General features: G+C 35.1%; 1 protein-coding gene across 2 annotated transcripts; it reads right to left on the reverse strand.

Moving 5' to 3' along the window:
• Window positions 1-2,275: 2,275 nt before the first annotated feature.
• Window positions 2,276-109,667, reverse strand: LOC138710339 (voltage-dependent calcium channel subunit alpha-2/delta-3-like). Of its 2 annotated transcripts, XM_069841153.1 has the most exons (29): window positions 107,035-109,667; window positions 106,599-106,947; window positions 86,830-86,926; window positions 83,775-83,882; window positions 68,201-68,420; window positions 63,053-63,184; window positions 54,489-54,751; window positions 53,756-53,866; window positions 53,079-53,274; window positions 52,427-52,560; window positions 51,078-51,236; window positions 49,783-49,866; window positions 46,325-46,405; window positions 45,152-45,226; window positions 43,724-43,828; window positions 41,800-41,871; window positions 41,048-41,225; window positions 38,250-38,322; window positions 34,846-34,982; window positions 28,921-28,962; window positions 26,047-26,122; window positions 21,931-22,035; window positions 19,799-19,917; window positions 18,268-18,404; window positions 16,841-17,080; window positions 13,654-13,750; window positions 13,079-13,229; window positions 8,363-8,567; window positions 2,276-6,431 (listed from the first exon to the last, which is right to left on the reverse strand). In XM_069841153.1, exons 2-29 carry the CDS (start codon window positions 106,682-106,684, stop codon window positions 6,321-6,323), a joined length of 3,594 nt encoding a protein of 1,197 aa, XP_069697254.1. In that variant the 5' UTR covers window positions 106,685-106,947; window positions 107,035-109,667; the 3' UTR covers window positions 2,276-6,320. The 2 variants fall into 2 exon arrangements, with proteins under 2 accessions (XP_069697254.1, XP_069697255.1); XM_069841154.1 differs by lacking the exons at window positions 106,599-106,947; window positions 107,035-109,667 and adding an exon at window positions 106,400-106,547.
• Window positions 109,668-118,973: the final 9,306 nt, after the last annotated feature.

A 118,973-nucleotide genomic window follows, 5' to 3' on the forward strand; every position in this document is an offset into this window, starting at 1 on the left:
TACTGGAAAAAAAAGAATACAGTAACAAAACTCTAAAAAAATGAAGAATGGTAACTAATAAAAGATTATAGAGGTAAAAGAAATTATTAATCTATTACTACTATTATTATTACTACTATTATCAACAGACATTTACAACTAGATTCATTACTTTTTGCAGACGATTTAGCTCTGGTGGCATCCTCAGAAGATGAATTACAACGTTCAATTTTTAATTTTAACAAAATTGGAATTAAATATGATATGAAAATCAATAAAGAAAAAACTAAAATTATGGCCTTCTGCGGAAAATACCCTGTGCCTAGCAAAATATGTTTAGATTCAAAAATATTAAAAGAGTCAATTATTTTACATATCTCGGATACACGTTATCTTTTTTCGATGAAGTAGACATTTCACAGAAAATTTCTAAATACACCAAAACAATGGGAATAATTTTAACAACATTATGAAACCTTCCCTAGTACACAGGCATACTAGAATTCGCCTATACAAGACCTTGGTGAGACCTGTACTTTGTTACGGCAGTGAGGCATGGACATTGAGGAAGAAAGACGAAAGCAGAATAACGGCTAATGAAATGAAATTTATGAGATATACAGCGGGATATATGAAATGGGATCACAAACGCAATGAAGATGTAATGGAAGAATTACAACTAGAACCTGTAATTAATCACGTAAAACATTATCAGAACTGTATAAATCATCTGCATCATCGCATGTGTAGAGATAGAATCCCAAAAGTCATGCTCCACTATCGTTCAAACAGGAAGAGATCTCTTGGTCGTCCAAAGAAGCGCTGGATTGAAAATTCAACAGGCCATTTGATCTAATACTTGAAGGGAAGAAGAAGATTAACATTATTACTGGTATTCAAAATAATGATAATATTAAGACGGTATATACATATCCAAAAATGCCACACGAAACACAGGCAAAACAGTGGTACCTACACCCTGAATTCAGTCAAGTAGTTATGCCACACAATCTACGAGATCTGTAGTATTGAGACTGGGAGTAGGTTTTGTTTTGAACACTTAAGTTTCCTCATCATTTTTATTCTACTGTTACTCTATTACTGTCATATGTGTAAACACACTGTAGCTTAAAAAGGATGTTAAATAGGCTACTGTATAGAACTACAGTTACAATTATTTGTAAAATGAAATTACATTATATTATGTTGAATGATTTTTTTAGTCATTTCCCATGACGATTTCCACAACTCGTCATTATCTTTTAAATAATGTATTGTCTTGATTATCAGCCGTTAAGGAACATGGTGTCAACACAGATTAGAATAGGACATTTTAATAAAGAATACTGGTACTTTGCAAGTTACTTGTATTTCATGCAGCTATCATAACTTCCTCAATCCAATAATATTAGTAATATTTTCATAAGAATACTGAATGATTGTACATTTACAGCAAAATCCCTTTTAACCGACTCTTTAATAATGGAATAACATTTTGTGAGTGTGGATGACGAGCGCAATTGCATTTTAATACCTTATCACGTATATTTTAATACTTATTTATGCAACAAGTGGATAATCTCTATGATTATAGCATGAGTGTCATAATAAGATTATCCACGAGTTGAATACAACACTTTATGGCATCTTAGCATTATAAATATTGTAGGAAATAAATTATGAAAGAAATTCGGGATCCATAGCTGACAGAGTCTTCATGTGTTCGTATTGATTAGTTGCGCCTGGGATTGACACTGAATAAAAAGAAATGGATGACCTTACAGGTTATGTTACAAATGTTCCCTTATTTTGTTAATATAGTTTCTCTGAACCACAGAACTGTTTTATGTGATATTACAAAAGTGAAACGAAATTGTTAAAGATTGGAAATAAATGATACGTTACCTTCTGTCCTGCATTATATTTCTTGTTTTATTGCGCAAGATAGCAAGCGTTCCGGTATTAGATCATAGTGAATATGTCATTGCTTTTATTGGCATGCGTGCTATAATAAGCCAATTACGAACGATATTGGTTGTAGTAACAACCTGTTTATAATGCTAGGATGGCACAAAAATTTATTTTATAGGAACATTAGGGAACACTACACTGCAATTTTTAAAATTCTTGAAAAATGATTCATGACAAGCTGCATTAATATGTGTGTGTGTGTGTGTGTGTGTGTATAATGCCTACCCACTTCACTTGTGTGATTCGTGTTCTACATACTAAGTTGCACTAATATGAAACTAATATATATATATATATATATATATATATATATATATATATATATATATATATATATAGACACACACACACATACATTTTAATTTATAAATAATTACCTCATTATTTTGACACATGAATGGATACGTGTTTTTAATTATGTATCCCTGATGCCAGTGTTTGAAAATTATCTTTTGAATGAGGTAAATTTTACAAATCTGCTTATTGACAATTTTAATTAAAAATCATTGCGCTGTACTAATAATTTTCAAATCCCTAGTGAAAACATAATATCCCACAACTTTTTTTTTAAGTATAGTCATTTCTTAATATAATGGAAATATCTTCTGCGAGGGCAATTATATTTCTAATTTGTACAGTGGCACGTCTCTTGGAGCATGCAAGTGATTGGTACTGTATCAAATGTTTTTGCTGATATTCGTTAAAATTTGCTTAATATGCACAGATTTTAATCAGTATTCAATTTTTTGCCGAATAACGAGCTTTAAATGCTTCTTTTTCTTCAACATGAAGGTTTTCTTGATCCTTCTAAATACATTTTTATAGCTACTCCTTCAGGAACCTTCGGTAATTTTACGAAGCATTTTTATGATCTCTATATATGTCGAGGAAATAGCATTAAAAGATGAAACTATAATTGGAAAGTTTGCAATTTTAAAATATTTTAGAATCATGAAGTGGTCGGCATAGTGTCTTGATCATCTCAAATGTTCATGTATTTTTCATGTTGAAGGGTTACAGTGTAATAGATATGTTCATGGAAAAATGGCATCAGTATGTCTCAATAAAAAAAATCAGTCAAATAGATGACTATTCACTTCAACAGACACGCAGTTGGATGGACAGACAATGGACTATTTTAAATACCTTCTATGTGAAGATAGCTAACTTACAAACGAAACATTTGAATCCAAAGCACTCTTACGTCATTTGCAGTAAAAAATTGTCTACTGAAACTGTTGTATGATTCACAAATAATGGCAACAGGTGCGAGATGAGTTGGTTGAAAGGGAATTTGTAGTATTTTTACAGTAATTTTTAACAGGAAGGCACAAAAATGCAAGTGAATATCAGAAATAAATTACATTTTATAGCAATTGATTTCCTGTTAAGCTTCTTTATCTACATTTGTGTATAAATACAGCCTTTGTAGTAAATGCAACAATTAAAATTTGTTGCAGCAAAATACGTTCTAAAAAAATGTTTACATTGTAGGCAGCTCTTCAAGACATGAGGCAAAGAGAGAGGCATAGCTTCAAATACTACTCATTATAAAGTCCCCTGCACTTTGAATGTACCCTCTGAATTTGTAGGACAGTCATATACTTCACAAAATCTTCAAATCGTGCAATGTGTCCATACTGAGTAATCTTTACAGATATTATATCACTCTATTTTCATTTCAGCAGTACATTATGAAACTAAATTGACTGAATTAAATATTTATTTTAAATTACTTAAGGGTTAAATATTATTAAAAAAATATTCTTTCAAATATTCAAGTACGAGTATCGAAATACATACTGGTATCTGATTCTGATTAATTGCTGGAAAAGTATTAATTCGGCCTTCTCAGACCGTAAGGTAATGACGATAAGAAAATGAACTGATTTAAATTTTAGTTTAAAAAACTTATACTTCATAGTTAATGTTAACTTGATCTAATTCAGAAATTAAATGGCAAGAGCTGTTCTATTTAATCCTAATACTCTAACCATCACGTTGGAAGGCAATCCATTTTAGAATGTTCCTGCACTGATGATCACGTGGTAGAGTTTGAGCAAATCAGCTTTAGTCACTCGTAAGTTACATTGCTGAGTACATCACTGGTATCACTGGTAAAATTGTGGATATATATATTTTTTTATAGATTAATTTTATTCCTTTAAAAGTCTTATACACTAGATCAGTGGAGACCAACTCAGCTGCTCTTATGAGGAAATTCTCTTCAAAATATGTGACTGGTTCTCAGCCAATAAATTCGTATTAAATTGTAACAAAGCTAATATAATTCTATTTAAATCCTGTCCGAATTCAACGTCGCAAATTTCTAGCGCAATAATTAACAATATATCCCTATTAGAAACAACAACAACCAAATTTCTTGGCTTAAAAATCGATGATGTGTTAAATTGGAAAAATCATATTAAAGAAATTACCCCCAAACTAAATTCAGCATGTTTTGCTATTAGATCTATACAAAAGATAGTAAATATCAATACCTTAAAAACAATATAATTTGCATACTTCCACTCAGTAATGAGTTTTGGAATAATATTCTAGGGAAATTCCACAGATAGTAACAGTATATTTCTATTACAAAAAAAGTAATTAGAATAAGAGTAGGTGCCAAATCTAGGGAATCGTGTAGCACTATTTTTAGAAAACTACAAATAATACCCATGGCTTGTCAGTATATCTTTTCATTAATAATCTTCCTCGTATGTAATCATGAAAACTTTGTAACTAATTCAACAGTTCACAGCATAAATACACGTCAAAAAAATGGCTTTCATATTCCATCGGCAAGTCTATCGTGCTATCAAAAAGGAGTGCGTTATATGGCAGTAAACATTTTTAATAGCCTCCCTATCGATATAAAAAATGAAACTCAAAACATAAGACTATTTAGGGCCAAATTAAAGAAGTACCTAATTTCTCATGCCTTCTATTCTGTAGGTGAATTCATGACATTCAATAACGCTTCATGAAATTGATGCTAAAACTTTGTGTTGCACTAGTAGACTATGTTGTAAATCTCGTCTGTATATATTTCATCTAGACTGTGACTATAAATTTAGGATCGTATTCATAGACATTCTTAGCGCGGGCTTTCGGTGGATGATCAGCGAACTAACGTTTTTCGTATTCATAAACCAGTGTCAGACATATATGATATGAATGCTGTTTAGTACGCTCGTAGCCCAGGCTAGCGAAATGTCTACGAATATTAAGTTTTTTTGACTTGTTCTATAATCTAGCTATAAGTAATGTATGAATACCATGGAATGTTAAAAAATACAATACAGTACAATACTGTGTGCACTCATGAGCAAAGAAGATCAACGTTGGCATTGCAAGCATTGGGACAGTCTGCTCTTGCACAAAGTTGGTCACCACTGCACTATATTATTAAATTTTTCCAAAGCATAAAGTTTTTCATAAACAAACCAGAAAGTTGGTTTGCTATTTAATGCTGACTGCAGCAGGAAAGAGACAATGGACCAATCATGTCCAGTGTTGAGGAGATTACATAAACATATTGTAGAAGCTTATAAACAACACTATCTCCTTTTTCTAAGAACCTTAAGAAGTGCTACATAATAGTTATAGTAATAACTTTTATGTGGATATTTGTATATCCATTTCATATTATAACATTGAGTACCATGACGAATGCTACGCTTAAAATATGATAACATTTTATTGAGTACCGTAATCACACAGAATCTTTTAATTAGGTATATAGGGTGCTTCACTTTTCCTTCATTTGCCTTCACCTACATAACTATATGAAGGGTCTGTTTATATGCAATTACCTACACCCAACCACATTTTCCAAACTTTGGCTATAGTCAATGCTAAACCTCACATAATAGATCTTGAACTCCGAATTCTGAAATTATAACTGATTAAAATATAGTATCATATTTTTGTGATAATTCATTAAATTGTCTGTTTATGCTGTCAGAAGCAGGAAATGGATATGGATCATCTGGAAAGCTGCACAGCCCTTCAAATAGCTCAAGACATCACGTCGAAATATTGAGAAGCACGAAGGAGAATGACTTCATTGTTAATGCAAGGGCATTAGATACATAAATACATACATTTCAGTGATAAAATTATTTTCTAAAAGTTTCAAATGGGAATAATATTGTATTATATTTTATAATTATTTTCTTAGTTTAATACTTAAAATTAAGGAAATTGCATGTAGACAGTTAAATATACATTGTACTAAAATGTATATAAATAAAATAGCTCAAAATATTCAATTCCGCAAAATCTGATATAAAACTAATGTGATTTAGTGAAGATGTACTCTGGATGGACACATTATTGTCTTATCGCAATGTTTCATGGCTTTGTCAGTGTTTCACTGAAGTGATGGCTGTCACACACCAGCAAACCAGCAGCACAGCGATGCTGGCTTGAAATTGAGAATTACAGCCACACTCCGCAACAGACGGTTCTTGCAACTGTGAATGTTAAAATAATATATCAGGAAATGTCATTCAAAATTAAATCTGTTTATTGTGTTATATTCTTCTCGGAGTGACAGAACTTATTCAATGTATGTAATAATACAGAAAAGACAAAACAGCAGAAGTAACCGAACTGAGTGTACGGTATCTTATGTTTATATCATTATGCTGCCTTATTTGTATGGATCACTGACCGCATGGAGTAGGCCTACATACTGAACAATGATGGATGCTATGTGAAGTCTTGTTCTTCTAGACTTTGGGCAATGAAGAACAAGACTTCGAAACTAGTTGCCAGGTAAATCCTAAATAGTAACACAATATAGAAGTTCGAAATTTAATCAGTAAATTAGACAAACAGACAGACAGAACTTTATTGTCGAAGGCATAATATATGAATAGACATGGTCAAATATATACAATTAAAATTTAATTTAAAATAAGTCAAATATAAAAAATATTATTCATTTCGAGGGCCCATGCGTGCATCCTCAAGATTGTAGGGACACAATTTTATTAATTTCGTTTTTATACAATTCCTAAATTTGAGAGAATTTTTGTATATTTGATGTCATCAGGCAAACTATTGTAGATTTTGATACCAAAGACCATATAGGTTCTACTAGTGTTTGTAAGATGGTGTGCTGGAATAGTTAAACTATTTTTGTTACGAGTATCGTAGGTATAGAAGTCACAATTTTGGTGAAAATCAGACAGATTTTTATAAATTAGTTGTAAAACATTAAAAATATATAAAACCATAAACAGTAAGAATATTATATTGTAAAAAATTTTCCCTACAAGAGGTCCTACTGTCAACGCCCGCTATGCATCTGACAATACGCTTTTGAGCAATAAATATATCATTCAGCATGGTTCCACATCCACAAAAACAAATACTATATGAAAGCCTTGACTCGACGTGTGCGAAATAATAAGACATTAATACATCGTGATTTATTATCATCCTCAAAATTCTGATCTCATAACAAATGCTATTGAGTTTAGAAATTAAACTTGTGCAATGGGGTCTCCAAGACAAACAATCATCAAATGTAACGCCCAAGAATTTAGTAGTTTCCCATTTACATAAGTATTGATCTTGAATAGAAATATTAATGTCCTTCAAATTTTTCTTTTGAGAATTGTGAAAGTGAATATATCCGGTCTTATTAACATTTAAGTGAAGCAGACTACTATCAAACCATGTTTTGAGATCTTTTAACAGGTCACAACAGGTTGTCTCTAAATCCAGTTCATTTCCATCTTTTACAATAACAGAAGTATCATCAGCATACATACATATAAAATGATTTCTTACATACATGGGTACATCAATATAATACAGGACTCAGATTAGAGCCCTGAGGAACACCCACATCAATATGTACATTCTTGGATTTATATTTATGTGTAAAATTATTTATTTTATGATCCTTGTGTAGTATTTCCACATATTGATATCTGTTTTGAAGATAAGAGGCAAACCATTTTAAAACTATCCCACGAATACCATATTTTTCAAGCTTAGTCAGAAGAAGCTGTGCTAAGATCGCAAAAAATTCCAACAGGAGGCTTACCATTATCAAGAGCATACAGAATTTCATTGAATACGCTATAGATTGCAGTATTGGTGGACTTTGAGGGTCTGAAACATGCTGATTATTGACTAAAATATTAAAACGATCCAAGTACTTGAGTAGTCTGTCTAGCATGCAATATTCAAAAACCTTAGAAATGGTATTACCAATTGTAATGGGTCTATAATTTTCCATTTTCAATTTGTCAGATTTTTTAAAGACTGGAATAACTTTATTAAGTTTTAATTCAGCATTAATTTGAATCCTTGTTTAAGTGCTCCCGACATTGTTAATAATTAACGAGCTCTCCAGGCATATTTTTTTAATTGATTTCAGGTAACGTACCTTTTCAACCTTGACATCCTTTCCAACACAGGGCTTCGGCCGCTTCCGAGTTAAATCAGGATTCAGAGCCTTTGAACAGAATATGTCTACATCTGTGACTTCTTTGTATGAGACTCGCACCTCTGTCCATATGTTGTCTGAACACAGGACATCCACCACCACAAGAATCAGATTGCTGTGCGATATTCTCTGCATGACTACATGTCTGTAAATTATATAATGCGGGAGGAAACTAATCAATTTTAGAAACTGAAAGGGAAGACCAACAATATTGAACTGGACTGATGTAACATAATACCTGATGTCTGCAACCTCAGAAAATTACTATTACCTATATGATATTTCTTATTTAACTTTACTTCCATTTTAGTTTTAATTTTAACTGTGTTAGATTACACTTGCGATTGTTGCTCTTTAACAAGAGTTTTAGGGGTTACTACACTTCAAAATACGCTTTAAGTTTTATAAGTTACAAACTATTTAATTGACTTAAAAGTACTGATCTACTACCTATTTAATACAATTACTTTCTTTATGGAAGTAAAATAACTGCTGTTTTATTTCTAATTACCTTCGGCATCTAGTCTGTGTGTTACGATTTGATATTCAATACTTAATTAAAATTGTAGGAATTTGTCATTTACCTATATCAGACAAAATTTAAATATTAGACAATATTGTAAATAAATAAACAGCAAAATTAAACATAAAGTGGACTTAGTATTGTTGCCACACTAGAATAATTTCTGTAGATTTTAATTTTTCGGATTATTTGGCATTAATTAATTACCAGTATCTACGTTAGCAGTTTCAATTACACTCACGTCTGTTATTGAGACCAATTTCACAGTGGCCTAAATGTAATGAAATCGTCGTCTTGGACCAAAACGCAATCCTAAAGGAACAATGACCATATTTTTCTTGAAGTTCTTAAAGGAAATCATTAGTCGGCACTACAGGCGGAGATACAGTGGGGGGGGGGGGGGGGGAAATTTGCTTTCAGGAAAAAAGAAGAAGATGGCAGAGCTAGCCGTCGAAAACTTGGAAGCAAATCTCCAACTTACCTGGCTGAGAACCTGAGAATAGTAATTCTACATCAAACGCCAGGAAAGCCTCAAGTCATACATTATTAATAATATTGCTGTATTTTACATAAAAATTTTAAAATAAATACATTTTTATAAAGACTACACACAGCTTATATTTATTTTTGAATTGAAAGTACGTTCTTCAGAAAAAGGACCCATAACATGCATTACTTGAATACATTATTCTTTAGATATATAACATTGGATTAAAATGCTTTTAGCATTTCTGTTATATTTTGTAAAAAACACAAATTCACTTATCCATCAGTTTCATATTTATTTGTTAGTGCATTTAGTGCACTGCTTTAAAAATTTCAACTCTATTATATACTCAGAACAGCATTTTGGAGTATGGGCCCTTATTGCAGCTACGTCCTCAAGTATGGATGAGAGTCGGCTAGAACAACGTGCATACATAAAAATAGCAGTGCTTCGCGGTCAAAACACGAGAGAATGTCACGCACAACTCGTAGAAGCTGTTGGAGGTCCTGCTCTGCCATACAGAACTGTTGCAAGATGGGTAGCAGCTTTCCAAAGTGGACGAGTAAAAAGTACCAACAAACCTCGTACAGGACGTCCTAGAACTGTTCATACCGATGTTGCTCATGCCGCAATAGAACATTGCTTAGAGAATGACAGACGATGGTCTCTACAGGAGTTGGCAACAGAAACAGGTATTGACCAGGCAACTGTACATACAATTTTACGGCACAATCTGCATATACGCAAAATTGCTGCTAAATGGGTGCCACATGCACCAGCAGAACAACAAAAGAGGACACGTTACGAAACGTGTCGTGTGAACCTGGAACGATACGAACGTGGAGGAGACATCATGCTGAACAGGATCATTGCCATTGACGAAACCTGGGCCAGGGCTTATGAAACAGAGCTTAAATGCCAGTCTGCTGAATGGCTCATCAAGGATCGCAGCGAAAACACAAAGTCCGTCAAAATCTATCTTCGGTGAAGTTAATGCTCATTTTAGCATATGACATTCGAGGAATTATTTTGTGTCATTTTATCCCTCATCGCCAGACTGTTAATGCAGCTTATTACGATGCTTATCTGCAGGATAACCTACGTTGTGCTATTAGGAATAAACGTCCTGAGTTGTTGGACAATGCAATCATCCTTCATGATAATGCAACAGCCCATACAGCAGCCATTGTTCAGACCCGTTTACGGCACTGGAGATGGGAAGTACTAGAGCATCCTCCCTACTCCCCCGATCTGTCACCATGCGATTTCGATTTGATACCGAAATTGAAAGCTCCATTGCGTGGGACATGCTTTCATACACGAGAAGATATACCCAACGCAGTGCGATGTGAGATTGTCAGATTGGACAATGGAGCAGCTGAGGTATTGGTGTCTTCCTCATCATTGGCAGCGAACAGTTGATTGCCTTGGAGATTACTTCGAAGGATCATAATGTGTTCAAAATATGTTAATGTGAGTCCACAGTTCTTTAATGTGTTAATGTGCATGCAAACTATTGTTCTCAATATTATGACATAAAATAACATTTTCTTAATTTTTACTCTTCTCCCTTGTCTACAATACTTCCTGAGAAACAGCGGCGGTTCCTCTATATGAGCACAGGAGCACGTGAACACCTTAAAAACCAACAATATCATACATATTACTGTATTAATATTATTACATCTATTACTTTCCAATGTGCAATGACATGCCTAAATTTTTCGTCTCAAGAGAATGTCCCGTTCGCATGTCTTTAAATCTCCATTGGACAGGTTAACAGCAGCTCGCACTATTTTTCTCTAGCAGGGTGAAATAGCCTGAGGCGAGAATATTTTCTGGTTTGTTGCAATGGTTACAATAGCTCTGCTCGCACAGGTCTAACATGCTAGTGACAGAGAAACAGAGATGCTCCATCTCCCTTGGGTCTGGCATCATGTTCCTTTCTCCCTCTTTCCTCGTTTTCTCTCTTTACTCTTTCTTTTCAGAATACCGTTACGTGCGGGAGCTGATTCTGTTGTCTCTTGTTCAGCAAAGTAAGGAAAATACAAGCTGCAATGATGCGTATTGAAAGCTGAAACAGTAACACTTGAAGTTTGGAGACAGACGTGTGTAAAATTGTGTGTTAAATTAAAAGAGGATTAAAACATTCCTCCGCACCATGACAGAAAACCGATTAAGTATGTTGGCTATGTTGGCAGTGGAAAAAAACTTGTTAACGACATTAGAGACTTCAATAATAAAGTTATTGATAAGTTTACATCTCTCAAAACTAGGCACATGGAGTTTCTCTACAAATAAATCTAGATCTTCAACAACAGCAGTGAAGGTGAGTCCTATGAATTAATTTTACTCTACTCTTGTTTAATGGTTTTAATTTTGGTTTATATGCGTAGATTTGGTACGTGCATATTAGAACTCGTTTATCTCTGACATGTGACTCAGCTATACGAGAATATATCAGTGTGTTCATTACTCATTTTTTTTGTGAACACCCATCCAAGAAAGGCACGAGCCGCCACTGCTGAGAAACTCATGTAACAGACATGATTGGTAAAGTACATTATGTATTTTCATATTGTGGCGCCATGTTGGAAGACCTGGTCGCGTTGGAGAGTTCGCGCGCGTCTGGGAAGAAAGGAGGTGTGCAGAGAGAGGAGACGCGAGCTTCAGTGGACGTGGGCGCTGCGGTGCAGCGAGGGGAAAGAAGACTGTGGTCCCAGCACAGAGCGGAGGGGGACGGACATAAGAGAAACGCCTGGAAACGGATTGTTCCCGAAGATCGAAGGTTCGAGAAGTGTGACTTAATAAATAAAAAGGGGGTGAGAGAGCCACGTGTCAGTTTAGTTGAGTCAGTCAGTTTGTGAATTAGCAGCGAGCGAGCAAAGAAGCCAGCCTTCGAGACCGGGGTTCGACATGCAGTGAACTTGAGTAACTGTGGCAGCATCCAGGCGGAAGCAACGCAGCCGGAAGTCTTGGGTTCGACGTGCAATGAACTTGAGTGAGTAACTGTGGCAGTGTCCAGGCGGAAGCAACTCGTCCGGAAGTCATGGGTTCGAAGTGCCGTGAACTTAAGTGAGTGAGCTAGAAGAACTAGCCAGGGCAAACGAACTGTGAACAGAGAACTGACAGTTTTGTTTCGTAAATAGTGCTTTGTGAACATTAGTTGAAATTAGGAGTACATTGTTGTTCTTCTCAATAATAAACGTGAATAGCCACTGTCGTTCTGTGGAGTGCAATAACGACTACTGTGTTGCAGTGTTGAGTGGAATACCCATTGTTGACGGGGGTGTTATTAAAGTTAGAAGTAAAACTCACATTGTTGTTAAATAAAAGTTACATTATGTAGGCCTATATAAGGAAATGTTTGTATAACAACACATTTGCCTAAAAAAATAGTTGCCATAACTTAGTAAGTGATCTTTGTATATCGTCAATGGTAAGACTTCAGGGAAAAATTAGTTAATAACTTCTTCACGTTATAACATTGTCTATAATTGGTACTTATGAAAGAAAGTGATACATTACCTTTCGATCTGTATTCATCCCTTCATCCTTCACTATTTCTGCGAATTTCACTTTAAAAGAATAGGGGGTCTCACACTATAACACATTCTTATTTAAGTTATTAAAACGAAATACTCACGGTGAACATTCACTCGTACTGATGGACTTTATATTTGCATATGATGAATTCTGTAGCTGATATAAATCCAGCTGTTTAATACATGGTTCTAGATGCGTGCGGTTGATTTTCACTTCATCCCTTGGCAGCTGTGTTGGTTTCACTCTTGCGGCTGCAGACAAAGATCTTACAATGTGTTGCAAATTAAAGCACAATACGAAAAATGAGTGAAATAAATGGGACTTGGTATTAATATTTTTTTCGAAAGCATGTAATTCAAATTATAATTAAAATCACATTAGTGTGAAGTATGAATTACCAATATTATCAGTAACTTTATGAATATCTACCTAGATAGAAACCTGAAACTGATATTACATTACATTACATTTTAAAATACCGCAAGGCGTTTTTTTAAGATTTAATGTACCTGTAGCCTATTTCAGTAATAAGAAACGCCGAAAAGAGTACATAAAGTTATTCTGAATACAAGTGAACTTCTAAAAATTCTTGTGATGTAATGAAAGTCAAATTTATTAGAATGGGACACGATGGTTACTAATATATTTTTTTTTAATTTACTTATTTTTACTTACCATCTGTCCAGCTATCATACCAGAGACTAGTTTGAGCAAACAACCATAATGTTGTCTTTATAAGCCACTCGAAAATTTGTGTAAGATGATGTACAGGCTGCAACGCAAGAAAATGTACCATTAATGGTTACCATTGCTAATTTGCTTCATTATTTAATTTTTTAAAATACGTAAAGTTTTATCATACAGGGTTCCTACACAAAATCATATAATTTTTTCCAGGGTATTTCCAGGACTTTTCAAGGATTTTCTATAATTTTTCCAGGATTATCATTACCTACAGTACATATTTTCTTTTATTAAATATATATAAAACATATAAAATTTTTTAGGATGCAGGCTCCCAACTCCCCTACACCTGCTCCTTTCCATACCAAAATAAATGTAACATATACACTAACAAATAGTTGTTAATATTAATTATACTTTAATTAGCTTCTACTACTAATTCCACAATTTGGTACATATGACCGATATCTACAGCTGACTACTAGGATCCAGAAAACAAACCAGAGGTTAACTTAAAAAACTTTACAGTATGATTTGCGGAGAGAATACAGAACAATGATAAATTAAAAAATGAAGTACAATTTGATTTCAGAGAAACATGAGATGAAAGTACAATGAAGAACAATGAAATGAAGTAAATAATATTACGTAGTGTTATACAAGTGATTGTGTAAAATGGATAATGAATCTCTCAATATCATTAGACAAATTTCGTTAATGTCCTCATTTGAAAATTTAAGAGAAAGGAGAATGGTTTTGGTTAACTTAAATGAAGTTCCCCTAGCGCCAAAAAGAAGTCCTTTCACTTCCCATGTATTAATATTAATTTTGTATCTCTCACTGAAGTGAGGAATACATGGGTTGTAAATAGACTTCTTTTCATCGTTAACGTTATTGGCTTGTTGATCATCCTTCTCAAAACGGACAGTAGGGTCAAGAATGAGGCTTCTTTGATTCCGGCAATCGAGGCTATAATGTCTGCTCTTCTGGTTGACCCATTCTCAGCCAAGCAGTGCACTTCTTCGTAAACCTCCCACTTTGCCTTCTGAAGAGTGGTTGCGATGGAGCTTCTCACTTTATGGTGGCGATTATTCCTCAGTAGTTCTCCTTTAAGGCAATAACCCAAAACATGCCCAAGAGTTTCTACTTCGCTGCATCCTGGATGACGACAGTTTTGATCTTGGAAGGAACGACCTGGCACAGATCGTACTGCTGCGATGTTTGTGGATATCTTTATGGCATTGGTCCACTCTGAGGATGATATCCCTCTTCTATTACTAATCCAAGAGTTATTTTTTGGATCTTCACTATAAGTCACCACTCCTTTACCTTTTTTGTGGAAGACGACACCAATTATTAAACGACCTCCGCCGTAACTCAGATTTTAAACTTCGTCCTGTCATCAAATGTGCTTCTGCGTTGTTGGGAATGTTTAATTGTGAAAGAGCTTCTTGTTTTTCAGTTTCAAGATTCCTGCAGAAATGGAGATGTTCGTCATTTATTTTTAGAAGACTTCTGGTAATATTGTAGTGTTGGAGGTGTACTTCCCATTCAGCATTAAATAGACCAAGACCACGATGATTCTTCGGAGCATATAGCATGTCATTCGGAAAATCGTGTGGTAAACTCACAATTTCCTTAGCACCTGTTCGGACAATATCATGTAAGAAAGATTTTGGAATCTTATTCAATAGTGTAGTTTGGAGCGAATAAAAGATCTTAGTCTTATATACTGATTCATAATATTCAGTTTTTGATCAGGTTTCAGTAAATTAGTGGTGGTTAACTTGTCAATATCTTTACCAAAAGTTCGAATAATACTTGGTTGATCAAATACAATTTCTGCAGAAAATGTAATTCCTAAATATTTGACGATTTCACCCGGTCCAATAGAATTAATTATATTTCCACAATTCAAAGTGATAGTGTCTTGGCTGAGATTACCATTTTTAATGTTAATGAGATTACATTTTTGGGGGTTAATATTCAAACCAATTTTTGATAAATTTTAAATCGTGAAATCCATTAATATAGAAATTGACTCAAGATCCTTACTAATGAGGGCTAAATCATTGGCAAAGGCAAGAATTGAGACAGGGCTAACAGTAGGAGATAATTGGTAACCGTATTCTTGGGCTATTTCAGGTACAGTTAATTCTTTAAGAATATTATCAATAGCCAAGTTATAGAGAACCAGGGATACAGGAGAACCCTACTCCTTTATTAAGGTGTATGTCACCACTTTTATTTAAGTCTGTTTCTATTTTGATAAAGTTATCTTCCATCAAATTAATAATTAAGTCTCTGAGGTTGTTTGGTATATTCGTATGATAGAGAGATCGTTTTAAATGCTCATGTACTGTATTATCGTAGGCTTTACTTATATCAAGGAAAGCTACGCAACAGTTCTTCTTCTCCAATTTTGCATCCTGAAGACATCCGTTGATAACTGATGAATTTATATGAGTGCCAGGTATAGATATAAACCCCCGTTGCTGATTTGACAAGTTAACGAAATTGCGGAGAAATTTATCAAGAACCTTCTCTATTATTCTTCTCACTACTAAAAATATTGATATCGGCCTCCACTTCATCAACTGGTTTTCTTCAACTTTAAATAGTAAAATTGTCCTAGCTGTCTTAAGAACATGAGTACATCTTTTTAGATTTCTTCTATGCCGGCATCAATGTCTTAGTCTACCGTTGGAACAAGTGTTTGGACAAGCATGTTGACTACGTTGAAAAGTAATGCGTACCAGTGCCCTACTACTGTGTATCAGTATATCTGCCTGTGAAATAATGTTTGTCCATGAGAGCTCTTGTTACCTCACTTTTTGAAGCACCCTCATAACTATAAAATGGGAAAGCAGTTAGCATATCACTTATTTTGTGTAATTTATATTTGATATATAAGCAAAAGTAAACCCAAATAAAATGTTCATATGTACTATGATGATTATAGTACCGTATCTACTACCTACTATAATTTTTTTTTTAATATTGCCATTACCGAGATGTTAATTTCAAGTTAGACAGCATTCCAACATTGTTGTAAAGCAATTCACTTCTTCCAGTTTGATGTACGTTTTCTGAAAGAAGTATCTAACGATTTTTATTGTCTTAATAAAATACCTCTTCTCTGCATTCAAGAGTCCAAGACAATAAGTCAGTCACTTACTGCTGTAAGGAATGGTGCACGATTTTCAGCCTCATCTTCGCGCAAGCAAATAGCCTGATAATCAATAATGCTAATCTTCTTGAATACTTTCTCTTTGATCAGAAGGTTCATCACACTGCCTTCTACCTCTCCAAAGAATTTCCCTGTATCACTGGACGTTTCAGATGCTACAATATAGCCGTTATTGTCCAGAATGTAGCACTCTATTTCATCAGAACTGCAACTGATACAACCAGAACACTGAAACAGAACATAAATTAGTTAAAGAAAAACTTCTTATGATGCTTACTTCAGGAGTGTATTTAGATAGATTCAAAATATTTTCACACACATTAAATTTTCTACATTCTTTCAGCACAGGCGAAAATGGAAAGAACTGATCTGAAGAAATGTGTAATGAAAGATAGAAACAGATCAGATCTGGCGACAATATGACTCTCAATCTATAATTTTTACAACCTTCTTGTTCATTCTGACAACATAATGTAGATAACAATGTCGTTGTCTGATGTAACGAATATACATAATGTAAAAGTCTAATATAATTTTGACATCAGTCATTGTGGTTGTTGCTAATGTTCAGGGGTACCGGATTTTCGCAAATGTTTTCAGGAATGTCTGTTAGTTGAGTCAGAGAGTTAAAATGTTTATATGTATGAACGAGACTCATTCTGTAGACGTTTTACTATCGTGATTTGTAGCGAATTTTTTTTTTTTTGTGTGATAAATGCAACTTTTATTATGAATATGGTACAGTAATGCTGAATCGTACATTCATCAGTCACAAAATAATAAGTACGAAAATGGGTTCGTCTTTCATGTTTTATCACGGGAAAAGCATGGCTGCTCAGCTGTATAAAATGAATGTATATCAATGAAGACAGTTATTAATGTAATAGTGAAGCTGATGACAAACTTCTAGTAGTTCCACCTCATTAAAATAGCAGATACTTAACATAATTTATTGTAAAAGTAAGCATTTTTTTTAAATTACTACTTTTGTAATTTATACTTCCCACTTAAACGTTAATGCGCATGTGAAATCAATGAGAGAGATGAAGAGAGAAAGAAAAAAAAAACAAAGTGAGAATATTGTGCGAGTTTCTTTTCATTTTCTGTTACAGAAACCACTTTTCCACCTGAAAAGGATTGTAGAGATCTCTTATTTCTTACTTTGTGAAACATTTACAACGGAAAAATCGTAGTCTGTTCTATTGGAAAGATTGCACAGTGCAGTAGTTTCCCATTAATTTTCGCATCTGTCATAAAAACAATCCTGAATTTTGCACCATATCGTCTTTATCAAAATTTCTCTTGATATGATAGAGGTTTGAACCTGAGTTCTCAGTATGAAAAGATGATGCTGTCGTTGGTCGTAACCTCCTTACTACCTTAAGCTCACCTCTTTCAGTCACTGAGAAATTTACCTTTGGTGATGTGGTATCGTGGAACTCATTAAGTAACTTCTGGTGTTGAAAGAGGAACCCTGCAACTGCTAATGGAACTTTCCTGTCTTCAGATAATATGGCGTAGCTCGCAGTCACTAAGGCATTGCTGCTGTCATCTACACAATAAACATCTACAATTAATTCTCATGCGGTACGTAACTGGTACTTGTAAGTTATATTAAAAACAATGTCTCCCGTAAAATTTCTCATTTTAAAAGTTATAATGGCTATATTGAATTTGTATCTTGACTGTAAGGAAAACGAAGAATGAGGTTCGCTAGTAGTCAATGCTTGGAGTACCTCTTAACTAAAAATAAAAAAAATGAGTACCAGTATTGCTGAGTTTCTTAAAATAATAGTTATTCCATATGAGTTCGAGAAGTAGAAAGAAAATAAAACATCAACACTCTTGTGATTTTTGTATTTTTTATCCACTAATTTAACGACATTGTATCAACTGCATATTATCTAGCATGGATAAAATTGGTCAGAGTGAGGTGGTATTTTTGCGAGATGGATCTTAGGATTTTTCATGTGATTAGCAGACATTCTCAGAGTTCGGAAAATTAAAAAAAAAAAAAGTATAACCAGCCTACAGAGATCCGAACCCACGCCTGAGTGCAGTCTAGGAGTACTGGTGACTTTTGTTGTTAACAATAATCACACAAAGTTATTCATGAATGAAGTAAAAGTAGGACCAGGTGAAATGTAAGTTACCTATGGTAATAATTTTGTGGGCTTATTTCTGCGAACTATTGTTACTAATTACGTAATAAAAGCGATGAAACTAATTAAAGTGAACCTCAGTAGCTTTCAATTAATTATTTGGTATTACCGGTATATCAATCCGAGGCGGAAAACATGTGAAGCAGCTCTTTTTTTTTTATTGGGTTATTTTACGACGCTGTATCAACATCTAGGTTATTTAGCGTCTGAATGATATGAAGGTGATAATGCTGGTGAAATGAGTCCGGGGTCCAGCACCTAAAGTTACTCAGCATTTGCTCGTATTGGGTTGAGGGAAAACCCCGGAAAAAACCTCAACCAGGTAACTTGCCCCGACCGGGAATCGAACCCGGGCCACCTGGTTTCACAGCCAGACGCGCTGACCGTTACTCCACAGGTGTGGACGAAGCAGCTCTTGAAACATTAAAATTTCAGGGCAGTTTCGGAAAATAAATTAATCTACCAATAACATTATTCGGTGCTTTGATAGTAACAAAGTACAGTACCGGTAATAGAAACTCGAAACACTACCAGAATTGTAATTGCTTAAACAAACAGTTATTTTACACTAAGTAGTTCTGTAACATTGTGATTTTCAGGAAAATAAACTAGCAGATTTATTGGACTAAAGAGATGTCTTACTGACATGAGTTTTAGCATTCTCCGAATTACATGTAATGAATGTGAGAGAATATATTGTTATTTACTTACTATTTTAGGATCATATTGCCAACATTTTATGCATTTAGAGCTAAATAACAACGTGATATATAATATGCTATACCTTGTTCATAAAAGAAGGGTACAGAATAAATGACTGTATTTTTATCTCGTACTTGTGACTCCACAGCACGCTGGTACCACACTTCTTCTATTGTTCGGGTATGAGTTTCTTTGAAGTCACTGGAAAAAATTGAATCAAAAGTTTCAAATTTAAAATATGCTTAATATTGGTATTGTACAATTTTATTTTAATAAGAAGGGTGAATCTTTCTTCTGTCCCAGCCACTAATAAATAAATAAAAAATAACTTGAAAATGCCTTGTATTTATAGTACTGATCAGTAGAAATTGATGTGATCACTGGGAGAGCTGTAAGCCCACTCAACCTCTCCTAAATACGTACCTTACTTATATACGAAAATCGTCGTGCGTGAACGAAGAATATCGCCATATTTCTTTATTGTAACAGTGGTTTTCAGTGTTGCCAACATAGTAATAATACTACACACCTAATCAAACCTAATCTAACCTTTCTCATAATACTAAACATCTAATCGAACCTAACCTAACCTGTCATATAATACACACCTAACCTAACCTAACCTGTCACATAATACTACACAACTGTAGTATACCTTATTTTATTTCATGGAGTGCAGTTTCATAGAAAAGACTTTGCCGACAGACCTTCTACTGCCTCCTACTAATTGGTTGTCACAAATAAATATCTTCCTTACTGTGACGGAAACCTTGTCTTCTCCTGTTAGTAACCAATCACAACCTTCGTTCAGAAGAATTGACAGGTTCCCGTCAAATCCACATGGAGGCAGAGTTGTCGCATCTTTTCCGAATTCCAAGAATCCCGTCAGTTTCACTGCATAATTTCGAGAGTCACCAGGATTGTGGCAACTGTGCAATGTTGGGACGAGGAGACAGGATGAAATTGTCAGAGTTGTTTGTGTAGGAAGTCATAAATCTGTAAGTGGGTGTTCAAAGGAGCCACCGAACTGCACTCCTTGAAATAAAATAAGGTATAACATACCTCACATTTAATGTCATTTCGTTTTCATATATTGCCGCTCTACCAATCTTGTCAGTTTCATCTAGTGGATCGTACTAATACTACTAATTCGAAGAACCAATGGCAACTTTCATAATAATTACATTTTATATGTTTCGTGATATACTAAATATGTTAATGTAGTAATAATTCTATATATGGTAGGCTACAATAAGATTTGAAATGTGGTTGTGATAAAAGTGCCGGTATTGAAATTTGGTTTATAGCGCCACATTGGCAGTGATAAAAGTGTGCAATATTCGTTCAGTGGCTGGTGGAGGCTCTAGATTGACCATAAGAAGAGAAGTTTTTTTATTGTTTCCTAACACAGTCTCTTAAGCACAATAAGCCTCAGGCTGCAGTGTAAGCCTTTGGTTCCTCTTTTCTTAGAAGAGAGAAAAAAAACATAGTCCCTTGAACAGTAAATTTATGAAAAATAAATTGATTTGATTCATTAAAGAACTTTTTGATGACAAATTTTCAATAATTAGTACTTACAAATTCTAGACACATGAATACAAAAACTCTCTAAAACAAATAGTAAATGTTATACAAATTTATGTTAATGACATTTTTTACAGACTAGACAATGCCTGTAATATATATATCTTATTTAGGCCTATTTATTTTATTTATTTATTTCTTACTTGTTTGTTTGTTTATTTGTTCGTTCAGTTGTTTGTTTAATCTGACAGAAATATGGCCATAGGGCCTTCTCTTCCAGCCTACCAGGTAACACGTACAAATGCAACAAATCCAGTAACAGAATAATACTAATTACATTTTAGAGTCCAATAGAGGATCAACATGGTCAAAGACCACTACAGAGCACTTATTAAGCTAATACAAAAAAAGAGAGCGAGAAAGAAGAAATAATAGTAATAATAATAGTAATAATAATAATAATAATAATAATAATAATAATAATAATAATAATAATAATCATTATCCCTCTGGCCTTCTAAAACTTTACCTTCTTTTATATAATCAGCCAAATCATTAATAAATAATAAAAATATAAGAGGTCCATTACAATGCCTGAACGCTAAATTTTCATAAATTGGACAGAATGTGCAGGGTTATTTTCATCTGTTTCCTGTTTAATCTAGTTTAGATACCAGTAGTAAAAATTACCTCGTTTCTAGAAAATCCTGGAAAGTCTGCCATCGTGTTAGTCCACTTTGTGTCGCAAGAAATGCCAATGCGACTCCAAATTCCTTGATAAGTTTTTCTTGTTTCCTGTAAAGTATACATATGTAAGTATTTTTGTGTATTTAAAATGTAAATGTAAAAGATAAGCACACCGGTACTAAAGAATATTCACATTTTTATTCTTTATTACTTTATGACAGATTTATAAATCAGTATCAGTAGGGCCATAAAATGGATACATTTTCTTAACATGAAATACTTTATTCAGTATTATATTGCTTCCGCTAATCTTTTGAGTAGCAGTATATTGCTTTTGTAGGAAGTAAATGGGAGGCACTAAGGATCTACTAAATAAAACATTACAAAAGTTACATAAAATCGAATCAATTTCATGGAGGAGGACTACTAACAACAAAGACAGCTTTTTGCACAAATCCTGAAAATAAAATTTAACGCTAAAAACTGAGTATAAAACTCAAGTAATACTGTAGTATTATCAGAAAAAAAAAATTAATTAATGTTCACAACTATTCATGGTTTGAAATACAACCACCTGAAATAAAACCGACAATTCCCAAATGAATACAAATAGCACAAATATTTTATTAAATTCCTTTGAATTTCAAGATATTGACATCAAATTATATGTACAGGAAATGATTCCAAAACTAAACGATCAACCAGAAGTGATGAAGGCAATAAGTTTAGCAACGAACAAAAAAATATATTATACAACAGAAAAACGGTACAGGATATATTATAGGCAGAGATGGCTAAGTTATTTTTTAAAAGTAACTAAGTTACAGTTACATACTTACTAGAGAAATTAACATAGTTAAATTATAGTTACTGTACACAAAAAGAACTAAGTTACAGTTACAACTATCAATGCACAGTTACTTTTACAATTACGGTACTTTTGAAAAAAAATATATATATATATATATATATATATATATATATATATAATTGATTAAATGGTGATCTTACTCGTGTTAATTATGTAAGCATGTGCGGCTTACAGCTGTTTCGGTGCTACTTGACACCATCCTCAGAGCCTTCTGTGTCTCGGCGCCATCTCAACTTCACTGCCTGTTGTGTGGGTGCGTTCGTGTGATGAAGAGTTGTGTCAAATAGTGTGTGTGTTCTGAAATTCATGTGTGTGTTGAGAATTTGATTGGGGTGTGTTTTAGTGTGTCTGTATATTTCGTATTGTTCTAGTGTGTTGAATTTTTGGTTTTTGGGTTGAATGTGTAGGACTTCCATGTCTGTATTTATGTTATTGTATATGTGGTTAGCATTAGTTATGTGTTCGGCATATGTAGATGTATTGCGTCCTCTAGTTATTGCTTTAATGTGTTCTTTGTATCGAGTTTGGAATCATCTGCCTGTCTGTCCAATGTAGAAACTGTCGCAACTATTGCATGTGAGTTTGTATACGCCTATGTGGTTGTATTTATTTGTTTGTGTTGTTTGTGTGTTGAGATGTCTTTGTAGTGTGTTTTCTGTTCTGTATGCTATGTTGTATTTCTGTTTTCTGAATGAGGATGCGATCTTGTGTGTGTTTTTGTTTTCGTATGTTAGTGTGATGTATTTCTTGTGTTCTTGTGTTTGTGTTTTGTGGTTGAGATGGTGCCGAGACACAGAAGGCTCTGAGGATGGTGTCAAGTAGCACCGAAGCAGCTGTAAGCCGCACATGGTTACATAATTAACACGAGTAAGATCGTCATTTAATCAATTATTTATATTCAAGTGTTAAAAGTAGTGTACGAAAGATTCAACATGGAAAAATACATAAATGAGGGGTTGGATGGAAGAAGGGCGTAATTCGAATTACGGCATTTATCCGTAAAATGGCTACATGCATTCTTTGGTGGAGTTTCTACCAACTACCACAATGTTATGCCTCTACTCCCAATAGATTGCAATAGAGAAGTATTAATGAATTGCGTCCATCTTCCATCTCACTACTGTGGTTCGAGGACAGGCGAAGGTAACTGCAAGGGTGTTCGCGTTGTCTGACGAATGTTCTGATCTATCCAATCTTTCGTCTAATGGAAAAGCCAATATTACCTTTCTGATGTTAAAAGTATCAGTGAAAATGAATTACATACGGAAAGGTAGAAAACTGAAATGGTTTAACAAATTACGAAAGAATAATCTAGCAAGAAGAAACGAAGTTGTGTTGGAAAGAGTGAATGAAGAAAGAATGATGCTGAAACTGATCAGGAAGAGAAAAAGGAATTGGCTGGGTCACTGGTTGAGAAGAAACTGCCTTCTGAAGGATGCACTGGAAGGAGTGGTGAACGGGAGAAGAGTGTGGAGGTAGAAGAAGATATTAAATGATAGACGACATTAAGATCTAGAAAGCGACGACCAAATTATGGCAAAGCTTACACAAGTAGGTCAGGAAAAATGGTGAAAGAAATACAGTATTATCTACTATTTATATTTGTCAATGAAGAATGAATGTAAGGTACTAATAATATAGGCATATGCAGTGTTATAAAACGTTAGATCCAGACTAGTAGTCATTTAGGAACGACCATATTTCTGACTTCTGACAGGTTAGCAACAAAACATTTAAGCCAGTTGCTGCCAGAAGAAATATGATATGTCTATAGAGGAACAAGCCATTTTCCATTGAGGATTTTGGAAAACTAGAATAAAAAACCAACAGGACACATTTCTTATTGGATATTTGGAGAGGAGGACCATTAAGCAACGTCAAACAATTGTAAAACCACAGTACCGAGAATGTTCTTGGATATACAGTATCATGACTGGGAAGAATTGTTATGCAAGTCCTTTATTCTGTCATTCTTTAAAATATCTAAGAAACGATTGATAACTGTACAAAATATAGTGAAACTAGGTGATACTGTAATGACAGATATAAGAAGCAAACACTCCAATAGGCCTCACAAGATTCTAGATGTTGTTTGTGTTAGGTTATTAGATCACTTAAAGTGGTATAGTGTTTGTAAGCCTATATCCTAGGCACTTTCAGTTAAAATGATAACGTGAAATAGGTGGGATTATTATTTTTAATATTGTGATAACAATTTAGTAAAAGAAAAATCTCTTTCTCTCTCCCTCTCCCCCCCCCTCTCTCTCTCTCTCTTTGTAGAACATACATTGTTCTTTTCTAATGCCAGGCGTTTGACAATAAAGTCATTTGACCTCTTGCACTCCAATATTTTTCAAAGATATTATCATGGTCAGCATTATTTTAGTATAGATCTATATCTAGCCTTTCCTATAGGAATATTAAAAATATAGAAAAGTTAACAGTACTGCAGTATTTTCAACCTTCTTCTATGGAATAAGGACGTAAGATGTAATTAAAAAAACTGAATGCTTCGTTCTCGTACAATATATAAATATTAACCATGGAACTCATTATAATCACAAGAGAACGTATTACCCTACAATATATATGAATAGTGTCATATTCCAGCAAGAGATGCAGGATACAGATAGTTTTTGTTGATTATCTCAAAACTATGTTTTCTGAGTTACGCCCTTCTTCCAGCTAACCCCTCAATTGTGTTATGATACTTTCCTCAAACCATAGAATGCGTCTCATCTGAAAGGAAATAACAGATGCCTATGATGGTATGTGGAAAATGAAAAGGCCCACAATGTTACTTGTAAAACATTACTCCCCATCTCTGATTATAGGTCTACTGATGGTTCACGTACTAAATAAGGAGGTGGGCTTTGGGATATTTAGCACAGAATTTTCAAAGTACATAGCCTTAGGTAAATATGTAAGTAGTTATGATGGAGAATTAATAGCAATAAATAATGTCCAGCTTAATTTTTATACACACCACAAGTCAAAAAGAAAGTAGTAATTTCAAGGCAGCTCTGAAACTGCACGCACAGCTTGCCTGAGGACTGAAGAAGAAAACACGCATGTGCAAAATAACGATTGCAGCGATGCGACAGCTATAATTGAAAACGGAACTTACTTTAAGAACACGCCTCCTATTATTTAATCTAATGAAGTAAAAACTAAACTCAAATAAATCATTAATATTAACTCTTTCCAGCAAAGTTGTTCATTTCCATTATGAATGCCATTATGCTTACCCAGTGAAGTTCCTTTTAGCCCAAGGCCTTGTTTCTAATGCATCATGTACCAATGAACTTAATAACATTGTATCACCTGTAACAAATTATGTATATAGTGCAGTTTCTCAAATATATGATGGTATGAAATGTTTCGAATTCCTAAGGCGTATTGATTCCATTTTAAGGGTGATAAATAATTGAAATGCATAGGAGATTTCACAATCATCACATAACACTTTAGGTCATTTTTTTTACGACGCTGTATCAACATCTAGGTTATTTAGCGTCTGAATGATATGAAGGTGATAATGCCGGTGAAATGAGTCCGGGGTCCAGCACCGAAAGTTACCCAGCATTTGCTCGTATTGGGTTGAGGGAAAACCCCGGAAAAAACCTCAACTAGACAACTTGCCCCGACCGGGATTCGAACCCGGGCCACCTGGTTTCGCAGCCAGACGTGCTGACCGTTACTCCACAGGTGTGGACCCATAACACTTTAGGTCCGGAGGTATTTAAATATCTAGCATAACCCTATGCCCTTGCTTTTAAAGGCTTCCACTTTGAAAAACGTTCGTGGAGTGACAGCATTTGAAGTACCGGTAGGGACAGCTAATCCACCAAAATTTGGATCTGCATGTTGGATGAGGTCTTACTACTGCTGGGTTCTTAAATGCCATGTGTAGTAGTAATACCACCAGGTTTGAAATGTTAATCCCCCGAGTAGAACAATACAATAATATACATAGGCCTAATGAGTAGTCTGTTTCATCCACCAAAATTTCGATAGTTTCAAAACTAACTCAGAATTTCACTACATCACAAGAACGAGCAATAATTTACATTTCAATTATCACAGACTTTCCAAAAGTCTCAACAGTTTATCTCATACAGGAATAGGACTATACAACAAACGCTCCACTGACACTAACCCCCTTAACAATACAAGATTTAAAAAGTCAGTGAAACATATTTTACTTTCTCACATGCCATTTACCATCAATGAGTATCTTAGTTTAACATTACAAAATTAACACTACAATAGTTTTCTCTCTGTGTTTCATGTACCTGGGTGAGGTTACCCAAGAAGAAGAAATAAAAACAGCTAATGATCTGGAGAAGACTGGAGAAAATTGACTACATTATATTTGCCAGCAATTCTACGAGCCGACACTAGATTTCATTATATCTGGATATCAGAATGCCTCATTTTATACACTGTTTGTAGATAGCTATTTTATAAGTTGAAATAGCATGCTATGTTACAACATATATTATTACTTATTCTGATGACTCCATGAATTCATTGTAATTCCTAAGGCTAATAAATATCTTACCTTCTATTTTTTTTATCTTATCTCATCTTATGCCATAAATAAAAAAGTAGTTGTATGTAATGTAACATAAAACATACGAGGAGCAGTCAAATGAAAATGAGAAATAATTTTTTTCTCCGCAGAGGAATTTTATTTCTCAAAATAATCTCTACCAGTGTTTAGGCATTTATCCCACCTGCCCATTAGATTTTTGATACCTTGTTCATAAAAGTCTTTTGGCTGCTGGTGGCACCACTGCTGTACTACTTCAATCACATCACAGTCTGTCGCAAACCAACGACCTCCCAGATCACTTTTGAGCTTGCGAAAATCTGGAAGTCGCAAGGTGACAAGTCCGGGCTGTAAGGGGGATGTTCGAGCACCTCCCAGCGCAGGTCCATGATATGCTGAGCTGTATGTGGTAGCGCATTGTCGTGTAACATAATGTCACCCTCACGCAAACATCCAGGTTGCTTGTTTTTGATGGCACGACACAATTCAGTATGGAGGATTTCAGAGTATCGAGCAGAGGTGACAGATTCTTCTCTCACCATAAAATGGCAGAGTAAAGGACCCTCTGACTCAAAGAACAGCATGAGCATCACCTTGTCTGCAGTGGTGAAATTTCTGCTTGCTCTGCGGTTCGTAGTGCATGCACCATGTTTCATCCACTGTCACAATACGTTCCAAGAAAGCTTCCCCTTCCTGTTCACAATGCAGCAGATGTTGCAAACTCAATCCCATTTGGTGTTGTTTCTGCTCACCTGTGAGACATTTTGGCACACATTACAACACTTCAATTGGTCTGGATTATTGAGTATGCAGATCCATGACTGATATTCAGGTTCTGAGCCACTTCGTCCACTGTACACCTCTGATCTGCCTGGATGAGATTGTCTGCTGCAACAACATTTTCTTCCGTGGGTCGTCCTCCAGTGATGTTCACCCTTGTTGGTATCACTTTGTCCACTCATACACTCGGGTGCACGACATGCAGTTGTCCACGTACACCTTCTTCATATGGCGATGAATTTCAATTGGTGAAATGCCTTCAGCAGTTAGAAACTGCACCACACTATGCTGTGAGAACTTGAATGCTCCTGTTACTGTGAATGTCATCTTCATCTTGCTGCTGCGCATCACTTCCTGCAGGTCAGCCAACCTCGGACAATACAGTTCTCAATCAGTAGTATCAATTCCAAAACTTTCCCCCAAGGCGGCGCGTAACCTAATTGTTTGCAGCCAATTTCTCGTTTCCATATGACTGACTCTCGTGTAACAGAATACATAACATAGGATAACATAACATGAATATGATTATGGACATATAAAATACAGATAACATAACATAATAACACAAAACATAACACATAACATAACGTAATGCAACTCAACGCAACTCTAAACCACACTACACTACACAGCACAACATAAAACATAATATAACACAAAATATAAAATGTAACATAATATAACATACCAGTAAGATAGAACACAATCATCTCTATTGTCTGACATTTTTGGTTAATACAGTAATTACGTTCCTTTAAAATAAAACTAATTTATGTTACATACTTACAATAGCATGAATCAGCCTTCATCTTTGGATAAGGACGGCGTCCTACAAAAAAAAGTAATAATATTGAATTATCTCCTGACTTAGTTGCCTCATGAGTGATGCCTTATTGGTGTCACTTATGAGGTTCAAACCCGTCTTCGGGTAGTTAACTAAACAACAATTCAAATTACAAGTCAGAAAAATTTTCACATGACATTTGTGAATGATCCTGTTTGTATATATAAACTCAGTAAATAAATATTTTTTTTAACCTGTAATACTTAAGTTAATATTAATTTTTCAATAATAATAATAATAATAATAATAATAATAATAATAATAATAATAATAATAATAATAATAATAATTTTACTTTAGATATTGCCAATATTAATGTGCCAACCAACAGAAGTGAGCAAATAATAGGTTAGGTTAAGTGTTACTATAGTATTTCAATGCTAAATACGGTACCTAACCTAGTTAATACAACATCCTTAAATGTTATTTTCTAAATAACGACTGGCACTTTATTGTTTAGGCAAGCATTTTACACGAGTCGTTACTACAACAAAAAGGAAATCTTGGAGATTATGATTTAATACTGTATCTACTATGTTCACTCTTTGAAAATGGTATGCAGTAAATGTCCATCTTCCTCTATAATGCATTCTTGGATATGTCTGGAAAAATTTTAAAACATGTGTTGTAACACAAACTGTGGTATTGCTTGAATCTCTTCCCATATCTTAACTTTGGGGTCACTGAAGAAGATGGATCATTCTTGATATACGCGATTCTTTAGGTACCTTCACAAAAATAAACCAGCTGACAAATCAGGTGATCTGGGAGGCCAATTGAAATCACCCATCTAGAGACCTGGAAACATTAATTATGTAAGTCTGTGCGACTTACAGCTGTTTCGGTGCTTCATCACACCATCCTCAGAGCCTACTAGCTTGTATGGGTTTCGTATATGTCCTCTGACACTTCGATTAGGCATCCATAGTGTGGAAGCATGCCGCACTGCAGATTTTCGAGGACTAATGAATATCTATCTACAGTGCTATAGTTGAAAAACATTTTTTGCTGGAACTCAGCTCCCACAATTGCTTTGTCAGTCGTTTCCTATATTATTTATACTGGAACTGTGGAATATTATTTTTACTGGAACTGTGTTCTGGTCCAACTACAGCACTGCCTATCCAGAATACGAACAATAGGCTGCTGGTCAGGCTGCTTCAAGTCCTGTATTCTCCCAGTCTCATGCCATCTCGTGTTCGGAAAATTGATTCACTTCACGTAAACACTACTCCATGTTGCACTGACCACATAGCCATCACATTTAATGGCTGTGGTGGAAACAAAACTCCTATCCATGCCATACACATCTGTGACTTTGCATACTTTGTATCATCTTTAGTTCCGTTATACTAAACACAAAAACGTCAGTCTTCTCAGTCGGACTCTGTATTCAATTTTAGAAAGAAAATGCTCCTCAATTTGTAGGTATGTACAATAAAGAGTTAACATTCTTATCTTCAACATTAATAATGAGATTTATCTATATAAAAATTAAATTCCTTTTCAAACAACGGACTATAGAGCATTTTGTCGAATTTGACATAGCTAAGGTTCCCAGAAACATCAGAACAAAGTAGGGACAGTCAGTACTGATTAAAAAAATTGAACTTGTGTATATTTTGCATCGTGTTTATCCATGCTGTCTTTCAACATATTAAAACAATATAATTAAATTAAAATTGAATACTATTATTGAAAATGAAGTACTGCATTTAGAGAATAAATTGAATAAAATGAATTCAAAATGTAATACTCCTTACAAAAAAGTATCACTCGAGAATACATTTATATCCAGAGTCGCAATTTCTTGCAACAAATTATATTCTTTATTCTGAAGCATTAAGTTATGAAATGTAACACAATCCTCACTAAAAATAATTTCACAACAAGCACTGATTTTAATAATCTTAACAATGGTTTCAATCAAGCAGGTTAAAACCAAAAGAGGAAAAAACTTAGAAACTGATAATAGACCTCCCCAACACACTAGATAATGAAATGTCACATGTTAAACTGTTAGGTTATGTTTTATTTAACGACGCTTGCAACTGCAGAGGTTATATCAGCATCGCCGGATGTGCCGGAATTTTGTCCCGCAGGAGTTCTTTTACATGTCAGTAAATGTACTGACATGAGCCTGTCACATTTAAGCACACTTAAATGCCATCGACCTGGCCCGAAGATCGAACCCATATCCTTGGGCATAGAAGGCCAGCGCTATACCAACTTGCCAACCAGGTCGACTAAACTGTTAGGTTTTTTACCTGGATCCAAAATTAGGATGGCAAAAAAACATAGAAAGTATATGTACTACATTGTCAAGAGTATTTTTTTTTTATGAAGTTAAGGCCATTGCTCTCAACAGAAACTCTCAGACTGGTATATTTTGCACTCACATTAACTATAGAATTCATAATTATGGGGAAGTGCAACAGGAGTCAATAGCATCTTATTGCTACAAAAAAGAGCCCCGAGAGTAATATTCAACAAAAACAGCAAAGAATCATGTAGGCCACTATTTATAGGATTGAAGGTAATATCAGTTTAAAATTTATTCATTTATAGAACCTTGATCGTCCTTAGATCTAATACAGATCTTCATCTATCTAGATCAGAAATACATTCCTTTAACACTAGAAATGAAGACAAATTATATTACACAAGGTGTAGATTGAGTGGTATTCTGTTTATTTGCTTATATTTCTTTGTCTATATTTATCTATTTGAGTATGTGTGAGTGTGTGTGCGTGTGTGTATCATCTAACCCAGTATTTTTCAACCTTTCTGAACATGTGGCACACTAAAGGTGTAATTTAAAATTCAGCACCACACTCATATAATCTAATCCAGTGCTTCCCAACCAGGGGGAAATTTTGAGGGTTTTAGAGAGGATGTGTTTACCGAATGTTGACTTGAGTTGCATTTGCTGAATGTTGACTCTTGTGGACCCACCTTTTACCACTCTTTTTATTTTTATTTTTCCAATTTACTGCTAATGGCTTCATTGCCAAATGCAAGGCACTAGACAACAACAATTTACTATAACAACCTTCACTATTTTCATTTTCTTGTGACACACCAGTTGAAAATGGCTGATCTAACCTGACGATGTCATATTCATGCTTTGTATACTGGTTTTTGATAAAACAATTATTATTATTATTATTATTATTATTATTATTATTATTATTATTATTATTATTATTATTATCTTTATATGTAGGCCTACTGTAGCTTGTTTTTCTTATCAGTCTACAGTGAGTTCATGTGGGAGAATAATCTTTCAACACTTGAACTTCTACCAGGGATACAAGAGAGCTATATTATGGCCTTCTTGCAAGGATACATGTAATGAACTATATCAGTTTTTTTTTTTTTAATTTGGAGCTTTTCATTAACTTTTTTGAACAGATCCATCCAAAATTCATGTTTTGGTTTAAGAATTTCCTTCAATTCACTATCTTCTTTGAAATTCAGAACATTTTTCACAATAATTTAGGATTTTATCAAATAAGTGAGATTCAACAATGTTTCATCTGGTAGCAGTTTGCTTTAGAGTATAAATCAATTTAAAAACATTAAGTGCCACATCCAATGTTGCCAATGTAGCGAATACCAATGTCACCAACAGTGATGGAGACTGATATTTATAATAAAATAGCAGTTGATATTCCCAGTTTTATGTTTTCAGTCACTAATATTTAAATATGGGCATAGGCGGAGAGAGAACGTTTTCCTTGGGAGGGAGGGGGGGGGGAGGGACAAAGCAAAACCATAGAGTCCCCATATAACAGGTTATGGGGAGCATCATTTACCTCCTCCCCCCATTATAGCTTGATCGTAGTATAGTACAGTATATCGAAATAGGTATGATCATTTAATAAAGATATTTTCAGGGGGCATTTTCTCACAATGTTATTTCCATATCCGCGATGTTTCGGACCAAATTATATAATTTGAACTGTAGATATACTACAAATTATAATAGGGCATAATTTAAAATAATTCCTCTCTTTTTTCTCTCTCATACAGAAACACGTAACTACATAACAGTGCTAACAGAAACTTTTTTATGTTAAGCTTTCTTGAAGATATCATATGAAATTTAAACTCTAATTATTTTATTTAATCTCCTCTTTAAGTTTACACATTATACCGGGATCACTTTTCTTTTTTCTGCATTGTTGTGCAGAATGTCATTCATATTACAGCATTACAGTGCTTCCAATCCTCAAATGAGGTATAGAAATTCTTATACATTCAGAAATTTAAAATAAATATTATAGTCCAGACACATGATCTGAAGACATTAATTCGTCAAAAAAAAAAAAAAAAAGAGTTGAGGCAAGTTTGGGCAGGCAGTGCCCCCCCCCCCCCATAACTCCGCCTATGAATATGGGACAAAAACGTGTTCCCAATACTTCTTTTGGAATAAAGGAACTTACTTACTTACTGGCTTTTAAGGAACCCGGAGGTTCATTGCTGCCCTCACATAAGCCCGCCATTGGTCCCTATCCTGAGCAAGATTAATCCAGTCTCTATCATCATATCCCACCTCCCTCAACTCCATTTTAATATTATCTTCCCATCTACGTCTCGGCCTCCCCAAAGGTCTTTTTCCCCTCTGGCCTCCCAACTAACACTCTATATGCATTTCTGGATTCGCCCACATGTTACATGCCCTGCCCATCTCAAACGTCTGGATTTAATGTTCCTAATTATGTCAGGTGTTCTGTGTTGTGTAACTTTCTCCATTCTCCTGTAACTTCATCCCTCTTAGCCCCAAATATTTTCCTAAGAACCTTATTCTCAAACACCCTTAATCTCTGTTTCTTTCTCAAAGTGAGTGTCCAAGTTTCACAGCCATACAGAACAACCAGTAATATAACTAACTGATTTATAAATCCTAACTTTCAGATTTTTTGACAGCAGACTAGATGACAAAAGCTTCTCAACCGAATAATAACAGGCATTTCCCAAATTTATTCTTCGTTTAATTTCCTCCCGAGTGTCATTTATATTTGTTACTGTTGCTCCAAGATATTTGAATTTTTCCACCTCTTTGAAGGATAAATCTCCAATTTTTATAGTTCCATTTCGTACAATATTCTGGTCACGAGACATAATCATATACTTAGTCTTTTCGGGATTTACTTCTAACCCTATTGCTTTACTTGCTTCAAGTAGAATTTCTGCATTTTCCCTAATCGTTTGTGGATTTTCTCCTAACATATTCACGTCATCTGCCTAGACAAGCAGCTGATGTAACCCATTCAATTCCAAACCCTCTGTGTTATCCTGAACTTTCCTAATGGCATATTCTAGAGCGAAGTTAAAAAGTAAAGGTGATAGTGCATCTCCCTGCTTTAGCCCGCAGTGAATTGGGAAAGCATCAAATAGAAACTGGCCTATATGGACTCTGCTGTACGTTTCACTGAGAATAGAAATTCTTATACATTCAGAAATTTAAAACAAATATTATAGTTCAGACACATGATCTGAAGACATTAATTCGTCAATTTAAGCACAGAAACTTAAACATAAACAAAAGCAAAGAAGATATTTTGAATTCAATAGTTTCTAACGGTAATAATAATAAAGAAAAAAGAGTTGAGACAAGTTTGGGGGAGGCAGTGTCCCTCCATGACTCCGCCTATGAATATGGGACAAAAACGTGTTTCCAATAGTTCTTTTGGGATAAAGGGACACATTAACGAAAATGCAATTCAATTTTTTTTTAGTTTTTCGGAAATGACTGCAAATGGCATTGAGAAGGTCAATACCTGAACTGTGCTATCTCCTTATACAATGCACAGATAGAATTTAACTTTAACGAATTCCTGAACTTTCTATAGCAGTACATACTCATCTGTTCAGCACTTAAAATGAAATATTCAGTAGAACACTGGGTCCATCTGTCAACTGCATCCAGGAAGTGTCTCAGTTCATCTTCAGGGCTGTCAAACTCGCGAAAGGTATCATTATGATATTTACAGTATTCCCTGAAATGACAGCAAAGAAAAGTCTTGTATAATTAGCAGATATTTTAAAAATAAATAGACCTACAGGTACACAATGATTAGTTACTCAAAACAATACAACCTCTATTAACACCAAATGCAACATATTGCACATACAGTACATATACTCATGGGTAGCCTACAGTACGAAACCTGAGGATATTGCACACAACAGTTAGAAGTGCTAGATCACTGAAAAAGTTTTTACTTATTTTCTGGAGCTCAGTTTGTCTTACGAACCTCATGCAGAGTAGCCTTGTACTTGTTAAATAATTGATACATTTTATTTGGATTATCGATATGTTACTTAGAATGAGAAAATGGTTTGAATTAGCTGTACTGGTACTGTAAGCAATAGTTTAAAGCGTCTGCACTAAATTCTAAGACCAGCATTTTATTGTTACTGTTGTAGTGTGTAAAAGTAACGAAAATTAGTTGTACATTTTATTATCTGAATAAACTAAGTTTATTAACGGCAATAATGTTATGGAGACCATTTCTTATTTCGTGATAACCATAATAGTACAGTAGCTTAGTTACAGAAACCTGTGATGTGATTTTATAGTTTGTTATACTGCAGAATAGTAATTTTCATACTTAGTTATTACAATCATTATTAAAAACATCGTTTATCAAGACTGTCCCACAATAAGAGATGACATAAAACAGCAAATCTGAGAGACCTGCCAGTCACTTGACCACGCCGAAGTGTTAGGAGTCACTGACAATGTTAGAAGAAGAGTACGGGTGTGTGCTGCTCAGAACAGCAGACAGTTTGAACATTTATAAAAATTAATGGAATTGAATAATTTCAAGGGAAAAATTGTTCCGGGGCCGGGTATCGATCCCAGGACCTCTGGTTGAATGTACCAGCGCTCTACCAACTGAGCTACCCGGGAAATCCACCCGACACCATCTCAACTTTTCCCTTTATATCCACACAACTCGCGTGGGCTGACGAAACGCCAGAGACCCACAACGAGTGCACACAATCTCTGTGTGACTTAGAATTGTGGTTTTCTGTTAACGTACACAGTAACGTATATATTATGCAAATCTAGTCTTTCAGGTGAAGCTCCCTGTAAAGCAGATTTGAACGTTCAACCAGAGGTCCCGGGATCGATACCCGGCCCCGGAACAATTTTTCCCTTGAAATTATTCAAATCTGCTTTACAGGGAGCTTCACCTGAAAGACTAGATTTGCATACTATATACGTTACTGTGTATGTTAACAGAAAACCACAATTTCAAGTCACACAGAGATTGTGTGCACTCGTTGTGGGTCTCTGGCATTTCGTCAGCCCACACGAGTTGTGTGGATATAAAGGGAAAAGTTGAGACGGTGTCGGGTGGAGTTCCCGGGTAGCTCAGTGGTAGAGCGCTGGTACGTTCAACCAGAGGTCCCGGGATCGATACCCGGCCCCGGAACAATTTTTCCCTTGAAATTATTCAAATCTGCTTTACAGGGAGCTTCACCTGAAAGACTAGATTTGCATAATATATGCGTTACTGTGTACGTTAACAGAAAACCACAATTCTAAGTCACACAGAGATTGTGTGCACTTGTTGTGGGTCTCTGGCGTTTCGTCAGCCCACGCGAGTTGTGTGGATATAAAGGGAAAAGTTGAGACGGTGTCGGGTGGATTTCCCGGGTAGCTCAGTTGGTAGAGCGCTGGTACGTTCAACCAGAGGTCCCGGGATCGATACCCGGCCCCGGAACAATTTTTCCCTTGAAATTATTCAAATCTGCTTTACAGGGAGCTTCACCTGAAAGACTAGATTTGCATAATTAATGGAATTGTCCAGTCTTTCAGTAAAATGTCAACATTAAATGTCTTGTTTACATTTTCGTCTTTTAACATTTCTCAATATTGATGGCATTATCTTTTTGTACGCTTTCTCATTGAAAGAGTAGGAATTAATAAAAAAGTTTCCTATGAAAGTTGTTTGTTTTGAAGAGCTCTATCAAATGGTACTCTATTTGACCCATACTCCCATTTGAAATTTTAAAGTTATAAGCCACTGACCCTACTTCCTGTTAGAGCTGATTGATGAAATCAAGCTCAAGTGAAAGCTCACATGTGGTTTAGTAATAAATATTTTTTTTCTCGAAAATTTTAATGCACTAGATTCCGAAATAAATTACTTACGTGTCGTCCGAATCACCCATTGCCTTTTCGTACGTTTTCTCATTGAAAGAATAGGAATTAATAAAAACGTTTCCTATGAAAGTTGTTTGTTTAGAAGAGCTCTATCAAATGGTACCCTATTTGACCCATACTCCCATTTGACATTTTAAAGTGATACGCCACTGACCCTACTTCCTGTTAGAGCTGATTGATGAAATTAAGCTCAAGTGAAAGTTCACATGTGGTTTAGTGATAAATATTTTTTTCTCGAAAATTTTAATGCATTAGTTTTCGAAATAAATGACTGTTACGGATGGTCTGAATCACTCTGTATATTCAACTGATAATGACAGGATTTATTAGCACAGGCATTATGAATAAAATAAGAAGAAAGCATTAAAAATATTCAAAATTGTACAAGATATCGGTGAAACCAATTTTCCCTGCACAAATTGCACTTCCCAATTTGAAAATATACTAATTACCCTTAAGAATGAAAGTTTTTTCTATTCTAAAATTCGTTCATTAATCTAGAAGTATTGTCTAATCACTGTACCAAATTCCAGCGCAAAATTAATTCAGGATAGTAGAAATTAAGTTTGAATTTTACTAAATTTCTGCTATCAAAAGGTGTACATACCTTATCAAAAATGTGACAATAAAATAACGTTTATAGAACAGAAAGAATTAAAAAATCAGGGAACAGAGACAAAAAAGATCTATTAAAAAAAAAGAGAGAGAGAAAAGAGAAGAAGATAGTGTACGGAAGAGGAAAAAGGAATACCGAAATTATAAAAATGGAAGGATAGAAGAGAATCAATAACGGAAGAAGGAATGGAAAGTAAAAAAGAAGGAATGAAAGGAAAGAGAGAGAAAATAAGTAATAAGATAGGAATAGGTAAAGAAGAAACGCAGAAGAGAGACAAAAAAGTACGAAAACATTTTCTATGCGAGAATATCACTCACAATTTGTCAAATACAACAGTCAATACGAAGCTGAACAACAAGGAATGAACTGGATTGAGATCAAAGATTCAGCAACAAACAGAATTCACTGCCAAGATTTCATGAAGGTCCTATGCTTTCCATAGGAGTGACAGGACTAGTACTACATTCTTACCAGTCTGGATGGATTGTCCAAGTTCTGTCTTGTAAAAATTCCTTTAGTTGCTTAATCAAGTCTTTGTAATTTCCTGAAAAAGAATAGGCCTACAGTTAATACATATATTATAATTTTGTAAAATTAAAATTTTTATATGATGAAATGTTAAAACTTGTTAAACTAGCAACTTTTAAATACATACTGGTACTGTGTTAATCACTGAAACTTAAGAAGGTACCAATACTAAGCCTATACCTTTGTGACTAGTTTCGGGGTGATGTTCACCATTCTCAAACAGACTTACAACAGGAATTGTTTACATAAGGCACTATGAAACATGAAACTAATCTTATGAAAATCTATAAACAACTCTCTTTATAAATCTGATAGCAGTTTACATTGCCAGATGTTTTCAAATCTGGTATTATCATATTTTGTTAGGTGGCTCAAGTCTATGACCCAAATTATCAGTATACCAGTACAATGTTGTAATTCAAGAGTACCTATGATAAATGGGGTCTAGTAGTAAATATGGATAAAACAAGATGGCTATATGTAGTTGGAGAAAATGAATACCGATACCTGGTTATAGAAAAATAATGCAACAACAAAAACCTGTGAGGAATATAGATACTGGTATCTAGAAACCAAAATACTGAATAACAGCACTGTCTAGTATATACAGTCACGAAGCTCAGTATTTAATAAATATGCATCTATAGATAGTTGCTAACCACCAGGATCGCTACTATCGCCTCATCACAGACACTTTCCCTAGCAGACGATAAAGTGTATTGTACTTTCGATATTGTGTTCTTTTGAAAAAATTAACACCTCCCTTCCACTATTGAAATATGAAATACATAAGGTTTATATATTATTTTCATAAAGTATATGTTATATTTTATAAACTCATCTTCCTGGATCTTTTGGATCTGACCTCTTTTTCTTACAATTTATAGTACCGGTACCATACTACAAATGTCTTCTTGTCCCATATTATTATTCAAATTATTGTATTTTAGCCATTTACAGTTATTACAACAAATAACGAACATTTCACAGTTCACAACTTTTCATAGCAATGCGAAATACGGCAGTCAATGCTTTCAGTGTATGGAGCTCAATTAAATATTATATGATAAATTTATTGCATATCATTGTTAAGTTTTATTTAGTGTAATGTGTCCATAAGTTCCGTTTAATTCTTGTTGCATAATATGTTGCACAAATAATTACAAAAGTGTGTTATTTTAATGTGAAGAGAATTTTACATGTTAACAAAATCTGTTCGCATCAACATTTTAAGTTTAGAATGGAAGCTATTTTGAGGTTTAATAAAAAAGAATTTATATTGTGATTTTAATTTAACACATCACCTTCCTTAATAAGTAGACAGAAAATTTACCATACCACTCCTATGAAATTAGTGTATGTACGATTGTGTTACTTCATTTCTTAGGTACGGTACCAGTAGTAGATAAATACAATAATTCAGTACTGGTACTCAATTGTAGTATTAAAATACAGACAAATTGAATGTGCGGGGTATCATACATGTCATTATTCTTAATTATAATGTATAATTGCGAATATAGGAATATAAGTTAAATATAGTAAACATAACCTACTGTATAATTTCCATATGGCATAATATACATATGTAATAGCAGGGCATTGGAGATCACTAAAATCAGACAGACAGGGGCAAATGGTGCAGTAAACATAACCTATAATTTCAACATACCTAAGTATCTGCGTGGTGCAACTGAAAATTATTGAATCGTGCATACATGAATGGACAAGAATTTCTCAATATTTAATCGAAATAAAGGCAGGTATTACACGTACAAACAACGTAATTTTCACCCCAAAAATATATTACACCTTAACTCGCAAGTGAATTATGTCTCAAGTGTCTCATAATCATAGTTTTAAATTTTATTAATGCAATTACACTACATTTTAGAGAAATACATGTTACTCTTTATGCACTGCAACTAATTTATATGGTTGAAATGCCACCCTTCATGAACGGGTTAAGTGAGTCACATGGTCTGCCTTATGGCCTATATTAGATCACGATGGCAGTGGCACAGTCTATTGTTCCTAGTACTCACAGCACTCCAAGCGGTTAGCAACTATCGCAAGAAATGCAAAAAATCATACCAAGCTTCGTGACTGTATATACTAGACTGTGATAACAGTATATTTGAAAATATAGAATTATCAGATAGCATGGTAAAAGGAAAGAAAGTCTTAAGATCTCTTAATTCGATACTCTGGTCGAAGAATGGAACTAAATATGACTGACGGAAATTTAATAAATAATGTTTCACTGTTCGGAATTAAAATATTGAAAATATTGTGTACAAGTTTTCTCTACAGTAGCATCAAAGATAAGGCAGATAAAATGATCATTCTCTATCTAATGCCGATTATCACTTAGAATCTATGGGACCTCAAATTGTCTTTCAGGCAAATGTAATATGAACAACAGATAGAAAAACAATTTTTCCCCAACTGCTGTGCCGTGTAAAACATAAATAAATACTGTCCATCTGAGTTCTTACATCGCAGGACATTTGAAACAGAGGAAATCACATGACAGTTACTTAATGGGACCCTTTTCTTCACATTATTTTAAACAGTTGCATAATATTATGTAAATTCCAATTTCATACAACAAATATTTTCAGGAAAGAGCCTAACAGTTCAGCCTCTAGCCTTTACAGAGGGGCCAGCAGAAGTGAGTGGGGAAACTGGGAAGCAACATAACCACTCCAATGGACAGTAGTACATATGTTATATAATACCTTTTGGGCCCCTTGTATCATCTCTACGTGCTGATTTCCTGGACAGGATCTTGAGTTTGTCATCTATAGGATTTGCAATGTACATGCCGTATCGGAAAGGCAAAGCAATTGCTACAGTGAAGGGTGTGTCCTTGATGCCAACATGGGAATAATGTCTCCAAACTGTGGACACTCTTCTCTGTATTTAACACAACACAATGGTATATCATCAATTCATCCATCATCATCATCATCATCATCATCATCATCATCATCATCATCATCATCATCATCATCATCAGTCACTTGTTTCCAGATTACATTATGCCACTGAACCTCCTCCCATAAAAAATGACGTATGGTACAAGTACAGGTGCTTCCTGAAATTACCTTCAACAAACTATGCCTAAATGTAACAAAAGATTAATTCATAAGTGTCCTAAATAGCAGACAAAAATGCATGTTGTTACTGTACTTTTTAAAAGAAACACACCATACTAGCACTTTACTGGGACTTGGTTATCAAGGAAGCCATCGAAATCCAGCTAGATGGCAATAATTTCAACAGAGACGGGGGTCTACAGCTGAGTACAGTATGGAAACCTGCCATCGGAAATCATAAATTGTGGAGATATGCAGGCCTAGAAGTGATTTCACACTCATTCATACCAGTAGTCTATTCTTGTGGTTCTTTAAAATGATACTCACAAACACTGCATAAGTCAGACTACAGCTAGATACTTAAAATTGGTTGCTATATTTTGAAAACTTACCATATTATCATAATCGTACTTCATGTTTAATAGTTTTGTTCCATATTCTTGATCAATCATTGCTCTTCTTAGCTGAAATGCACAATCATAAATGGCTTTAAAGAACAATTCGAAATGAAGTTGGATTTCCGGAAGTATTATACCAAACAACATTTACAGGGACTCTTTTAGATTACAACTTTATTATGCTATAAGAATATTGAGTAATTTTACAGAATGCTTCGACCAGGCCGCCTCATATGGTAAATTATTTAATTAGGAAAGTATGTGCCTGACCACTGCTGTGGAGTAACGGTTGCCATGTCTGACCGTGAAATGAACGGGTCTGGGTTCAAATCCTGGTTGGGCCATGTTACCTGATTGAGGTTTTTTCCATCAACCAATTGAAGCAGAATTGCTGAGTAACTTTCGACGTTGGATATCGGATTCATTTCGGTATAATTAAATCACATATCATCACCATCCATACCATAGCCCGGGTTAAGTTCATGATGCGGCATGCTGTACTTGTACTTGTACAAGAGCATGGTCGTTCGGCTACCCAATCATTCACAGAATAGGAGTGGTAAGCACAATAAGTCAGGCTGCAATGTAAGCAGGTCCCTTCTCCTTACAAGAGAAAAAAAAGTATACTCTCTGAACTTCTATTTTTGAAAGCAGTAATATAAGTACTCAAGCTTGTAAAATACTATTATACAGTAGCTAATGCACATATAAATGCTTGTATATTATGGGAATAAGAAAGATTGAGGCCTGATGGATGTGTCCTGCATAATTACCAAATGCGGTAAGAATAGTGATATAACAGGAAAAAAATAAATAAAATTGGTAGCGAAAATTCTGCGTATTTTCTTGCGTCAACTATCTCCTACTTTTTCTAACATATTATGCTGAAGTGAATATGCGAAGGAAAATTACTGATTTCGAAAACAAAATTAATATTAGCACTTATAAAAGCATGCTCTCGAAATAATCTTATTGCAGACATTAACTATCAAACCAATTGTTTGAAATACTGGCAGGGCATAAGTACACTTTTAAGAAGTTTCAAGAAGTTGCCATTGAACATTTTACTTCTTGTTTAGAAATCTTTGCTATTCATGTTCTGATATTAAGTCTTACCGGTAACTTTTTGATGTGTAAAAATTTGCGAGGCATTTTTAGATAAACTTTTTAGCTTTTCACCAATCTTATCACGTCTTTTCCTATTTGTTTGTTTGATTTTTTTTTTAATATAGATTGTTTTCTATAAACTTTATTACTAATCTTTTAATAGCCTCTCTATGAGGACCACAATATTGGTATCTCTTACATACTCTAAATAGGAAAGATTGAAGAATGCTGAGTTTGCAGTGAAAGACCTACCTTGGGCAGAATGCTACGTGTATATGTATGTAGATACTCTATTTTAAGATACCGAACAATATAAAAGAAAACCTCTCTTTTAGTGGAATTGCATGACATTACATTAATGTAATTCTGACGTGTTTCATTAATCAGAGCATAAACGCAACACTGCACAGCACAATTTCTGAAACTAAACTGATGCTTTTAGTTCCAAGATATAGAATGTAAAGATGCAGTCACTTGAACAAACCTTCGCTAGAACTTCAAATAACTGCACTTCATTATAGGTTTCAAATAATAAAGTTGTCCTTTAGTTCAATATATTGAAACCGTTAAGAATATTCTACAATAAAACTTCGTTACAAAGGTATAACCTTCCTTGATAATAATCTAGCGTCAGTTTTATTTTTCACAATTTCTTGATGTACAGATTTATAATGAATAAATCACCGTACATGAAGACTATAAATCTGGAAATATTTCCGATAAATTATTCATTATTTTAATGATTTTACTTTCATAGGAGAATAATACTATCTGTGTAGTCTATCTACAACACAAGACATTGTTTACTCACCTCTATAAGTTTAGGATTTGAAATTCTTACTCCTCTGTCCTCATCCACATGTTCAATTTCTGTCATGTCCATACTGTTGTAATTCGGCCTCAAGATACCCAGAAACTGAAACATGTTACAAAATAAAAACATCTTACCTCTAAAATTTCATTTGTTACCAGTACTTACTTAATTACTTACTTATGGCTTTTAAGGAACCCAGAGGTTCATTGCCGCCCTCACATAAGCCCGCCATCGGTCCCTATCCTGAGCAAGATTAACCCACTCTATCATTATATCCCACCTCCCTCAAAACCATTTTAATATTATCCTCCCATCTACGTCTCGGCCTCCCTAAAGGTCTTTTTCCCTCCGGCCTCCCAACTAACACCCTATATGCATTTCTGGATTCGCCCATACGTGCTACATGCCCTGCCCATCTCAAACGTCTGGATTTAATGTTCCTAATTATGTCAGGTGAAGAATAAAATGCGTGTAGTTCTGTGTTGTGTAACTTTCTCCATTCTCCTGTAACTTCATCCCTCTTAGCCCCAAATATTTTCCTAAGAACCTTATTCTCAAACACCCTTAACCAATGTTTCTCTCTCAAAGTGAGAGTCCAAGTTTCACAACCATACAGAACAGCTTGTAATATAACTATTTCATAAATTCTAACGTTCAGATTTTTTGACAACAGACTGGATGATAAAAGCTTCTCAACTGAATAATAACAGGCATTTCCCACATTTATTTGTGTTTAATTTCCTCCATTTGTTACCAGTATTTCATTTTATGTTTTGAATGAATGAATGAATGAATTGATATACCGTAATAAAATACTTACAAATTAGAAGGAATATCAATAATATATTAATTCCAAGCATTTAAAAGTGCGACATACTTAAAGAAGAAACAAAATTATGAAATACCGGTACCGGGTACGGTATGTAAGAAAATCATAGAAGGGAAGAATAACAAAAATAGTGTATTCGTACTACATATTAAATAGTGTTTAAAAATTGTAAACTGGAAGAAGAAAATATTACACTTAAAGGAGACAAAATTCTGAAAATGGTAACAAAATAAACAAATTATTGAATAACACAATATAATTTCAAATATCTGGTTAAGGGGTGGGCTGTACCGGTACCACCTTCTACTGAATATACACACTACAGAACATAATGAGTCCCACGTCACCTCTAACCTGAAATTCAATAACTAACTATAAAACACTAACAGACATCATGCAACAGGTAATCCATATTATGAGATTATGAATATAATGACTAGTTTCAATTTGCATTTCCTCCACATAAGGACAGAGGCATATAAGTTAATATAATGAAGGATCTACAGTACTGGTATATTACAACATAAAAAGCGAGAGATTCGCTATAATACTTAAATATATGCTCACAAGCTTTATACACTGTGAATCAACTGTACCGAGGGACGTAGATCCGGATGTACAAGGATGTGACCATTGTTCGTTGTTATGAAGGAATACCCATTCACTCCAACCTGTAAAAAATGGTTAATCTTTCTTAATCCAATTTACATTATTAATCAGTGTGAACTTAATTTAAATATATTAGTTTTTTTTATATACCATAACAGACTTCTTAAAATAATTGCTAGAGAATGAAATTACTAGTATTATAAAAGCTGGAGCGAATGTTTATAAACAATCCCCAGGATTTTAGTTAATATTCTTGGTGTAAGTATTACATAACGTCTCCAATAAAATTATAAAAATTCGTGGAGTTTCTTTTTAATTACAGAAAATATAATTTTATTTTTTATTTTGTTTTATAAAGCAGAGTTTATTGTAAGAAAACTACATGGCGTTTTATCTAGCAATTACCATAGCTTATAATCGATTTTTTTCATATACTACTTAGAAACGTTTTTAAGCAACTGCTTTGTGAAAAACTACTATGTTTTTATTGTGTAATTCTTAAAAATCACCAGCAATTGGTCTGAAACGTAAGCAATTAATTAATTATTTATTTTAAGTTATTTGTTAGTGACCATTATCATCAACTGAAAAACAAAACATTTCTCATCCAACTTCACTACGCTCCATCATGTAAGTACAGTTTCACACTTCAAGAATTACAATTAAAATAATTTTTAGTATACCTTGTTACAACTAATCTATCACTAAGCAATTTTTAAATTAAAATATATGTATACAAGTTGAAATTTAACTTTTCAATACTTTAAGATAATGATACTTATGTAAGATTATAATTTAATATTTGACAAACATGCTTTAACACACAAATTAAATATCATTCACATTAATTTATTTTTTATTTCAATTATGAATATTTATGTACCAGTACTTTATATCATGCCTAATATGAATATAATTAAGGACTGCTTTACTGACAAACTAGACTAAAATAATAAAGGATTAGCAAGTGATAATTTAATAATTCCAGTTATATAGGATAGTATATTAGATACTAAAGTGAAATATAGGCCTAGGCTATGTAAAATTTTATACAGAACAGGGCTGCAAATTAAAGAAATTTGATTATCATAGTTCTTTGTTTTCTACTGACTCAGTAAATGTAATGTTCTTCTGCTAGTAGAACGTAAAGATTCTCTCACCTTGTAAGGCAACATCAGTTTCTTGATATCTTCAATAGGTACATCTGTTCCAGCAACCCCTAGGATTTGTGCAGTTTTTGTCTAGAAAATAAAGTTGTTTTAATTAAGAATTAATGTATCACTGATTAAAAATGAGGAATGAATTTATATGTACAGCACGCCATATAATATATAACTGTTAAAATTTCGTAAACACTATATACTACTATTCACTATCAGAACTGCTGGTCTCGGTAAAATTCATTTGAAGTTGTTACAGATCAATAATCTCAACATAGCTAAACAATGGTTTCAATCAAATAGGTTAATGCCAAATGAAAAAAAATTCAGAAACTGATATTAGATCTCCCCAACACACTAGATAATGAAATATCGTATATTAAACTGTTAGGTTTTCATATGGATCCAAAATTAGGATGGCACAAACGCTAGAAAGTACCTATATTTACTACACAGTCAAGGGTAATTTTTGTTTTTAGGAAGTTCAGGCTATTGGTCTCAACAGAAACTCTCAAACAGATATACTTCGCACTATTTGAATCTCACATTAACTATGGAAATCATAAATATGGGGAAATGCAACAGGAGTCAATAGCATCTTATTAATTGATTAACTAGTGGACTTACTCGTGTTAATTATGTAAGATTTGTGCAGCTTACAGCTGTTTCAGTGCTTCACGCACCATCCTCAGAGCCTACTAGATCATGGCGTCATCTCGAACTTCTCTGCCTGTTATGTGGGTGTGTTTGATTGTTGAAAGGTGTTGAAGAGTGGAGTCAAATAGTGTGTGTGTACTGAAATTGATCTGTGTGTTGAGAATTTGATCGGGTGTGTTTTAGTATGTTTGTATATTTCGTTTTGTTCTAATGTGCTGAGTTTTTGGTTCTTGGGTTGTATGAGTAGGATTTCCATGTCTGCATTTATGTTATTGTATGTATGGTTAGCATTGGTTATGTGATCGGCATATGTAGATGTATTGTGTCCTCTGGTTATTGCTTTAATGTGTTCTTTGTAGCGTGTTTGGAATGATCTACCTGTCTGTCCTATGTAAAACTTGTCACAACTATTACATTTGAGTTTGTATATACCTGTGTGGTCGTGTTTATTTGTTTGTGTTTTTTGTGTGTTGAGATGTCTTTGTAGTGTGTTTTCTGTTCTGTATGTTATGTTGTATTTCTGCTTTCTGAATGAAGATGCGATCTTATGTGTGCTTTTGTTTTCATATGTTAGTGTGATGTATTTCTTGTGTTCTTGTGTTGGTGTTGTGTTTTGCGTGTTTTTGTGTTTGTTAAGTTTTTGTTTTGTCTTTCTTATGATGTTGTCTATTATGTTTGGATTGTATCCGTTTTATTGTGCTATGTATTTAATTGTGTTCACTTCTTCATTGTAGTGTTGTTGGCTCATGGGTATGTTGAGTAATCTGTGTACCACTGTCCTGAATGCATGCAACTGATTTCGACCACAATTATCTATGTTAACAGTACGAGTATAGTATTTACAATTATTTACAAAATCCCTATTCACACCCACACACTCACACAACAGGTATTGGTATAAGCTATTTACATATTTACAATGCATCAAAGTCTATTGTTGCGACAAACTGTGCGAACAATTTTCCATATTTGTGAACTAGTTCTTTCTTCCTTGGAAGGCATGAGCCACCATTTTGTCTTAGATCAGTCTTTAGTTTTTCTCTTTGCAGTTGTACCTTGTTGCAGTTATATATTATGTGTTGCGCGGTTTGTTCTTCTGCTCTGCAAGGACACTTCGGATTATCGATGATCTTGAATCTATGAAGATAGGCCGTGTGAGATCATGGCCTGTTATCACTGCAGTCAACTCTGGAGTGAATGGTAACTTGACTTGTAGCCGTCCTCTCACGGTTGGGACGTATGATCGGCAGACTGCTCCTTTTGTGCATTTCCCCACTGATGTTGCCACTTCATTGCACTTTTTTCTTTTTCTTCTCTGACTACTGTCTGTTTTGGTTTCTTTGAGTACACTATATCTCCTTCTCAGTCTAGACCAGAGGTGACCAAAACTCGAGGTGCAGTGATAACATGTGACAGACAGCCTACGAAGTAAGGACACTGAGGTAAGGTACTTGACATAAACTACAACCAGTGGCGGTTCCTGTACTAACATCTTGATCAATCCCGCGGATAAAAATCTCAAGCTTTGCTATATCGGTAATGTCACTGCTGTCATCAAGAGCCAGTGAATAATATACGATTTTTCTCGCTCCTTTTTTGAACCTTCCTCTTGAATATAATCAGGAATTTTCTAAATTATTCCTCGATACTTGGTCGAGAAATTAGTAGTTTTTCAAAATTAAAAACTTATGGGCAAGTTATTTAAGCTACGGTATTCTAATCATTACTCTTTTGAGAAATTCTGTTCTATTAAAAGGCTTTAGAGCACGAAATACTTCAATCCCCATTAGGTAGCTGACTTCCTTACATTTATTTATCTCATCTTTCTCTTCCTGGCTATGATTTAAGAAATGTCAATTCCTGACGTTTAACAGTTCGTTGGCACGTAATATTGAATCAGTTTTTGTAAAATATTATTATTAAATGATTAACTAATAAATAGTTACTCTCATCTAAAGATTAAGAAGATTAAAATTAAGATAATTTTATCCTTCCAGGGAGAAGATCTAAAAATATCAATATTCATGTACGTACAGAAGAATTATAGAAATATATACTTAGTGATCAGTAATAATAATAATAATAATAATAATAATAATAATAATAATAATAATAATAATAATAATAATAATAAAAATAATAATACATTATTCAGCATGGCAATTAATGTTTCTATATACTCCTAATTGAACTGTTGAGCAAAGTAAACATATTACATTTTGTCCGACAGAACAACAAAAAAGTTCACCTTCTCGTTCTTTACGAAACCACTTCTTACTGCTTGTAGAGACAGAGTTTGTAGAGCGACATGACATCGCCACTGCTTGCCTTCAGTACGTGAATGAAAAACACAGCAATGTACAGGAAACTCCTCATACCCATTTGAATGTCTGTAATTACACGATGTAATCACGACACCCGCTTTGGTCACCGCTGGTCTAGACCCACTTCCTTTGCCAGTTTGTCTGCCATTTCGTTTCCATATATCCCGATGTGTGCCTTGACCCAACTGAGATGGACTGTCCAATGTTGGTTTTGAAGCTGCATTAGTAGACTTCTTATTCTCTCTATTATTGGATAGTGCTTGAAATTGTTGTTAAATGAATCTATTGTTATTTTACTATCTGTGTAGGTAGCAACTTTTTCTTTCTGAAGTGTGAATTTCTCTCAGGTCTTGTAATTTCTCTAATGCTTTTAAAATGACAAATTGTAAAGGGCGAGAGGGAGAGAGGTGGGGAGAGAGAGAATTATTGCATGTATGCTTGTGCATGTGTGGTATAATTTAAATAAAATGAAGTTACCTTATTAGGGCCAACATCTAAAACAGGCATTGAAACGGTTGTAACGAAGTTGTATGTTGTAGTATTCCATGTTGGATCCTGTGCCTGTTCATAAAAATGAAACATATTATTTACGTAAAGTGTTATAATCAATGACATTACTTGAGAATAGGCCTACTATATAATTAAAGCATAACATTTAATGATATATTAAAGTTTAATTAATGAGTAAGCAGTATACTGGTAACTTAAATATCTGTTATTTATTTCTTTAAAATATGATTTATTAAGGAAACATTAATTACCAATACATTCTTGCAAAATTGTGTTGGCTATCTTGTTCAAAGGATTTATACTTCCTAATGTGGATTGATATGTTTTGATTTTCACTCACCATTTTTAAACACCATCTAGACTTTTAACTGATATTATTAGTTACCTGTACTAATGAACAATGATACTATATTAGCTGTTATACAGCAGCTCTTTATTAATATTTAACATAATTTCTGTATTTACCCGAAATTTTGACTACAATTTCCATTAATTTTGATGGCCAATCAAACCCTCCTTGATTGCCAATCATATTTTGATCGGTGTTTCTGCAACCGGGCCTAAGAATTTCTGTACCTCATTTGAGGAATGGACGCACTGTAATGTTTCTTTTGTAACAGCCTGTACTCATGTAATAGAAGTCTGCAGCGGCCATCTAGTAAAATAGGTGTTAGTTAAAAAAAGACACCATAGTCTCATGTTAAAGGAGTGGAAATTTTCAGTAGTTTTCATAAAACAACCATAGTCCAAAGATTTTTTTGTGAAAAGAGCCATTTTCCAGGAAGGTGGTAGCATTTACAAATAATATCCCACTCATAAACAAAAGCAAGAAAAGTCTTTTGTAATGTTAATAGAAATAAAAAAGTTCAGACAAATTTTGGGGAGGGGCAGTGCCCCACATAACCTCCCATAATTCTGCCTATGGTTGTGCCCTATTATAATTTGTAAGAAACATGACCCCAAAAAATACTTTTATTAAATGGTCATATTCCGATATACTGTACCAAGGCTAAGCTATAACGGGGGAGGAAGTAAATGATATCCCCCGTAACCTCGTTATATCGGGATTCTATGATTTTGCTTTGCCCCCCCCACCCCTCCCAAGGAAACAGTTCTCTCTCAGTCTATGGAGATACTGTATGTAATTGAATATTATATAAATACACAAGCTGTCATTTTACTTAAAATACCTTTCTTTCACCGTCAGTAATGTTACAACATGTTTTCACAATTTAAAACTGTAATTATGCTAAAGATCGTACCCGCTTTATCTGTGGTTCTTCTGTGCAGTTCTTGAAAACTTTCCCAGTAGTCTCATATGTTCGAGTCGGATTCTTTTTTGGAAAATAGCAGAATGCAGATACTTCCGACTGTTCCTTATTTTCACGTTGAAGCCACATCCAGTCCGTGATTCGTGGATCCTGCAAACAAGAAGTAGAGATTGCAACAGCAAAATAACATTAGGGCCTGCAATGCAGGAGCAGGAGCACTGCAAACACCACGCAAAAAAGAAGAAGAAGAAGAAGAAGAAGAAGAAGAAGAAGAAGAAGAAGAAGAAAAGCCCACTCAATTTCAGCCTGCATGGAACTGATTAGATCACTATTCACGATGGTCTCATAGAATCGGACTATATTGTTGTTGAATCCAGCACAGCTGTAAACAATGCTTGCCCTGTGCCCTTGCCGACTGTCATGTCGTATAACACGTACACGTGGTGTGCAGCATCATCTCAGTCCTCAGAAAAGAGCAGCGCAAAGTTATTTTATAATGACAACAACGAAAATTGATACCAAAATATCATATTTTAGTTATAAAATTGTCCATCTTGAATCTTGCATACACTACGTACTTTTAACACTTAAATATAAATTATTGATTAAAGGCAAACTTACTAGTGTTAAATTATATAACCACGTGTGGCTTACAGCTGGTTCGGGCTGAGAGAGAGAGAGAGAGAGAGAAAGAGAGAGGGAGGGAGGGAGGGAGGGAGAGGGGGAGAGGGGGGAGAGTAGGACGGGGAGGGAGAGAGAGAGATATATGTGATATTTTCAACGTATGTGTGAATTGTCAGGACTTAATTATATCTGTTTTTTGTGCAAATTTCATTAGCTAATTATTTCTATTCGAAAATCTGGCAGCAAAAATTTTATCTGTATTTTGTATAAATTTAACTAGCTAATAATTTTTTTTTTTGAAAGTCTGGCAGAAAAATGTATTTGCCTCAAGGACATGAATACATTAGTTTTAAAATATTAATTAAAATGTGAATAATTTTAAAATATTAGACTATATATAAAAGGCTAAAGTTTTTCTTTTGTACTTAAGTTTATTTGAATATGAATGATAAAATGTTACATCAATCAAACCATTTTAAGTATAACACTGTATTAATTTTACTTATATTCCTTACAATGTATTTTCATAAATGTTACTGTACCTATTTTAAAACAAAAAGAACCTATTATTTTTTTAGGGCCTAAAGATCCGATGTCTAGATGTTACATATAAAATATAGACATGCTGTAATTTTTGGGTCTAGCCAAAACAACTAATCAATGTCAAAATTATGCAGAATTAAGTAAAGCCATAACTGTATTATTTCAGTACTCACTGCAATATCTGCATAAAGAGGAGTCCAGCTGATGTTCCGTTGACCCATGAGAACTAGAGGTCTTGACATGACTGGCATATAGCGCAGCACTTTCTCCCGCACCTCAGCCAGCGTTTTGAGAGGCACGTAATATCCTGTTCCAATAGAAATATATGAGTTATCATGTTGCTTCAAAAGATACATTGTTTACTTAAAAATTTGATTATTTGTTCGTCTGTTTATTTATTTGTTTTTTGTTTGAGTATTTGTTTTCTTGCTTGCTTACTTGTTTACTTATTTATTTATTTACCTCTATTATATCTACCCATTCATTTCCCACCCTTTCATTCACGCATATACCAGTACAGCAGTGGTGGTTCCTCGGGGGAGGGAAGGGAGGAACATCCTCCTCACATTTTTCTTCTTTTGAATGTAAATACCAAATGAAATATATGCTTTGAAACTGACAGAAAGGCATATAAACATGGAAGTGAATGAGAAAAAAGAGAAAGGCGAAGAAAAACAAAGACAAAAACAAAGAAAAAAATAGTAATTAAAAAGTCACTAATTTAAGTTTTTTATGATAGAATGAATGAATGTAACGAAAATATTGCATACACGCATGTTTCTTTTCTCTTTTAATGTTTAATATAATTTGTAATTATTCTGTTACCATTATTATTACAAGCAATCCATTGCATCTCACGAGCCACGGGGTCCTCTTCTCCAATCAGATAAGTGAACAAACGGACTCGCATGTCAGGTATCCAGTTGTACTGTTCAAAGATGTCCTTGTAGATATCTGGGATGCCGTCAGTGATGAGCATTATGGCTCGATTGCAGCATGCAGCTTTATTCTCCATCCGGGACTGCAGAGTGCAGACATACAGCATACAGCATATGCGAGATAATTACTGTGTACTCTTAAACACATTTAAAACAATACAATAGAACAAAGGATAGCAGGCTACTTAACTGTTTATGAAGAATAAAAAATCCTAAACGAATCTTCATAAGTAATTGATTAACTAGCGGACTTACTCGTGTTAATTATGTAAGTCTGTGCGGCTTACAGCTGTTTCAATGCTTCATCACACCATCCTCAGAGCCTACTAGATCTCGGCGTCATCTCGAACTTCTCTGCCTGTTGTGTGGGTGCGTTTGATTGTTGAAAAGTGTTGAAAAGTGGAGTCAAATAGTGTGTGTGTACTGAAATTGATCTATGTACACGAGTAAGTAAGCTAGTTAATCAAGTACTTATATTCAAGTGTTAAAAGTAATGTACGCAAGATTCAAAATGGAATCTTTATAACAGTATTTATAACAAAGTACAAAATAATAATTTCTTACTATATTAAATAACTCGAACGCTGTGATGAAAGCTAAACGAAAATCAGCCATTTCATCTGCTTTCAAGGTTTTCATTGCCAGTTTAAGCTCCCTCACAGTTCCTAATGTTGCCTGAAACAAGAAACATCATTAGGTAACTTCATGTTAATTTTACATCTGCCATCATAATTTATACAAATAATAATAATAATAATAATAATAATAATAATAATAATAATAATATTATTATTATTATTATTATTATTATTGTTGTTGTTGTTATTATTATTATTATTATTATTGTTATTACTACTACTATTAACTATCTGTCTATCTTTGGTGAGAGTGGTGATACAACAGCCTTTCTTTTTCCACAGTTCTCATTGTTTACTCAAAAATTATTATACATTTTGTGCGAGTAATGTCAGACAGTATTGTGTTGATTGTTGCCAGGGAGATTTGGATTGTAGGTTTTGGCCCCTGGAATGCCCTGAGACCAGATTAACAGTCACATCTGTCTCTTCATTGCCCTGATTACTAGCATGTCCTTTAAACCATATAACAGAGAAGAACTGTAAGCTTCACTGTTCTGCAAATCGTGAGATAATTTTTCAGCATCATAGCACTTTCTCTTCAAATTTCGTATACTTCTATATGGTTAATAAACTGCTGCTACTGCTACTTCGTAATAAAAATGTGAAAGCCAAAACACATTGATGTTGAAATTAGTTATGAAACACTCTCAGTTCCTCACCTGCACAAAGCTGACATTCTTGAAACATTCGATGACAGGTTCGATGATATCATTGAACTTGAGCACATTAACAAAATCGTTACTGCCTAGTGTCTCCAAGATGTTGTTGACAAGGTGCCGAGCAATCTCATGCCTCATTCCTGACATCGAACCTGAGTTATCCACCAGAATAACTATATCCTTTGGGCTTAATGAGGCATCGATGTACCACAGTCGCATCCGACAATCAAACATGTCTACCATTGAGTTATTCCAGAATACACCTGTGCGAATATGACATAAACAATTAGAATAGAACATCAGCTAGTATTATTCTATTATCTTACTGACAATAAAGAAAAATTCGAATTCATGAATTTATTTCTAAAGATTATTTCTGTATGCTATAGCACTAAAGAGTTCGTAGCAACCAGATCCCGAAATATGTCTTACTGGTGCTAAAACTATTAATATTTCAACATTTTTTTGTTGTTGTTGTTTTCTAATGCCAGGCGTTTGACAATAAAGTCATATGACCTCTTGCACTCCAATATTTTTCAAAGATATTATCATGGTCAGCCACTGAAGCACAGATTTTGAGGTGTTCTGAATCCATTTCTTGGTTTGAGTTGCACAATGGGCAGTTAGGGGACTGATATATTCCAATTCTATGCAGGTGTTTGGCCAAACAATCATGGCCTGGTTATACCACCAGCATTCCATTGTAAGATGTTTAGTTGATTCTGTACCATTAAAGTAGACCCCGCCTTGAAATCTGATTGGGGGACTATTTTACCTTCGGATAATTTTACCTTAATGGTACTCATTTCATATTGGAGTGAAAATAGCAAGTTGTAGCCGATTTAAGTGAACACCATATTTTAACGTTTTGGTGGCTACTTCATTCACACACAACCCCCAGAATGTCTGGAGGACCACACCTGCTGTTGGTCGACGGGTCCATTGGACCTAGCTGGGAGATCTTGTTGATCACCAGCTTTCCCTCCTTAAGCCACTGGAGGACGATTTTAGTGACATAGCAGGTCAGCACTAGGAACAGAAAAGTAGAAAGAGGAGGAAGGAAAGGGAAGGGAAATGAACCCCTAGGCCTCGAATGCTCTAATGCCGTCGGGGTCGAAGAAAGTAAGAGTTCAGTCAGAGGACTGGATAGGAAAGGGTAAAGAGGGAATTAGGTATTGAATAGAGAAAAATTATACCAAATTCAGTCATTAACTCATCAAGCTGACCAGTGCTAATTGATGAGTAGCCCCTCCCTTTAGTTCAGCTCGTAAAATTATGCTTATTAACAGCTGCACCACGGGAAGGTAGGGATGGGACATTGGGTATTTGTCCAGGTTGGTTCCTTAAAGCCTTCAATGGGAATGATTAATGGCTCTCCCCCCTGTATCCGACATACCCTTTTGCCGCCACATTTTGTTGTGGTGCTCATTATATTATGACTCTTTGAGGTAGCCTACTGATACAGCTCAAGTCTGCAAGTGAATAATAGATATTAATGAAATTCTAAAATCTTGCACAACTCGTAAGTTTTTGTTTCTTAATGTTCAGAATAAGTTAATAAAAATATTTCGAATTATTCAAAAGAAACATTACTTTCAGGTCCTTGTAACCACTGGTTTGCTCTACCAACAAAAACTTTTTCACTGGAACCTGACTGCACGGTTTTCATTTCAACACACATACTGGTATTGCTTGTGACTGAAGACTTGTCTGATACAGCCATGTGCTGTCTGATAACACTGTTCTATTCTATTGTAAATATCAGTTTTATAACTAGTTGTACATAGGAATACGTTTTCAATACTTTTCTTTAGTATGTTAAAATAAACGCAATTACGAGGGTGATCCCAGAAGTAATGCACACTGCGCATGTACTCTCAAAGTCATGCATATGCATGGTTTTTATTTATTTAACTAGCTAGCTAGTGAGTACAAATTAAATGTATAAAACAAAAATGTTTCTAGCCACTACCGTAAGAGCCAGGCTCGTGTATGGTGTGGTCTTAGTCAATAATATAACATAAAATTTACAAGGACAGTTTACTAAATACAGTAAGTAACTTAATTCAAACCAATAAATACAACACAGGAGCAAGAATAAAGAAGAAAGAGAAAAAGAGAGAAAAATACACATTTAATATAAATTGACAATCCGACAAGCCAGTGATATTCAATAAAAACATGAATACAGTCGACAGAAATAATAGGTAAAAAAGTACATTTGTTAATATTATATATCATGGATAATTTTACAAATTTCTTTTTTAAAAGCTTCAATTTTAAAATATTTCAAATTTGGAAAATGGTTTGTAATTTTATTATAAAGTCTTGGGCCGAAACTAACACCATGTTTAAGAGCTGCACTTGTATGATATTTAGGCTCAATCAATGGGAAAGTAGACCTTTGTCTTCGAGTACAATATTCATGTTGATTAGATTTATGTTTTATTTGATTTCTGTGGTAGTAAGTTAGTAAACTATATTTATAAATTTCTTCAATAGTTAATACATTAAAATCTGTATAAATTAAATTTGTTGGGTAATCCATATTTTTGGTCAGACAAATTTTTATTAATCTTCTGTGTAATAAAATTAATGGATTAAATACAGATGATGGTACTCCACCCCAATTTATTATACCATATTGTATTAATGATTGTACCAACGCTAAAAATATTATTCTCAATGCCTCCTCAGTGATAAAATTTCGAAGTATTATCAATTTATAAATTGTCTTTCTTATACTTGTACACATGAAATCAATTTGTTTATCACAACGTAAATGCTGATCTATAATAATTCCTAATTATTGTGTTAATAGCGAGAGTTATCCCTAACGATTCTGCTGTGCAAGTTCTATTAAGTTGCTTAAAAAATGTTGTGTGTATAAGCAATTGAAATGGACGACGAAAATCAGTCGGGTCATGTCACTGTCTGAGAGGAAAGCTCATTCACTGAAATAGAAACTTTACATGGACGTACACAGCCGGAAATTGACGAGTTCCTTCGAGAGAAGCGTGTGATGATTCTACAGTAGACCATGTGATTGTCTTCACATGTCGGTGAAGGTCATATTATTACAGAAGATAACCAACACACTGGAAGACTGAAATCATCACTTGACTTCACTACAGAGGCAATTGTTGGCAATGTTTTGGAAAAAGACAGATGGATGACATCTGAGACACAGCCTGTAGGAAATTGCGACCAAAAATTCGCCAGAACCGACTACAGCTATTGCAACCTGGTGTGCTGCTTTCCTACGATAATGCAGGACTGCAAATCGCCGAGCCAATGAATGTCACATGACCGATTACAAGTGGGAAACACTCCCTCAGCCACCCTACAGTCCGGACATGAATCCACCTGACTAGGATCTTTTCCCGAAAATGAAAAGTCCACTTCATTGTTAACTTTTTCCAATGTTAAATGACCTGAATACAGCTGTGACCCAACATATCCAAGACTTAAACTTCAAAGGAGAATTAAGTGGCATCCAAAAGCTACCACAACATTGGAAAGCAGTCACAACATTCCAAGGGGACCATTTTGAACGGTCTTCATGTAAGTGAACTGAAAAAATAAAATGTGTGCCCATAAAGTAAGTTTGTGCACTACTTCTGGGTTCACCCTCGTATTCTGCAAAGTCTGACATTAATTTTTACGTTATTTCAAGTTATGTTTCTAAGATGATGATATTAGGTCGTTTCGTTCACAACTGGAGTTTTAGCAATGAGTGTGTCTGTGATATAGATTATGGGTGATTCCAGAACATAGCATACAAATTCCAGGAAATCATTCCAAAAATGATCCTCCATACATTCTTAAGTTAGATGCCATGGAACTACTCTGCAGCACATATAAGGATCACCTTCAAATTTATACAGATGGATCTCTAAATCCTAATAATGGGACATCAGGAGCAGGTTATTATATTCCAAAATATCAAGAAAGTTATTTCATACCATGTTCATCCTCCTCCAGTCTTGACACGAATTGCTAGCTATTGATGCTGCTCTTCAGTGTGTTACTCAAATTTCTGAAAAATCTATTTGCATACTTACCGACTCCAAGGGGGCTATATTTAATATAATTGAATATGTACCAAACCTATATACACATAGACTTATTCCAATTCAGAAACAACTACGGTAAGTAAACTAAAATAACTCCAAAAGGAAATAACATTTCAACAGATACCTAGTCATTGTGGTATACCTGGAAATGAGAAAATCGATAATATTGCAAAACAGGCAACATATTTGCAACCAAGACCCCTTCAAGTGATATCTCTATCCAGTGCTTTTGCTTCAGTAAAGTCTCATTTCATAAACCTATGGATCACCAACTGGCTCTCTTCTGACAAAGGAAAAATTTTACCGTCTGTACAAAAGAAACCAAATGACCTGAAAATGTACAAAACTTGCCCAGACATGTTCAAACATTTTTAACAAGAGCCAGAACAGGTCACATTGTCACTCAATTGTACCTACACCGATTTCACATTTCTGATACTCCTACTTGTCTGTGGTGTAATAATCATGATGAAGATCTGGAACACATTCTTCTATACTGTCCATCCATAAACCACAAAAGAAGTAAATTAAAATCATCAGTACAGGTTGCAGAAGACACAGCTCTGCAGTATATATTGACTACACCCCAACTCTGGCTACTAGCAACAGGCATCTATAATGAACACCGATTAAAATAGGCCTACCCCTCATTTCTCATGAAAAACAAAAACTGAATATACTACAGTGGACTACAGTGGACTTTGTGTTGTCAGCAAACAGCTGGATACATTAAGAAGATTGATATTAGGTCGTTTCATTAAGTAGGTACCAGTAATGTCGGTTTTTTATGTATGGTGTTTAGTAAGATTTTAATGATTTCCTTTAGTTAGACAATGCAATTTACAGGACACTATGGTTATTATTCATATTGAGAATATTCGTGCCGGAGGAAGCGAGACAGAACCAAGAAATGCTGAGATCAAGAATACAGAAGAAGAAAACATATGTGAAGAAACCAGATAAGAGCGGCTTAAGTACCGCAATGGCAATGAAGTTTAGTGACACGAGTAAAAATTCAAATGATTTGGGAAGTGATTTAACCAGATTAGTGGGAAGGAAGGTCAGTGCCGAGAGGAGAAGTGAAAGTGTTTCTGTGAGTGCAAGAGCTGAAATGGTGAGAAGTGAAGTGAAGAATAAGTATGACGAGTTTATAACAGAAAATAGTGAAGCGGATGTTTACTGGTCCTAAGACGGCTAAGGAAGAGACAACTAAGGACTTAGTAAATAAATTGAAATATGAATTAGAGGATTGTAATAGGAAGTTAGATAAGACGATAGAGGTAATAAAATAGGTAAGGAGTATGGCAGAGGAGGCTAGCTAGGATGGCGAAGTATAGTATGTAGAAAATTAGTGAGATCTGAAAATGAAATGTACACAAGAAACAGACATAATAACGAACATATTGGACAATGGTGTAGTATGTTTTAGTAACAAGTATTATTAAAACAGTGTGTGTTCGATATAAGTGTACTGAAAATCAAGAACAGAGTGATAAAAGTGTCAATTGAATGAATTAGAGGATTGTAATAGGAAGTTAAGTAAAACGATAGAGATAATGAAAATAGACGAGGAGTCTGGTGGGGGAGGCTAGCTAGGATAGTGATGTATAATATGTAGAAAATTAGTGAGATCTTAAAATGAAATGTACACAAGAAACAGACATAATAACGAACATATTGGATAATGGTGTAGTATGTTTTAGTAACAAGTATTATTAAAACAGTGTGTGTTCGATATAAGTGTACTGAAAATCAAGAACAGAGTTCTAAAAGTGTAAATTTTGAATGGTCTAAATTAAGTTGTTAGGTTTTAAAGGTGGGAATACTGATCAATCTAAATGGGATCGAAAGTTAAATTATAAGAGCGTCTACAAAAGGTATATCTGTAATGAATGTAATTGTGGCACCGGATACAAATTGTGAGGTCCACATTACATGGATGTAAATGTTGACAATGAAATACATATCTACATACACATATATACACATATTGAGAATATGTGTAGACCGTATCGTTCTCGAGAAGCACAAGCAAAGAAGTAGTGAGAAGCATAGCGGCAGCATGGGCAAAATTTTGAACACTGAAATTTATAATGTTAGAAAAATCATACAGCCTAGAGATTAAGAGACACTCATGAATACTGCATATTACCAGCACTAGTATAGGGCTCACAAACATGGAGCACACAAAGAGAGACAGAACTATGTTACAAGTATGCCAAAGCAGAATGGCGAGAAAGATACTAGGCGTCACCAAATGCGAAATGAAACTGTAAGAAAAACAAAAATAAATGATGCAGTAACTACCAGCAGAAACCTGAAATGCAGTTGGGCGGGCCACATCATGAGGCTAAACCCAGATGGACAGTCTGGGACCCCAGGTGCGGACAAACGAGTGTGGGGCATCAAAGGACACGTTAGGTTGATGATCTCAGGAAGACTTTTGGGAACCGATGGACAACGACCACCACAGAGAGGACAGTGTAGAAGCAAAGTATCAGCACAGCATCATGGACCATTCCTCATTGAGACAACACACAGAAGAGAGCATCGCAGAGAGCAGCAAGGGAGAAACTAAAAGAACAAGTGCAAAAAGTGTTACGACTTAAAGGACAATCCTTCCTGGCATGGCTAACCGGGATCGCCTTAATCAGCCATCTTCCTAGGAAGAGGCCCGTGTCCCCAGGGGACATTATGGATTGAACTTGAACTTCAAAGCACTACTGGAAACAAGATTACAAAGCTGCTGCTCGAAAAATATGTGAAGTCGAGGGTGAAGGTGTCGTTAGTGAGCGTGTAAAACAACGATGGTTCCAGCTTTTCAATGATGGGGAAGGAGACATTAAAGATTTACAATGTACTGGAAGGTCTAAGATATGGAATATTGAGAATACACACAGAGTTTCGGAAAAATTTCATAAAAAAAGTACTAGTAGGTTGTCAGAAGAACTTGGTGCTTCAAAAGATATAATATATCGTCACATTAAGACGCTTAGAAAATCATACAGAAGTTGTACATCTGTACCCCATGAACTGACACCTATAACGACTGTAGCAAAGATATAAAAGAAAGAATTGCAGCAGGTAATAGATATTTCTTTGCTTTGGCAAAAGTAATAAAAACACGGTACCTGTCGAAACAAACCAAATTACAGATCTACAACACAGTACCGGTAATAAAACCTATAGTTATATATGGATGTGAAGCCTGGGTTATGACGGAAGATATAAAACTCCAGTTGGAAAGACGGGAGAGGAAAATACTGAGGAAAATTTATGGACCAATAAAAGACAAAGATGGATGGAGAATAAGGACAAATAATGAGATAAATCAACTATATAAGAGTCCTAATATAGTAACACAGATAAAAGCTAAAAGAATAGAATGGGCTGGACATATGATCAGAATCGATGGTGGTAGAACGATTAAAAAGATTTTTGATGGAAATCCAGGAGGGAGAAGATATAGAGGAAGGCCGAGGTTAAGGTGGTTGGACTGTTTGGAGGAGGACCTGCGAAGGATGGGAGTTAGAAGATGGAGGAAGAAGGCAGAAAATATAGAGGAATGGGCTGGAATCGATAATTCCAGGAGAATTGTCACATGTGATGAAAAATGGGTATATTACTGCACTGCAAAACAGTGGCTCGATCTTTGTTAGCTTACCAGTGTCGTCACTGAACAAAATCAGTTCGGCCCCAAAATAATGCTAAGTCTCTGGTGGAATTTTGGAGATGTGATTCACTGGGAGTTGTTCCAAATGGACGTGCAGTCGACGATGAGGATCTTTATTCTCAACAGCCAGAACGAGTTCATGAAGTTTTGAGACAGAGCTATCCAGCATTGTTAATCGGAATAGAATTCTTTGCAACAAGACAATGCAAGATCCCATACTTCTCGAACTATGAGAAAAATCCAGGAATTCGGAGGCATACAGCTGCTGTCACACCCTAGCCTTCGAGTTACCATCTGTTTCGATCCATACCCCACTTCCTGCAGGGAAGAAATTTTCAAAATGTGGAAGCCATTGAAATGAATATCACCGAATTCTTCACATCAAAAATCAGAAACTGTACTATCGCAAGACAACAAACCTCGCTGAAAGGAGGCTCAGACATAGAATCTAACAGCATTAACTTTGAAGATTACATTAATTTCTTGTCACTACACACTCCAACCAAAATTTTGCTCCAAAACCGACATTACTAATGAGAGAGCATCTGTAATAAAGTAAATTATGGAGTACAAGGTAAGAAATAGAGTTAGACAACAGCTATCAATATTTTTAAAAAATTCAATAGTTAAGCCAACTAAATTTATCCTCGGATTACTTTACCACAGTCTCTCCTGCCCGTAAGTTACTCGAGAGTACACTCCAGAACAGTACGTAGGTTTAACAATATTTTACAAATTCGGTACAAAGTGATGGGGGTTATTTAGTGACTGTGACACTAATTTATCAAAAGCATGTATGAGTATTTTGTACATACCAGGATATTGCCTCATGATTCCTGTCACACTGCCAAAATACTGCCAGGACAATGATGGATCTTCTAAATAGTTGCTCATGAAGACTGGGTCTAATCCTATGGTCCAGTTGATGGTTTTGATAACACTTGGCTCTGAAATAAATGGGAGAATTCTTTTCTTACCTAGATTTGACTTCACAGATACAATATAAACAATTTTTGGTTTATATAAGGACAAATAATAAATTAGAAAAGGTGAAGAAAATTTTACTTTACTCAAATGTAAATATTTCAGAGAAACTATGTTGTATTGCGAAACAATGAAACTACCAGTACACAAAGAGATTTTTAATTTAGTGTATATTTAGATTACATTATGGTTATGTCTCCAAGTAGGTTATTTGAGTCTGTTAGTTTCTGTTTTTTGTTTGTTTTTTTATTTAATTTATTGTATTTCACAGATCTTACATCAACATTATAATTTGAGATGTAGAACAAGTGAGAAATGATACAAAATATATACGTAATACATAAGTATTTATATTAATACATACGGTACCAGTAATTAATATAGGTTAATTTAATTTACAAGGATAAACAGTTCATCAGTTGAATAGAAGATATGAATATGTAGAAATTTTGTCAATTCTATTCTAAACTTTTTCTCATGATCCTTCTAATAAGCTATAATTTATGCTGACGATACAACTTTTGTTATCAAACATAATAATACTGCTGAGTTAGATTTTATGAAGCAAGCTGTATTTGCTGAAATAAGAAAGTGGTTTTCAATTAATGGATTTATTGTTAATGATGAAAAAACTCATGTGTTAACTCTAAGTTTGAAACAAACCCAAAATAATGTGATAAATGAATCTGTAAAGATGCTGAGTATGTATTTGGATCCTAAACTAAGGTGGAACAGCCATGTCAGTTACGGTATGTATGTAAAAGAATTTCTAGAGTAATTTATCTCTTGAGAAGTATCATGTACAAGATTCCCAAACATTATTTAAAACAAGTTTACTATGCACTATTTGAAAGTGTTATTAGATATGGATTACTTTTATATGGAAATAGTTCTGACCTTCCAAACATATACCAACAAATATAAAGGCACTTAATGAAACACAATTTAAATTTCAGATTAAGAGATGGCTACAAAATAATCCCTTTTATAATATGAATGAATTTTTTTAAAATGATGTAGTATTTTAGTTAATTTTTATTATTTTTTACTCTATTGACACATTGTTTTTATATTATTACATTGACGAGGCCTCTTGTATTCTTGTACCTTCAGGCAAATAAAGAATATGAATATGAATAATTGTGCAGTGCATTGAAGACTGTAATACATGAATAGTAAACTCTTTTATAACAGCTGAGACTAACAAAGGATAGATGGAGATCTGATTTTTGGGAAAGAGTTTCACTAAAGTAATGACAGTATAAAGAGCATGTGTTAACAAGTTCAGTTTGCAGAGAGGCGTCATTTAGGGGGTCAGCATTGTACTTTTCAACATTAAAATATTCAACTTTTATAAATGCTTGAAAAATAAAAGACGAGCTAATTAATGACTTTGCTCAAATGAAACCAAAGCAATATCCTTTGCTACATTAATGATTATTACCTATTGAAAATAAATGTACAATTATTTTTTTGCTAATTGAAATTAAAATTTCTTTATCAGTAGAATTGTCTTTACACTTGTTTGCACCTACGTCATATTAACAGCAAATACATGTCAATTACGTATCGTATAAGTAGAATAAAATGTTGAAAACTGAAAATGTACTATAAAGTGAGATAAACTTGACCATAAAAAGATCTCAGTCCTATTGCTGACTTATAAGACCAAAAAATACTTAAGACATGGAGAAAAAATAATGAACTTTAAAAATATAAATTTTTTTACAATAAAGTTCGCTCCAGTTTACTGTATGGAAAATAGTTAATTTGAAAGGAAATAGGAAAGGAGTATGGCACGTGATATACCCTACGTCTTTCCTAAAAAATTTTTGCCCCAAAGCACATAAAGAAAATGATTATGCGAGAAAGACTACGACTACTAATCAACCATGGGCAGGTTTAACTGACAGAAGATCTAAAAAGTACAAAAGAAAACTGATATTTGTGTATTTATTGAGAGTGAAGTGAGAAGAGAAAAAAATATCATAAAAAACCTATTCCCAGAATTGGAACAAAATGGAACTAAAATTCTAGTAGCAGTATGTATAGCAGAGTTTCTAGAGTTACTAATGAAATAGTACCGGTAGTTATATTGTATAATTTGTACTAACAAGTAGCCTATGTACACATGTTTTTTAAGGCTGAGAAACAGGGCCGGATTTAGGTATAGTGCTGCCCCTTGGCAGTGCTAAAATTTGCCACCCCCAACTCTCACAAACAGTTTATGAGCAGCTATTATACAGGTCATGTTTAGTTTAAATTAGTTTTAAATGAAATGCAATTCAGAAAACAATAATTACTGGAATCAAAATACATGCATCTTAGTTGTGGATTATAAAGATTTCCTTCGCACTTTCTTCACAGAGAAAACATTGATGTCATCAAAGTCGATCTGACGAAGCACATCAGAATCGATGCAAAGAAACATATTGAAACTTATTCACTGTTGAAACAAAATGGATTTGTGAAAGCCAAGCTGTGGTTTATTTCTAAGGATTGGTTTTGTTAGTGGTATAATTATTACGGGTATTTCTTACTTCGATAGAAAGTATAAAGTTGAAAAATAAACTCTAACTCTTTGAGGAATAAACCTTTCATATCGAATTATGTAGTGCACATGCTGAAAAGTGAGTAAATAGTATTGTTGACGATATAATATTATACTGGAAATGTAACTGAGAGTTCTGGTTACTATTCATAGCGATAAATAATAAACACATTTACTATTTGATTTTCAACAATGCATTTCGTTCATACAAGCAGTTAGATTTAAGCAGTTTCATAACATAATAACGTGATATGGGTATTACAATATAATTATGCAGCTGCACACTTTTCTTTTACATTCGCCACGATCACGACAATGCGGTAACAAGACAATATCCGACTTGCCCAAGGTATTCAAGAACAAACTTCAGAAAAGATTTATCAACAATTAAAAAAAAAAACAAAACAAATTTCATTGTAAAATGAAAATGGAGGGGAAAAAAAGGAAGAGAAAGAGAGAGAAAATGCAGCCCCCTTGGAAATTTCCACTCTAGGCAACTGCCTAGGCCTAAATCCGGTACTGCGGAGAGATCTTTATTTGTTTAGGCTGACTTATATGAGACTGAAAAGTGCACTGGTTCGAATCCCGATGGGTCAAAGTGGAATTCGTGATGGACCAAGGAATTGGTTGGTGGTAGGTTTTCGTGGGATATTCCCATTTTCCCTACCGGAATTCCGCCATTACTCCATTAATCATCATCATAATCATGTGTTATATACCGTATTTGCTCGCGTAATTTGCTCACTTTTTAATCTATTTTGGCTGTTTGCAAAATTGGGTTGCGTAAAATATGCGAATTTTTAAAATTAGACTTCTTGATCTGGGTTTTATTCAAGTATATAGTAATTACAAATACAGTACTTTTGTCACCTAAGACTACTGGTAACTTTAAATTAATAATAATTAAATTTGGTATATGACAATCATAATGAATGTAAAGTACAGTACATAGCAGACGTAGCATTCTCAATAGATAGTTTTTAATTGAGCACATTACACCAATTTATAGGTCTATAGGTGGTTGAGCGATGCATTCTTCATGTTGCGGTGACAACTGCACGATACCTATTAAATAGTAAAACTTGTCACAGTCACTGCCCTTAGGGGTAATTTACAAGGACAAGCATCAGTGTTGAAGTAACGTTATTTAGGGTTTCTTTGTGAAGCAGGTAGTTGAATTGGGTACTCGTCAATGAACAATGCCGTGGAATTCAAGTATTGGCAATGGAATTTAGGGAAGGAAAATTCATACTACTATACACTGAAAAAAATTTGTACATAAAATTTGTGCGGAAAATACACAGAGCAAAATTAAAGTTAAAAATAATCCTTTAAAAAGTAGGGTGCGTAAAATACGCGGTGGCGCAAAGTACGCGAGCAAATACGGTAGATGGTGCACTGAGAGAGCCACTGGCATAGTTCAGGTGGTGGGATGTGTTTGTCTGCTGATCCGAGGCTGCTTTGGTTTTTTTCAATGTTTTCTTTGTTGTAAGGCGATTGTTATGTAATCACATGGTGAATCCTCGGCCTCAAATCGCCAGTACCAATTCCATCGAAGGTAAATAAAATAGCAGTTGTTTCATAACTGCATTAAAAGAAACAATGCTACTGAGGCAACAAAATTTAATCAACAGTAATGCTGTGTAACTCCTAGTGGGGCATGCTTGGGTGGATGATTACAAATTTAAGTAACTTACTCGCCACTGTATAAAAAAAATACGGTAACTTAAAACAAGGATTCGTTGATAATTTTTAATTCATATTTTTTAAAGTTAAAATAATTTGGTCGAGAACAGAACTTGGGCCATCTAGATATCTAGATGGAAGCCTAGTACTAGTGCTCGAGCCACAGATGCAGCCAAGTTGAAATTGTCATAAATGGTTTAAAATTAAACTCAAATAATATAAATGGACAAAAAATCTCTGAGGAAGAGAAGGATGTTGAGCTTAGGAGAGGAGGGAAGATGGATTTCCACACCAGGCCTTCCAATGAATTCATCACTGCTCGCTAACCCAGATTTGAACACACGAACTTCAGACAAGCAAAGTATGACCGAATCAATTAATAAGCCAGTAAGCATAATTTGAATAATGCAATAAAATCAGTTAAAGCTTACTTTAATTTAAGCGCAGATAGGACTTCTAAAGATTCCAATATAAGTTCAATGCTTTCGCTTTTGGTTAATTACAATAGTTTTGTCGTTTTCCAATAAGTCGAATTTATTATTAAATTCAATACAGTCTTCGTGGTAACTGAAATAACTTGCCATTTAATGCAGCATCATGGAACTGTTACAAGACGCCTTTGTTTCATTCACTATTAGTCTTTCTTTCTCATCATTAAAATTGTTACTGGTACTTTGCAATTACTAAAGTAATCGAAGAAAAAGAAATGAATAATGACCTAAAAGCAATGATTGTGTCTCACCTCTGTTAAATACGTTAGTTGGCACATGGACGGAACTGAAAGAGATGTTGATGTCATCCCCTCGAAAGTGTCTGTTTGGATTGCACTTCAGGTGATTCACATGATGCAGTTCTTCACCCTCTGGATCATATGCTTTGGTGCCATAATATGTGCTGTTTACATGAACGTCACCAGTGTAATACACTTTCTTGTGTAGTTCCTGAACTCTATCTGCAATGCGCTGATCAAGGGAGCACAGAGTTAGAAAAAATAAATATTTTTTATATTATACTGTATGTAGGCCTACCAACAGGGAGGATTTTAGGGCCAAACCCCTCCACCAGAGGCCAAAAGAGAAAAGGGAAAAAGATAGAAAGAAAGAATGATATTTACATCGTGTGAAAAACAACGTGATCTAACAGTAGAACACCTGTACAATCTTCCTACAACTATAGGAATATATTTTAAAATGGGTCACCAGATTCCCCCGAGAATAACATTTTAAACTTGTTAACTGACCGTACAAGAGTACTGTATCTACATAAAGAATTACCGACATAGTTCAGTCGACTAAGACCTGCCAATCAGGAGTTACACTCGGGAGCGGGTTCAATTCCCGCTTGAGTTGATTACCTGATTGGGTTTTTTTCCAATATCTCCAACCATAAGGCGAATGTCAGGTAATCTGTGGTGAATCCTTGGCTCGTCTCACCAAATACCATCTCGCTATCATCAATACCATCGATGTTAAATAATCTAGTAGTTGATACAGCGTCGTTAAATAACCAACTGAAAGAAAGTACTACATAAAGAGCAGCTGTCACCATATAGCTTAAAGTTACTGGTACCGGTACAACACGACTTTACATAAAAAAGTTGTAAGACAACATTTAACGAAGTCAATAATAATAATAATAATAATAATAATAATAATAATAATAATAATAATAATAATAATAATGAATCAATAGACAAGATGTTCTGTACACTAGGACTGAGTTCTATTATATGACTAATTCATGCATGTGACGTTCATTTCATACTACAGCCGTGATAATAAGCTAATGCATGGTAGGCTAGGTACTTATATTTCAAACTAAAACATTAGGTACTTGTTTTTATTTTACAGGTGATATTATATGATATGGAAGCAGGTAAATAATTGTTCGTTTCTCGTCCACATCAAAGCAAACATATGTTTACAATATAAGCCTAATGTAATGCCTTACACAGCCAGCAGTGTTTTGTTAATAATAGTTATAGTCGCGTCGCTGTTATTTCCAGCGTGACTCCTCCTCTTTGCTTACGCCTTAGGAAATGAAGGCTCTATAAAGTCTAGGTAGGTAGTATCGTTCGCCATTTTTGTTCTTTCGTTGCCGAGCTACCAGACGAGGAATCTATTTGCCGCACCATTAAGCATTATCATGTCGTAGTTCCTATGATAATAAATAAAACACACTGTAACTGAGTAAATAATTGAGCGGCAAATAACGTCCTCATGTGCTTTCTGCGAATGCCAACAAAAGAGCCAAAATGGCGGGCGATTATATTAAGTATTTATCGAGCCTTAGGAAGTGCATAACGTCATCAGCAGCTAATCACAAGACGCACACGTTTAAATATAGCAGACCTGCAATGTGATTGGCTGCCGAAAATATGAGCGATGGGTTATAATATTAATAATTTTCTTTTCATCTGAACTATTACTACAATATGCATTTGTATTTCTCTTCGCTCTATATGTTGTCAAATAACTATACAACAACTTTAGTTACAGTATCAAATTGTTACAGTTTTCTTTCGTTTCATATCAAACTAACGGTAACTAAGCTTGATTATGTCCATAATGTGGTCGCTTTAAATGTTAATAGGATTTTTTATTTATCAATTCAGATTGATTTATAAGATACACCAAACATAAAGGCTATATTAAACATTCAACACTGCATAGTACAGCCATCTGCTAGCTGATGATTCTCCCAAAACATGGTGGCCAACGCATGCTTCAATTGGTACCTACTCTAAACTTCTGCGCAGCCTCAGCTGCAGGAGCTTGGTTTTATCAATAAAATGTGAAATTTCACACCATACTGAATTTAAGATATCAATATGTAAAAATTTTAAAGAGACAAATTAAATACATTGTTGTCATTAAGTTTGAATAAAGTTATATTAATTAGACTAAATGCATGTAATTCCTTATTTAATTTTATTTTTATGACATGTTTAATATTTTAAAGGCATTACATAACAAATATATTTGTTTATTCATATTTATTCATACATCATACAGTACTTGCTGGCTATGGTTCACCACCACACTGCTGTATATGAGCTACCCATAACCTTCTGATTTCAAAACTTACTATTTTATTCCCCTCAGACGTGTGCTTTTCCTATGTTTTTTGTATGATATTTATACTATTAGAATCGTAACCTACAAAATGCTCATTCACGTTTCTCTGTCCTATTTAATTAAACTACCTTATTTTTAACAAACAAACAAACAAATTCGTCCCCCCACCTCCTCCATTCGCTTTAAAATCACCCATATCACTTTCAACAAAAGTCCGTAAGTCATTCTTGCATTAATAGCCATTATCTTTCATCATGCACTGTGTATCTCCTGTAGCCTACACTTTCATTTATACTTTTTTTTCTACACTAGCCTACTTTTGTTATTTTCAACTAGTTTTTTCCTACTTCCCTTTCCTTGACCATAACATTCTTTGATTTTTATTATGCTGCCACCTTTCATTTATTTATTACAATATTTTCATTTTATACCGGTACTTTAATATTATGATTCTTCACTTCATTATTTCACTACTATTTTTTTTTCACTTTATTCACACTTCCTCAGCCACTATTTCAGTTGTTCGTTGTCTCCGTAGTTTTGATCTAGAGATACTTTTTTGTTTCACAGTGTTGTTTGTAATATTTTAACACAATTCATTTTTATAAAATATAGTATTAGAGTTCGTATATGGTTTTTAGAACCTATCAACATCATTTTTAAACAATTACTATGTAAAATTCTGTTCTAAAACATGATGTCCGTTTTTGAAATGGAAATGTGCAGGTGACCATTTCTGTTATAAACTGCCATGTAGGTGTTCGTTTTCGCTTCAAATATAATTATTATTGGTATCAAAAGGGACTGTACAAGCTAATCTGTGTAATATCAGTAACTATCAAGGGAATTATAATTGAGGACCGTTTTTGCAAAACTTGCTAACTGCAAAATTTGCGAAATTGAGATTTTGGTGGATTTGTTAACATAAAGCAGGTCTCTACACGATGTTAAAGTTATCTTAGTGAAATTGAATTATTTCTCTTCATTGTAATGTGTCAAAGTGTGATGGTTGCAACTATAACCTATTTGTCTCCATTCAGTTTTTTGTGTCTCCTGTAAAATTTAGTTTTTTCAGTTAGCAAGTTTTGCAAAAATGGTCCTCAATTAAAAACTGGAAAGTGAAATAATTTTAAAGAAATTAATAAACATGTTATAGTATGAATTGATGATTAATTACAAAAACACTGAATTACAAAAATAACTATTGTCTTTTTCTTATTACAAAATTATTTTCACATTTTTAATGAAAAAATGTACATGTTCATGAGAATTAATTGGCAATATAACGTTGAAATAGCTATGTGACAGACTGAAAATTAAAATCTACTTTATGGTTATTTGATTATAACACTGAAACAGAAATAATATCCACTTTTAAACTGTCATAAAAACTAGATTGTCATCACTCAACTCCTCTTGAAGTTCAAGACATTCACATTCTCTATCGAGTGAATCTGGATCATGAAGGTTTGAACTGAGCATGTTGTTATAATACTCAAGACCTGGGATGTTTCTCCAGTTTTCTCCAAAATGTTTAGAAAGTAACTTAACCCCTTACCGCATTCTGGGACAGATATGGCACATACTGGTTTTATATTCATATAATTTATAATATAAGCATATAATATTTGAAACTTCATACTGGGACAGATATGGCACATACTCAAGAACTGGATTTGACCATATGTGACATCAGTTGAGAAAGAAAGAACTACTTAAGTTATTTGAATATTAAACCAGTGCGTGCAAGACTGTCCCATGCGATAAGGGGTTAAGTTTTTCAGGCTTTGCTGAAACTCCAAGAGAGATATCAAAGGGGTTCATTTCCGCAGGTGAGCCCTCTTCTTTACACACTGGTCTTTCGCTGCCCGCATCAATGTTGTATGCCATTTCACCTCTGACAACCACTACTGCTTTCCAGTCAGATGGTTTCCAGTCACTTCCAATCAAGTTTTAATGTTCCATATTTTTTAAATATTGCATAATAATCCCCTTTCGTTGTGATGGTTTCAATTTTCCTCAGCTCTCTTTCAATCAAACCAAACACTCGATCAGAAGGGAGGAAAGAGTAGCCTGTCACAGGATAGATCAGTTCAAGTTGTGAGATGTTCTGGGGGGCACAAATGTCTAGTCATTTTATACACATTGTTAGGACAATTACTTTTTATTTTATCCAGTGCAGCCATCTGCGACTAGAAGAGTGTCATAATTCGAAAGATCAGAAGAGTTAACTTCATTGAGTACGACAGAAGCAACTTCATTGCACGACTTTCTATCCTCACCTTCAGTCCGTCAATAAATGTCCAGATATTATCAGGGTTTAAGAAGTCTGCTGACAAACCTTTAACTACTGATAAATTGTAACAGTAGAGCTGTCTGGAATTGTAATTAAGCCATCTGGTCACTAGCCTTCGGAAGAACAAGGTTCTTTTGAACAAAACAGCCTGGAGGCTTTTGACGCAAATGTTCAAAAAAAGGATTCTGCTTGTTTTTTGTGTAATTGCAATCTGAATTTCAATCCAGCTTCCTCAGTCTCATTTTTCTCCTTCATATCCCTACTTTCCAATTCAATGTATGTGCTACGCTCAGCTACAGCTGGGGCAGAGAAATCAATGTTAAAATTCGTGCAGAACACTTTCCTGAAAAAACCTTGGGTAACCTTAACATTTTCAGGTTTACCTTCACTGTACATTTTCCAAAGTTTACGTATGTTCAGTTCTGAGGGTAGATACACACGTGAACTTTTTTCTCTTGACTAATGAGATTCTAATGCTTTAAGAGTGCAGATGAAATTCTTGACCGCATATCTTTTCAGACCAAACTTTGCTTCAATATGGTTTCCTCCTCTTGTGTCTACTGGAGTATGGGATTTAAATCTCTTAAAGACCCCTATGATTGGTTAATGGTGCCAGGACATTCAAAAATGTATTTCAACAAACCCTGATATGGTTTCCAGCCTGGTTCACAATAGTGTACTGGAAGGTTGCGGATTTGCTCGTAACTAGTTCTCTCTTTTTCCTGTTTGGGTTGGGTATCTCAGTTCGACTGTATTTCAAAATAAATGGTCTTGCTTACTTTTTTTCGGGAGTGGAATAAAAGGTTTCATGAAAATCCTTGATATTATGTCTTAGTCAGTAGCATGAATTGATAGCCAACCATATGGCCAGAAGTTGGGTACTGGGAGACCTTTGGCAGAATATCTGAACAAACAAAACAAACCCCTATTACAACTTTCCTTCAGGAACACAAAATATTAGTAACTAAGAAAGAGAGAAAATAAGAAAACAAAAAGTGCTTATAGAAATGACCTAGAACATTAAGACACTATTGTCCCGTCACTCTAATTTCCGGCAGCCAATCGCGTTGCAAGTCGCCTACATTTAAACGTGTGCGTCTTGTGATTCGCTGATTCATTTCTTAAGGCTCGATAAATACTTAATATAATCGCCCGCCATTTTAGCTCTTTTTTTGGCGTTCACAGAAAACACACGAAGACGTTATTTGCCGCTCAATTATTTGCTGAATTACATTGCGTTTGATTTATTATCATAGGAGCTACGGCATGATAATGTTTAACAGTGTTGCAAATAGATTCCTCGTATGGTATCTCGGCAATGTGAGAACAAAAATGGCGAACGATACTACCTACCTAGACTTCATAGAGCCTTTACTTTCTAAGATGTAAGCAAAGGGGCGGAGTCACGCCGGAAATAACAGCGTCGGGACTATAGTAATAAAATTATTGAGAGCCAGTCTTCCAATAATGCGTACTTTACATAAAACAAAAACAAACCAAGAGAAAATATAAGAAACCTGGTTATAGAAAAGATTGTATGAGTAGACATGATTAATATGACTTCGGAACAACTTGATAATATGCACAGTACACCAACATCGGTAGCCAACGTTGCTTGCTGGCCACTAGTCACCGGGCCGTAACGAGCCGTGTCAAACAAAAGACAATCGAAATGGTGGTAGTAAGATTCGTGACTATATCCATAAATAATTCACTCCATTAGTCAAGTGCAAGGTTTATCCAGTACAAAGGCGGTGTTTTGAATGCACCAAAAGAAAATGCACTTGTAGCAACATCTTAAAGTAGGTTATCACACCAAAATAAAGGCGGAAAAGGGTGTCTTTTAGAGTAGATATATCATTAAAATTAAGGAAAGAAATTTCCGGTTAATGTTAGCTAAAGCGTTAAGTACGTAATTATGACCGCCTTTTTTTTTTTTTTTTTTTTTTTTTTTTGTGGTTTAGAGAAAATACCTCGTCTTTTACGAAGAAAACTTTTAGTTGCCATGAAATTATTCACCACTGTCATAATATTATTGTTTATGAATATTACGAAACAAAAACTATCATAAGGGCCATGACCAACAGGATCATCTTGACTCTGCGTATGAGCGGACTTTATAAAAACCTAAACTAACCAAACCTAACCTTCGTATATGCAAGATGTGTAACCAGAGCAAGAAGGGATCTTCTTGATTTCATCTGGAATGTACACATGAAAATAAATTCAAGTAAGGATCATGCTGCCACTGCATGAGAGGTCCGCGCATCCGCCACAGCAAAACTGTTTCTGTCGCGAGCTCCTCATCTAAGTCACGTAATCTACTCACAATATTTACGCAAATACATCTTGTCGCTAGCAGTGGTGCTATCTCTCTCTCAGTAATTTCAGAACGAAAGAAGTGTGGAAAGAAAAAGTAAACAAATTTCCCCTTCTAACAATGCCACAGACCAACGTCGTCATTTCCTTATGTTGGCGACATTATGTATTTAGTTAAATTTGGTCATAACCGTAACAGCGCGGTTCAAAGCTACAATAGCGGTGAATTTTTATTAATGTACTGCCAGCACAGGAAATTAAAAACAAACACTGAAAATACCTTAGTTTTGTAGTGTGGAGTAGTAGAAACTCGATGTGATCACTAGGAAAATCGTCGTACTTGAAGGAAGAAGGCAGAGGCGTATACTGGTTAAAGGGTTTGGGCTACCGCTGACCCTATTATTACACAAAATATATCTAACAATTACTTTAATTTTAATTACTATGGTAAAACTAATAATACAAAATTATTACATTATGTTATATTATAAACTTTTTCTTTTGTAATTTCCTTGGGCTACCGCCGGTAACCCGGTAGCCCGCAAAATACGCCCCTGGAAGAAGGCGGCCATATTTCGTCGTTGTGACGTTATTTGAGGTGGAGTGGGAGAATGATTGCAGTGTCGCCAATTATGGTAATCATTCATATTATCTTACACACCTAATAAAACCTAATCTAATCTAATCTAATCTAACCTAACCTAACGTGCTACACCTATTGTAACATTCCTAACGTTTAGCACACCTGTTGTAACATTCCTCACAGTTTCATTTCGTTTGCCGATATTGGCATCCCTGCTACGCGTCTGCTGGAACTCGAGTCATCTAGTGGAAGTGAAGTGAAACTGCTATTCTGTTAATTACATTTCCGAAGTTGTTTCTGTGTTATCTGCAAGAATTATTGTGTCATTGTACTGATAATTGAAATGTGCCGTGGCTGAGATAAAAGTGTTCTAAATTGATTTACAGCGCCACAATCCCAGTGATAAACGTGTGAATATTCGTTAGGAGTCCGTTGGAAGTGGCAGTAGAGTAATAAAAATTGACCGATGTTTCTTACCTTTGTCTCTTTTCAATGTTTCGATTCCATTATTCAGGTTAAGATTTCTTCTTCCTAGCATTTTCAGACTTCATTGGTGTGACATTCCGTTCCATTTCACATTCAGATTTAAAAACCAATCTAAATTAAGCTAAAAAAAAGTACAATATTTCTTAAGGAAAGACACTACAACTTCCACTATTCCACAATAACAATCCGTGCGTTTTTAAAGCGCTTTTTTTTTTATGCCTTTGCAGCAGTAAAATGAGGGTCGAAAAAAAAAAAGCAATCAGCTGACTGCAAAGTGGTGGACAATTAATATCGGCTTCTATTACTGCAGTAATAAATTTAACCTTATAAGAACCGAACAAGTTAAATAGTTTCGACTTCCATGATAATGACATAGAATTATTATTAGTAGACGATTTTAACAATAATAAACGTTGCAAAAGACCAAAACACGCATTCCGCCATGATGGATCGTGCAGCAAACTCGTTTTTATTTACTGCACGGTTGCTGCAGCGACGGTGAAGCAAATATAATAAAAGAACGGTCTTGCTGCAGCGCTTTACGTCTTGCTTTTAAAAAAAAACGCACGGAATCCGCCATGACAGATATCTTGACACGTCATCAGAATACTATACTGTTATTGGCTTATTTGTCAGGTGTCCGCATTTGAAACAAACCTACTGTATCATGTAGGTACCGGTAGGTATCCACTTCTGAAATAGACATAAAAATAAAATGCTATAAAACACACACGGTATGTGTTCATTTTTGAAATACATAAATGCCATAACTGAAAAGAGCATTAAAAATTGTATAAGAATCCAGAGCTAACTAAATTTCTATCTGAGAGTCAGCTGTCCGCTTTGATTAGCTACTCATTTGTTCTTCCTTACTATTGCCGTTTGTACTCTTGTCTTCTGAGTTCTTTCTCTTTATGCTTTCCCTTTTTAAGCACAAGCTTCTGAAACTAACTCTTCGGTCCCTAATTTTCTCTTTTCGAAACACCGATTAATAGTTGATGGCTCGCTCACATCTCCTTCACCTATCTCACTGACCTTACTTTTCTGGCCTTTCTTTCCTGCCACTTCTACTTACAGTGAATCAATTTAATATTGGGCCAGTGTTATCCTTATTGTGTGTGCAGAATCACATTTTGAATTAAAATAAATGTATTGTAAAATACATGGATATAAATATATTGTACAATTAAAAGTAAGAAAACTGCGTTATTGTACGGTAGTCACTATGACATGGTAAAGATATTTCAGTCACAAGGAGGCATTATTTGCATTAATTCCTCGAAATACCGTAACAGTACATCAATTTAATATTGGGCCATTCAGTGTTATTATCAAATAATGGTATTCATTTCAGTCTCAGGTGGAGTGAGGTGCGAGCTCTGTGCTGTGTGGACATACAGAAGTTAACAAGAGTGATATGGGGCGAAGAGGACTCAACATTACGTTTGGGCAGCGACAAATGATTATATATCATGATGCAAGAAGTAAAAGTCAAAGACAAATAGGCAATATGCTAAATTTGCCCAAGAGTAATGTTGGAAATATTATAAGACTATACCAAAAAGTAGATAGAATACAAAGTACCACAAACAGGTCAACCAAAGAAATTAACTGATCGTGAAGAACGGTTCGTACTGAGAATGGTTAAAACTAATCCAAGAATAAGTGTACCGAAACTTGCTTCCGAATTGTTGGACAAGTTGAATAAGAAAGTAAATTCAGAGACAGTGCATTGTGTAATTAGGAAAGCAGGATACAATGGCACAGCTGCCAGAAAAGAGCTATACAAAAGTGAAGTGAATAGAAGAAAGGGAGTTCAATTCGCAAAAGAATATGTTAATAAGGATAAAAACTGGTGGAAAGATGTGCTTTTTGCGGATGAAAGTAAGGTAAATGTTTTTGGTTCTGATAACAGGATAACTGTATGGCGCAGATAAAATAACGAACTAAAAACTAAGAACTTGCAGCCTACAGTTAAACATGTGATGGTCTAAGGTGCATATCTTCAGCTGGGGTAGGGGAGATGTCCTTCATTGAGGTTAAAATGAATCAAAATGACTATCTGAATCTCTTGAAGAGCAATCTTTACAACAGTGCTGAAAAGTTGAATATTAGAGACACTTTTAAGTTCTACCAGAACAACGACCCAAAACATAAAGCTGGAAAGTAATAGAAACACTTCTCCAAAGTTCAGACTTAAATCCAATCGAAAATTGTTGGCAAGAGCTGAAAAGGGGACTGCGATAAAAAGCAATAAAGTCAAAATGTTAGCTGAAAAAGAGACTGCAGTAAGAATGGGCACTTATTGACTCAAATTATATCAAGAAAATAATTGAGAATATGCCGCAACGGTTGAGGGTCGTCATTAGAGAGAAAGGGAACCAAACTAAATACTAGGGATTAGATTTTTGTACAGGAGAGGAAACGTTTAATTTCTCTGGCCCAATATTAAATTGTGTGCATATATATTAGCTTATTTTTTCAGAGAGTCGCTTTATTTCTTCAAGTAACAGTTCGTGTTTTTTACGAAGTGAGTTTGTGTTGTCTAAATTGGAATAATGTTCTGCGCTTGAATTTCTTGCATATGTTTGCTTCAAATATCAAATAAAGACTTACAAAGTGGTAGTGCGACATTGGCCCAATATTAAATTGATTCACTGTATCTACTTTGCGGGCGGTGTACACGTGCTCTCAACTTCCCATCCGATCACTGACGTCATTCACTGTTTTCACCATTATTGCTGATTCTAACATTCCTTCATTTGTTCTCGTTACTTCTTCCTGCTCGTCTGCATTTAACAATTCCTGTCTTGTATCCCTTGTTACTCCATCTTGTCTAATGTCTTCGATTCTTACGATTTCACCTATTCTTCCTCTTTCAATTTGTTTAATTCTTATCTCCCTTATTTCCGTTTTAAAGTTATTTCTTCTTTTTTTCCATGTCTCCATCATAATTATTATACAGTGTGTCCCTTTCAAACCTCCCAGACTTTAATTAATCATTACTAACAAAGTATCGGTATGCGGAATTATGAAATGAGACTGGTATTAAAAGAAAGAGAAATTCAAAGAATTTTCATTGTCACACGCTATCACACCTCTACATGTACACCATTGGTAGCAGAATCAATATCAAGTCTGTATTTGAATGCGTTCCACGTTCTGTCCAATAATGTCCAGATTTTGTACTGGAGTCGCAAACACATGGTCTTTTCCATAGCTCCAGAGGAAGAAGTCCAGTGATGTCTGGCGAACGTGGTGACCACCAAATTGGTCTGCCACATCCAATCCAGCGATCTGGGAAGGTTTCTGTCATCTGGTTTTAATTGTTCAATAATTTGCACCTTCTAGGGGTACAAACGAAGTTGCTTATGAAGCACTCGATGCACAGTTGATTCAGCATATTGAACTGCCGGGATGCATTGTGAAATCCTGGTCTAATTTCTTCAATCTTCTCTTCTGAGACACGTCGACGAGAACCTCCAGATTGTTTGTTCACACTTTCAGTCGCCAGAAACTTCTCACACCATGCCTTAATGGTTTTCCCATCAGGTGCATTTCCTCCATATCCTCTCTGGTAATTTCTTTGAACTGTAATTACTGATTTTGTCTCTGAAAACCAGAAAACAGTTTGTGTGCGTTGCTGCGGAGTCGCCATTTTGTTTTATGGCATTGTTGCCCAACATATGACAGATGAATTACTTCAAACAAATGAAATAACAATTCTTTGAGTTTCTGCGGAGACGCAATTTTGTTTTATGCCATTATTGCCCAACATATAACAGATGAATTAACTTCAAACAAATGAAATTACGATTCTTTCTTAATACCAATCTCATTTCATAATTCTTCATACTTTCTTAGCAATGATTAATTAAAATGTGGGAGTTTGAAAGGGACACGGTGTATATTATATTGCTATCAAATAGCCGATACAACAAAATACTTTTTAGCACGACAGGTTAGGCATCCTTACACAAACCTTATTTTACATACAAGTGTTTAAATTATTTCTTCATTCTTGTAATTTTAAATAGTTCAATTCTGTTAACTTGTGAATTGATTTATATATTTATTTTACTATAGGCCTACTATATTAATATATGCACTTCACATTTTACAAATTCACTTTCAACTATATTTAACGTTATAACCTACAGGTATTTTATTTTGGTTCACTTTTGATTAAACTAACGCTCAACAATACAGCCCATTCATAGAACACTAATATAGCACGGAGTTGTAGCGAATCGATACCCCCTCCCCGGTCCCCCCCCCCAAGTTTACGAGTTGAGGTTATAGCCATGCCGTTAGACTCGTTAGAGGCTTGTGGCTACAAGGCTCGTCTCACTTTGAACTCCGATCCTGGAATGACTGCCAACAGCGAACTTAATATGTGGAAGGATAGGAGTTAAAGTTAAACCAAGTGTTACGATACATCGTTATTACAACTTAACTTATAGGCTAATGTTAATAAGGTATAATAATTCAAATTCTTTTGTGTAAGATAAGCCTCAAAAGCCTATTAAGCGCTTCGCCACTGGCTAAAGGTATACATAAATAACAGCGTATTAATGCGAGAATTGTACATTATAATTTTGTAACGTAAAGCTCCATCTATTGAAAATCTCTCTGATATTTGTTGTGTCACACTTCTAAGATTATGGTGGCGTCACCTACCGCGTAAGCGCAGAAACTGAATGAGAACAGTAATAGTTATCATTAGGAGGCGGATGTTGATGAAAAGTCATCTTCTTATTTTTCACATTAGGACGATGCCTATTAATATAGACATCCTTTCTATGTTCATATTGTAAGTTTTTATTACTAAACAACAATGTAATTTTATTATTTCAACAATTACTCTTCACTTTCTACAATTTAATTCCACTCCCGTCAACAATGGGATTTGCTCTCCACGCAGTAACACAGTATTCGTTAGTGCACTCCACAGACGACAATGTCAATTTACATGGACTATTACGAACAACAATGAACTGTTAATCTTAACTAATATTCACAAAGCACTATTTACAACACAGAACTGTCAGTTCTCAGTTCACAGCTCGTTTGTCTTGGCTAGTTCTTCTAGCTCAGTCACTCGCGTTCACAGAATCTCGAACCCCAGACCATCAGAGACGATCCATTGAACTTCGAACTCAGGTCCCCCAACTGCGGTCCACTGTACTCGAACTCCGGGCTTCAGGCTCCACAGTTACGGACACAACTCAAGTCGCGCTCTGGTCTCGAAGCTGGCTTCACTGCTACACAAGACTAACTCGCTTACTGTCCAAATCTGCCTGTAACAACACTGGCTTACTGACTGACTGATTGACTGACTCGCGTTCACTTGCGCGTTGTATTTATAACTAAGCCATAGTTTCTGGAGAGTTCGCGGTCGGTCGACAGATGTCTAGAAGATAACGGCTATCCAGACTTCTCTGGATCTTTCTCCTCACTCCACTCTACTCCCTAAGCCACAGCACATGCCACAGGAAACAGATGCGCGCGCAACCTCCGCGCCGGCCGAAATACGGCCGACCTAGCCCTTCCTCCGTCGGTCGTGAGATCGAACCTCACGTGGCCGTCACAATATCAACTTACAAGAGTAATTTCTTATATTGTATTTCTTGCATTTTTTGACGTTTTTGAAGTAATAGGTCATTGTCATATTTTTTCGGCATTTTTTATCATTTTTAATACTTTGAAAAACTTTTAGATCATTTGGAATACATTTTACTTTCTTCTTTACCGATAGGTCTGTTAAATCATTTTCTAAGCAAATAGATCAGTAGTAATTACCTATTCAATAAGTGAGTAACAGTGAAGTTTGAGTTTTATAGTTTGGAACAGACTCTAAAGTCCATCCCTCATTCCACTGAAGGCTTCACTTCACAAAACGGAAGAAATATAAAATGCTTGACAACAGCTTAGTTTAAGTGAGGGCTTTGACCGCTACTGTTCTTTTGTCGATACGAGGGTGTCTTTAGAATTTATGTTTCGAAGGGGGGGGGGAACTTTCACCGTATCCTGGACAGGACATTGTGTCCTCCACATGGTTAGGAAGGGATATCTACTGTAGTAGACAGTATTTTTAACACAAAAATTACAAGAATGCACGGTGCGTCCACAATTTGTTTTGTCATTCACACTCCCTCATCTGGAAGCTGGTAACCAAAGTGAAGCGCGGAAGGAGGAGACAGAGAATGAAGGCACTGACATGGACCACCCCTGATTGAAACACATTGTAAACCCTCATTAAAATATATAGTTTTCCCTTCCTTCATCTTAGCCAAATTCCAGGAAGTTGCCTCCTCTCTCCGAGATTTTCAGGGCAGTCATTGAAATAAGGTGACTAATTTTTAAGAAGTTGTGGTGCGAGTACGGTGAATAATATTTAAATGTCATTTTCTTTTAATTTCATGTCATTTTTCCATTAGTTTAGAGGCATTTTAATGATAATTTTAAGTAGATTTTTAGGTCATCAACATCTAGTTATCATCAATCTCCTTGTCAGTCGAGATGTGGACGACACAGCATAAAAGTGCAGTCGTGCTCTGGTTTGCACGTGTTCAGCGTACTTTATTTCAAAAACAAGGAAAAATCCTGAAAAGCATGTGACCGAAGAGACTGCGGATCAGGTGCGTCAGTGATTCGCTAGAAGCCCCTGTAAGTCAATCACACAGGCTAGCAGGGAATTGCAAGTTCCTTGTTCAACAGTTCACGACGTTCTTCATAAGCGTCACCGCTTGCGTGCTTGCGATCTCAAACTCCATCATCTTTAACCAGACGATTGCTACAAATGAGCTGATTCTGAGATTCGTCATCTCGATGGAAATCAGCACGCACTGCACTTTACGCTGCGGCGTCCACATCTCGACTGACAAGGAAACGACCGGTATTGCCAACACATAAATTGTGTCCTAGTCAGTCTAACATCTGAAAATTCGTCAGAATCTGTCAAAATTAAAAATTAATAAATAAATAATAATAATAATAATAATAATAATAATAATAATAATAATAATAATAATAATAAAAGACCCACTCAATATATCAATATATAAATAAAAAGTAAATTTTAACAAGCTTACTTACCAAACTTAAGATAATTCATTCACCTCATCTGCAGGATTGTTCAAAGAAAAAGTAAAATCCCCAAATATTAAACAATTAAAAATGACAGCAGCTAAAAAAATCAAAAGACGATGTAAATCGTAATCTCCGCCCGAAAATCCGTCACCCGTGAAAGCCATTCTTTTCCCACCCGCTATGTTGAAATTCCATCCGCATTCCGTTTCCGCTCTTGCGCAGCAGGTAACACAACAATGACCTTACAAGTGCGATAGAACAGATTTCGAGAGATTTTCTATCGATTGCGATTTACGTTACAAAATTATAATGTACAATTCTCGCATTATACGCTACTATTTATGTATAATTACTTTTAAGTCCGGTCATTCTGTATACAAAATGTGCAGCGACTGATAATCTCTTTGGTATTTTATAGGCTAAGTAAAATCTATTGAAAAATATCTTTTTTTTTTTTCCTTACCTCAATTGCACTAATCTTCATTAGTGTTAGATTGTAAATGGCAGTGGCAATTTCCTCAACAAGAGATCTGTCATTCTTCACTTCAACCCTGAACTGTTTGCTGTAATACTAGAGAAAAGCATACAATGTATTACTTCAGTCATTGTACTACGGAAATTTTATCCTGGGTGTTCAGTTCAAAACGTGTCTTGGCTCGCTGTATGCCGTCATGTGGCTAGCTGATGAGCCTAGAGAATTCAATCTTCCTACACTTCCGCAGCTCAGGTGTATAATCTAAGAGGCAGAGAAGTTGGCTAGCAAGTACGGCGTTCATTCTGAAGAGTACGTACCGATACGTACGGTAACGCCGGTAGTGGCAGGAATGTGAACTGTTTGGAAATACATACTGTCGGGATATGGGGAGAGGGTTAAGACGATTACTTACGTATTTGTTGACATTAACTTCGACGGTCAACATGGACACGGAGCATTTGATTTGTGTTTTGGAATGTTACCGTACGCAACCGATGATAACAAATACCCTGCGTACGACTTGCCGGCGCAAAACACAGTTCGAAAGAGGTTATGGTAGCACACAGACTGTACAGACCGCCATCTGTTGCTACGACGTTCAAGTTATACCGTACACGTTCTCAAGTTCAGATTGAAGAACGCCTTAAATAATAGGCAACTTCTCTAACAAATAAGTTGAAAGTCGCTTCAAATCGGTGACCCAACAACAGTGACGTCATGACACACTTTGAAATGAACACCCAGTAGTTTGAGCAATTTGACAATGTTGCTTGTACTACGATAGTCGTCAGAGCCAACTTCAGAGATTCCCGGCAGGAGTCGGGTAGGGAAACAAAACCAACCAGCTCGAGGTGAGGTTCTGCTGCCATTTCTTACGGGATTTAGGATATTCTACTGATCGTCTACGACAGCGTTTCTCAAACTATGGTCCGCGGACCACCTGTGGTCCTCGAGGTCTGCCCTTGTGGTTCTTCAAAAAAGACAGAAGAAAAAATAAAATTCAAACGAATTGCGTATCACACTATAGTTGAAAATCTCAGAGTTTGTAAATGACACATGGTAATCGCCTTTCACTTTTCCTCCCAGTACTGACATTTTATTAATTTTATTATCCTACTCGTCTATCGAATTCTCACTCTACTCTCAGCAACAAAAGAGGGATTTAAAGCACTATGACCGTGGTGTTCCTCGCCATCTTTTCTCTGCATGTCTGGTGCCGTACCTGTAACCCAGCCAGGGACCACCCGAATCCATAACAGAGGACCAAAGTACCGAACCTTTTCACGTATTTATGACTTCCTTAATAGTTTTGCCGACACCCAGTCTGCACTTTGAAATGGTAACGTACTGTACGTCGTACACCAATAATAGAACATGCCAAATTGCATCTTTACTTGTTGAAAATCGGGCCTCTTTCTGCATTAATTTTTTTTATTTCTGTTTTTGCAGATGACGATATAAGAAATTTTAGACTCAGCTTTTTTTTTTTAAATCCAGGCGAATCAGATCCAGAAATTCAAATTAGGATACTTTTCTAATTATATTTTCTGCAGTCAATCACAAGTAACTTATAACAAATTCTGTGCATTGTTGATTCTTGTCTGTTAGCAGTTACTTGTTTGAAATCCTTCTTATGTGCTACACGCTAGTAGTTGTCTATGTCTCTGTTAAATAGTGCCTATTATACATCTTCGTAAAGAAAGGAACGCTTCATTTAGGCAGTGCTAATAGTTCAGAAGCTGTGTGTGAAGATATTCTGTGATTCTAGTGTCATTAAAAACATATCTAGTCCTAGTGGTAGCTGTTCAAAGAAAAAATATTTTCGTAAATAAGACAAGAGTTATTTTGAAGTTGGATTTACTTGGTTGGCAATGAGAGTGAACCAAAACCTCGATGCGTTGTTTGTTACGAAGTGCTTTCAAACGAGTGTATGAAACTCGCGAAATTGAAACAGCACTTAGAGACGAAACACGCAAGTGTAAAAAGTAAACCTATAGAATTACAGTATTAATGTGAGTACCAACATTTATTTATTTTTTTAATTTATAAGTTAAAGATTATCCAAATTCTAATAGACTTCAATTACTAAAAAAAAAAGAAAATGAATTTCTTCTATTAAGATTAACTTATTTAGTTAATACTAATAAAAATAAATTGAATACATTAATTTTAATTAATTAATTAATTCTATTTTAAAATATAAGTATACTGGTATTAAAATATGCTACAAAAATGATAAAAGGGAACAAGAGTAAGGTGGTCCGTGGAACTGTTCTGACTTAAAAAAGTGGTCCCCACTTCAAAAAAGTTTGAGAAACGCTGGTCTACGAGAACACAACCAGGATTTGACATACAACAGTGAATCAAACTGATGCAGCAGAGCAAGGGTAAAAATCAAAGTAAATCACCCCCTTCACAGGCCATGGAGTCCCACAAGGTGGCGAGAGATTAACGCTCCCACCTGTACAGACAAAGGTGTAGTAGTGATGTAATTATTACATGCTCGCCGCTTTCACTCCAAGGAATTGCCCCAGGTACTCATTTGTTAGAGGCTGAGTAGACCCCAGGGCCATAAAGTAACCGGAGGGATTAGATCAGTGAAGAAAATTCATGACCCTTTCGGAAATCCAACTAGCGATATTCTGGCTTGCAGAGTTATTCCTTAACCTCGACGCTAAGAAGAGGAGTGGTACACTTAATTAATAATAATTAAGTCGGCAATATGTTTTGCCAAAAGGGTACTTGTGACTGCAGTTAAAATTTCGTTTATTGAATTGAAGCTGCTATCATGTTAACATAAGGCAAAGGAGAAAGATCATTCAGTTTATTTAAAATGTTTAGCCTATTATGCGGGCTATCGAGTTTTCTCATTACTAGGCCTACTCGATTTGGAGCCCAAAGGATAAGCAAGACACGGGAAAAAGTCCTTACACGATTACATTAAATTCTCCCATAAATCACTTAAATAAATATTAAGAATTAAATATTTATATAGCTTAGAGAAAATGTGACAGTCAGTATAACTAATGATATAATAGCTTACAGTGGATTGTCCTGGTTTCTTTTCCAGTTCAGTGAATCCTGCGATATGGCCCAACTCCCATAATCGCTTCCCCAGTCGATCGGCCCAATCTTGCACCCTGGGAAAACAAGATATTTCTATTAACAGTATGTTATGATTTTCTCTCTCCTCAAGCTGGATGAGAAATGATCACCAATGTTACTATATTGAAAATGTATATATACAAGTTGTAAACTCCAAACGATAAATTTTCAGGACATAATGGGCTGAAAAAATGACAACGGAGCCAAAAAAAAATCTGTCTGAATACCTCATGAATAGATGTACACACATAGATGCTTTAAAGGAAAGCTTGCAAACAAAAAAGTATCTACCAATATCAACAGTGCACAGTGGGCCAGAATCTCAATCTAGTTCGAAAAAAAAAAAAAAAAAAAAAAAAAAAAAAAAAAAAAAAAAAAAAAAAAAAGAACTAACTGCCGCTCTCGCTCGCTGTGTTCGTTGCATTTCTCTTTCGAGTCTTGTCTCGTAACTCTCGTGCGCTTCGAGTCTCGCTCATCATTCTCGAAATAGCATTTGATCGGCGTGGAAAGATTTCGTAACTTTGAATAACATACATCATTTAAATAAATAACATTATAAATGTTTAAATGGGACAAAAAGACAAAACAGAACAGTTATCAAAATGTTCTGGTTCTCTTATATGATATTACCTATAGTTATATAAATATAAAAAAACAATTCTCAAATAAATTTGCATTTCTAAGAAACACAAAACATAACGTTAAATGAAGCGTTAATATTTTCTAACTTGAGATTGTACACTTGATCTCAAACATACGAAAAGAAAATTCCTAGCCTTTTAATAAGGGCCTAGTAATTAAATAAAGATTGGGGAACGGATTATTATACTCGTATACTGAAAGGTAGAGATGATGTTTCAAATAGGCTACTTGATTGTTTATACATATATAACAGTTGCCAAAGTAGACAAAAGTTCAGTCTGACATAAACAACTGTGGCGATTCAAGGCTGCTTGACGTTCGAGAGTTGATCACTACGGAAGTCCCGATGTCTTAAACACTCACAAGCAGTGTTTACGTCAACGACGCTACAACATTGTCGTGCGGGTTTTCGGCTTTGCGGGCGCTGTTAGTCTTGCTTTCTCGATCGCTGTTCAACTCTAGTTTCTACACTGAACTGTAAACATTAACCAGATATCTGCACTTCAGAAATACGCAACGCAGAAAGGGATGCGGAAAGATTAACAACAGTAAATACATTGCGAAAGTAGATGATTGATAAACATACGGGCAGTCCGCACCCATTTGTGAGTTGGAGCGATGCAAGGGAAGATCGTTCTATGTTGTGCTCAGACTTCGAGACTTGGGACTCTATACAATAAGTTTACTGTGCATGCACTATAGGTTGTTCACTCGCTGCAGGTAGCGAAAGGTAGAGATGTGTTGAGGTAACAACGTTGCTATTTAGAATAGAGTACGGTATTATGGGGAAACACACACATATGTACATTCTGAAAGTAAATATAGCCTACATTACACAATGACAATGTCAAAAGAATGTGAAAAGCATTTATTCTCCTGTCTTTTATAAGCATTTTTGTTTAATTATACACATTGTTAATGGTGGAAATAAACATGTATCAATTTTAATTTCATCATTTATCCTATTGGTCGTCTTTAAGAAGTGCAGTTACAGTACCGAATTGCAATGTACTACAAGATACATTTTCAGTGTCTCAAACGTAAATATTTTTCGCTTATGTACCAAACACAGTTTGCACTGTGAAAAGCTGCGCTCTACGTCGCATGACGTGATAGGAGCAAAACGAAGAAACCTAACATCATTGCAGTCTCTAAGAGACAGTCCTTTATTCTCGGGTGACTCTATGTCCACTAATTTGCTGTTTATATTACACAATGTTCCATATCTTTTATTTTTACATAAAATTGATTCCCACTTCTGTTTTACACGTTCAGTAACCGGTGTACTTGGTGTCTCATTAAATCTCTATGTCATTTTCTCAACGAATTGGGGGGCTTCCGGCATCTCTTGCTCTGACTTTTCTAACTGTGTAATAGTTTCAGACACAGTTTGAAAATGGGTTTGTATGAAAACAAAATTATTCATCAGAACCTTCAAATCTAGAGCGTTTTCCTTTGCGTATTTGTTGGCATTCATTCTACAGTACCCCCACCCACTGTACGGTTTACCACTATACTCAGTACGCCGTTATGCTCATTTCCCACTGAAATGCTCTATTGGGTGCGAAGTCTCGAAGCCTGGTTGTGCTTAAGCAAAATATATATATTTTTTTTTAATTTCACAAAGAAAGAATGCCCAAAGGTACTGTGTGTACTTTTGGTTTATATAAAGTTTAATTTATTTATTCCTTGTCAATACTGTAATAACAATGTTCAAAGTTACTGAATAGAAAATTAAATTTTTGGTCATGAAGTTCATTTATATAGCCTACTGAAATTAAAAAAAAAAAAATCGGCACTTACTCGCACAATATTTGCGCTTTTTACGGTTTAACTGCCAACGCGCGCCTTCTTTTTTCAAAATATATTTTTTCTTATTTTAGGTGACGGCGAGCAAAAGCGCCCTTCGGTGACTCATAAAGAGTTATTTGAAGTAATGCTCGAGAAGAAAAACTCTTTAAAATCATTATATGAGTATGTTTTGACTAGATAATAAATAGCAGTGTTTACATAATGTTTTAAGGGAATTAAGGTATATATTTGTTATCTTATGAATAGCCTAACATAATTAAGTACATTATTCCCTTGGTCAAAAGATTTGCCTACTGTTATTAATATTATCTTTCTTCTTGTGGTTCTATCGAATACAATATTTAATTTTGTAACTTACGATTCTCAAATACTGGTTAATGTTGTTATATTTACAATATGTTTGATATCTACCCACAATTTTTTCTAGTTACCGTTACTTCAGGATGTAGACTACGGTACAGTACCTTTTTAACAAGGTATCTGATACGATGTAAGAGTAATGGAACGGAGAAAAATTCTCTCCGGCGCCGGGATTTGAACCCGGGTTTTCAGCTCTACGTGCTGATGCTTTATCCACTAAGCCACACCGGATACCACCCCGGCGTCGGACAGAATCGTAGTGCAGAGGGCGGCCACTAGAGGGAACCCAAGAGTTGGAGCTTAGCCTGAGACGATTCTGTCCCACGCCGGGGTGGTATCCGGTGTGGCTTAGTGGATAAAGCATCAGCACGTAGAGCTGAAAACCCGGGTTCAAATCCCGGCGCCGGAGAGAATTTTTCTCCGTTCCATTACTCTTACATAGTATGATGACGCAGAATATCTGCATGGAAATATCATATGTACTTCGGTACATTAAAATAATATATAAGGTATCTGATGTTTAAGTGTCCCGCGGATAACTATGGAATTTCCGTTTGGATTTCCGAGTGATCTTTTTCAGTGTATTCCAAAACCGTCTGAATGTTCAAATGATGTGTTCTAATGATTTTCTGTAAACGGAAGTGCTACCCTTCCACATAATTATTAGTTTTCTGCACTCTGTTATGTCTTGGCCATAGACATTCCAAAGTGCGAGCTGAAATCTTGGAGGTAGCCCTCTTCTGCCTCTTGCATATACTGTTTCGATCTATGCAAAAAGATCTTGGACATCATCGTGAAAACCGTCTGCTATTTGGTCTAAATTAGTTTCTATATCTTCCAATGAAACAAGAGGAAAAGTCAGAAGACGACGAAAGCCAATGCGAATTACATCATTTAATAAAGGTTCTCGAAGTCCAAGATTTACTGTATGACGCCAAATGTTTTAACGGAAAAGAAATTAGACATCTCTTTGCCATACCATTTTGGAACAAAACTTGAACGGCATTTGCTGCATTAATTTTTAATTCCACTGACTTGTGAGATTAATTGTAGATTTAAATCCGAGTTTATACCTTGCCTGCAGTTTTCAAATGCTGGAATATACAGGGACATCATTTTATTTTTACTTCAATTTTTATTGTACCTGAGTTTTTTAATGTACTTCACTCCCACCCCTTCTACTAATGAAGTTCAACCGTCCTCCACACAGAACCAAGACCGCATATACAGTAGCCTTACGGTCATAGTAAACAGTACGTTCCAGAAATATGTTCCCATTTTCCAGTGACGAAAGAGCTTACAATATTGAATCATTTTCGCACAGGTACTGTCGTCCATTTGCCTACGTCGTATTCGGGTTTCCCCCACTAGCTTTTATTCGCCAGCTAGTGGCTGGGCTGTCTTAGCTCTTTTCTCAGAACATTAATTTCTGTTAAGAATTGGACGTCTACGTAATATTATACAACTGTTTAAAATAACTTAAATAAAAGTGCCTTGTTAAGTAATTAACTGTCACGTGATTTCCTCCCTTTCTACGACCCTACGACATAACCACTTGGACGGACAGTAGATAGTATGTCTGCGTAATTTTATCTTTTGGGATCAGGCAGAAGTGAAGATTGAATTTACAGTACGTAAGGCACTCTTTTATAGAGTAGGTACAGAATTATTTCAACATGAGTTACGAAGGACGAAACTGGTAATTGGGACTAGGTACAATAGTCTATAGTGCGATAATATGCACATTAGAACTGAAGCCTGTATCGAAATGAACGGCCACCATTTTCAAAAATGTGTTTAAATATCCATATTATGATTATTTTTCAATTTAACTTCATTCTCTATATTGTACGCTAATGTACTGTAGACGGTATAATATACACTGCATAATGAATACGTCCACATGGACAGCTCAGTTCATGAGTAAAAACACTCATTGTTAATACTGTATTGTATTTTGATTAAACAAAAACCTAATGAAAATGATCAAACTCAAAACCGCAATATTTCATAGTTTACGTAAATGGATGAACTACTTTTCTTCCCTCCTATACCTAGTAAAGTGATTTGTTTGTATATTACGCCACTATCATCGAACTCCAGTCGTGGAAGGGGGTAGCAAAGGGCGCTGATCCAGACGTATAGGCAAGTTAATATTTAAAATGTTAGTAAAAATAAAATGATGTCCCTGTACTTCTTTTCGTACTTTCATCTTTTCTAAAGGAAAGTGTATATAGGCCTACTGAATAGCCGGAGAAAATTTCCTCAAATACAATTCCATTGACTATGTTCGTTTGGTTGGCAAAAACTGAGAATATATTTTATTACTTACAGACATTAGACAGCTAATAAAATGGACGTAAGCCCTAATGTGGAGAAGACGTTGCATCTATGAACGAAAAATTGTGGTTAATGTGTTATTTGTGGTAGTGAATACTGTATTTCTCCTCATCGTTAATGTCATCTTTTATTCTTATTAGCCTCCACATCAGTATCACTCCAGCTCTCTCTTCTATTCCCTTACAGACGTACAGCAGGGATGAGACGATATTACGAGTAGCTCCCAATCACGGTACAAGAGCTCGACCTTGATCACGAGCGCATAGCGCATTCACTACGTAGGTCGTAACGTAGACACAGGGATGTACATGCACATGCAGTGAATAAAGGCAGCAATTATTACAATAACTGGCGTTACTAAATTTCTGGCTATGTAAAAGGGCTAATTACTCAGTTGTTGAATATACATGTACATATATAAACAAATCGCAAAGGGAAGGGTTTTTTAGGAACAAACAAAGAAATATGAAACGTTAATTGTATGTAAACCATTTTCTTGTTAAAAGCAATTATTTATTATGTAAATACTTCACTTCATTGGTTAGGAGAAACTAATAGGGTCTACCTGCTCGACGTGTGTGATCTCTAAGTACTTTTGAGTATTTGTTGAAAAAATAATAATGACAATATTGATTGAAATAGAGTATATTGATTGTGTGATTGTGAAAATGTAGTCCTTACTCTCCAGTCGTGATTAGCCTATGTAATGAGTTTTCTTAGAGTGATTTGTGAGATGCACGTAACACGAAAAAACAAATTGATTAAATTAAGATATTGAGATCCATCGTAATTTTTGTGGTCAATCATTTAAGGGGATATGTATGATTTTTAAAACTTCCACAATTTTCGGCCAAAATTTGTGAAATTTAAACTATATAAACAGATCTATAATAATATCATCTGTACAAAATTTGGTGCAATTAGGTCTAATAGTTTTGAAATTATATTTTAAGTATATTTTATATTGACGTTACTAAAAAGCTCCTTGCATCAAAGTTTTCAAAATGTTTAGTTCATATTAGATAAAAATCCTGAAAATAGTTATTGGAATAAAAGTGAATTAGCTTTTTTTTAAACTTAGTAATAGTATAAGTTAAAGTGCAATCAAAGATAAAATATTATTTCTAAATTAAAGAAACACGTATTCTAATAAAAGTAAATATCCTGAAACAAGCAACAAATAAAACATCAACAATACAGTTAAAATAAAGAAATAAAAGGAATCTAGATACAATCTACTGACCCAAATGTAAATTAATTTACCTTCGATTTCAATTCCGAAATCAATATATCTCTCTCTTCTCCTGAATAATGCCTACATTTTTTTCATGTTGCGTCTCATAGACTAATGCCGTTTTATGTTGCTTTTTTGCAAATGACATTTTTTTTTTACACAACAAACACTGGACTTCATCACCTTGTTCGAAGCATAAATATTGTATCTTCTACTCTTCCTTGAAAGCTTTATTGTATGAGCGCTTCCGTTCAGTCATGATGCGCTGTGTTCTAAGGTCTGTACATCCTTTAGCAATGTTTACAGGAAAAAGAGCTCCGCGCGCGTGCAGCGGGCATAAAAAAGCCCTCGCGCGAAATTACTAGTCACCATCGCAATACTGACGTATAGTAAAGACGCTTTTTATATGCAATAATAGGCCTAATATTGCTTTTTAACTTACAATTGCATATTTTACATTGTTTGAAAAGGAAATACAGAACATTAATAACATTATTTGTAGTTAACGCAACTTAAAATTGAATTTTTATATAGGCCTATATACTTTTCTTTTATTTGTGAATGCAGTATTTCTTTCTAATAATAATAACTTAACATATTTAATGTGCAGTATGTATCTTTCGATCACTTCAAATTATTGTGAAGGAAGATTGTTTACGTATTACTGTCAGTACTACTGAATTTACGGTACAAGTCTACGTGATATGATGACGCAACTTAGCCTAGTCGCGTAACGCAAGGCCAAGAATTAACTGAGACCGGGACCAACCTGTGCTAATCTCTACCAAATATAACCCTTCTGTCTTCGACTTCCTTTGTCGTATAACATAGTACTGCAACGTAGTTCATAGAGGGCACAGGTGTAATTACCTAATTTCATTACTATGACTTGTAAGTTGCTAATCTGCTTGCGATAAGTTGTGACGATCTAGATTGTCGTCATTAACGAAAAGTAGAAAGGTTACTAAGGACTATATTAGAACGGAAAATATTAGTAATATTTTAAAACTATATTTTATGTCTCAGTGTGTACAAGGATCCCTTATAATGTCGCAAATAACAGCCTGTGTATTACGTATAGAGCAAACCTGCAGAACTGTAGCTCCTGAGAGCGACTGCATTCTTACCAAGAGGTCTATATATTAGTCCTCTTGATTCTTACCCCATTCTACCCCACCCACCTTTTCTTCCAGTGTGGTCATGGCGTTCTAGTTGCGCTCAGCTAGCTATATCAACATTCATCCTAACGGCGATAGGTACACAATACGCGTACTACAGTTCGAAGAGAACTGAAACATGGCAAAATCTAAATCCGTAAAGAAATACTACTTCCAAAGGAAATAGTAATATCATTATTTTGTTGTTGAAGAATACGAAAGAATTCTTTGTTTATTGTGTCCCATCCAATTTATTTCTACTCGTCATTTCAATATTAAACAACATTTAAACAAAGTCCACATTAAGAATTATGGAATAGACAAACTTTCGGGTAAGTTCATTATTAGTCTATGAACTATATATTGAATACTTACTTATAGCTTTTAAGGAACCCGGAGGTTCATTGCCGCCCTAACATGAGCCCGCCATCTGTTCCTATCCTGAGCAGAGTAATCCAGTCTCTATCATCATATCCCACCTCCCTTAAATCCATTTTCATATTATCCTCCTATCTACATCTCGGCCTCCCTAAAGGTATTTTCCCTCCGGCCTCCCAACTAACACTCTATATGCATTTCTGGTTTCCCCTATACGTGCTACATGCCCTGTCTATCTCAAACGTCTGGATTTAATGTTCCTAATTATTATGTCAGATGAATGCGTGCAGTTCTGCGTTGTGTAACTTTCTCCATTCTCCTGTAACTTCATCCCTCTTAGCCCCAAATATTTTCCTAAGCACCTTATTCTCAAACACACTTAATCTCTGTTCCTCTCTCAAAGTGAGAGTCCAAGTTTCACAACCATAACGAACAACCGGTAATATAACTGTTTTATAAATTATAACTTTCAGTTTTTTTGACAGCAGACTGGATGACAGAAGCTTCTCAGCCGAATAATAACAGGCATTTCCCATATTTATTCTGCATTTAATTTCCTCCCGAGTATCGTTTATATTTGTTACTGTTGCTCCAATATATTGAAATTTTTTCACTTTCTCAAAGGATAAATTTCCAATTTTTATATTTCCGTTTCGTGCAATATTCTGGTCACGAGACATCATCATATATTTATCTTTTCGGGATTTACTTCCAAAGCTATCTCTTGTATATTGATTATTTATTTATGTATTGTTAAATTAAGGACATCACTCGTTGTATTCATTTTGTATTCAAGTGAATAGTGACATTTATATTAACTTTCAAGGTCCATTACTTAAATGCTACAAATTTATGTTTCCGTAGGTGATGAAAGGAGGAAAGTTTTGGAAAATCTAAAGCAGGCTAAGTGCAAAGAAACCTCAAAGAAACTACCGACAGGAAATCTAGCATAATCGTAAACCTTGAAACGACTAACTTATTATAAATACAATGACTTTACTACAATCTTTTTTTTTTTTTTTTGAAATTACAGTGCCGCCACTGATAAACTTTCCAACATGCAACAACTCTGCGTATAAGTCAATCATCCCCAATAGGAGTGGAGTGAGGCTGACATCATAGTTCCCCTACTTACGGGTTCTGCAGGCCTGGTATAGAGTATGTTTATTACTTCACAATTTCTCAAAATGTTAAAGAAAGATAAAAAAAGCTACGGAATTTGATACCGCATCCTATCATCATTTCGTACGATGACAATTCACAGCGCTCTCCGTAATCTTTTAATTTCAAAATTCGACCCACAATCTTCTAGAGCTTAATTTCTGAATCAACTTATCTAGCGAATAATGATGAAGTAAAACTGTAAATCAGAAAGTCGAAAGTAGTATTAAATTAATTTTTTGCGGGTTCGATTCGCGCTTGGGCTGATTATCTGGTTGGGGTTTTTCCGAGGTTTTCCCCAACCGTAAGGCAAATGTCGGGTAATCTATGGCGAATCCTCGGCCTCATCTCGCCAAATACCATCTCGCTATCACCAATCCTATCGACGCTAAATAACCTCGTAGTTGATATGGAGTCGTTAAATAACCAAGTAAAAAAAAAAAGAGAGATTACGGTCAATGTAACTAGACAATTTTGGCCGTCCTGGTGCGGAGTAATGGCACATATATGTACACAAGCGCAAGATCAGCTACGATGTTCTTCTGATTTTCCGGTATCACGTCCAATTTTTTTTAACTTGTTTATTTAACGATGCTGTATCAACTGTATCAACTACTGGGTTATTTAGCGTCGATGGAATTGGTCATATCCAGATGTTATTTGGTAAGGGTGCATTGTTATGAGAAAGGATTGGGTGGAGATTTTCTCTTTTTTTTAATTTTTTAAGGTATCGAGGCAAGTTCGGGAAAATATGTGGTATGGCATCCGGTTTTGGTCACCAGTTGTTCCATGGAAGCCCTACCTTTTTACCGGCAATAATAAATTTATCGCCTCTTACTATCAAAACCGTAGAAAAATGGATGTTACAGATATAAGAACGAGCATACAATTTTCTGTCTCCGTGGAATTGCTCTAAACCACTTCTGAAAAATAGCCTAGTCTTTGGGTGGAAAAAAGAAACCTCTTACTTCCTTACACATTATACAGTATAACCGGATTTACACCAAGAACAAAACAATTTATTAGGCATATTACTACTCGCTCACATAAACGGCACAATAAAAATCACCCGAACATCGCAAGAAATATTTGTTTAATTCCATACCAGAGTTCTGTCCACAGTATTAAGAGGAAAACTGGAGTCTAAAAACGATCGCCACGCCAATGTTTCGCTCAGTTGCCGTGGCGACACTAAGGGGTTTAAAAGTCCCATTAGACCCTTGCCGAGTTACCACACTTTCTATTCTAAACGCTCTGCTTCTGGTATGCCTTGCATTAACATTTTTGGGTATATAGGTAGATATAATAGATAGAAATCGAGTTTTCGTAAGGTCTCGGATCAGTGACAGGTTAGGTTTGCTTTGTTCAGCCTTTCAATTTGCTTTGCATATACTCTTTTTGGTAGATAGGCTATTAGGTACAGTTGCCAAAAAAAAAAAAGTGGCCGCACTCGTGAACAGCATAAATTTTTTTCTAAGTCCACTTCGGGTCACGGCGATGTTACACGATGCATGTCCTTGTAGAAGCAGTTCCGGAACTATGGAATTATTCCATATCTGCGTCTCGTAGACCAGCCCTAAATTGCTCGCTTAATAATTCGAAGATTGTGAGTTCGGGCCTTGTTCAAGTTTTCATTTTATTTTTTTTAATGTTCTTTACCGATATAAATAATGTTCAAATTATAATTTGTTATCGTTCTTTAGCATTATAAATAATATTGAAGTTACCATTTATATTCTGTTATCGTTCTTTATCGATATAAATAATATTCAAGTTATTTATATTTTGTTATCGTTCTTCTAGCGATATAAATAATATTCAAGTCATCATTTGTAATCTGTTATTTTTGTTTAGCAATATAAATGATATTCAAGTTATCATTTATATTCTGTCATCGTTCTTTAGCGATATAAATAATATTTAAAATTATAATTTATATTCTGTTATCGTTCTTTAGCGATATAAATAATATTCAAGTTATTTATATTCTGTTATTGTTCTTTAGCGATATAAATACTCTGATTTTATATAAGTAATTATTGTAATATAAATAACAATTTTTTTGTAAAATAGGTTATTTTATTTAAATAATTAATTACATATTATATAATATCTTATATTAATTAAACAAACCTACCTTTATCATTTATATTCTGTTATCGTTCTTTAATGATCCTGTATAAATAATATTGAAGTTATTTATATTCTGTTATCGTTGTTAGCGATATAAATAATATTCAAGTTATCATTTATATTCTGTTATCGTTCTTTAGTGATCCTGTATAAATAATATTGAAGTTATTTATATTCTGTTATCGTTGTTAGCGATATAAATAATATTCAATTTATCATTTATATTCTGTTATCGTTCTTTAGTGATCCTGTATAAACAATATTGAAGTTATTTATAATCTGTTATCGTTGTTAGCGATATGAATAATATTCAAGTTATCATTTATATTCTGTTATCGTTCCTTAGCGACATAAATAACATAAATTTAATATTAGGTTTGGAACAATACACTTGCATAATACTGGTGTTAGTTTTTCTTTTTATATTATTACATTACACTATCTTCAAACACAATAAAATGAAAAGGAGTGACGAGGAATTGAACCTGAGACTTTTACATCTAAATTCCGACGTTCTTCCGACTGAACTACGAGAGCGTAAAAATTGGCCGAATCCCCCTCCAAGACTTTCCGACTATTTGTAGAAGCTACGCTGCAGTCTGCTCTCCCAGTAAACATGTGCCTCATGTAACCGAAAATTGTGCCCATGTCTGCGTCTAGATAAATTGAAGAACCATAAAACTCCAGAAGAAGATTCAACAAATTTAGAATTATTCAAGTATGCTAGTCTGAAATTTTTAATAAGATTTTTGAGATTCTTAAATGTGCTTTGGAATGGACAGAACATAACAGAAAAGTGGACTAAATCGGTGATAATTTCCAGTCACAAAAAATAGGATTCAAAACTAAAGGAATATTATAGAGGAATAAGTATTTCGAACTCCGGATACAAAATATATACAAATACTCGTATTCTCAAGAACAAACTCTATGAGCATTATGAAGGTACCGATCATTGGAGAAAAACAAAATGGTTTTCGTAAAGGCAGGTCTTGCTGTGATGGTATTTTTCATTGAAATTGCTAATTGAAAAACACAAAGAATTCAACTTAGAGACACACATTGCTTTTAGCGATTTTAAACAAGCTTTCGATAGAGTCAATCGAAATAAATAAATAAATTCATGTTGAATCTTTCGTACACTACTTTTAACACTTGAATATAAATAATTGATTAAATGGCGATCTTACTCGTGTTAATTATATTATTAAACATAATTAACATGCAATTTAATCAATTAAATAAGTTCAGGTGCTAGCAGATGATCATGTCCCCCAACAGCTTTTAATTAACATTCATAACAATTACAAAACAACTTTGATATCAGTTAGAATCAACAACAGACTTTCACATTGGCAACAGATTCATAGCGAAGTAAGAGAAGGCTGTGGCCTATCTCCATTAATTTTCATCATATATATGAATAGATATAAAAATTGGAGACTTATCCTTCGAAGAGGTGGAAAAATTCAAATATCTTGAGCAACAGTAACAAATATAAATGACACTCGGGAGGAAATTAAACAGAATAAATATGAGAAATGCCTGTTATTATTCGGTTGAGAAGCTTTTGTCATCCAGTCTGCTGTCAAAAAATCTGAAAGTTAGAATTTATAAAACAATTATACTACCGGTTGTTCTGTATGGTTGTGAAACTTGGACTCTCACTTTGAGAGAGGAACAGAGATTAAGGGTGTTTGAGAATAAGATTCTTAGGAAAATATTTGGGGCAAAAAGGAATGAAGTTACAGGAGAATGGAGAAAGTTACACAACGCAGAACTGCACGCATTGTATTCTTCACCTGACATAATTAGGAACATTAAATCCAGACGTTTGAGATGGGCAGGGCATATAGCACGCATGGGCGAATCCAGAAATGCATATAGAGTGTTAGTTGGGAGAACGGAAGGAATAAGACCTTTGGGGAGGCCGAGACGTAGATGGGAGAATTATAAAAAATTGGATTTGAGGGAGGTGGGATATGATGATAGAGACTGGATTGATCTTGCACAGGATAGGGACCGATGGCGGGTTTATGTGAGGGCGGCACTGAACCTCCGGGTTCCTTAAAAGCCATAAGTAAGTAAGTAAGTAAGTAAGTAAGTAAGTAAGTATATGAACATGAAAGTAAGTATATGAACAAAATCATTAAAGATTGGGAACAGATGCGTCATGGTTGAATCTCTATCAGTCGAAATTTACAGTTTGAAAATCTACTCTTTACTGATGATTTAGCCTTAGTTACATGCAATGAAGATGAGCTTCAGTATTCAGTGCATAATCTAAATACGATCAGCGCAAAATAGGATATGGAAATCAATATTTAAAAAACAAAAGTCATGGAATTTCATGGGAAATACCCGGTGGCAAACAAAATTTGCTTAAACAACAAATTAATAGCAAGAGTAAATGAGTTTACGTATCTTGGTTTTAATTTAATATTTTTTTTGTGAAACATATATAACTTCTAAAATTTGCAAATACAATAAAACAATAGGAATATTCAACAGAATTATGAAACCTTCCCTAGTATAGCGACACATAAGAATACGTTTGTATGAAATCTTAGGCTACTATGTTACGGAAGTGAAGCATGGACAATGAGAAGTACCGTAGAAGAGGATAAAGCCGATCAAAATTTTGCAATTTTTAAATGATATTTAGGTTATGCAATGGAGCGAAGTTCCTCAGAAAATAGCATTTTGTCGTCATATCCTTCACTTAGAAGGCACGTTATAAGAAGTAAATTACAATTTATCAAAGACTATTTTTTTTATTTGACTTGTAATCGAAGTTACATGCTTAAATAGGGTAAAGTCGATCACCATTGAATTTTTAGTTTAAGATCGATTTTAAAATATTGCGGAGTAAAGTCGATCACTGTTTATGTTTTAAAAACAGATTAAGTGTATTACATATATTTTATTTGTTATAAGGTATGTAGAAAACAATAATAATCTACAATATATGCCTATAGGATTATATAGTGTATCTTTTGTTACTGTGATCATACAATTCGATACAATTAGGCCTACAGGTCTCCACTGTACAAACGTGACTATGATTGCCAACTTATAAAACATAAAAACACATTTTAATACTTCACATACCAGCAAACGAAGATTTAAGAATTCAAAATTTACATTGAAATACAACACTTCAATTATAATCTAAAATGCTATTCAACATTACTTAGGTTTATGTCAGATGTTATTTGAAATCTTCCCCTCCTCATGTCACTTTAGAAACTACGTTGTTTCCATCGTCAGGTACAGAGGGGTATACAAAATACATTCCTTTGGTAGTGCTTTTCTTACGCAAGAAATTTACCATAATTTCGTCTTCCTCTTTCCCCACTATCCCATCGATATAAGCCATACTATGACACTTTTCTGTTTATAAGTGTTAGTTGGAGGTATTTCGGTGAATAATTTATTCTTCCTCCCGGTTCTATCTGCTTCGAGTAGGTCAACGGCATGATCGACTTAACCCTACAAAGGTACAAGTTTTCTTAAAATAATAAGTTTCAATACTAACATTAAATGTTTAAATTAAATGTAAATTTTACGAACTGCAAAACTATTATTTCAGGATACAATCTCAACGAAAAGTACTTACAGTGAGTAACAAAAATATTCGGACATCCGTCAACTAACAATTCAATGACATATATTTACATATAAATATATAAAAATAAGCTTGTCTTATTTTTTCCCTAAAAGTATCCCATTTCATATAAACATTTTCAACACAACAATTCCAATTAACTTAATTTTCTTCTAATTATTAAAACATAAAGGAAAACATTTGATTTCTAATACTAACAAAAATATTCGGACACTTTTAAAAACAAAGAATACTATTCCAGCTCGTTATTATTAGTACATTGTAGGACCACCCTTCTGTTTAATAACCTCTTTCAGTCGGCGTGGCATGCTATGTACTAATTTTTTTGTTATGTCTATAGGCATTTTCACCCATTCTTCTTGAAGTCTTGCTTTTAGCTCTTCTTTAGGCCTTGATCCAACCCTCCTGTCAAGTTCTTCCCATAAATGTTCAATAGGGTTCAAATCCGGCGATTGTGGAGGAGAATGAAGCACTTTAGGGCATTTGTAGAGCAGAAATTCTTGTACAATTTAGGAGTTATGCTTGGGATCGTTGTTCCGGTAAAACATAAATTCCTTTTCAATTCCAAGCTTCTCTGCACTTTTCACTAAATTATGTTGCAGGGGGTGTAGATAGTCTTCCTTCTTCATGATATCCTCGATGAACACCAATTCACCAATCCCGAAGCTGACATGCACTCCCATATCATCACATTTCCTCTCCCGTGTTTAACAGTAGCTCGAAAATTCTTGGTTTTCATTTCCTCCTTAGTTTCTCCAGATCATTTGTCTACCATCGCTGCCATAAACATTGAATTTGCTCTCATCAGAAAAAAAGAGCCTTTTCCCACCAATCTTCGCCTTTATTTTCACATTTCTTAGGAAACTAAAGTCGTTTACGTCTGTTCCTTTCATAAACATAAGGCTTTTTTCGTGGTATTCTTCCGTTGTAGCCCCGTTTATGTATTGCCCTCTTAATTGTTTGGGCATGCACTTTTTTACCCGTAGCCGATTCAATTTCAGAAGCTAACTTCGGGGCACTTATACGAGTGTTCTTTTTAATCTGTCTGATAATAAGAGATTCTTCTCTGTCTGTGAGGATTTTCGGCGACCTGTTTGCTTTCTCAGCTCTATTCTGTCCTCGTTTTTATATCTGAGAATTATGTCAGACACTGTACTTATCTTCATCTGAAGTAAATCTGCAATTTTTCGAATGGTTTTCCCTTTTTCGTGATGGAATATCACTAACTGCCTCTGATTAAATGTTGTTTGCTTACCTTTACGCCTCATTTTGTGTTCCATCTTGCTGAAACGACAGCACAAGTAAGACTAAGTACTCTCGCATATTATTGAAACTCGGTACCTCCACCTACTTTGTAATGTAAGTGATAAACAGAGGTGTACAGAATAGGACTAACACGACTGTCCGAATATTTTTGTTACGTAGTAAATTGTATATATTTTTTTATATAAATATGTTAACATACCGTTTCATTAGCAAGCTCTTTTTATGTCCATATTATGCAAATTGGTTTATTTGACGTAAACGCAAGCGTAATTTCTGCGTTTTTGCAAACATGTTTAGTAACATACACATAAACATTCGGAATATTAAGTGTCCGAATAATTCTGTTATTCACTGTACGTACTTCCTGTCTCCTTTCACTGCTGACGATAATTTAGACTTTGTAAGGCTTTGTTTTCATTTAAGAGAAAAAGTTGAGAATAACAATTTTCACTTCAACGGTAATTACACAGTGTTCCCAATGTAGGCATTCGCAGGCTTTTTGTTGTCCCTCTCGCTTACATTTGCAATGTCAGACAATGAAGTCAACATAACAAAATTTTAATAAGTAACTGAGAAAATATATAATTTTCAATAAAAATCCCAAGTGATCGATTATACACCCACTGATTGACTTTACCCACCTCTACGGTACGGATATCAGCAGAATAACGGCCTGTGAAAAGAAATTTATGAGAGCAACACTAGGGTATACTCGCTTGGACCACAAAATAAATGAGGATATCATGCAAGAACTTCAATTACAACCAGTCCGACAGTTTATAACAGCGGTGACCAAAACAGTGATTACATTCGACAGCCTATGAAGTAAGGAGACGGAGGAAAGGTAGGCTACTTGGCATGAAAACTACAACCAGTGGTGGTTCCTGTACTAACATCTTGATCAATCCCGCGGATAAAAATCTCAAGCTTTGCTGTATCAGTAATGTCACTGCTGTCATCAACAGCCAGTGAATAATATACGATTTTTCTTGCTTCTTTTTTTAACCTTCCTCTTGAATATAATCAGAATTTTCTAAATTCTTCTCTCGATACTTGGTCGAGAAATTCATAGGGCCGTATTCATAGACATTTTTAGCGCGGGCTTCCGGTGGATGATCAGAGTTTTTCGTATTCATAAACCAGTGTTAGCGATAGGATATGATTTGAATTCTGTACAGGTAACCAGTGGATAGCCGGGGCTAGCTTAGTACGCTCGTAGCGCGTGCTGCGAAATGTCTATGAACAGCACCCGTAATTTTTAAAAATTAAAAACTTCTTATGGACAAGTTATTTAAGCTATTTTAATCATTACTCTTTTGAGAAATTCTGTACTATTAAAAGGCTTTAGAGCACGAGATAATGCAAACCATATTAGGTAGCTGACTTCCTTACATTTATTTATGTCATCTTTCTCTTCCTGGCTATGATTTAAGACATGTCAATTCCTGGCGTTTAACAGTTCGTTGGCACATAATATTGAATCAGTTTTTCTACATTATTGTTATTAAATGAATAACTAATAAATAGTTACCCTCATCTAAAGATTAAGAAGTTTAACATTGACATAAAACCTAATAATTTTATCCTTCTAGGGAGAAAATCTAAAAATATCAATATTCATGCACGTACGGAAGAATTATAGAAACACATACTTGGTGGTCAGTAATAATAATAATAATAATAATAATAATACATTATTCAGCCTGGCAATTAATGTTTCTATATACTCCTAATTGAACCGTTGAGCAAAGTAAACATCGGTTTCTTGGTGAAAGTGACCAAGTCACATTGAAGGCTTCCAAGGAAAATTCAAGACATAATTTTATATAAATTAATAATATAGCACATTTACCTTCAAAATAACTAATTACCAACATTTGAAGAAGTACAGTGATTTTTGGATGGATAATTAAATCTTTAAATGCCTTTACCTAACAATTTTGCATTTTGGACTTGGTCACTTTTACCAAGAAACCGACAATATTACATTTTGTCCGACAGAACAACAAAAAAGTTCTCTTCTCCTTCCTTACGAAACCACCTCTTACTGCTTGTAGAGACAGAGTTTGTAGAGCGACATGATATCGCCACTGCTTGCCTTCAGTACGTGAATGTAACACACAGCAATGTACAGGAAACTCCTCCTACCCGTTTGATTGTCTGTGATTACACGATGTAATGATGTAATCACGACAACCGCTTTGGTCACCGCTGCTATAAAGGCACTGGTATTAATTTCAAGGCTCTGAACAAATCCAATATTAGACTAGCCACGTAGCAACTTACCCTCAACTGACAGAGGCACCACTTTACTTTCGAATTAGTCGTTTCACTGACTGGGGAAAAAAAGTATACCTACTTCGTATGACTGATAACATCTGAATTGAATTGCTCACTTACTACGATTTTGTTGTGAATAAATGGGTGCTTGGTACTTCGCTGGTAGTCATGGAAACAACTCACTCACAAGTGATGCTATTAACTACACAAACTGGAAGAATTACTGAGCTGCTAAACAAACGTTTTCAACAGGTACTCCATGAATTTCAATACCTAATGGACTATAAAAATGAAACTTCCACCCATGAGAGTGTCTATTTCCACTCCTAACTTTGTTCAACAATCAGGACCGCGAATTCTAGTCACGGCCTGTAGCATTGTCCATGAAGAAGTACATTATCTTATCAGTAAGCGCTATAAGTCAATCAGCCTTAACAAAATATGTATTTTTACATAATAAACAGCGTGAAATAGTAATATGCGTTACAAGAGCGGTATGTTGACGTTTTCATGTTCGAGGAAAAGTTTGAAAAAGCGAAACGTAGTTGAGCTTTTTTAATTTCCGTGAATTGAAAGAAAACATACCGCTCGTGTATCGTACATTACTTTGTGCGAAGATCGTTTATTACATACCTGAAAGAGGAATTTCTAATTAGTTGCAATGAAATCTCCATCTTGGTTTCTGTTCAATGACGGCAATTTTGGAAAACAAAAATATCTATCTTCAACATTGTTGCTTTAAAATGTTTTCTGTGTTTACTATACTCCAGCAGGCCGTGATATACGTCTGTCTTCCCCTCCCCCCCAGTCTATAAATGCGAACTTAAAACAAACGGCTTCCTTAATGTTACATGCATCACGAAATGCAGTAACTTTAGTGGAGTTGTAGAGTTTACTTAATTTTTGCAAATATTTAAAAACAATAATTAACAGTGCAATTTAGGTGAAATTGCAGTGGTAAGTTCCCAATTTATAATTATTACTATATTGAACGTCTCTAAAAATAATATGTTAAAAGCCTAAAGCAGTAAAATGAATATGTCACTTAAGCGGTAAGAAGAGGGGAATTGTTATGTGTGTTCGGTTGGGAATACTGAATGTGGAATTTTAGACTTACCGCGGGTTGGTTTTGTGCGGAAACCAAGCAAATACGCACGATCTCGCACAAAGGCCATTTACGTAATGATAAACACTTCGCTACATCACTAGATACAAAACTGATTGACATCCGCACTTCTTTGAACACAACAATTGCAGGGCACCATGGCAACGAGCGCTGAACTCAATCTCATAAAGAATAATGCAACAGTACTTACGCATTCATCTCGATCTTGCCCCAGGCTGGGCGGTCGGTGGTCAGAGCCAGGAGCGTGCAGACCAGTAGCGGCGCGCACCCCGACATTGTTGAGTCTGATGGACCTCAGCCTCCGTCCGGTGTCGCCACGGCGCCGCCATCATGCTATCGATTCCGGCATCGGCGCCGCCACCAAGGAGCCACTACCCTCTGCCATCATTTGGGACGCCGCGCCGCGGCGGGGGACTTTGCGAAATGTCTTTAGCGACCCACTGACCCCTTCGTGTGAGTTGCTCAAGACGTAAAGGCGTCGCAACGTCCCATTCCTGTATTCGGCCCGAACCCTGAATATAGTATAATTGCTGGATTTCCTATAGAGACCATCCAGAGTCATACAGCAATGGTAGAGCGACAAATGACAGAGGTACGAGGTATTCTTAATTGTCTATTGTACCTACTATAAATCTCATAGATTCTGTCGGGGTTCGAACAGCGGATCTTCTATGACAGGAGTCGTCATCTCAGTGCACTATGGTGCAGTCACCGTTTGCTCGCTAGCTCAGTTCTATCTCTTAGACATCAACTGTGCACAGGAGTTGGGTGGGGGTGGGGGGAGAATCAGGTGATGGCAGTGGCGTCCGTTCATTTGTTCAACCCTTTTAATCAGTCTCTAATAATTATAATAAAAATAAACACGGAAGAAGCATGTACTTAATTTATTTTAAGAGGAACTCTGTAATAAGTATATTTATTTTCAGTTTAAGACAAGAAACAAGTTGTATTTTTCCGTTATGTATTGTAACGGTTTGGAAAGTAAATAGTTTTTTTTCATATTAAAGCAAATGGGAACATACAGACCTATAATGCATTTTCACTATTACTAAATATTACATAAATCAAATCCAGTACTATACTAATATTTAAACCATGTCATCCTATTCTTTTATTCAAGTGTCGTCAATAATAGTACATTATGCAACGAGCCTATAATGAAGGTAATTAAGAAGTGAGTATGGATATTTATGAAACGAGCGCAAGCGAGTTTCATAATTTTCATACGAGCTTCTTAATTACCATTATAGGCGAGTTTCATACGACTTTTTATGCTCGACCATATTTCTAACTTGATGTTATTAATTTTTTTGCAATGTCCCGTATGTTGTGAGATGTGCGCAGACGCGAAAGTATTGATTTTTTCCGAGGAACAGATGTCCACATTGACCTTGCTAGGCCATAAGAACCTACAGAGATAACATTGAAATTAAATTAGACATTGAAAAACGAGATGACAAATTGAATTTATTTGAATATTATTTACAATTAACGCTAATTATTATAGTAACAGAACATAACCATCTGCGACAGTATTGGATTTCGAGCCTCCGTGACTTTTCGCTAATTCTCTTTCGATTGCATATCCGAGAATAATCGATACTTGCGGTTTTATAACGGTAGAAAGCTGACCTGTCATTGGCTGAACAGTTGTAACCTGAGTCGTCATTGGCTGAAAGACCTGACCTTTAATGAGTAGGTGTACTTTAATGACATGCATTAAAGGTCTGCTACCAGGTGTATAATTACTACATTTCGGCATGGTCGAGCATAAAATAAATTATCCAACTTGTAACCGACACTATATACGTATAACAAAATCATTATGTATAACAAATGAAACATATTATCTTTTCTGTTACAAGACTGAAGTAAATTATTTTATTACAACGTAAATAAGAAATGATAAAAATTATTTTCGCTGTTCATTATCATTTCGTTTTCCTGGATTTTTAAATCACTTTTTAGTTTAAGACAACAAGCAAGTTGTACTTTTTCGTTATGTATTGCAACGGTTTTCAAAGCAAATCTTTTTTTTTTTTAATATTAAAGTAATTGAGAACCTATAGACCTTTAATGCGTTTTCACTATTACAAAATATTAAATAAATCGAATACAAGACTAAAATTTAAATCCTGTCATCATTCTTTGTTCAAGTGTCGTAAATAAAATAAAATAAATTATCCATTTTTTACCTCACACTATATAACACAAAACCAATTATTTGTTATTATGTGCTACATATGACATATTATCGTTTTTGTTACAAGACTGAAGTAGGTCTAAATTATTTAATTACAATGTAAATAACAAATGATAAAAATTATTTTCGCTGATCATTAGCATTGGTTTTCCCGCATTTTTTAATTCGTTTTTCCCTCACTAAATGGTCAATGTTAGGTGTCAATGCTCGTGTAGAACACAATCGAAGAAGGCATTGTAAATTATGGTCAGAAAGTTGGCTTCTGTGATGGGATGCGTTGGCTTGGCTCGACACGCTGCACACTACTACCTCCTCAGCCAGCGTCTCGGCGCTCCGAACTAGTATGCAGGCCAGTTGACGATGACTGTTCTATGAGAACATTCAACGTGATCGACTGAGCTAGAAGAGTCTCCTTCACATATTCTGCCTGCTCCAATGATCCGACAATTGTGAGTGACAGGGCTGCCCACCCACAGGCGAACGTCTTATTCTCGGCCTTGTGGCTCAAGTGCTATTCCGGTTTTTATACAGAAGGAAACTTCCCGCATTTGAACTTAAAACGTAAGGACGGATCTTGCCAATCAGTAACAAGGGTGGTTGAGATGTGCTACTTACTACCGTGTATCTGTTTGACAGGATGTTCCTACAACACGTTAACGTTCTTTGTTACCCTCCTTCAGCAGACTAGACTAGCTACCGGCGTAGCTCAGTCGGCTAAGGCGCTTGTCTACCGATCCGGAGTTATACTGGTGACAGACTACAGTCACTAACCGCGATTAGCATTATTGCGATTACCGAAAATGTGGTGAAACACTAGGTCACGCTTGGTCCCGTCTGGTCAACATCTGAATTACCATAGAGGAAACAATTTTCTCTGTGTACATACGTATATGTTTGTTTCCCTCCTGGACAACATCTAAAGTTCATACTTTCTTTTGACATTTGTTCATTGTTTTTTTTTTTCTTGCAGCTTGATATGGGAATTTATTTGTTAAAATTGTTATATGCTTTACAATGTAAACTGATACAATTTATATCATTACTATTTACATTATTTTGAAAAGAGATTTTATAACTTATAAAATTTATATCATCAACCCTAACCTCAACGACAGCTTCGTAATGGAGACTGAAATTGAAAATCTGAAAAAGAAACTATTGCCAGTTTGTAATCCATTATTTATTGAAATGGAACATCTTTCAGCAGCCGAGATACCATGATAGTTGGTGATCGACACTCTCCAACAGTAATTCACCAGCGATGGTAGCTTCAGTTGATAAAGCATTGCAATTGTTCGCAGAATAAACAATGAATTTAATGAGCAGTGCTAATCGGTGGAGCGTTTGAGTCACACAACAGCGGCACTCGGAAGTGCTACTAATTGGTTGCAGATGAAATGCCACCAAGAAATAACACTGCGGCCTAAAACTTCCTGACTAAAGATCAACTTTGATCGAAGATCGGAAAGTGAACCGAGTTCAGACACTTCTATTGTATAAAACTTTTCTGCGATCAAATTATCTTGGTTCAAATGCAATCTAAGTTCACCTGAAAAGGATTTGGCAACATCGCATAAACAGGTAAAGTATGTGATGCGCGGGACATGTTGTACAGGTTTGTTCAGTGTTGCCAATCTAGCGACTTTAACTCTTTTTCAACGACAATTTCTTTTAACTTTTATATTGCTTAAACAGGAATTTAGCGACCTTTTTAGTACCCCATAGTGACAAAGTTTAATCTTTCTTTGTTGTTAATGAGAAATCTAGCGACTTTCCAACTACTTTTTGGCGACTTCCCGTACACACTGTTGGAGACACTGGTTTGTTTTGTGCATTGTAAATAATGGCGGACAATAAGAAGAAGGTTGACCGTTCTCCAAATTATCATCATGTTATGGTGTTTGATACTGCTAAACATAATAAAGATTTATAACATGACAATTTTCGTTTAGTAATACAGTTAATTGAAAATTTATGAATGTACCTATCATATCCATTAATAATTAATGATTGTTATAAACATAATATAATTATAGGTTATGTTATTTGATACTGCTGAACTCGATAAAGCCTTATAAAATATAAGAATGTTTGTATATTAAGGCAAGAAATTGAAAAATATGTATATAGGCCTAAATGTATCTACCATATATATAATAATAATAATAATAATAATACTTACTTACTTACTTACAAATGGCTTTTAAGGAACCCGAAGGTTCATTGCCGCCCTCACATAAGCCCGCCATCGGTCCCTATCCTGTGCAAGATTAAGCCAGTCTCTATCATCATACCCCACCTCCCTCAAATCCATTTTAATATTATCCTCCCATCTACGTCTCGGCCTCCCTAAAGGTCTTTTTCCCTCCGGTCTCCCAACTAACACTCTATATGCATTTCTGGATTCGCCCATACGTGCTACATGCCCTGCCCATCTCAAACGTCTGGATTTAATGTTCCTAATTATGTCAGGTGAAGAATACAATGCGTGCAGTTCTGTGTTGTGTAACTTTCTCCATTCTCCTGTAACTTCATCCCGCTTAGCCCCAAATATTTTCCTAAGCACCTTATTCTCAAACACCCTTAACCTATGTTCCTCTCTCAGAGTGAGAGTCCAAGTTTCACAGCCATATAGAAGAACCGGTAATATAACTGTTTTATAAATTCTAACTTTCAGATTTTTGGACAGCAGACTGGATGATAAGAGCTTCTCAACCGAATAATAACACGCATTTCCCATATTTATTCTGCGTTTAATTTCCTCCCGAGTGTCATTTATATTTGTTACTGTTGCTCCAAGATATTTGAATTTTTCCACCTCTTCGAAGGATAAATCTCCAATATTTATATTTCCATTTCGTACAATATTCCCGTCACGAGACATAATCATATACTTTGTCTTTTCGGGATTTACTTCCAAACCGATCGCTTTACTTGCTTCAAGTAAAATTTCCGTGTTTTCCCTAACCGTTTGTGTATTTTCTCCTAACATATTCACGTCATCTGCATAGACAAGAAGCTGATGTAGCCCGTTCAATTCCAAACCCTGCCTGTTATCCTGAACTTTCCTAATGGCATATTCTAAAGCGAAGTTAAAAAGTAAAGGTGATAGTGCATCTCCCTGCTTTAGCCCGCAGTGAATTGGAAAAGCATCAGATAGAAACTGACCTATACGGACTCTGCTGTATGTTTCACTGAGACACATTTTAATTAATCGAACTAGTTTCTTGGGAATACCAAATTCAATAAGAATATCATATAATACTTCCCTCTTAACCGAGTCATAAGCCTTTTTGAAATCTATGAATAACTGATGTACTGTACCCTTATACTCCCATTTTTTCTCCATTATCTGCCGAATACAAAAAATCTGATCAATAGTCGATCTATTACGCCGAAAACCGCACTGATGATCCCCAATAATTTCATCTACGTACGGAGTTAATCTCCTCAAAAGAATATTGGACAAAATTTTGTACGACGTCAACAAAAGTGATATTCCTCGAAAGTTACCACAGTTGGTTTTGTCCCCCTTTTTAAAAATAGGTACAATTATGGACTCCTTCCATTGTTCTGGTACAATTTCCTTTTCCCAAATAGCAAGTACAAGTTTATAAATTTCGCTATATAATGCACTTCCACCCTCTTGTATTAATTCTGCTGGAATTTGATCGATACCTGGAGACTTGTACTTTTTCAGATTTTCTATCGCAATTTCGACTTCTGAAAGCGTGGGTTCGGGTATAAATGGCTCAGCAGTTTGTATTTCAATTTCGTCCCGATCATTTCTATTTGGCCTATGTACATTTAGTAGTTGCGCAAAATAGTTTTTCCATCTGTTTAGGATTGATGGAGAGTCTGCAAGCAAGTCACCATTCTCATCCTTGATCACGTTTACCCTTGGCTGATATCCGTTCTTAAATTCCTTTATACCCTTATATAAATCTCGAATGTTTTTATTCTTACTATTTGTTTCTACCTCATTCAGTTTTTCCTTCAAGTAACCTCTCTTTTTATTCCTAAGTGTACGACTTGCTTCCCGTCTTTCATTGAAATAATTATCTCTCTTCTCCTCAACTGGATCCTGTAAGAATTTCAATTTTGCCTGTTTCCTTCTTTCTACTACCATGCAACAATCTTCATCAAACCACGGTTTCTTTTTCTTAGTTTCATAATAACCTATGCTCTGCTCAGCTGCAATTTTGATACTATCTCTGATATTTTCCCACACGCTATTAACATCTAATTCTTTCTCAACTTCGTCGGAACTTTCTAAAGTGGCAAACCTATTCGAAATTTCGACCTGATAATTTTGCTTAGCTTCCTCGTCCTTTAATTTCAAAACATTGAATTTAGTAATATTAACTTGTTGCTCTACTCGCTTGGCTACTGATAATCTTTCTCTTAATTCTCCAATCACCAAATAATGGTCAGAATTACAGTCTGCACCCCTGAAAGTTCGAATATCTACTATACTAGTATGTCTCCGTTTATCTATCAAGATGTGATCTATTTGGTTGTGTGTCAATCCATCTGGAGATAATAATAATAATAATAATAATAATAATAATAATAATAATAATAATGGTTATTATTTTTGCACAATCTACCACTCGCATATTTCAAACAGAAAAGAAATAACTGAACTTGGATCATCTAACTTAATCGGAGAAATTTCTTCAGTCAAAGTTGACTTTAGTTTAAGGCAAATTAATCTCAGATTAGACTTTATACAACACAAAATTCCAAGTTCAGCTAGAACGAGGATCAATTTAACCTCTGATCTAAGATTAAATGGTTTATACAATCGGCCCTACGTCTGATAACCTGTGGATCACAGGAACAACTGTTAAAATTTAAAATCTTCCCCCACACCTTCTGGGTTACTTGTTTTCTAGCCCTTTCCTCCTCAAGTTGAAGGGTTGAATAGCTGAGCCCCGAAAAGTACAAAGCATCCCCCAAAAGATTTTACTTCCTTTCTGAAGGAAGCTATATTAAGAATTTTCACTGCACTCCACCGGACGTGAAGCCATGTCCGTCAGGTCTTAAATTGAAGAGAGTAATACAGTGAAATCTCCATACAGCGATTACTGATATTATCACAAAATATTGTAGTTCCAGCATTAATTCCGTAATGTTAAAATACAATTGCATTAATTTTCTCTATAATATTTTGTGTTTTATGCTAATAAATTCTAGTTTTCATTGCAATTTATTAAATACTAGACTATGTATAAATGCTTAAATAAATAATGTAAATCAATTATAGGAGCGGTTCCTTATACAGTATAGGCCTACCTCCCAAATAGCGTGCCTTTTTTCTTTGTAAATTTTCGATATAACAATAAATTCCTCTACAATAATATTTTTTCCGGTCCACGTGCTATCGTTGTATCGAGATTTTATTGTATAACTGAAGACGAGTTAGTTTGTGTAGTCAGTCTAGTCTCTAGTGCAAAGTTGTTAGCTAACTGCATTACGATTGGAAGTACTGCTGATTGTGGGTTCATTTTTCTTATAAACAATGTGAAAAGATTGCAAGAGTTACGGTATCAATAGCAAGTTGTCTACATTGATTGAGCCTATGGCAATAAATTTGTCTACTGTACACATTATGAGCTTTTTTGGTAATATCATCAGCAGAATACAGAGGGTTGTTTCCGATCTCTGATAGCTAATTTGAATGACATCATGTGCGTCAGGAATCACACCGACAGCTGAATTACGGCGAGAGGGGACAGACCAGTAGTGAGTGATTTCATAATCAGAGTGCACGGTGTATCACAGAAGCAATACCCAAGAAAATCGAGCCTTTTTGGGAGGGGTACATAACAACTCTTTCCGATGCCAAGTACAGTTAGGTGAAAATCATAGAAGCCTGCAAAAAACGTGATTTCGTTATTTCCAAGAAAGGCATCTTGTGTGTACCTAATAAGATTGGTAAAGCTCGGATGGAATTAATTCCAGAGTGGAAAAAGCAGACAAATCCACCCCCCGTCACAAGTCGCCGCACTCCACGAGAAGATATAAATTAATTCCATTCGAACTGTACCAATCTTATTAAGTACACAGAAGATGCCTTACTTGGAAATAACGAAACCTCGTTTATTGCAGGCTTCTTTTATTTTCACTTAACTGTACTTGGCATTGGAAAGGGTCGTAATGTACCCCTACCAAAAAGCCTCGATTTTCTTGGGAAATTCTGCTGTGAGTCGCCGTGCACTCTAACTACTGGTCTGTTCACCTCGCGCCACAGTTCAGCTGTCGTGTGCCTCCTGACGCACATGATGTCATTCAAATTCGTTATCAGAGATCGAAAACAACCTGTACAGATCAAGTCAATTTATTATGACATAATATTAACAATCTCACATTCCTTATCCCGAAGATAATATTCCATTACTAGGGCTAGGATTTTGATGAAATTGCATCTTTTTTCTAGTAAGCCAGAAACATTGCTGCTTTAGTATTTATATGTTATGTGATAAACTGAGTGTTCTAAGACACATTTCTTAGGGCATTTTTCTGCCTTTTTCAACTCATAAGACCATTTTTTGTTTTATTCGGTCATTTTTGAGGCATATTCATTTAATTTTGGCCATAAATCCCGCATTAATGTAAAATAATGTTTATTTCCTTTGATATTTTCTCTACATATTTTGTATAATATTTTAATCGTTTTTTCTACACAAATATTGCCATTTTAATGTATAGTGAGGATCACGTAAGAGTAATTCCTACAAGACTAATTTGGCCATCTCTTCAGTGTTGCCAACTAATACTAGATATCACCAAAAGAGGATAAAATCACACAATGCCATGTACTATAATAATAATAATAATAATAATAATAATAATAATAATAATAATGATAATAATATAGTATTAACAATAACGATGTCTTGCTTATTTACCACATCTCATCTTTATGTTGGGGAGGTGTTTTCTAAAAGGTTCGATAATGTGTGAAAGAGTAGGGGTGAGTCGGGTAGTATCGGACATCGGGTAGTATCGGACAGTGCGTTTCTTTCATCTATCACCATATGGTAGAACCTGAATGACATGGTTACGTTTCTCTATGCGACATCACAGAAACGTAACCATGTCAATCAGGTACTATCATCGTGTGGTAGATGAAAGAAACTCACTGTCCGATATTACCCGATGTCCGATACTACCCGACTCTCCCCTATATTTTTCTTCTGGACCTTTCCCACATTATGTTAGTGGTTAGTAGATTAGTGTATGATCTAATATTAAAATGTATTTTGTCTGACAACATGAAATTGATTGCTTTGATTGAACAGTTTACGAGACCTAACCTAAAAATATATTTTGTTTGATCACGTGAAATGATTAGTATGAATTCCGAAAACGAATGCCACATTGAAATGTACGCATTAGAATATTTACTCCATTATTGTAATAAAAGTTTAAACATGAAAGAATTTAATTAAAATGTGAAATGGTATTTCTATCGAATACTCAAGGGCATGTATCACACAAAATATGTTGCATTTATTTACACTTAACCTACCTGACTCTAATCTTGAAATTGTAACCACAACACAAAGCAACACATAGGCTACAATAACTATTATGTATTAATATTTATACTGATATTAATTAATTATTAGTACGTTAAAATTTCACTATCTTCCAGTAATGGGCTCAGAAATCTAGAACAATTTGAATTTTCAGAATTTAAACTACTGACAACTTGTGTCACTACTGCCAACATAAGAATTATAAAATCACTACCAGTTGTAGTATTTCTCAGTACCAAAATTCGAAACGAAGTTGGCAAAAGAAAATTCAACCTGAAAACTAGAAAATCACCATAATCCACTAGCATATGTAGTAATGGAGGAAAAATGGTTAGGCTTCACCCTTAGGGTTTTAAGTAAGCTGACCCGGACTATAGTACACTCCAACCACCCCTTCAATATAGAATCCTCTATGCCTGCTAGTTCCGGATAAGAGTGGCCTTATGGTGGACTACATGGAAACTACATCAGGTAAAATAAGTATAAAGTGTACTACTTAGAAAAATTATGTAAAATTAAATAAACTTAAATGTTGGTACTAGAATTTAATTTAATTATTAGTCTAAATATTAAGTAGTACAAAACTCTTTTCTTACTAAGTCAATTATGTAAGATCAATTTTAGGGCATTTTAAGGGCATTTTTGAAAGATTTTTAGGTCATAAATGCATTGGTTTTAGGACATTTTTTCATGATTTATGGATCATCAAAATCCTAGCCCTATGTATTACCTTTCCTTCGGATAAGAGCCGGAGCTGGAGTTTCTAGCCACTACTATGTCGAACGAGCATTAATCTGCTGCAATTGTGCCACTTAATTCCAGTTCACAGTCGCCTTAATAAGTTTAGATGGATTCAGGGATGTACAATTCCTTAGCAGATAGTCGCAGCAGATTTCATTCGACCTCTATGACGTAGTGTTGACCTGAGAAAAGCGACACGTACTATGCCTTTGTACTGTACAACCGAGGTCAAGGGCAGCCTAGCTAACGTAGTGAAGTGATGGACACAGCGTCGTGGAATAAATTGCACTTTTAATCGTAAATTATACGTACAAACCAAATTTCTTTTCCAGTAATATGAACATAAATATACACAACATAATGCATTAATATTAACAATGTGTACAGTACATTTTTTTACTTGGTTATTTAACGACGCAGTATCAACAACGAGGTTATTTATGGTCGATGGGATTGATGATCGTGGAATGGTATTTGGCGAGATAAGGCTGAGTCGCCATAGATTACCTGACATTTGCCTTGCGTTTGGGAAAACCTCGGAAAAAACCCAACCAGGTAACCAGCCCAAGCGGGGATCGAACCCGCGCCCGCGCCCCAATCGGCAGGCAAACGTCTTAGCCGACAGAGCTACGCCGGTGGCTTGCACAGTAAATGAAAAGATAATTGATTGTGACTATATTATACATTATGTGCATATGCTTTGTTACAATGAATTACAATATACATTTTGAAATTTTCAAATGAAAAATATCTTCTATTCTCCTCCAAAGAGATTTGTATTGGGAAAAAGTCTCTCTACGTCGCGTGACGTGACGGGGGCAAATTTAAACCTAGAAAAGGTATTCGTGTTTTCTTTATGTGGGTTAACATCTTGGTCTCCTCTAGAACCTTCTTGTTCATCTCGAACGTTACAGAGTTGAAAATCCTGCAATTTACTGTATAAAAGTTATTGTGTCTGTCTGAACTAAAGTTGAACGTTCAAGGCATATTTTCCTCCCTCTTTTTGTTTATATAATGCAACATGTTTTATGCTTCTTAGTTACGCAATGTTGTTCCACATATATATTCATTCACAGCGTATTCCCTACCTGCTTACCGTCCCAATGCCACATAACCTGCAAGACAGCATTCTATGCCCTGTGTACGACTAACTTGACGAATGTTTTGCTAAACCCCCCGGGCCTTATTAATGAGACACCAAGTACACCGGTTACTGAACGTGTAAAACAGAAGTGTATAGTTAAACAGAAATGCTTATAAAAGACAGGAGAATAAATGCTTTTCACATTCTTTTGACATTGTCATTGTGTTGATGGAGGACGACACAGATACTTATTCCGAGACAGTCGGGTGACTCTAGGTTCACTAATTTTCTGTTTATATTATATAATGTTTTTTGTGATCAGGCTCATGGCACACAAAACATAAAATCGGTTGACCAATGTATGTGACATGGGCATTATAGCTACGGAGCAGCCTACGTTGGAGACAACAGACCGGACAGAGGATACACTCATATGTAAAACGATGTGTAAAAGAAAAGCTACTTTTATATTTTGTTATGTACTATGGACGCGGATGAATAGCAACAGTAATACCGAGGTAGTCTGTTCTTGTAACAAGCTGGCGTCACTTGAGCTCGTATTTGTTGTTCACGTAAGCACTTGGTACTGAAGTATGGCTTCTGCATCCCCGGTGTGTGTGGTTATTAAACATAAGAGTGGAAACCCTCTCAAAAGCGAAGAAAAACAAATAGTCTTAACTGTATATAATAAGTTATGTGAGTTTTAATTAGAGTAATTATAAAGTAAATGTTTCCTAAACAAATGAATGCATAGTAGTGAGGTTAGGCCTACTTGACGAGTAACAGGAAATGTTTAACATGAAACAGAATGTACAACAGTAGGCGGGAACACGTACTGAGAATCTATGGCGCCAAACAGCGGCCAATGAAGCCTCACTTCAGTCACGTGCTATTGTTTACAGTAGGATTTTTCTTACAGCGAAAACAGTATAGTCAAAACTGTCGTTACCATTGAGTTCGGCACCTGGGAGGGAAGGTCAAAATTGTAAC

This window comes from Periplaneta americana, chromosome 12, assembly GCF_040183065.1.
Source record: "Periplaneta americana isolate PAMFEO1 chromosome 12, P.americana_PAMFEO1_priV1, whole genome shotgun sequence".
Lineage (NCBI taxonomy): Eukaryota > Metazoa > Arthropoda > Insecta > Blattodea > Blattidae > Periplaneta > Periplaneta americana.

Excerpts from the sequence above, each read along its gene's own strand:
- LOC138710339 (XM_069841153.1), bottom strand. The coding sequence starts at position 106,684 with ATGTCGGGGTGCGCGCCGCTACTGGTCTGCACGCTCCTGGCTCTGACC. Across the intron at positions 83,883-86,829 it reads AGAAACCAGGACAATCCACT|TATTACAGCAAACAGTTCAG; the intron begins GTAAGCTATTAT and ends GCTTTTCTCTAG. Across the intron at positions 49,867-51,077 it reads AAGAACCACAGATAAAGCGG|GCACAGGATCCAACATGGAA; the intron begins GTACGATCTTTA and ends TTTTATGAACAG.